Genomic DNA, 144,179 nt, shown 5'->3' with positions numbered 1-144,179 from the left:
TTTTACTCCATTGCCTCACGCAGTACCCCATGCCTGTATATAATACCATGTTATTAATTCTATAATATTTCCAGTTCAGTTCTTCGTGACACAGGTAATCCTTGTGGGGGACAAAAGCTTTACTTAAACCTGCGTAAAGTAAAATTAATTTTATTGAATCTAATTACAATGTTCCTACAGAGTTTCTTTTTATTATTATATATATGATATTTTATGGAACCGGGACGTGGAAGCTATTCACTATATAATTAATCACAATATTAACTATTTCATCAACTAAAAGTTACTCAACAAGTTATGGAAAGAGCTATGCTTGAAGTTTCTCCGAGGAATCGAATCAATAAAGAAATAATTCATCAAAGGACCAAAATCACCTATATAGGTCAACAAATTTGCAAACTATGTGCAGTCCACTTCAACTTGAAAATTCATTGAGCAAATCAACTGTAGAGTCGACAATTATGATGATCATGATAAATGATTACTTGGCACTGATTGTTTACAGATTACTTACCTACCTATATTATATTATAATCCAAGAAAAAAAATATCATAAATATTTTCAGCAAAAGTTTCAAAATTCATCATGAATAAATTAATCTAATGCAGGTTGAAGCGAAGTGTAATCCCGTTCTTTATGGTACGACTAAGGAGCGATCTATATCTAGCACTGAACAAATGAAAATATAGAACTTGTGGTGTTCATTTCTATAGACGACGGATGCTACTTTCCATCAGGTGGGTCGTCAGCTTGTTTGCCATGCAAAGTGCCATAAAAAAACTGGCTAAGTGCTAGTCAGACTTGCGCATCGAGAATGCTACTCTACGGTGAGCTACGATATTTCGTACAAACGACAAAAAAATTGCAAAAAAAATTTATGATATAAGTACAAATTTACAATTTTCGGATTTTTTCTGTAATTGTGCTATACGTACGACATTGCTTCTTGTCAAATTTTATGATTCTACATCAACAGCAAGTATAATAAGCAGAGAAATCAAAGCCTTACTGGTTTTGGTTTACTTGCTTGAATGCCAAATTATAAACGGCTATAAACAGCCGTGTTAAATCAAAAGGATTGCATTGTCTTAGAAATTTGATGTTTTTACAATTTTAAGAGACAACAGACCTGAGTATTTAATATTAATTTCAGCTTGATAAATCCACGTGTTTTATGAGAAAAAGGATAAACAGACTACAAAATGACTCTTTAAGGGTTTAGTTCCGTTTGTTTTAGGTATGTAACCCTAAAAATACTACTTATACTTATTAGTTGTCTGGCCTATTATTTAATTATTTCTTTGCTTTTTTTTTGCACGAATATATTTTCTCGCAGAATTTAAATAATCAATCCAAACAAGAAGCTGGTATACTGGATACTGTACGGAATTAACTGTACCGTAACGTTCCGAGTATATAAAGTTCATTAATTATTGATAGGATTCTACAGCTACTGGTTTTAATATTTTAACATAAGTTTAAACCTGCTTGCTGAGAACTTTCTGTTTTAATGTTATATTTCATTAAACTTGAATAAGATATATTTACAATTATTTTCTGTTTATTTTAAACACAAAAAATATTTACTGATTGCAAAAATTATTCACTTATATAATGTGTGTGTGTATGCGTGTACCCACATATATGATTTTGTATCTCTTTGAAATCAAACAATAACATCTCTCGTTATTATAATATTAAACAAGGATTTGTAATATATTCCCTCTGTAAAGGGATCCTGTGGTAGCTAAGGATATTTTGGGATGGATATAAGTACGTTAAATTGATTTATATCATATTACATGTGACAACCTACGTTCATTCATAGCTACTAGTAAGTATAAGTGCCTAATATGACGGAATATAACATAACTGCCCTTGGATACTTCAATTACTAATTTACAATTTTACAGAAAACAAAAGCGTCTCAAATGGTAGCGATATTAATATTACAAAATAAATCTAAATTGGTCCATAATAATTGAACGTATAATGAAAATATATCCAAATTAAAAACCTCTTTAAAATATCCCTTTTTAACGAATCTATACTGTGGAAAATAAAAAATAAAAGACATTCTATTATGTTGTAAGCATTCAAGTATCATTGTATTGGATGAGTTTGTTATTTAAAAAATATACGATACACGAAGGATAGCAAAAGGACAAATTTTGAATTTAAATAAAAAAGTATCTAAAAATTGCACAGTTGCATTTCAGCATTTGATGAGCTGTGTGACGTGCCAGTTCCTCCGATAGTCATAAATCACAGAGATCGGACGAAAATTGAGCGACGTTCACTGAACAAACACGAGTAGACAGATATAACGAAGCGGGCTTTACACGAGATTCAATTACTCGGAATTTTTCGATAAATTGATGTCGTCAGAGAAATTTATGATAGCCGAGTTATACAAATACATTTTGGTTATTTCGTTGTAACTGCATGCGAACATCATTGTTATCAAGTATCAGTATCATACGGTTAATACGGTTAAATGTCCAGTCTAGTCCATTTTGTTAGCTATTTTATTATATATATATATATATATATATATATATATATATATATATATATATATATATATATATATATATATATATATATATATATATATATATATATATATATATATATATATATATATATATATTTACCTATTTAGAAAGTATTATAGTCGAACTCGCGTACTAAGGGTTCCGTACAAATAATAGCTGATAAACAAAAGAATATACAAAATTTTATTTGTAATATTACTACAAATTTATGGTTTTTGGATTTTCTCTTTACTTGTGCTGGACGATATTGCTTTTTGCCAAATTTTATCTTTATAGGTCAACGGGAAATATCTTTCAGGTTTTGATTTCTTTGTAAATGTCAAAATATACTTTATAAATGGCCTTATCTTGTAATTACATTGATTTAGAAGTGTCTTCTTTATTTTTTTCACAGTTTTAAGGGAATGCACACTTGAGTCTTTGATATTAATTTAAACTTGATACCTCCACACGTTCATAAGAAAAAGGATCTTGACAAACAGATAACAAAGTGATCAAAAGTAAAACTCTTATAGAGTTATTATTCCTTTTGAAATACGGAACCTTAAAAAATACGAGTAATAATAATTCCTCGAAGTTTTTAACAAATAGTTAAGTAATTTGAATTGTGATGAGAGTCAGACTAAGCAAGCGCACTTATACTTCTCTTACTTCTCTAATATTATTTTTTGTCCTAATTGGTAAAAGATAGAGGATTATTTACTTACTCAACTGCAATCACAAATAAAAACTATAATTTTCCTGAAAAAACTTTTACTTAAATCTACTTAGCTAATAAATCTCACCGCTGATTATGGTTTTATGATTCAATAATCCAGCAAAAACTTCGCTGTGTGTTATTTATTTGTTTATTTTATTGTGAAAAAAAAAATACTATATAAAATAAATAATAAAAATTATAATCAGTATGATTGGAATTGTTTATTTATCTTGACTATACTTACGTTTTGACGTTACTTTCTGATCCAATACGAGGCAATTGGAGCCCATAATCCCACGTGACGGGATCATGATATGGGCTCCACAGAGTCCGAAGCTTGTCAGATAACCCGGAACATGAAAACATAAAGCCGAGATAATAATTCCAATACAATATGGCTGACAATTGTTATATGTTATAGACAATAATTTATGTTGGATTATAATTTAAAAATGTAAATGTAAATTAAACGTATAATAAATTATCTTCTAAACAAAATAAAACTTAGTTAATTTTAAATACACATTTGGTTTTTTCATCGCGTAAAGTCCTGATTGTGTATTTAAAATAAAACTTAACTTGTGATTGAGTATGAGCAAATACGAGGGTCAAACTGAAAGTCCTTAGAAAATCAAAAACTGATTAAATTAGCAAGTTTTTAGCTTTATTTTATCTTTTCAAAATAGTGTCCGTTCACGTCAATACATCGCTGCATCCGATAGAACCACTGAGAAAAGGACTTTGCCTACTCGTCCTTAGGGATCTCTTCAACGGCCTTCTGAAACGTAGCCACAGCTTCCTCGGCGTCCATAAAACGTTTTTCTCGAAGTTTTTCTTTTATTTTTCGGAATAAATAAAAATCGCAAGGTGCGAGGTCGGGGCTATAAGGCGGATGACCTAGTAGTTCTACGCCTGAGGTCGCCAAATAATCGATCGTTTGCCTGGCGGTGTACGACAAAGCATTGTCGTGGTGAAGGAGGATCCTACTGCGAGGTCGTTTCTCACGCACTTTTTCCCAAATACGTGGCAAACAATTGTTACTGTACCACTCTGCAGTAACTGTTTTTCGATCCTCTAAAACAATTGTCGCGTAATGACCTGTCCTTCCAAAGAACGAGGCCACCATCTTTTTCCCACGCTTCGATCTCTCTTCACTTTAATTGGCAACTCCTCGGAAGGAAACATCCACTGAACTGACTGTCTTTTAGTTTCGGGATAAAGCTTTCTGTCAGTCAAATGTTCATGGAGAATTTTGTGCACTTGACTCATACCAATCCTTAAGCTTGCCCGGATCTGCTGATAGATCACTCTTTTGTCCGTCTCTATCATACGCCGCACAACACTGATGTTATCTTCAGTCGTCGCCGTAGAAGGCCGTCCCTCACGCACATCATCGGTGAGATTAGTGCGACCACGTTTAAACTCATTAGACCAGTTGTAAACAGTGGTACAAGACGGGGCTTCATCATGAAAGACCACTCGTAGTCTATCATAACTTTCTTGTTGACTTAGATGACATCGAAAGTCATAAAAAATCATCGCATGAAAATTTTCTCGTGTTATGTTCATGATAACGTTACACAAACTACTTTCAATTTGCCGCCAAACCGTAAAACAAATGACAAACGAATAAATTATATACTCAGTATTATTCGTAAAGAGTTCCATTTTCAAAATTTTAACAATTTTTTTTTATTATATTGCTTTCAAGTAGCCAGTTCTAAAAATTTTCAGTATAGCCCTCGTAATACCACTAACAGATAATTTATTATATGTATATATATTAGTCCGATAAAGCCGAAGCTTAAAAAGGAGATAAATTTTTTAACTAATTTTAAACCATTTTAATTCAATTCAATGATTTGATTAGATTCTTTTTAAAAACAATATCATTTATACTCGTATTAGTCTCAAATTTTTATTATTATGATATTAGTCGCTGTTTTTTGCTAAATATAAATTATAATACAAACTTAATATAAATATATAAACTTCAAAAATAAGGTATTGTAGGTACCTACCAATGTGAAAGAGCGCCTATATATTAAATGTAGGCAATAATTCAGCGTAGAATTTTTTACTTTTAAATTCTATTAATGACAGAATAAAAATAAGAACGCTATCACCAGTCCTTTTCATTTCTAAGATCTCAATACGTCATTGAAGTCTTCTAAACTACGTGACAGCACCGTAATAGTTAACTGATAATTTCATGTTAGTGATAATGCCCTTAAATGGTACTTTAATAGGTTCTTATCTTTATAGAATCTATAATTAGTTTACATTTATGTTAGTTATGTATAGTTTATTCACTTTTTATATTTTGTGCCAATTTAGCTCTTTCTTAGGTATCACTCTTGACGATATAACTTGACGCACATAAGTCTTGGCACCTTTTAAAATTAATGCTTTGATGAGCAAAACATTTTACCTTAAGCTGCTTAACACATACTTATATACACTTCCATTATGGGACTCTTCTTCTATAAATTTAACATCTCAAACTTTACATAAAATATATACTATGTATGTAAGTGTTTTAAGATTTTTTTTATTATTTTCTATAGAATAAATATGGGTAGTAAGGCTCCTGTGTGTTACAAATTATAAAGCAAATAAAACAAAGTACAAATACTTGTTAATGCCAAATTACAAGAGATTAGATTACTGTAAGGCAACAAAAAGGTCTTACTAAATCGGTCTAAGTAGGTAAATAAAATAGTAAATATGTTTGTGAATAATCTGATGAACAGCAAAATAAAATATACCTATGTAATATATACTAACTTCAATAAACCAATGATTGTAATATTTGCTTTTTGTGTTTATTTGAATATGTATCTGTTATTTTGCCTAATAACTGCAGTACCTACAAATTTTACTGTAATTTGTTCTGATATACTATTCAAAAGTAATCTATAGCGAGTAACCATGATAGTTATGGGAGCACTGAAAAATTTACTGTGACATTCATCTAAAAGGTACATCTTTATTCACATCAACCTATTTTTCAAATTTCTTTGACTACAATTCTGCAAAGAATAGGTAATCGTCACGTTTTCACGTAAATCCCTTCGGCTCAACTCAATTCAGTTTTAGTCTTTTTGCTTTTACATTTGTGGGTAGCTCGTGCAATTTTCAGTATTCAATTAGGTATATTGATTTGAATAAAATAGAGTTAAAACAAATTGTAAAGAATTAGGTATACTTATTATATCTTAAATCTTCAGATCCACCATATATGTACATATAAACTGAAACAGGACAACTTCTGTTCATAACAAATATTTTTTAAATAATGGTAAATAGACTTTGACAATTCCGTTTGTTTCTTTTTTTTATACAGTCTTTATTGATTAGATAAAAAAGTAAGCTAACACTATTTACTAAATATGCTACTACCAATATAAAAAACAAGAATGTGGTTACTATTACTGAATTCAATTTGGTTTATTCGGTATAGTTTCCAACCAAACTCGTATCATTTGAAACGAAATAAATTTTCCTTCTGTTCCATGCCGTTATATTTATTCATTCGTTTCGCTTTTATTTCGTATTCTTATGTATTTTTAGAAGTAAAAATATTTCTTATTATTCTACAAAATATTATTTCAGTAAAGCATTATCCGAAGTTTCATTATTTTTGTTTTCATAAAAAAATAATTCACAAATATTAAATTGATTATAAGTGCGTATGTAGCTTGCGTTTTATATAAAGGTGATATATCGTATGGGTAAAGCGTATCGAGGGCTTTGCCGCATCAGTGACGTCATAAATAGATTTCTTTATCGAGAGTTCGCAGGCTTACTTGCGTGAAACATTTTCACGCCATACTTTACAAAATATTAATACTTAATAGCTTTTTCTATTACATTGAGAAGGAGAGTCTAATATCTTTTTTATTAAACGATTCACGTCTGGCTGCCACAAAATTTTAAATAGTATATCTTCGTACGTTTATTCCACTTCAATAGAAATTAATGAAAAAGTAAACAAGTTTTATAGAAATTACCACAAATTAAATTAGTAAGAAATCGAAACACTAAGTCAACTAATATATTTTTAATTCGTACTATTTTTGGACATCAGTTGTTTTATGGTCGGGTTAATTGTTCATTTGTATATATTTTTATGTGGATGCAGGTGGCTCAGGACCGTTCTTTATTGCAGTCTATGGAGGCTTATGTCCAGCTGTGGACGGATATATTTTTAAGTGCGATTAAAGCAAATAATAGTAATTAATGTACTAAATAAAGCAATTAATGTACGTCCAGTACAGGTAGTCGTATAAAGGCGTGCACAGACAAGCACACCGTACGTATATTGACTTGTTTGTCCTTCATCTTCACGCGGGGTGACTTTTGATGCAATCAAATTGGGATCACATCGAAATTACATCGAATAGATATCAAATAAACTAGATCTTGTCTGATATTTGACGTCTATTTGATATGATTTACCAAAGGGAGACTTTGTACAAAAGTCGATTGCTTGGGTACCTCTGTCCCACTCGTGTTTCAACCGTGAAGCAGTTGTGTTTGCATGGCTGTGTTTCGGTTTGAAGGGTGGGATATGGCGTGAATTTACTGGGTACAGAGGAATAACACCTGAGTCCTCAGGAATGGCAACGCATGGGGGGTATCATGGGCGAAACAGTATACTCTGTTATGTCCATGGTACTGCTCATGTCTATAGGCGACGGTTACCACTTTCCATCAGGTGGACCGTCAGCTTGTTTGCCATTCTAAGTTGTATAAAAAAAAAGAAATTATATCGAATAGATGTCAAATAAACTAGATCTTGTCTGATATTTGACGTCTATTTGATATGATTTCGATTTGATCCCAAGTCGATTGCGTTAAATGTCGTTCCACTATTTTCATCTTTGTGAATATTCTGTGTTGTTTTTATCGAAGCATTTGGCATTCCATTGTTTCTGCCTACCCTAATGGGAGACGGGCATGACAGATGTATGTATATATGTATGAGTATTCTATAGTTCACGCCGACATTGAGTTTAATAAATCTTACTAAAGTCTATGTTGGTTAGAAATTTTAATTTTTTTTTTATATTTATAGTTAATTATAAAATGAATACATTTTTGTCCCGTGTAGTGTAGTGATATGTTTTAGTAAAGAAACCTATGCAGGTCTGTCTTGGAAGATAGCCAAAAATTATCTATGTATATGTTGTGAAATATTTTTAAATCTCTAGATTTCATGTTATAAGCTTATTGGAAAAGCGTGAATATTAACTTATTTTATTAAAGGAGGTATTTTCCAGTGGTGGGTATGATGTTACCCTAAAAACAACTAAGTTTTATTAGGTACAAATACCTACTTTGCAATAATTCCCATTTGGTCAAATTTGCAAAAGTTCGATCCACTCTGCTGACCTACTTTACGGTTATCCTTTACTAATACACACGTTTTCATAGTTGGACAATGATGTACGGCCTAAATATAATTTTTAGCAGCACTTCCATACTTTCTGTTTACTCATATCAGTCATTACCATTCGTTTATGAAAGTGTTTTACCAGTAACTTCAAACATTTTTCTTAAATTAACTTGAGTCGATAATTAATTATGAGTTTTCAATATTTCTATACCACGTATATATTTTTAGTTTTATGTCCGGCTAACAACTTTGCTTTCACTCTGTATATCTAATAATAAAATTGCCAAATATAAGATTGATTAAACAAATTAGTTACATACTAAAAGAGGTACGCCCATAGATGTCTAGCTATGACATTCTATTAAAATAAGTGTGATGTATTTATAATTACTATGTAGTTGACTTATCTGTGGTGCCAAATAAAACAAAAAGAAAATCACATTTTGTCAAGGGTTTTGTTGTACTACTTATGTCTGGAATTATTAAAAATTATTATTAATTTTGAATATCTTCTTTTATTAATTACAAGATCCTCAAACATCATAATAAGTAAGTACACCAGCACAGCTATCATTCCTTTTGTGTTGCGGTGCTTATGAGCGGTGCAGTAGTCACTTACCATCAGGTGAACCGCCTTCTCGTTTGTAGTGGTATAAAAAGTAATTATTTAAATAATTTACTTGTCTAACATAATTTCTATAGCTCTCAATCTCTACTACCTATATAAAAATGCAATGTATGTAAATAGTTTATTTACGTATACACAAACAAACATCTTATATAGCGTAAAAATCTGGAGTCGGGAACAAAATAACACAGCAAACAGATGATAAGGCGTTTAAACGGCATTAGTTTGATCCGATACAGCATCGAGAAAAATGAAGGTCTAAAAATAGAGAAAGAAAGTTTGCTGAGCAATAAACACGTAGAGAGGGCGCAACGCGGGCGGGTGTCGGGTGCTCCGCTCGAGCGGGCGGCCGGCAAGTACGGCGACCACTCTCGACTCCTTTGAACCGTAAAATAAGTTTGCCTGCTGCCGCCGAAACAGCTTCAATATTTCATTGTCTTTGCCTGTTTTGAATCCTCAAGTTAAGAGGATGTATTTATTCCGTATAATTTCTCGGTTTTCAAAGATATATTTCGACCGAATATACATACAAATTGTTGCGATAGCTATATATCTTTGAGAACAGTTCATACTTTATCAATAAAGTAGTGTAAAATTGTTTAATTTGTATACAGAACTTTGAAAAAATTAAAATGTATAAAGGAAAATAACTCACACGTATGTATCACACGTTTCTATTTTGAGTTTGCATCGGCCATATCTTTTCCGCACAAAGGTCTAACTCGTCTCCAAATACCATAAACTAAAAGATGACAGCGATCTAAAATAGAAAGCAAACCACACTATTACCTCCAGCTAGAACATCAAGTATGAACTATAGAATGAAATGGTTTGCTTTCAAATATTGTTCCTAAATCATTGCATATTACTCTTGGCACCTACTGGACAGTTCATTCGGGCTAAACAGTGTGTGGTGAGTAACCATGTGTAAATCTTCACAGCATCAGCTACAATTCAATGGGGACCGCACGGACGAGCGAGCGTGGCATGACGTTGCCATTCTCGACAGTTTAATTTCCTGCCTTGTCTATTCAGTATAATCATTCTGCCATGTTCAATATTTGAAGTAATGATTGAATAACATTGTTGCTTGCAACTTGGCCAGCCGGCCTTTTGTATATATATTTGTATTTTTATATTATTTTTTTATATTCGATTTCATATATGTTTTGACGCCTTCTTTTTCTATATGTCATCTAAATATAGGTTTCTTTTTATCGTTCCCCAATGACATTCGAGTTGATTGGATAACTCGCCGACATATTATATTTTAGAGTGGTTGATTCAAAGAATATGAAGTGCAACAAAAGAAGTGACCATGCGAAATATGGTTGTTGTTATGGGCCTTTTGATACCTACAGGCACGTGGCGTATAGGTTGCATTACTATCATATTATATTCCCAGGTTGAAATAACGTTATAAACAGCAATAGAGGACTTCAGGAGGCATGCTCTGTCAGCCATTGATAATTTATTGATATTTATTTATTGATAAATGTTGTTGTATATCTAGTTATGTGACAACGAAATTAGACGGCAAAAAAACTAAAGACCGAAGTCTGAATGAAAACGAACAAGAACGATGATTAGATCAAATATCAGAAGAACTAAAAATTGTTCCGCTATCTACTAAAGCTATGTTACGTTAAATGGAGACAACATTTATGATCTAAAACTAAATTACAAACCTCGGAAATAAGGAGCGATATCTTACTAATTTATGAAATATTTTGTATAATAAAGAAAGCAATTAAAAAGAAGCTAACTGATACTAGAAGCCTATTATTTAATCTTATATTTTTTAAATATCTTTCATATCTAAGATGTATGAAGAGCACAGATACTGCTCTTAATCCGAAGAAGGAAGTGGTCGTAGTAGTCTTTTGTATAAATAAATAAATAATTTGTCCCCTATTTAGCATAACATGCGTAAAATTTTCTAATACTTAGCTTTATAATCAGAGCATTTCTGCGATAAGTTAAAATTGTTATTGTTAATACAAATGATACAAATCATCAATCATCACGTAAGAAATCGGTATAAACGCGTAAACAGCTAGACAAATTATATGAAACAACGTGGTCCGGGAAATAAACCCTCAATCACAGTTATAAATTTGATGCGATCCTTACGGAAGAATAACCATTACTCGCTACTTACTACCACGGAACTTTAAGTTACTGCGTATTCGACGACCCGTATAACTTTATGTCGGGTTTATTTTCCCAATCATCAAAGTACCCAATCTTGGCTGTAGAATAAAAGAATAGCGTGTTCTTGTCGAATAAAACGAACAATATCTACTTTTAAGTATTATTTCCTAAACCATTGTACTAAATCTATCATTACCATTCGTGTATCTGCCGTGAAGCAATTGTCTTTGCATGACTGTTTTGATTTGAAGGGTAGAATATAGCAGTAAAATTACAGGGTACAATAGCTTAGTCTCCAGAAATCATTAAGCTAGAGAGGTAAAAGAGTATTGTGTCGCCCATGCGACACAATATATTTAGTTATAACCATGAGACTGTTCATGTCTATAAGCGACGATTACCAGTTTCCATCAGGTAGACCGTCAGCTTTTTTGACATTCTAAGTTGCAAAAAAATAATCTCTAATATCTCCGAAGTTAATTGCTAAGAGAAAATACGATGAATGTGCTGATTTTAAAAAACTTTTATTTTCATCTTTTTAGTGCATCAGAGAACTTCATGCAATCTTACCCGCATTCAATTTGCCTTGTCACTAATGAAACTAGTACCCTACCAATGAGAGCTGATAGGCGACGATTAAATCATTATTTTTAAGTCATCGGCGAATGACAAAACTAGGATTTAATCATGATGATTTTAAAAGGAAAACCGCGTGGAAGTCATTTGACTGAGATTTTACGGTTATCCCAGCTAGATCTCCGAGCCGTCCATCCTAGAAGCCACTGTAGTTAATTCATGATAAATTCGTTACGATGACTAAGTAACTGATCTGACTATCCTCATCTACGAGTATCATTTCATATTGATATCTCACAAGCGTACGAGGGGTTACAATTCCATTTTCAATTTATTGAAAAATTTCAAGTATCTGTGAAAGCCCAGAGTTAAAAGTCAATAACCTAAATTATCAATTTTACGGCCTTTGATGTAGTTGATGAATCTATTTTATACCCAAAATCGATATACAAATTTTATAAGCCTTATGATTTCTTGTACCTATAAGTCGAATTAATAACTTTTGCAAAAACTAAGCACCTTTAAGCTGTTTCCATTATGGATGTTTGCAAAAAGAAAATAATAATAATATATAATGTTTATAATGTTCATTTATTACAAAATCTAGAGTCATATTGTCTAATGAAAGAATTTTTCTAAAAGCACGTAACTTCTAAATGTTCAAGTATCGAACGTTTCTTGGTTATGAAAAATAAAGCACAATCTTCGTGCCAACTGATCCACTTTAAATTAAAAGAGTTATTTTTTATGTTGATAATTATTTTGCTGTGAAGTATGCTCAATTATATCTCCATAATGTACTAGCTATTTGGCCACTACTTCGTACGTATGGATTTCATAAGTAGAAAAAGCAATTATATAAACCACTTCTAGGTAGCATATCAAGATATATGTTAACATACACTAGATTTTAAGTTACACCTTCGAGAATGTAAATGTAAATGTAAATTACATCCAATTTGGTGCAGTAGGTATTTACAGTTATCGTCTAGTTACAATTTTATTATATTAGTAAAATAAGATGCTGTATGTAAACCTTATTAATGCACGAAACGATGTGTTACTTCTTTAATTTTTTCACAAAATTGTAATGCCTTGCTAAAAAAGAGGCAAATCCTTTTTTTACACTCTTTTTGAATCACAACTCTCCTTCAGTGTAATAATCTACTTATTTACATATTAATTTACATTATGAATTTACTCAAAAGTACCAAAGATATACAATGTTTTATTATTATTAAATTACGTAACATATTTTTGTCTTGTTAAAAATAAATTAATTGTAAGGAGAACTACGCCAAATAAACAAGATTTTTCCAATTTTAATGTCAATGTTTAGACCAAAAACAAGTCCTGATGATAAATCTAATAAATCTTGTGACTACACATTTTCGTCAAAGACGCTTTGAATTTATCTCACATTTTTATAATGAGTAAAATGCGTGTCTGTAGGTATAGCCTTTGAGAAAGAAATATCTATGTAAATACAATCTACATACATAAAAATACCTATAACGAATTTGCGATAACATCAAATATCGGTATCAAACATCGTGGAGTAACTCTAGGTATCAATAATACTGTGATCTCGATTCGAATATTGATTCACCAACTAAATAAAACCTTTAATCTTTTTTCACAAAGAGGTTACAGTGAACTGTTTCTGTAAAGAACTATTATGCCTGTGTGAAAAATTATAATAGGTACTAGACAACACATTTCAATAATTATTTATAGACAAAATTAAATACTTTTTAGTAAATATGTATATGTATATATAAAAATATATCCAATCCAATATAAACAAACTCATGAATACAAACGTTTGCATTACGCATAGATATTAAAAAAAAGATATTATACCTACATAGAAATCACCCAGGTCAATACAAACAGACATACTCTTAAATACAAATATTTGTATTGCCCGGGTTGAACTCACGACCATCAGTCTTCTGATGGTGCCACATCTTTGTGGCAACATCTGGTATACCACCAAGGTCGATATAAATTAATGACTCAGAGAAATAGAAAAGAAAATTCTGCTTTATAGAAAACTAACATACTGACTGAGCGTCTAAACAGGTATATATATATGTATTTAACAAATCTTTCAAGAAAATTTTCTGTCCAACATGATTTCCATTCAACAACCTAACCTTTCTACTCAAGCCCGCATTTGTGAAATTTATACGCTCAATTTGTATACAATAATATTCAGGTATGCCAGTTCAATCTGCTCCACATACCTTTTTAACACGTTTATAACATACGAAATATATATATTATACTATATATATATATATAAACCCCATATAATAGTTTTTCTTATATATCTTCCATGTACAGACAGCGACCAGTTAAGATTATATGTATTGATATGACATTATATTATTAAATGCTCATAGGTTAACGTGAATGAGAAAAACCTATATAGGTTTATGTAACATCACTTTATTACTGACGTCAAGCTGTCATGAATTGGATAATTTGTTCCACTAACTTTAATCGTGACAAGGGTCCAACAGGAGAATACACCCTATCGATTGCAAAATGACTCATCAAAAACAATTCTCTATCAGATACCATAGAAATCAGCCTCGAATAAAACAAAGGAAGTGATTATTTTCTCTTTGTTGAGAACCTTTTTTTAAATCGCCCCTAAAAGATACGTAAAGAAGTATGAACTTATAAACGTTTATAACTCGCGCGTTTTTACCGTAGTGTGGCAACGTCGCAGTTATGTCTCAATTTTAAAAACAAAAATGTTAATTTTTCTATCATTCTGACTAATTACTTAAAAATTGCTCTACTAGCGAATTAAAACCTTCATACATTGCATCTAAATCTACTATTAAAAAATATGCACCTATTATTATATTTTGCTACAGATTTTTTTTAAATACACTTTTGCCATCGTAATTTAAATATCCATTGACAACTTATAGAGATTATTATTGCGTGATTAACGATTTATTTCGCTATCAGAACACTTATTAAATAATCAGTCAGACACATTGAAAACTGAGGGCCTACCATGAATTGTTTTCTGAAATTTCGGAGCCGAATGAAACTCGAATTTCAAGTTAAAATTATGTAATACATACCATTTAAAAATATTAAAATATAATTTAAAAAATATTAAAAATATTAAAATAGAACTTATAACGAACGAAATATTAACGAAACGAAATAATGCTCCATTTACTGAGCAGCTTTCGGTATATTCAAAATTTAATTTCATGGTAGACCCCTTATTCCATTGTTTTTTTAAAATTAACAGATAATTGCGATGTTGCGTTGCCTACTTTTATAAACGCTCCTAATACAGCCACATTAATATATCTTACAGCACAATTAGAGACAATATATCGTCGCTGTTACCAACTCGAGGCTCGTTCCCAGGAATTTGCTAAACAGATACCTATTACGATGTGTCGTGCCAACGACCATCCTTCCATTCAGGAGATTGCGAGTAAACTGCTGAAGCATGGCTGATAGCGGTAACTTATCTTCTCCTCAAGGCCTAAACATAGAAAGCGTTCGAGAAAATGCTTTTATTTCCTGAATGTAGAAAAGCGAATGTAGAAAACCAGATGTCTAGAAAATCTAAACAAATATCCACAATGACGACCGTAGCGTAGCGTAGTAGTGGTGTGGTGTGATACACCGTCTCTGTCTCATCTTTCGATGGTCACAAGTTCGATCTCGGCACAATATGTATATGTCCGTTAGTATTAATGTAGATGTTTTCTATGTATAATATGAATATACTCACAAGAAAGTATTTAAGTGTCTGTTATCTAGTATCTGCTCATAGCACAAACTTTGCTTTGTTTGTTACTAGATGGCGCTATGTTATATGTGCAACAGTATTTACAATACAGCTACATCCCACGGCTCTGTCCGGTTGAAGCAGTACATAAAGTGTCCTATGTGCTAAGTTAGAATATAACCTATAAAATTTCGTCCAAAGCTCTTCAATAGTTTTTGCGTGAAAAAGTAATAAATTATATTCATCCATTCTTACAAGTTTTCGCATTTATAATATTATAATAGGATTTATAAATAACTAGTCTTGCTAAATCTAGTTCAGTTACTTACATATTACGTAATATCCGCCAAGAATATATCCACTAATGTGACTCTATAACAGGATCTAAAACAAAACAATTACGGGTCTGTAAACAAGATAATGCCTTTAGTTCATCATCTACATTTGTTTCCCTCCCTCATAACACCATTCATTCTAATTAATACCACCATTCTGAGCATACTCCCTATATCCTACGACCTCGTCTGCATTAATTAATCTGTATTGATTAAAAATTATACTAAGTAATCTATATAAACAGCTTCGATGATGTAACAGTAACTGAGTCCTCAGGAATGGCAACGCATGGGGGGTATCATGGACGAAACAGTATACTCTGTTATGTCCATGGTACTGCTCATGTCTATAGGCGACGGTTACCACTTTCCATCAGGTAGACCGTCAACTTGATTGCCATTCTAAGTTGTATAAAAAAAACACACTACTTGACCTTCCAATTGTCGCAGATTCAATTCCTGCACAATATAAACATTTGAATTTATAAGCGTATCTTTTGGGATTGGTCTATGAGATTTCTATTTATGTATGTATGTTGACAAAAGTATTTAAATATTTCAATCAGTTGCATAATAGTTATATTTTGGTCTGCATAGTTTGGGACTAGTAGGTGCTGTCCTATGTGTAAATGTATGGTACACGGACCATCTTTGTACATTTCATTAAAATCTATTCAATCTTTTAGGCGAACAAACATCTAATGTTTTTATAATCTTCATAAAAATATTATTAAAAGTAAGACTAGCAAATGAGCCACCCCAATTTTTTTTTTTTTAATATTTAATAATATTTATTTAATCGAAGTCTTAATTTAGTACAAAAGGAATATTTTACTGAATTAGATGTTATCTTGCGAATAATCAATAACCAACAAAAAGACTAATCAACACATTTAAATCATTCAAATAAAATAAAATTTTGGAGTGGGTTAAAAATACAATATAAAATTATGCTATCACATAATTCAATATATTACAAAATTACTCTAGAACTACATTTACTTTATTTTCACAATATCTAATTTAATAATATCGTTTCAAAGATAAATTTTACTAAAAGAATCTATAAATATCTGTTTCATTACCTCTTTAGCCGTCTGCAGGCCAAATAAAAACAGATAGCGTATCTATTTATCTCCAATTTCCTAAATTTACATTCATCTCCATCGTTTCATCAATAAGATTTATTAAGTACGAATGTTCAAATAGAAGCTCAATAAGTATTAATTGTATATCTTTCAATAAAATAAATTTATCCTTTGCAATCCATGTTGCGTACAAAAGAGGTAAAAACCTCTAATTTTACCTGTAAGCGCATGTGTGTGTGTGTGTGTGTGTGTGTGTGTGTGTGTGTGTGTGTGTGTGTGTGTGTGTGTGTGTGTTTATTTCTATACCAGTTTTTTCCCGCGACTTCGTATGCGTGGATTTCCGAAGTAAACAACTTCTAGATGGCATTGATATGTGTTGTATCTTAATGGATACAACACACACAATATTTTAAGATTGATCTTAAAAGAAACTGTGAAAACTGCATCCAATTTGATGGAGTAATCTTTTTGTGACTCCAGAACGGATAATGAGAAAAAAAATCAAAAAAATATACTTTCGAATATGTGTTTTAAAGTATTCTTTCCTCTCTTCTTTCTCTTTTCTCTAAGTACTCTAAGTTCTCCTATGTACCTTTATTACATTGTCGAGTTTCAATTTTATTATACATAAATATCATAGCCTTTAAAATGAACTCTCTAATATTTATCTATATCTAAGTAGTTACTAGTAGTTTAATTTATAAACTGCTTTAAAATGTATTTCATTACGTCTATCAGTTATCTAGTAGTTAGTTATTCAATTAGACTAGGTGGCACTGCCTGTGAAAGCATTACTTTATATTGGCCGATATTAATCACATGAATTTAGGCAAAGCTATAACATTTTTCATATTGTCTCACAATTTTATAAAAGCTAAACGTAAATAATGGTATGAGTTACATTACCTCCATTCATTCTCGAAGCGTAATTCTTAACTGTTTAAAAATGCATGAACCCGAAAAGAAAGCCCCATAAATTATTATAATGTGCAAGAAAGTTATAGATATTACCAAGGTAGGCACATCATGATGGCGACGGCTCTTTTTAGCTACCTTTATTATTGTTTATCGAAATTTAATAAATAAATCCATTGGGCAGGAAAATTAAACCCTTTTTTTTATATCTGAGGCATGTTTATAATGCAAAGAATGATTTATTAATTTTTTGATGAAATTTAAAAAACAAGCTAACTATTAAGAAAATTGTTAATTTTAAACGTTGTTTACACATATTTTTAAATACAAGTTTTTTCATCTCGTTAAGTTCCGATTGTGTATTTAAAATATTGTCATGGATTTACCGTCAATTTTATATATATTTATTATAAAATACATTACTGTAATAACGTCATTAAGCATTGTTACGCCATACGTTCAAGAGTTCGTAGTAGAAATGTACTCAGCTCAAATATCTAAGATATGTGGATTTGAATCCTGTCGGATTGAACTGTCGATTAATAATTTTCAATCCAGAATAAATTTACCTAATAAATATACCTAATAAAATTATAACTAGACGATGTCTGTCTATAAAATTTAATCGCACATACTTTACATTGGACATATTAAGAAAATTAATTATACAATATCTGACTTAAAGAAACATTAATATATGGAATCTTAGTAAGATGGATAAAAGCCAAAATATTGTTTTAGCCTATATATTTATTAATCTCATATTTATTAATTTTCTCTGTTTGTATATATGTTTGTTTCGGCATCACGCAAAAACTACTGCACCAAATTGGATGCTGTTTTTATAGTAGTAGTCCTAAAAGTCTAACTTAAATTCTGAAATTCACGCGTATAAAATAGTGGACAAAAAGCTAGTATTATATAATGAAAATAGGTATGAGTTTCTGTTCTCTTACCATCAGCTAGAAGCGCAACTAAGTTTTTAATGTAAATTAATGAGATAAACGCGAATGCAGTCGTAACGTAAATCTTTGTACAATCAACAATAGAGTAAACACCCGTAACTGAGTTCAAAGTTATAATATTAATCTTCAGGAATAACAATGCACTCACTATATTCGCCAAAGTATATTCTGTGATATCCAGGGCCGGCCTTAAAGAAACTGTCGCCCCTGGCAAAGTTTTTGAATATACTCCTGTCCCTCTGGCGACGAAAAACAGTCACCCGAAGTTCTATATCACCAAGTGCGATATCTATTATTAGATTCCTATCAAAATATCATCACCCACTTCGATATCACCCACACCGTGTTCCAATATCTATATGTTAAATAACTTAAAAAAAAGGTCATCACCTATATCAACATCACCCACGCAAGGTTCGCGCCCATTTGTCATCTTACAATATTACTTGGAGCTCCTGTCGGACCTTCGGCGCTCGCCTTAGATTTCTAAGTCTCTGGGACTCGGCGCCTGATGATTTCTTCAGTACTGTTCATGTCTACAGGTGTCATAGCGCTGTCAATCAAGTGAGCTATCAGATTATTTATTATTCCAAATTATATAAAAAAAATTATAAAAGACAATTTCTATTGCTAAAAGCATGCATGTCTATACCCTTTTAGTATTAGGTAACAGGTATCTATTGTAGTAATTTGTCTAAGGTAATATCCATTGTATTGTGTTTGACATTCATTCTTACCATATTTCTCTTCCAGGAAAAGCTTTATAACGAAATCAACGATGCGTTAAAACCAACTGGAAGGAACATTTTGGGTTCCGACGGTATATTGGAAGTGACATATTTCCCTGGTTTGTGTAAATTAGTAATGCTTGCATTGTGATTTAAACCCTTCTGTAAATGAAATGGGTTGATGTTTCTAATTGTAATATTAAGATTTATAACCGAGTTACATATTTAGTGGCAGTTTAACGTAAGAATTACTAAAAATAGAGCGAACGTTCCTGTAACATATTTCCTTATTAATACCACCTTAGGTCCTTCAAGCGTTGCTTGAGAAGGTACTTGGTAAGCCAAGATAGAGTGGCCAACTGTTGACAAAATATGCTTTATTTTGTTGTTTGTATTTATGGACCATCATGTTCTCGCGTTGCCGCTACTTATAATAAACATTTCCGCGGTCAGCTCTAAAAAATAAGTAGCGGATGATTAGATTGTATACAAAGTCTACTTCAAAATTTCAGTTTTCTAGACCGAGTAATTTTAGTTGCGTATTAATATTTAATAATTAAGTTACCTTTAAAATTGTAGACAGAACAACCATATTTACCATATACAATAAGTAAAATAACTTGTTATGTACATATATTATAGGTATGTATACTGATTTAAAGTTAGTTCAAACTCTAACTTCATTATTAGCAAATATTTAGGTTTCATTTATATTTCATTGCATTCTTAATTTTACTAACATTAATACAATCATTAATATATATATATAATGGACAACTACATATATATATATATATATATATATATATATATATATATATATATATATACTATGTGTATATTATAAAAGGAAGATGATGACTAACTTCTACCATTTTAATGAATTCATATATATATTTAAATAAACGAAAATGATGTTATTTATATCTGACAAATTAATTTTACATATGAGATTACAAAACTAAGCGAATGCATTAACAAACAATATGACTCTTAGAATAAGAACATATGGACGATTCACACCGAACATAATGTAAAACTACAGGTGAAAAAAAAAGATCCAAATGGAACTCTTCACGATGGGTCGTATAAAATTTTATTCCTTGTAACATTTTCTTTAAAAAATTAAATTATATGCAACTATGACTGTTTAACAAGAAATGCGAAATTTACGAGTATACGTAAATTTCAAGAAAATAATTTATCTAAATGCTATAAGTATTTCGAATCGCGGGACATAAAACTAATCTAAGACATACCTACATGTTAGTAGAGTAAGACAAAGGGAAGCACAAAAGATCCCTAGGAGTCGAGCACGACAGGTACTAATCTGACCCCATATCCAGAACAAAGGTAATAACCTTTGTTCTGGATATGGGAAGTGTTGTCGTTATATACATAATAGTCGGACATAATGTCAACAAGCAGGTCCGAAATATGAAAATGTATAAAATGATGCTACGAGTAAGTAAAAAAAATTAATTTTTAAAACTTATATATCTACGATTGTAGCGTACTAACATCTACAATGATTTTATCAAGGTCTTATAAGCTTGCAATATTTGTTTGTGTGCAAATATAGAAAATACTTAATAGCATTATAAATGTTGCATGTTTTATGTCTTTGTAAATACAAAGAGAAAAATAAAGATTAATAAAGTTTTAATCAAAGCAACTCACTTCAAGATTCGTTTGTTCCGAAAAACTAAAATTTTGTATTCGGATGGTACATAAAGTCAATGACTATGAAATATTATAGTATTTAAGATAATGTATTCGTAGACTTACTAAAGTTAAACTTATTACATTGGTCTCAATAATTTGTCGATTCATTGCGATTAACATCTTAAATATGGTACTCAGTTGGTTTCTTTTTAATGAGTGATAATGGAATCGTAATCAGTGAAGTATGACACGTTAAGATAAAAGCAAGTCAGTTAGAATATCATGACTAATTCCGCTGAAACTAATCACGCGGTTTTCCGAGAGAACCGCGTAGAGGTCGACCTGATAGGGTGTTTTGCTAGTAATAGGGAAATTAGACTCCATCACCAACAATCCCTTTCCCCCCTACTCGTACTAAATCGCGTTTTAATATCCATAACTGTAAAACTATTCTGTTTCAATTCAATGTTTGAAAAGAATTAATATGTAAGTTATAACAATCATTCCGAAGTCTTATTTACAATTTTTTTTCAAACAACCGTATCTACTTTATAAGTTAATCATATATAAAACAGACTAATATTTATTTAAAACATACCGGTGTGCCTCCTTTATATTCTATACATATTAAGAAAATATAAACGATGAGGTAGATATATTATGAACACATTTATACGCAAATTTCGGATGACGGGCTTAATCGGATGGAAAATTCCATTTCTATATAGAAAATAAATAGAACTGGCTTATCTAAATATACATACTAATACGCCAACATAAAAGGCAAGGAGGTTTCACAGGTGCATGTTTACTGTAAATTACATATATCTACCTACTGGAGACCAGTGAAGTGCCAAGTCAAATTGACTCGAATACCTAATAGATACTCAGGCACTCGAGTACTTGAGATATTTGAATACAAGTTTCGAGTATTTGCAGTAAAACACGAGTCGTGTGTTTAACGTATTTTAATGTTTCTGTTTCATCGTATTATCATTATTTTCTTAATTACCATACTTAAAAATTTTTGAATAATTGGGCACTTATCTTCATTAAAATTAAACTTGAAAAATCAATAGAACAATTTTAAATATTTTAATTGTAATTATTTGAATCTAATGAAGTATTCAAATACCCAAAGAAGTTTTCGAGGTTGTCCTTAAATTCGAGTCATGATTCCAATTTTTCTAACAAGTAATAAAATACTCTAATACTGAAAAGAGTCGACTTGGTACATCACTACCCGAGACTCTAGTCTCTGGTATATATATCTGAGTAGGTAAATCCGGGTCTCAACAGTCGAATATTTTTAACACGTTACGTCATTAATATTGTCATCAACCAATAATAGCAGTTCGTATAAAACAAAAAACTCTACGACACCTGTCTACTGTCACTTAAAAAAAATATAAAATCGAACATCCTTTTTTGAATTCACTTAAAATTAAATTTAAATCATCAGTACTCGTATAAATACAACAATAAAGATTATTAAGATATTAAGTACCAATCAATAGATAAATTATTGATGCTTATAATTATTTTGATAGGATGAAATTAAACTGTAAGCATTAATAGAAAATGGCAACGTCATCCTTATATTATTTCAAAAACAAATTAAGTGCTTTATTAAGTACCTACTTTTGTTACTTGTTGTTCTTTAGGGTTGTCAGTTACCATCAGGTGGGCTGTCAGCTTGTTTGCCATTCCAAAAGTTACATAAAAAATGCCTACTTTTTATTCTTTGTTATTCTGTACTATCGTCTTTATGTCCTTTTATAATTTTACACTTCTTTCCAAAAAAAAAACGTTAAATATATAACTTTATTTATATTCAGTTGGAATGAAAACATTCGATAGCTTTGTGCAATAAAGTCTATAGTAGATTGTTTTAAAAATAACTGTCTATATATTTTTAATTATTGATAATATTTTATTGGGAGTTTTTCTTTTACTAATCTACCCAAACAAAAATCTTCAATAAGAAATGTAGGTTTAGTTCATAGACTATCGGAAGGAATTTTCTATTTATTTATTTACATATTTAAATAACCAACAACCAGTTAGGAGTTCTATCTAAAGAGCACTATAGACACTGTTTTGAGAGGTTGATATTTCGTCAAAATTGACCTGTCGTGTGCAGTTGAAAGATTTTTTATGCTATTTGGAAGTGCAAACAGGCGAACGTTCCACTCGGTAAAAAGTAATAACCATCCCCTATTGCCATAGAATACACTGTGACAATCGTGATTTTTAGCTCTGGCGTATTATTTTCTCCGAGGACTAGTGTATATCTCTGTACACGGTAATTTCGTTGTCATATCTCACCCTTCATACCAAATACAGCCGTGCACAGCTGCTTAGTAGTACAAACAAGAGTGGAACAGAGGCGAGCAAAACAAATCACTTATCTACAATTTCCCACTATATCTTGGCCCTTAGTTTTTAAGTTTAATTTACATAACCAACCTACTATCATAACAGATATTAAATACAAATTTATTTATCGATATCAATATTAACATCTAAAAATAAAATCTTATTTTATATAATAAAAAATACGTTAGTAACGTATTTTTATCAATAAAAAATATTAATTTCCCAGAATATTGTAAAAAATGTCACTGGACCGCCACCGTTAATAATTTATCATTCATTTCGCAAATAAATGAGAAATATTTTGAGGAAAATAATGTTCACTAATTGCCACGGAATCCATTATACTCCTCGATTACACCATTTCGCTTGGCAGCACCGTTAAATCTACCAAATAGTCTGTGAAAATAATAACAAGTGGAATGTTTCCTCTTATTCTACTTAAATAAGATTAATTAACAAAATTCAACATACTAGAAAAGAAGTATTAACGTGATTAAAATAGCCATTAGCTACAAAGCTGTGATTGTGCATGACTTTGTCCCAGAAAGGGTTGGAGTGGCTTGGAATGACCAAGTAATGAAGCGGAGACTGGATCGGTGGATGGAATGCAACGGCTGCCTCCAAAATGTTTCAGTTTCAGCTGAGACTAAGCTCCGGACCTCAGTGTATCGTCGGGAGAGCTACGGGACGACCGTTCGTTGCAATAAACCCCGATTCGCTCCTATAGCTACGAACGCGTGACAGTAAAAATATAAAACCCATAAATAGATTAGAAAGTTATTCCCGTTATTCAAATCTGTCAATAATGTAATAAATAAATACCCTCGCACTAAGAAGTACATTACAAGTGCATAATACCCGCTGCACTAGTGAGATCAAAATGATACAAAGCATTTATGTTCAAGCTAAGTGAAGCTGCATTTTAAAGAACGCATTAATAATACAAATTTTGTCGCATGTAAGTATCAACTAAAAGTTTATTAAGTTTAAAAATGATTAAAACTTGACTGATATAAAAAAAGTTTCTTAATTGACTTAACGCTTGGAATTTAAAATTTTTATAAAACTATAAAACGTATTATATAAAAATTTCATTATATCAAAGCTAAATTAGAATGTTTTAAAGGTTATTAAAAATTATAAAACATATCTTTTATTTTTTTATTATGTTTAAAAATAAGAGAATTTTTAAAGTGAATAAAATATCTACGTAATAAAGTTATAGTTTCATAATGAATATACCTCTGAACGCGTAAGTATACCTGTATATATTGAAATTACATATAAATAAATATAAACATCTTTTAAAAGACTGATGAAAAAGTAATATATATTTTTTAAGACATTACATATACAGAAAGATAACAGGATTGTTCTTTTTACCTTTTGTTAGTTATATTATATCTAATTTATTTTCCAGTGACTCCAAATATAAGGAAGTATCGATTTAAGTTTTATTTTTGGACATAACGTTGCCAATCACAAATAAATTGAAATTGATGATTTTTAAACGAAAGTGTTCGTTCCCGTGTTGGTTGTAGTTGTCCATTATATATATATATATATATATATACATATATATATATATATATACACATATATATATATATATATATATATATGTGTATATATATTATTAAATCATTGTTTATTCATCAAAGATAACAAAAGAAATTCTGTAGAATTTAATTTCCGTTTTATATTGCTTTCATTCCACTGCAAAAGTAGGGTCATTCACGCAGTTGTAAATTAAAACATTAAAATGTTTTACATAACTCACGACGGAGACCTTAAACGTCTAGAGGTAACGTACAAAGTCATTTATATAACAACCAAGCAAAACTACCCTCCGTTTATTTCTGAAATGAGTTTATCAGATTTTTAAATTGATTATTTTAGTTGAAATAAAATGCATCAGATAAAGTTTATGTAACCGATTTGAATATCTATATGCAATACATAGACTCTCTGTAGGGAGCGGATTGTTAGTCATAGCTACTAATGACCCCATTACATACCTAGTCAGGTCGATCTTCACGTGGTCGCTATTGGAAACTATCGTGATTATTTCCCCTGACCTGACTTGACCTCATAGACCTGACTATTTCTAACCGTGGGGTTACCGTTCAATTTTCATTCTAAAATAAAAATATGAAACAAGAAAATATTCACATCTGGAATTGTTATGTACAAAGTACAATATTTATTTTCTATTGAATAAATAAACTTATATGTAATATATGTATTTTAATCTATTTAATACATATTCATAGTAATGTTCAGAAAATAGCCGTGGTCGTATCGTGTTATGGGATTTTATTTTTTTACTTGTTATTATATAAATTATTTGGGAATAATTATTTTACGATAAAGTATATTCAGATCCGCGTAAAATTAGAAGAATTTCTAATTCCCAATTATCGGGTGCATACAAGAAACCCCGCGAATAACAGCTAACAATATACACTCGCGAGCAACCAAATCGACTCAACCTTTGGCGACGCACATCGTCAATTATAAAAATGATATGTCATTCGAAAGCTGAAGAATTATGCTCTCATTTAACATCAAAACCCTAAAAAAACTTAGGTGCTGATTTAATGACGCATTTTAATTGGGCGTCATGGAAAATTTGCTTCATAAGGTATCCACGCATTGCGCTACCTGCCCCCGCTATAAAACCCGCCCACACCCGATTTACCTTATCAGTCGCTTATCACAAGTTGGCCGGTACACATCTCAGTAAATTGCATTCCTTATTTTCGTGAAACCATGGATACCACACCAGAAGAAGCTGCTCAAGTTGTTACCTTGTTGCAACAAGGGTTAGCTAGCTAGTTGTTAACAAGCCAGCGAGCAGTCGCTGCCCAGCTCCACTTGAGCCAGTCTGCTGTATCCCGAGTATACGAACAGTTCCAAGAGACTGGTGCCTTCAAGCGAAGCCAACGAGCCGCCACCGGTGCACCACAGAGAGAGACGACTGCTTCATTGTCTCAATCTCGCTGCGCAACACCGACAAGCGCGCCTTCAATTTGCTCAAGAACATCTCAATTAGAGCGTTGCGTATTAGCGGTCGGTACTGTTTACTGATAAGTGCAGAATATGTCTGCATGGCAGTGACAGGAGAGGCCGAGTTTACAGGCATCTAGGGGAACGATGTTCCCAATGCTGTTTTACTGAAACAGTGGCGTATGGCGGCGGTTCCTGCATGATGTGGGCTGGTATTTTCTTAGAGGGAAAAACTGAACTTGTTTTCGTGCCTGGGGGCGGCCGAGAAGTCGGGCTAACATCTGATCGGTACATCACCGCATCCTACTCGATCATGTTGTGCCCTACGCAGGGTTTGTCGGCTAATACCTCGTGTCAATGCACGACAATGCCCGCTGTCACACGGCACGAGTTATTTGGCAGTTTCTTGAAGAGGTCTAATTGCGCACGATAGACTGACCTGCACTCAGCCCGGATATGAATCCCATCGAGCATTTATGGGACGAGCTTAAAAGAAGAGTTCCAGTCCCTTCAAGCGTAGACGAGCTACAGGCAGCATTGTTAGAGGAGTGGGACGACATTCCTTAAAAAAATGTCAAAAAATTGATAAGATCAATGAAAAACAGACTGTAATAAGGACTAGACAATACGAAGGACAATACGAAGTATTGATTTAATATTTTTTTTAAAGTTTACCATTTTTTGTTTAATTTCCAAAATACGGGACCTAGGCCCTTTTCCTAAATTCCCATTTTTCCTACTCCTTTGTTCAGACATAATTTACTTAAGAAATAATTGATGGATTTCAATGACAATGATATCAAATTAAAGCTGACATCTTAAGCTTTCGAATGCAATTATTTTTCTATTATTATATTTTTCGAAATGAATCATTTTTATAATTGACATTTGCCGTTTTAGTAAAATCATTGCATATTTGCGCTATCTGAGTCGATTTGGTTACTCGCGAATGTATATATTAATTAAGCCCTTTCTTTTGATACTCAATACCGCATCATTAAAAAAAAAAATCTTTTATAACTTTATATCCTCTAGAGGCCGCTATATTTAATTGAATTTGATGTCACATATCCAATAACCAGATGATGATCAAAACGTTTCCAACGATACCACATGGGTAAGCTCATATCTATGAAATTATTCCCAATTATTGGGTTTATAAGTGATTCAGAACCATTCTTTATGGGGGAGGCCTATGTCCAGCAGTGGACGGAAAAAGTTGAGATGGGTTTATACAAGAAATGCAGTTAACAACAGCTAACAATATATATATATATATATATATATATATATATATATATATATATATATATATATATATATATATATAGCGGACGATCAAAATCCTTTGTCAAATTATAATAACACATTTTTTGTCAAATTATAATGAGTAGTTTAGAAGTTATAAGAGAACAGATGAACATATATTCATACATACTGAACACAATCATAACCCTCCTTTTTGCTTCGCCGTGGTCAGGTAAAAAGACAACAGTATTACTTAAACGATACAAGTATTCGAATTTAATTAAGTTTTAAACTTATACGTCATACTAAACTACGCACCTTAATGTTACAATAAACCTTTTCAAAAATACTATTTGCAATGATGTTTTAGAATTTTAAATCGTTTTTTAATCAATTTATTATCAAAATTGTCAAGCAAATTGATATACTTGTAGTATTTATTTATATACATATCTGCGTTGTTCTTTGTTCCGACACTCTATAAGCATGACGGCAATTCTTAGTAACATACAAAAAATTGCGTGATGTGACCGGAACTCTACTAGTACTAACATGAATTCTTAAACCCTTTTATTTCCGGGAATAAGAAATATCGTAGATGTAGTCCCAGGATATAAAGTCACGGAGTAAGAATACAACGTGCCACTTCTTATCCCTAAGATGTCGTAAGTGCAACTCAGTGAATGCATAATATAACAGCGCAAAAAAGGAAAAGTCTAAATAAATCTTATACCGAGTCACCAGGTCAGCGTATTGGTGGTTTCAACAGGCAAGAATACTTCTCTTATAGTAAACCTATTCAAACTAATATAAAAATAGGAAAGAATTGATTTTTTGTTTGTAAAGGATAAACTCAAAAAATATTTTTTAATCGATTTTAAAAATTCTTTCAAATATAGAAAATTACGAATATACTCATAACATGGGCTGTGTTTTATTTTCCAAATATCAAAGCGAAATATTTCATATACTCTAATTAAAACTTGAAGCTATATCTATATATTTATACTCTCTTTTCCTATTCTATATATAATCAAATATTGATCCTCCTACCAAAAGCTGACTAAAGAAACTAATACCTACAATCATCTTGGCATCAGTTACGCTGTTTGTCATAATCATTTTACCCTTATTGCTGTTTAGGGAGTTTATGAAATCACATTGTATATTGTACTGAGGCTTACTTAGTTTTGGTCAGTATAGTAAAGTTTCCAAAACAACTGTGTAAAATACCATATTATTTATATATGTATTACAAATATATACCTAAGAATAAAATTATGATTAAACGGTATCTATACATGGGAGATATTTAAGAAAAATCAATATAAGAGTTCTTAATAAAACCAATAGATGGCAAAATATTTGTATTTTTTTAAAAACTTTATCTGTCTGTCTATATGTTTGTTCCAGTTTCATGCGAAAACTACTGCACCAAATTGAAAACGATGTTGAATTCTGTATTCCTGAATGTCTTAATAAAAAACTAATGTATGCTTTATCTTAATACAAACATCTAAAAGTAGTCTATATCATTTATTTATCCTACTTCTGAAATCCATGCGTACGAAGTAACAGACAAAAGAGAAATAGGCTAGAATGTAATAAGTATTGTACTGAGTAAGCATTTTAGAATAGTTTTGTCAGTTTCCAGTTCACTAAATACCTTATATATTATTAGCGCCATTAAAAGAAATGAAAGAATATTGATTCAATGCTTAATGTTTGATAAAACTTTCTCCAGTAATGAAACTTATATTTTATAAAAGTTATGGATTATGGCCAGTAATTAACAAGTAGTTACAATAAGGAACACATAAATCAGTGCACAAACTTCATCTTTCTCATACAAATCCCACTTGATCGTTGCCCCCAGCAGAGAGAACAACAGAACTCACTCGATGTCGGTAAAAGTTTCGCCTATAAATAACTACTTATGTATACAACACTACTCCAACCAAGTTTACTTAGAAGCAGTTGTGCTGAAATCACTTTTTCAATATTCTAATGCAAAAGTTTCCAACACAAGTTCCTCCAAAAACGAATATTGGAAACGAGGTCACGCTTTTGTCAATAAAACCTTGTAATCTAATTATTTTATTTATTATGAATCATTTTAGACATTTTTTTGTTTGGTACTAATTTATCATATAGGATTGGACGTAGACTTGGAAAAAATTCTGACTGATATTAATCCTATTAAACTATAGAGTGAATCTGATAGTAGGCTATAGACATATACCATAGATACATTTCGCTAGTAGAGAATTGAATTTGAAAAAAAAATATAATACGGGAAAATTCTCAGATGAATTACTGGAAAAGTATGAAATGTATGAGATTGACTTAAGCTTATACAGGCATAATACACTCCTAATCCATGTGACGCTTAGAATTTCGAATCAAAAGCTTTTAATGTCAATCCCACACATTCTGCACTTTCTCATAAAAGGAATGTTACTTTGTCTAAAGGCCAACATGGAGTAAGTATTTGAGGTCTTACGGTGAATATATAACTTGATTCAGAAGGGAGTGCACCTACCATCTATCTATCAATTGAGTTTGTTGACATTTATTTACCAAAGAGTTAGTCGGAAGTTTTTAACTGGCACAAACTGACACACACATTTTTTATGTAATCCAAACCCCCTAGATAAGTGACAAAAAACTATTGATAAATATATTTTCGAAGCGCTCGCATTAGACAGAACAAAATAACGTGTATTTTGTTCTGTCTTTCTATTTTTATTTCTATCTTGGTCTCATGATACTATTACGTACCTGTCTAGAAATAATTCTTGATCTAATTCAAAATCATCAACAGACTTCCTGTAAGCCAGTATGTGCTCAGCTCCCACAACCAAAACCCAAACAAATTACTTATTAAATTTTAAACAATTATTATATTTGTTAAACGAATTTACACAGAATCACTACAATTCGAAATCAAAAGCACAAACTTATATATAATTAAGCCTTATATATAATAATTAGTTACGACTTATTTATAAAATTATAAGTAAGTCGTAGCTTATCATATTTTAGTGATATTTCTATTTATTCTCTTTAATTACTATATTACCACAGATAATATTACATTAACTTTCTCTTAGTAATACTCGTATAATATATATTAAACCAATTTCCAATAAAATTGTTAGATCACTTGTCACCAAACTTAGATAAATACAGATGGAAAAACTTTTTTAATAAACGTCGTATTCGTTTCTACCTGTACTTAACGGGCTCTGTAACTACACATATCTAGAAATGCCATACAATTTCTGTCATAAATAAGGCTCTAATATATTACTACTGTTTTTTGTCGAGTAATAGAATTTTAACGGTTTATATATTATCTTTTGGTTATGCATAATCTTGAGAAACATTCAATAGAATTTTTTTCCTGTTTATAAACATAATATGAGCAATACTTTCAAAATGTTTTCTATTTTAATAGTAAAATTTTACAGAAATACATTAGGTAAATAACGTCGTCAAAATATTTACATGAACAAAATCTCATCTAATAGCGTCCGACTCATGAGTGAAGAATAACATTTTAAATAAATAGCCTACTCATATATCTATACTCTATCTTAAAAATGCAACATTCTCAAATGATTGATCGCTTTTTACCCACGATACGTCAAAGGTCTTACACAAACACAGTTACGATGAAATCAATACGTGCAGCTTCACTAAAATACATTTAGCTTATCCCTTATCGGTTTATGGAAATATAGTTTTCAGAACGAATATAAGATAAAGTACCACCCCGGAACGATTCCATCCACATGTCATTTAAAGTATACGATCAGACGTTTTACTTCAGCTCAGGAACATAAAGTTACTGAAAACAAAATCAGGTTAAGCTTCGAGTGTACTGACATTCAATATATATTTTCTGATTTACGAGAGCACCTAAGTCTGCTCCTTATATTTGAGTGTTCCATAACCAAAAGGTGAAAACAGAACTTTGGAAATATCTATTAGGAACAGCTAATACGAGTAGATTTAAAAAAAATATGGTTTAAAGTTACTTGGGACTTTCAACCATATTTTTGCTCAAGAACGATAGTGATATAATTTTAAACTTTGTTCCTCAAAATAAGAGATTTCAATCTTAGTAAAATAACATGAAACCAACTTCTTTGAGGCATAAAGTCCTCACAATGTATACTGTAATATCCATGATACTTTTTATATTAACAAGCGAAAATTACAAGTGAATCAACATTATCGTCATTCCAAATTGCACAAAGAAAATATGAAGATCTATAGCCATGCACTACATAGGTGTGTGTGTACATTATCAAGGCTAAAAAAATATACACATGTTCTTATTCAAACACTCATATTGTACTTCACTACTTATAGCAGCTCTCTTCTACTACAGGACTACTTGACTTTAAATAATTTAATAATAACCAGAAGGAGATTTTGTACAAAAATTGTTTGCTTGGGCACCTCTGTCCCATTCGTGTTTCTACCGTGAAGCAGTTGTGTTTGCATGGCTGTGTTTCGGTTTGAAGGGTGGGATATGGCAGTAAATTTACAGAGTACAAAGGAATAACACCTTAGTCCTCTGGAATGGCAACGCATAGGGGGTATCATGGGCGAAACAGTATGTGTGTGTACTGTTATGTCCATGCTCATGTCTATAGGCGACGGTTAACACTTTCCATCAGGTGGGCCGTCAGCTTGTTTAACATTCTAAATTGCATAAAAAAAATTCGTATATACAAAGGTCATCTAAAACTAATACAGGAAAAATGTGAAATCAACAATATTACTTTTTAATTATCATTTTTAGGACTCTTCATAGAGGGCTCGACATCGTTAATGGTACATAAAACTAAAATTCTACCCGTGATATCAAATATATTAGGACAAACATTTTGTGATTAAACTTTCAAAAACCTCAAAAAATTATGAGTCCCCCATACTAATCCAACTTAGGGGGAAATGGATTATTACTATTACGGATTACCAGCACCATTACTAGCAATATACCTTGTCAAGTCGACCTCCTTGTGGTTCTCCCTGTAAACCATCCTCTCAAATTCCAAGTGTATCCATCATGATGGGCTAATTAATCTGCCTTTACATTCTCACCAATCATCTCTCACTGGTGCCCCGCCAGCGTATACTGTTAGCGCAGGCGGAATTACTATTCCATTATCATCCATTAAAAAAATCCAACGTTTGGCCGCGCGATATTATATAACTTATATTTTTTATCTTTTTCTACCAATATTTATTTTATAAAAATGTTCAGTTCCGCTGATGGAAGGATACTAACGATTTCAATTTCATCCTGTATGGCGGTATCTGTGAAGTTTAAAGTTCATAAACTGTAAATAAACTCCCTGAAGATACGAGTCCTTATCTTACATATTCACATTTTTATAGTAACAAATATATCTTATCCCCAAAGTATATTCTAAAAGTTTTTCTAATTTTGGACTGTAAACGAAATATTTAAAAAAAATTAAAAAAATTGTTTTAGTTTGAGCAATATGACAAAATCTACGACAGCCGACCCACTACAATTACTTCAGAGATTCGGTGGCACCACCACACCAACATCTGGGACCACCACCACTGCCAACGGCGTCACCAAACCAAGTGCCAATGGCAACAAGCGGCCGACACCAATTATCATATACCCCACAGGTAAGATGCTGAAATTAAACATTTTATTGCCTCAGGTTTTATATGTGACTATATAATGTAGCATTTCAAATACTAATCAAATTTTTATTACAATATATATATATATATATATATATATATATATATATATATATATATATATATATATATATATATATATATATATATTGTCTACAGACATAACCCCATGGTTTATATCTGTAGACAATATTTATCCCCAGATTGTCGTAAGATGTGACTAAGAAATATAAAGTTATACAGAATGTGACAAAGCACAATATACCACTGCAACAGAAGAAAAGCTCGAAATAGGCTAATTCCTTCTCAAGGGAGAGCCTCGAGCCCAGTAATGGAACGATAATCGGTTATTATGGAAAAATATATTCCATAAAAATACAAATCTATTTTTAATATCAGTGTATATTAAAAACAGATTTGTATTTTAATGGTAAAACAAGTAAAGATGACATAGATAACGAATCTTATCTTAATAAATGAAAGTGGTATTTATGCAATAAATAGGTATATACGTTTTATTGATATATAAATTAGTTAGTCTAATATATTACAAGGGCATACATTTTTGGGTACATGTTGTAAAGTATATGTAAATCAAAACGTGTTGTAAACAATATCAGTCAGAGACGATATTGCGTCAAACAAACGTTAACTATACTAGTAACTATCTCCCATATGTAAAGGTTTTGTAACAGCCTCCGTAGACATTTATTTATAGCTTAGTGTTTGACGATTACGTACGAATCCTTTCAATTAAATATTAGTGAATAAATAAAATGGCATTTATTAGGTTTATTTCTGTATGATATAAGTATATATAGTAGTTAGAACACCATTCTTAATAATACTCGTATAATATGTAGTTACAACATAATTCTTAATAAAGCTATGTAATAAATAATATCTACATCATTTGCTATGCTAAATTTTATGAATAAAATTTAGAACCTGTTTCTATGACTTGACTTATTAGATATGTAGAAATTTGTCTTATTATTTTTTCACTAGATGACACGATAGACGCCATTCTCTTATAACATGTGTTTGATGTCATTATTTGATTTGAAATATTTGAATTGGCAGTTAGGAACAATTAAAAAAAATTGATGTCCCCGTTATACCAGGCGTTCTTTCAAAATTTTCTCTTTTTAAGAATCTTCCTGGACTTCAATATATATTAAAAAAATTGCAGAATTGGTCTAGCAGTTATCGAATTTTGCGCTTAGCAACACATTTAGCGATTCATTTTTATTTATATATAGAAGACTTTATACATTTATATACAAAAGATTTTTAAATTAAAAGCGTTAAAAAAGAAGCATATCAATATTGTATTATTTAAATGAATGAATAATAATATGTGTACGTTCATACTCCCGCTTAACACGTACCTCGCACATAGGATCAGCATAATGACAGCGATTCACGCAGCGACGACTACCAATATAGCTACTAAAGAATCCGCCACAAGGGTTCACATTTTCTTTTTTTTTTTCATTATATTTATAACTATGTAAAAATTTTATTATAAGTATTATCATTGAAATATATTTATATAACATTTAATTTTAACAGACTGTGAATTCTAATAATTGTGTAACAACTTCTATTTTGTAAAATTGCTATTATCAAATATTGTATTTTTACTTTTCTTTATCATTGATGCAATTTTTTTTCTTTTTTCTGGTCGCAAGTTCAATCCACAAACACAAACATATATAATTTTGAATATATTGTTTGTATTGGTCATATCTAGTCTTGGTAATATTTAAAAAAAAGTATTTATATGTAGGTACGTATCATTATTACCTATAATCGTAATACTATATACAAGCTCTGAATTTAAAATATGAGAGGTCAATTAAAAGTCAATGCATAATTTAGTTGAATTACTCTTTAATACACTTTATTTATTGGTAAATGGTAATAAATTATCGTCAAATAACTTACTATATTCTTTATTAGTATATTTGTTATAGTTATTAGCAATCTTTGCACAAAATATTTAGCTTAACAGTAGAATATTTCAAAGTAATGCCTATTTGGTCTCCTATTTTATTAATTTCAATATTTTATTTCCAAGGCGTCTATATGGCTGCAAGCTAAACTTTGACCCTATTAATACATTTTAATTTTAGAACTGTCGAAGTTTATAAATTTGCTTTAAAGTACCTTTGAAAGTATCGATTTGAACTCGCTCAAAGGTTGCACAGCATTCCGAATGTCTAGCTATTTTCATACGTAAATGTACATATAGAATAGAAAACAATGAAATCTTCAGACGATTCTACAGCGTCCAAGTTTTATCGTTTATATGCAGAACTCGTACATAAATGAATATTGACCAGATATTCTAGATCTCTCTTCAAAGTAAGTGTCAATATATTTTTGAGACTTTAAAAAGAGGAAGATTCTCTATTCAACTACATTACTTTATTTTTTGTCCCTATCTATATCACGTGATATATTCGTCAGTACGAACCGATATTGATGACGGTTTTTACCATCAATCTTTATAATAAGTTTATATATAAAGTTAAAAGTGTTTTTTTTAAAGCGAAACAAAATCACAAAAACAATAAATTGTATTATAAAACTTTCGAATACGAACTTATGTTTGTCTTTAATAGAAAACTAAAAAAAGAATTGAAATAAACATTCCAAATATGAAATTCAAAGACATAGATATATTATAGCTATGTTATTATACATTTTACCGAGAAAGTCACGAATAAAATAATTAACAGTAAATGATATATTAAATGCCAGAGGAAGACTGTACAAAAGTTGTTTGCGTAAGATAGTTCTGTACTTGCTTTTTTTTTTTTTTTTTTTATGCAACTTAGAATGACAAACAAGCTGACGGCCCACCTGATGGAAAGTGGTAACCGTCGCCTATAGACATGAGCAGTACCATGGACATAGCAGACTATACTGTTTCACCCATGATACCCCCCATGCGTTGCCATTCCTGAGGACTCTGACTGCTTGCATGCACGGCTGTGTTATGGTGGGTGTCGTGACAGGCGACTAAGAAAGGGCGAGGGGTGGGCAACAGCGTCCCTCTTAAAACATCTCCAAAGCCTAACTGCGGTTGCCAGTCGACCTGCCAAACGTGGCAACTACTGGGAATATCCCCCAAAGCGAAGGCTTATATTTAGCAATGGACAATTGAAGGCCGATATGGTGATGATGAATATAGCAATGAAATTACAGAATATGGAAATATAGTACCGTAGTCCTTAGAATAGTGCATGATGGTGCGAGCATGTTAAAGAAATATTGTACGAAATATCCCGTGTCACGTTTTTCATTTACGCTAATCTTCGAAACTATTCAACCGATTTTTATATTACCTATTATAATTTTGTAAATGTTTAATTAATGGACAGTTTTCGTCCGGATAAAAAGAATTACCAGTAGGTGATCGTAGAGGGCAAAAACAAAATTTGCCATTTTTTTATAACTATAGATTACAATATAAAATCTTTTATATACACGCGTCGGTACGTTTTATGATTCGCCTGGAAGGCTACCACCATAATTTGTATTTGTATATTAGTACGTGATTTGAATATATTTCGGTTTGAAGTGATAAAGACAGTATTATTCTGACACAAATACGACAAGAGCCATAACAGCTTGTCATAAGAACTGACTCAAGGAATAACGTACAATACCGTCCGAACCACAGCAAGAAAAGAAATACTTAAAATAAAATATCAAGTAAGAAGACAAGTCCCCTCACCAGAGCGGTAACAGTAAGCTAATGTCCGTGTCATTTGAGGAGAGAAGCGTTCCCAACAGTGAAACGTTATTTATTTATTTATACTTTAATGCACCAGTTTCAAAATAAGGAGCACAGTAAATAATTAAGGGCGGAGTGAACAAAAGGTGATGTTAATGAGTCGATAAGAAAGTAATAAATTATTTTAAACTTTCAAATAAAATATATATTGCAACAGCAACAGGTGAACCAGTAGATAATTCTATAACTACATATTAACCAAATCCTACACTTAATTTTATTTTCATTCACATCCGCTTAACTGATTTAATTAATGGAACGTTTCACACAGTGTGAGTGGAATACAATACAAAATTATGCGCAGCCAAAATGTAACGATTATAGAGCGATCAATGAATGGCGGTGACTGTAGCCTTGCCATATTTATCTTCAGATTTTTTGGACTTATGACGTAACGTGGCGAGATGTCAAGGCTTTATTAAGGATTCATTTAAATTGTATCCTACCCTATATATACTCCGCCTTAAATATACTCCGCCTGATGGGAAATTTTTAGCATAGCCTATGGACGCTTGCACGTGCATTATTTATTTTAAATATAATTTGTATTAAATCAATATCTATAATTATATAGTGATTGGATACCACATCTTTAACTCTAAATACTTTTTTGAAATTGCACCTTCGTAAATCTTTTTTTTTTTTTATTTATTTTCATTTAAACCGTACGTTGATACATGGACAAGCATATCAGTCAAACATGTTTCACCTACTCATTATTATCGTACTCATACTTCTTGTACGAGTTTGTGTAAGTTTGTAATGAGGTTTGGATGTTAGTTATACAATAGTATTTAAACGACTCAATAACTAATATTCCTAAATTGACACATAAAAAGTGTCTTTTTATCCTAATTTGCGAGTACGTGACCAAATCTGCTACTCAACTTATATATTTGGCTATTTGTAGGCAACATTTGTAGATATTTGTTACTCATTCACTTTCAAACACTTGAACAGATTTAATTAAAGGTACATGGATAGACTATAGTCCTAACTTAACATATAGGATACTTTTTCAGCTATAAATATAAAAAAAAATTTTTTGATTACAGATTATATTTCATGGATTATTAACTTGGAAGTTTTCCAATATCATTAATTTGAAATATTATAATATTTTTGTGAGTAACATCTACAAGCTCTTTAATAAATTTATCGTAGCAAGGCACGATATCATACAGTTTTACCGTTATGATATAGGTAATAAGAAAGCAAAATGTATAACAATTATTCAGAGATATTTTTAAATTTCCGTACATGTCCCTTAAAAGTGAAAGCATCTCCAACATTTTAGTCTCTAATTATATTATGACAATAAAATCGTAGGATATCGTGCTACACTACGGTAAATTATAAAACTGTCCAGTAACATGTACCTATAGAGGTTCCAAAGGCTAATTAATACTAATTACTAGTGAACGTCGTTTGCGTGCATTTAATTCTAACCCAACGTGTTCCAGAAAGGGATTTTATTTTTAGTCTATCTGGGTCAACATTTCGCTTAAAGATTATTTTTACAAAAACTATTCCTAATAATTAGCACTTAAGAAAAATACATGTCATAAATATAATTACGTATAATGTAAAGTAAAAAGATTCAAAGTTCGAAGGATCACTATAAGAGAATGTTTTTGAAACTATAGAATTGTAATTAAATTATATTCCACAAAAAAACTGATTTAAATTATGGTAAAACCAGTTATTTTGATTTAAAAACTAAACTGCTGAATCGATTTTGAGAAAATTTCTATACTACTAATCTGTAAGTTCTTATTCTTTCTTAGTTATTCTTTCCAACAAAAAAAGAAATTTCGAAATCGGTTTACAACTAACGGAATTATGATTACCTCATATTTCCAAAACAAAAAAAATACCACCGTATTGAAAACTGTTTAAAAATCTTTTATACAATATTTATATTATAATTTTTAAGTATTAATTAATTTATGAATTAAACCTGTTTAAAATTACAATAATCTATATAATTTTCTTAAGTCAAGTAATAATATATTAATATATGTATATTTATTTCAGTTACCCCAGAGTCGATAGTGGTACCAATAGTATCTTGCATATTCGGGTTCCCACTCCTGGCCTTGACCGTGATATGCTGCCTCAGACGACGTGCGAAATTAGCCAGGTAATCCGGGCTGATCACCGAGACAGAATTTTCATATCATGCTTAATTAAAAATTTTAATAATTACATCCTAAAAATGTTTAATGCTCATTATTGTATGTCACGTATTTAATTTCTTATGCAAATGGATGGATGTTAAATTATTTGAATTCTGTATCTATATTTCTGTTCCTATAAAAGCTTGTTGTGATTTAATCAAGATTAACGCACACGTGACGCCCCTGTTGCAAGCGTCTATATATAGGCTACAGTGACCGTTTACCATCACACGGGCTGTATACTTGTTTGCCATCTTTGTGGCATAAAAAAGGGATTATTTATATATTTATTTTAATTGGTAGAAATCGATTCAACCCGATCGGCTTACACATTATAGTGAAAATGATTGATTCGATTTCCAGTGCCCTTGAATACCGCGTTGTGGAACATGTCTTTCGCAACACTCATCGGCTATATTTGTAAAATATTTCGCAAAACAAGAAATCATTCGTTGTTTGTTTCCATCTGTTATATTTTTAACAGGTTTATATTTAAATTTATATAGGACTATATGTTTTCTTCGTATCTTTTGATATAACGACTGATTCCTGCAGTTACACAGCTAAGGTTAAAATAGTGAACTTAGATATTAAACTCTTGTCACTTATAACTGTAACTTCTAACAGTACAAATCTAAATTTTTCATAAGGTTTTGCTAGAATAAATATAACCCAATCAATTACTGGGTGTTAGCTTCGTGTTTCCTTCCAAACATCATTTGAAGTTTGATAATTTCTTGCTCATACTGTTAACTAATATACCTAGCTGTTTTTACATGCTACGCAATTATTTTTTTAGTACATGTTTTAGGTATTAAAAGGTTGTGTATTTATCAAATAAAGTTTCATCCTAGTAGAAAGATACCCAATTGTCAGAACGACGTTGTTTTACTAACGTAATGATTAAACTGCAAGAAAACGGGTTACTCGAAAACGCTGAATTGTACCTCGTTAAATCGAATTCTCGGCCCAAAAAGTTCCTTATCTTGTGAGTTTTGTCTCAATACGATAACATTAGAGCGGTTTTCGTGAACCCATTTACACGGCCTAACCTATATACAAGAATAGCTCTAACTGTATTGTAGGATATGTGTAGGTACAACAGAATCACGTCGGCCCGGTCGGTCTGTCAACTTGAGTTCCCGTTTTCCACGCAAATTAAATGTTACAGCACATACCTACTTGAAACGATTCCCTTCGGGATTTAGCAAGTATTTATTTTGATTTCGTGTAAATTCGCTTTTTAGTAGTCCTAGCCTAGACGATAATTTTAAAAATAGCCTAGTCTAGACATCCAGAATAGAGACGGAGCAAAAAATATACCGAGACCATTTTATTTTAAATAAGGTGCCAACAAAAAGGTTCTTATTCATATTACCACGATATTTATATTTTATTTATATGTATATTATACTTACACTTGGAATATGTACATATAAATAAATATGTATATGCCATCTAAGCGAAGAACATAGTGTGATTTTGATATAATTTTATTATATACGTTGTTCGAGGTCCTTCAAAGATGCGTGCATACATATTCGTACTTGGCGTGAACAGAATCCAATATTGAGTTCACGACAGTTGAGCGTCCGTCATACAAATTAAGTCCACGCTATAATAATGGACATCTAAAAATACTTATTGTGCCAAAATAAGGTTTGATGTCAGTGGTCGTTTTCGGAAATTTATTACTTTATTACTAAGTTTAATTCTTCGACGACTAGCTGTGAAAAATCCATAAAAATGTTAAAGTAGTAATTTAGGTCGAAGGGACAAACTTACTACTTTGCATTTTTCATATTATTATTATTATTTATTGTACACAAAAAATTACAAACATATAAAGATATATTAAATAAAGATGTACAACAGGCGAGCTTAACTCTGTAGGAGTTCTCTTCCAGCAAACTCTAAGTAATCATAATTGGCTTTATTGCAGAAATAATGTTAAAATTTGAAAACCATATAATAATAATCATTGTGTGATTAAAAAAAATAACGCGGACGGTATGTTCAAACTCCAATGAAGAGTATAAAATATAATATACATTTTATATCTCAAATAACAAAATTACCATTTGGTCGGCACAGTAAGGATCTTAATAATTGTAATCCGTTGAAACTTAATTAAAATTTCTCCTTTGGGAGTCGTGTTCTAATTTTTTTATAACTATTGAACTAACTAAAAAATTTTAAAATTTATACAGTTCGTTCTAAAATATTCCAAGTATAAAGATAATGAATAAATAAATAATTCAAATAATAAACACACATGCATATTTGCTTGTAATTACTATATTTTTAAGCATTTAGTATTTTAGTAATGCTACTTACAATATGATTAATTAAACGAAAATACATTTCATTGTAGATATCTCCCTGTACAATTACTTTAAGTATGATACCATAACACATTACTGTATAAAATTTCCCATATAAATTCCGAATAAAATACACTCTCATGTGGAAATACACAAATACACATTTTTATATACATACTCGTATATGTATAAAGTTTTTTGTCTAGTTTGTAAAGTAGGATAAATGTGTAAGTGTGTAAATAAGCATTGCCTATTGCAACTTGCGCACATGCTAATAATACATAATCAGGTCAACAGTCTGAGACTAGGTTCTAGGTCGCACTGAGGCTCGTATATGTGCATGGGCACTGACTACTAATGCCATCGTTTCATGTAATCACATGTACATTATTCATATAAATACTTTAGACTACATGTATATATAATTACATATATAAATCACGACGCTATTGCTAATTTAAATTTTAAATAAATATCATCATCGCTAAATCGCGACTAGCCCCGGTGTAATTTATTACAACAGTATTCAATTTATCTACTTATAAAGTTTAATTGCGATGTAATTGTATCTACATATAAAGCTTCCATAAAAATATCAAATTACAGTAAAATCTGTGTCAAAAAACCATTACGTAGTTTGGAAAAAGTAAACGAAGTTACAGAAAAACGCATAGAGCGATTTTTTTTAAATTTGTATATCTATTGAAAAAAATTACAAAAAAAAATATTACTGACTGGTTTATCCAAATCAGTCCAAAAGTCTAGAAACTAGAAATATTGAATAAATTTATAGATATTGGACTATCAGTATCCACAAAGTAAGGTCTTAGAAAATACTCATGGGAGGTACCGAAATTTGCTTATCATGCATTATACAGTCAAGCGAATTGAAATAGTCGTTGCATACAAATATTCCAAGTACTGGAATAGAATAATTACGTACCCTTGATATTATTAACATACCTAAATGACATTTTTTATGCCATTTAAAATGGCAAACAATCTGACTACCCACCTAATGGAAAATGCCAAACGTCACCTATATCACCGTCACATGAACAGTGCCATGAATATAACAGACTATATTCCTTAGTGTTATAATTGTAATTTAAATATTGCTATTGAACCGGGGATACACATGCATAACCAACTATATATTATATATACTATATAATCCGGGCCCTTACATTGTTTTTATTTGGAAAAGGAAAAGAAGGGCAATAAGTTTCATATGAAAAGTATTGGCGAGTAGCGCCCGTTTGGAATTTACTACACAAAATTAAGAAATTCCAGACGATGTTACGGATGTCATATCTAACATGTTCTCGAATTTCTGGATGGTAATGTGAAGATAAAGAAAATGGTCTTCCAGCTCTAATTTAAAACTAGGTCTATTTTTATAATTATGGTTTACAGTACAAATACATAACTGATTAAATTTGCTGATATTTTTTATAATATACCCATGAACAACAGCTCTAAAGATTTAAATTAAATACAGTCATTTGCAAGTTTCATAGTTACCCACATAAAAATATAAATTGTTTTATACTATTTTTACATTTCAAAGAATTAATACATTTTATGAACGAAACTTTATCGTCGACATTATTAAGATAAATTATAACATTAAAATATATAAATAACTAAAATAACATTGAATATGTCGTACAGCGCCATCTAATCCCAATCTAAGCATGTCTACAAAGCATGTACTTGTATTAACTATATTATTATATATAATATTAAAAATTAATACATATTATGCATGGAATTTAATATACAGATATTTAATATTATAAGAGTTTGTAAATATGAATAAATTAATAAAAACCGATTTGAAAATATGAAAAACTCTCAGGTCAAGGGGATTTCTAAGGTCAATTTTTATCCGCTTGCTCGTTGAAATTTACAAAGCCCTTTCTGAGAAAGCTGTAGGTATGTGTTTTATTTTAATAGTGCAGAAAAAAATAGCCAAAGGAATAGTTATTTAGTTTTTTTTTTTTTTTTTGTTTTTTATTAATCACTAGCCTTTTGCTTGTTATTTCATAGGTGTTGATTTCAGAAATAGTAAAATCAATAATATAGACCGTCTCTAAATGGCATATCTTGATAACCAGTTTTTAAGTTAGATCTTCAGGAACACAACTGTGAAAACCGCATCTAATTTGGTGTAATAGTTCTTGCGTGATATCGGAACTAACATACAGACAAAGGGACGATATTTTCAAAAAATAATTATTCTAGCATTTATTGTTCTTATTTATTCTTAGAACTTTCTATTAAGAACTAACTTCTTATTAAGAAGAAATTAAGACTTTATTATTTAGAAAATTTATATGAGTGGTCTCCCTTATACCAATTTTTCTTAAATATCATCTCCCATATACAGACATCATCTAGTTACAATTTTATTATATTAGTAAGATTTTGATTAATTTTTTCGATTCAAAAATCATATATTTTTTATAGAGTACAATTGTAACTATAATAATAAGTTGTAAGTTATAACAATATGTAAAATTTTAATAACTTATACATATAATCATGTGTTCAGGGAACGTGCCAGACGCCGTAACTGCGAGTTGGACCGCGGTGAGCTGTCCGTCGTACGTGTGTCCCCCGTCAAAGCCAAGCCTCGGCCGGTCAGCCTGGTGCGTTCGCCCCGGCCGCCGCCCACCCTCGAACTCGACACTGTACTCGAAGAGAGATCTGACCCGGAGCAGACCACACTCTCACAAGTATCTACTAATTGGATGAAGTTTAGCTCTTAAACATAATTTATAATACCGAATCCCTTTAACTTACAAACCCACTTAATACACCAGAAACTTAGACCTGCGCGTTGAGCCGTAGCAGGGCATGCTTACAATCTGTAATCTAATTTAATCCAAGTGCAAATTACTTATCAGATCGAACAGTTACGTTTTATTAACGTTTTACATCTCTATACTTTTCTAACAACCTACTAAATTAAGATTTTACACACGTAGATAAACAAATAACAAAATAACTGCGAAAAAGATCTAATTTACCGAATTTTTACTATTCTTTTTCCTCTGTTCTATTTATAGCCGAGATATCTAAATAATTTCCATTTCGACGTGTTGTACAACAGCTGCTTCCAAATCAGCCAAACGATCTACCTCTTTCTGCTTTCGATAGATACCCTGTCCGATTCCAATTGTTTTCGTCGTAAAATAAAATTGAAACCCAACCCAATCGCATTCAATCGAAGTCGACAAAATTATAACGTAGACTAGATAACATAATTTAAATAGTAATAAACTGTAAACTTAAAGTTTTACAGACGCTTCATAAATTACAATTTTCAAATGTAAATGAATGCTTACATGATCACTGATCACCAGGATGTCGCTGTTATGTTTCGTTAAATATAAAATTTCGCTTGTTCACAGGTAGAAATAACCCCTGATCGTGAAGTGGGCGCCATATTGTTCAGCGCAGTGGGCGCTGTGGGCACCGCTGCTGCGGCCGCTGTATGCGCGAGGGACAGCTAGCGGCGCGGCTCAGCGCAGCTCGGGGCCCGCTCGCCGCTCTGGGCCGCGCTCACTAGCCAACCCCTCGATGAAGATGAAACCGACGACGCCGTTGGCGACGACAGCTAACAAGAACTCGACGAGCGTTCCGTCGCTGATATTGGTGAACGCATGAAACTCTTTTTAGACATTCCCTTAAGGTTCTAAATGCGCCATTTTTAATTTGCCAGAGACATAATAAAACTGGTACGGTGTTTTGTGGTTCAAAGTGTTAGACATTTTGTGCATATGTAATAATTATTTGTTCGCGATAAAAAACACGCAGAAAAAGAGTGGATAAGAATTTATTTATTTATCGATAATTGAATTTGATTTCAGTCTTTAAAAATCTGTTTTACGTTTGAACGTGTACAATATTCCAATTACGCCAGAAGGTAACTTGCATAAAGCGTGTTTCCGATATAATGTTATTAAATTGTATGTAACCCAGTTATGTACTGAGTTACTCCCGTGCAAAAGCAATTTAGGTAAACTCCACAGTACAAAATGATCAGATGGAAATTTTGTTGATATTATATATATATAATACATATGTACATATCTACTTAGTTAACAAAGCTTTAACTTATTAATTTGATGTACGTAGGTGAGTTCCGGGACACAAAACAATGGAACATAGTTATAGGATTACAATACACGAATATAAAAATAGTGCACATTTCATTAAAATAAATTAATTACGACCCAGTCACACAGCCGTCATTGAGGATTTGATATTAATAATAAGTGGTGAAGTGGTTGATGTTCATTCCATAATAAATTATTTTGAGAAATTAGTAACTTTACCTATGTTTAAAAAAGTTTGAATTAGTATTATTTTTGCATTTGCAGTAACCCGCAAATATAAAAACGATTGTATATTAATAAAACCTTACAAAGATAGAAAAAATAAAGGAATTTTAAGGTATCATCATTTTAGGTACCATCGAATTGAAACTCGTATTTAATTTTATTAATAAGAGATAGCCACTTAATAAGGATATAGGTATTAGCCAACGACCAACAGATCACTTAGGACATCCTATATAAATTAAGGTAAATAAAGCTGCCAATGTAGGTACCATTCTTACTGTTAAGAGAATATTTTATTCATACAGTGTATTATTAAAATCGTAATCTTTTTCAAGCCAGGAAAATTACATTTTTGTAGTATATATGTATATCATATTTAGCAATCGTTTTCATAATTAATTTGTATAGATTTACTATAGATATCATGTCGATATTTTTTATTTTATTTAGAAGTTTAATTAAAAACTAAGCTACTTCAGTATTCGATCCTGATTATCTGTTCATTCTATTTATTGTGAATGACATGATTATCTGAGTAATTCCTAATAGAGTTATTGTCAAACGAATCCTGTCATGTCAAACAAACAAGACATCGTGCTATTAACGTATCGGATCCTGGCATGAAAATTTGCATTCTTATAAATATGTTCGACAGTATACCTGCTTTTCTACATCCATTAAAAACACTACAATAAATTACAAAATCATAAATATATGAGTGTTTTATTCTAAACTGTGTTCTCATTAAAATAACCATAACGAGTGGACGCGTTTACACGTATAAATGCGTACCTACGTAATACGTAAATACTGGGGGAAAGGGATTGTTAGCAATGGAGTTTAACAGCCCTATCAGGTCGACCTCCACGTGGTTCCCCCTGGAAACCATAGTGAATAATTCTTATTGAATTCGTCACAATGGGCTAACTGACCTGCTTCACCTATCATCCTTCACTGGTGCCCCGCCGGTGTATACCAATAGCGCGGGTGGGGTTACCATTCTATTATCACCCATTAAAAAAAATACGTAAGTACTACAACGTAAGTAACATGACAGAACATCTATCGATTTTATCTTTACAATATAATAAAAAAGCAAAATGTATGATATCATATAGAGATATTATTTTTAAATTTAAATTATTCTATTTTAATTTCTAAATGTACACATCTAAGGTATCATTACTGAAAATGAAAAGCGTCTATATATAATTGAATATATTTTGTATATAATTATAAAAAAGCCCAATAAGTATATAATGAAAATTGACGTAGACTGAGAGCACCAAAAGAACAAATAACCGCCTCTTATAATTAACGTCAAACTGTCAGGTACTTGATGGTGAAGAAGTAATCTATTTCTCATATCAATCAATCAAAACTCAAGTAATGAATATTGCAATTTTACATTTAGATGTTTACTTACAAAATCTATTAAATTTTGAGATGGTTGTTGTGCATACATTGTTATTTTTTTTTTATTAAATGTCAATGTTACTTGTAGGTAGAATTAAAAACTTCCCAGACAAAATAGATTTTTTTAATTATATATATAATTCCTATATATATAGCTGTCAATTTTCAATAATTTTATGATTATACTTATATTATTAACAAAGTATTCAGTAAAAACAAGCATCATTACGAATTGTTATGCATATCTTGTTCTTTTAAATAAATTCGTAAAAATTTCGTTACATTTTTTTTTATTTAACCATACAATATAATCTCCCCCATATACTGAGTAATAAATGTAGACTATAACAGCCCTATCATGCACACGTGAATAACAATATAGAACTATTTTTGGCGAAACATTTGTATAGAGACACTCTATCTATACAATCTAAGATAGAATGGTAATCCAGTATGCGTTATTGGTTTACGCTGACGGGGTGCCAGTGAGGGTTAAAATCTAGGTCATTGGGTCCATTATAGCGAATTCTCCAAAAATTAACCAAGACGGTTCCAGAAAGTATCGCATAAAAGTCAATATTGCAGAGTATAATGCCAGCAATGGTATCGCAAGCCCTTGTTACTAACGTTCCCTTTCCCCATCTACCATTATGCTTATTACTAAGCATCGCATTACAACTACCAAAATTAAAGCTTTGATAGACTACTGAAAGTAAGAAAATGTAACGGGCCCGAGTTTCAGTCTAACTCGTAGATTTCAGTATTCTTTATAAATAAAATTATAAACAAACGAATTTCATTGTTTACTATTTTACTTTCTGTTAATAAATAACTAAACAGACATACGTTCACCTTGACTTCCTTAACAATTCATGAGTCAAGGTCTAATTTTGAAATACTTACCTATCAACATAATCGACACAAACGCCACGTGATACTTATCCGAAAAGATCATTCTCCGGTCAGCTATTAAAAAGGTGATGAAACAACTATGGGCCGGCTACACCTACTATGCTTATTATACTCGTATTGATACACAATCCATTACGTAAATTATGAAAAGATTCGAGTTCAGCTTTAATTGCTATATTTCCAATATGACAATGAGGGGGGAAAGGGATTGTTAGTAATGGAGACTGAGAATCCCATTGCTAGCAATATATCCAACCAGGTCAACCTCCTTGCGGTTCTCCCTGGAAACTATCATGGTAAATTCCTGATGAATTCATCATGATGAGCTAACTGGCCTGTTTTCATCTATCACTCTTCACTGGTGCTCCGCCAGCGTATCCCGTTATATTTAAAATTATTTTTAAATTACCTAACAGTATAGTTACCTAAAAGCAGTGAAATTATAATAAAACAAATTATTACATAAAAGATAAAAAAATGTAGGTATTTATAATAAACACTAGTATGACTTTTCCTGGTGGTATAAGAAATATAATTAGTACGCGGGATTGTCCCGAAATACATGTTTTTTTTTATTTTGCAAACAAAGTTTTTAATATTGCATAGTAAACGTGACAATACGCACGCATGATTTATAAACGAGGTCATTGCTGTAATTTTTATATTGAATGAAATAAAGCGGAAGACAATGCAATCCAATCAGAAGTACAGATGAAAAACTTTAAAGAAAAAAACTTACTTTTAGACTCTGATGCATCTCGCATGTATCAGAGTCTAAAAGTAAAATATATATGTTGGTTGCACAGTAAAATGAAGCCCCACAAGTCCGCATCCATATAAGTACTAAAATGTTTCAATAGAGCTAAATGTTTTTACACAATATATTTTTTTTTATTTCGATTACGTACAAGATGACGATAAATACAGTTCATTGGATAGGTTTGTTTGTGACACTTTATTGCATCAATAGAAAGTTACAACGAAAGAAAATAAAGAAAATGGCAAATTTACGAGTATATTATTCTTTAAAGGGATGTTTTCCAATCAATAATTGGACTCAATATCAGATAGAGTACCTACCTAATTATAATAGATAGAAAAACTGATTTGGTATAGGTACAATTAATATTGCCCTTGACAGTTTCAACTTAATAATAATATTGTTATTGTACAGATTTGCCGTAAGTGCTTATTTGTTTGACCGTGACAGATCGTGCTATCTTTTTGGCAATTGAGCCATAAAGTACATTATGCACTTTGAACTTGAATTATGTCATAATTGACTGGTCAGTCAAGTCAAGAAGTTACAACATCCATTACATTCTTTGATATACGTGTTTACTCTTATTAACTATTAAACAACTTCCCTGCCCAATTACTTTAATGACTTCGAAACGAAGACAATAAATTAATTGAATTCGCCAAACATTAAATTTCATAATTGGATATCTATAAGTAATATTTACAAATATTATTATTATAGTAATAATTAATTATTTCTATTTTTTTACATACACAAAGATTAATCATATACCTACATAAACATTATTCAATATAAACATATTGGGAAATCCCTCTAAATGATGCCAGAATGGCGCAGATCATCCATACCTTTAAAACTCAAATAAAATTATTTTACAATATAATTGACAGTTGAGTTACTTATATATATGATAGTTATTCTAAGTATATATATATATATATATATATATATATATATATATATATATATATATATATATATATATATATATATATATATATATATACTAACTATAAAGTTACTAATTATTTATTGTTTATCGTGACAAAAATAGCACCATATATACTTTATACTCGTATACAAACCCTATAGACACTTTCTCCTTTCGGGGTCTCAATGTTGACTAAAAGATATCCCTGTAAAGGATAAATCCACTAACTTAATATCTATACTATATTGTTAGTAATGGAGTTTGATGGTCCCATTGCTGGCAATATACCCTATCAGGTCGACCTCCATGTGGTTCCCCCTGGAAACTTGTTGAGTTCATCATGATGGGCTAACTGACCTGCTTCATTCTCACCTATCATCACTCACTGGTACCCCGCCAGTGTATACCGTTAGTGCAGACAGAATTATCATTCCATTATTACCCCTTAAAATAAGTACTATAAGTGAAAGCATACAAATAAATAAATAAATTACTCAAATACGTAGATTGGGTTCACTTGCAAATGAATTGCGTTTAAATGAATTGCAATATTAGTGCCAGCTACGAACAGATGATCAATCACACGATTGTTCATCTATTCATAAATCGTTCGTTGTGAAATTTACCGCTACGTACTTATATACACTGTAATCGATAAACACTATTACAAGATAATCAAATTGGGCCTCCTCTATTATTCACCGCCCAAGAAATTAGAGATTCTCGATTCTACTGTATTATTTATATAATATTACAATTACGCGATTTTTTCATCGTCAAACCGATTTCGATTATTATTTTACAACTTCATACTACGTTTGTTACTACTGAAATCAGATATTTGGTGAAATTTAAATAATTCAATAAAAAGTTTACGCTAAAAGTACTCCTACAGGTGCGATGTTAATGAAATATGTAAATTAAAGTCGGATTTTGTCGAATATAACAATTTTGATGACCTCAGCATTATGTCCTTGTTTGCTTATACCATTATTTCGTTACTGTATGACTCTGCAATAAGAATTATAGTTATTTATGATACATCTAGGTAGATTTTATTTTAACTAGTATTTTTTATGTCACCTAAGATACCAATGGTCAATGAGAAACCAGTCAACATACACAGACATACAAAACATCTAACTTGAAGTGTTTTTTTTTTTAAATTCGTTTCGTAAATTGCTTAAACTAAAAATCAAACCCCAGGCCTCATTTACACAAAGTACACAAACTGTAGCGCAGTAATCGATAGTGAGTAACGTGCCTATCAAACATTTAGCATATATTATTTCCATTTTAAACAGATTTTTTTATAAAGAAAAAGTTTACTTCCATACCCACTTACCCCATACTGCCTTTTTTAATACATAATTTTAGTTATTTATGTAAATAAATATTAGAAACAATATAACAAAGTGATCTATTATAGTAATTATCTGCAAATAATATAAAGTGATTGACCTCTAATTTATATTTCCACACGAGGTCTAGTCTCTTGACAGAAAAATAAACACTTACTAGGTAACATAGTTTTTAAATAATTTTAAAGTACTTAAGTATTCTAGCTGACGTTTTGTCCAATAAACTAATGACATCATTAAGTTAGCAAGGTCTTTTATACAAACTTACATATATTGGATAAAAGAGCTCGGTTCAGTGTCCGCTACAATATTAAATTGTTAGCAGTGAACAGCTCGTTTCGACAATAACCTAGATCGAAATAGGTCACCAAATTATTGTGAGCCCCAATCCCAATGCGCAAACACAAAGTTCGTCGCTCGTGATGACCTTGCGCAGTAGGTGCACATTTAATTTACAGCACTGAAGGTCCATAATATTCATTATATGTAATTTTCTGCAGCACGCCTAAATACTTTAAAAATAATTACGTAACATCCAGGTAACGACAACAATGCCGTAACGAAAAGATGGTTCCGTTCCCACCGATATTCCCACCTTTACGAAATAACCTTGCTCTTACAAAGCCACTAGCACAACTTACATCTATAAGGTATTACAATTGAAGATTGAATCATTTCTGCATTTTAATACCATTTAAGCGACTTCCAAAAGCGGTGGTTCTCAATTCGCTTGTATTTTTTTATGTGCATGTTACGCGATATCTTCGCCAATTCTGAACTGATTTTGTTATTCGTTTTGCAATCAATAGGGTTTACTGCCGTGTTTGTTCCTCATTAATTTTGTTACGATTGAAATCGTTGGTTTTTCGAAGAACAAAATGGACCTGTTATTAAAACAAACTTTTCTTCGCAAAAATAGACGACAACTGTAAAGTGACTTAATAATATATTTAGAGATTTGAGCGTTCTCACAAACCATACATAATAATTGATATAACAATTAGAATAAAAGCATTTCAATATATCAACATTGTTTAATTGCCGTATCTCTTGTAAAGTTGTCCAATATATTAGGTACTTACCTCAAATTTAATCTGTATTTCGTTATTGTGATCTTATATGTATACAATGTGCTTACACTTTCTATAAGTTATAATTGGAGGACTTTGATAAAAGAACACTTCTCCAATTCTGTTGTATACGAAAAATGATTATTATATGTAACATCTTATATATTTATATTACATTTAATTTCAATCAAAGTATTTTTATTAAGTCAATAAATACTGATAGTCATTTTGGAAATGAATGACAGTTATTATTACCGTACACTGAAACAATGAACAATATAATAAAAAAATCAATAAAATAAACTTATTGAAAAATAATTTTCAAATAAACATTTCATAGCTCAACCAGTCCTCTTGAAATTTAATATACTCATATTATTTAGAATGGAGTAGGACGTACTTTTTATTCCGAGAAATCAACATATCCCAATCACGAGACCAAGTTGTTAATTGTTTAAGTACCCTTTTTACGTAAAAGTAAATGTATTATACCTATTATATGGAATTTCTACAGAGAAATGTGAATCTTTTAAATCTAATCTATTAGTAAAACCTGTTTATAAATGATACAATAGAACTAGAATAAAACTCACGATGTGTCTCATTTTATAATCCAATCCAATCCAACCCGGCTTCGAACGGGTAGATAGAATTTTGGAAATGTCTGTAAATGAAAAGATTTTTTAAATCCTTTAAGTAGTTTTTAAGTTTCTCTATTACAAAAAAAAAAACAATGAAATGTTTTCTTCTTATAATATCAGTATAGGTTCATTCAATGTAGTACTTACTTCGCAAAAAATAATATTGACTAGTAATCTCACAACTATTATTAGAAAACAAATAAAACGCACCGATGAACGACGAGATGTTTTGTACATACCAGATTAGATTTAAAATGTTTGAGTTTGGAACGCAGAATCGAATCTTCAGCAGACAAATTTTGCTTGGCAACAAACAGGTTTTTACTCAGTAAATAAAAGGACAGTTCGATCATCACAAAATTATATAGAACTTACTTACAATTACTCTCGTGTTAGTATAATATATAATTTTATGATCCTATCAAGTTTAAAAGAACTATCAAATTCACTTCAGAATTGACAACATTTATACAATTAGTGTAAAATACGCACAAAAGATATATAGAAAAACTTCCTTTTAGAAACTGCGTTATTTCGAGTTTAAAATTTTGAATTAAACACAAAAAATACAAATAATATCTTTTAATGAAAATACAATTAAGTATAATACATTCTTAAAATACATTTTAAAAAACATGTATTCAATCATTAAGGTAATGTTCGTAATACCAGTTTTTCGATCATGAAGTTAAAAGTTTAATTTTTAGTAGATATATATGAAACATACCGACACAAAACCTGCACTGAAGAAATTGTCGAGATTTATCCTGTTTTATGAGAAAATAAGTAGGTTATTACAATTATCATTTTGCAATCCATAATTACTGATATTGTAAGATACTGGTTCGTATAATGCCAAATGGCATTTTCCGTAATTAACATTTTTCATTTCTTACATAAATAAAATACTTTATTTATATAATTTTAATTCATTTATAGTTCATAAGTAACTCTAGATTTAAATATACACAAAGTAAAGAGTAACTCAGTATGGTGGGAATGTATGGTGAGAACTGTTCCAATACGAGATACTAATCTTAGGCGAAGTACCAACGAAATGTGCATAAGTAAATGTCTAGTCTCTACATTAAACGATTTAGTATCCGCCCTAACTCCATAGTGAGCAACACTCATACTCCATGTATCTATGTGAAATACAATAGTTGGTTATCGGAAAATAGATAATACTGCCCTAATATTGCATACTAACTCTATAATGACAAGGTCAATCGATGTCTCGGACCGGCTTTATATTGCGTGCGGTGGCCCGCGCTCGCGTCCAATTTGATATAAACTTTAGTGCGTGCCTCATGACTTGAACTGGAAACGGCTCCGTGATTTCATGTAATTAAGTGTATACGATTCAATTATAATTTACCTAAATATGATATGAGTGCAGTGATTAAACAATGGAATGTGAAAATTGAGTGACCCTAAAGTATTTTCAATTTGATTGTTGCTCTTGAAGGTATCTATTGATTATTTAAAATTTTAGCTATATTATATAATTTATTTCAAAACCATACCTAAATCATAAATAAAAATTTCGATAGTCATTAAATTTCGCGTACATATTTTTTTATAAACTTACAATAGCAAATAAGCTTACGGCCCACCTGATTGGAAGTGGTAACCGTCGTCTATATACATAAATAACTCCACAGACATCTAATAATACACTGTAATGCCCATTATCCTCATGCGTTGCTATTCCTGAAAAATACAGTATTAAAGTTTATGGAGACGCTGTAATTTCACTACCATTAATTATTTGTATAAAAATAAAAAATTAGCTTTAAACGTGTATATTTAATTTAAATCAATGCAAAATAAAATAATTATAATTTACCATCCTTTTTAAAAATATTATATATTCTATTTTGTTAACACTATTTACACACTTTACACACAACACTTTTTTACTTATCGCAAATTCCTAATGTGCCTATTTTTAGACTTGCTTCAATAATATATCCGTAGCATTTGTCTTTTCTTCTAGTAATCCATTTCTTTCTATGCACGTAAGCTTGAACGTATTTTGAATAAATTTTTAGGAGCTTTGAATTAGAAGCCGGCTTTTTGTTAATCTAAATAATAATAATCAACTACAAGTAAACAAAAAAAAATTTTTTTGGATGTTTGTAGATGTATTTTATTTATTTACTAGCTTATACCCAACTTCGTCCATGTAACTAGGATATTTTTACTGACCAGAATAAAAAAGTAACCTATATCCTTCTCTATCCAATATGGTACATATACCAAATTTTATTGTGGTTGATTAAGGCATTAAGACGTTATATGGTAACAAACAAACAAACAAATTTACTTTTACATTTATAATACTAATAAAGATTTACACTGATGTAATCACATTATTACGTATCGAAATCGTATGTAAAGAAAAATCATATGATATCTTAATTACATCACGACTGAAACATTCATAAAAATATCAAGTAGCTTTACATCTTTGCTATGGAGCTCTAAAATATTGCAATATTATATATAATACCTACTGTATGAATTTATATTATTAATAAAAAAAATATTAATTTCAGATCATGTAACACCGATCTTAGAATAAAAGATATGTTGATAATAATTTCAGTATAGCGTTTTGATCTGCATTTCTATTACACAAATTGTTCGTAAAAACATTTATTAATTTAAATTACCTAATTAAGTATAATTATTATAACCAACCGTATAATCAATATCCTTACAATTCAATAGATACAATGTAATAGATAAATCCTCTGACATTGTTACGTTACCCTGTAGCAGCGTTCACATTTTTGTTTTATTGCTCAGTGTTACAATATCGGGTATTGCGGGAAATCTCCAATGTTTTTACCATATATATGAACCCGCGTCGATCTTTGATCATCCCTGGAACATGACATGTTCTTTTATGAAGATAAAATATGCAAATACCAAACTTTTCTTTGGTATTTGTGTATCTTATTTTTATGACATACCGACTTATGTTTTTATAGATAGTTTAGGTTACTTTTTTATACAATTATATGTATACGTATGTTTAAAATATCGTATCTTTATTTCTTACTTTTATATTATTCGATATACATTCCTTTGTAAAAGTATATCAATTATGTAGCAATTTTGTTATTATGATCCTTTTTGACTGTCTCCTTACGACGAAAAACAAAGGCGCGATTTTTTAAAGTCTTGTCGGTTCCGAGCATCTCCCTTGTCAGACGACGAAAAAAAAGGCTACCGACAGTGTTGACGGCACGACCAGCTGTAATCCTGTTAAAATTACTTGTCTTCCTGTAACGAGACCTAGTAGTAAAGTACCTGCCCTATCCGCTTTGATGAGATGGTTGAGTAGTGTTAATTGTCCTCAATATAAACAGATAAATTACGTAACATGTATACATAGATCATACAACACCCCCTTGTAAATAATTATGAAAAAAATATTTTAATTTTTTTTTTCAACAAATTTAACTATTTTGTAAACTACCATAACAACTAGATATTCAACTCAATTTTTTTAGTCATTAGTCATTTATGAAAAAAACAAAGTACATTGTATCTGAAATAAGGGATAAACATACAAAAATCATTACATTAACTTGAATATTACAACCATCCAATAACTATAATAATAACAATAAATTATAATAAATACATTTTGCAATAAACAACAACTTCATAGGAATATTATATATATATATATGTCAAATTCATTTTTAATTATTTACATTATTCAACAGTACAGAAGTCACGTACGGAGTAGTAACATTTCTCCAATAAAAGGGATCGTAATTTAATCTTAAAAGAATTGAGACTTTGTTAAGTAGTTGTGTTTTTTTATACTGAGGTGACAAGCAAGCATACGTTCCACCTTATGGTAAGCGGTGACATTCAAGCTACGAGTGCATAGTATCTAGTAAAGTTTCATGTATATACCAACATACATACATCGAATATTGCACATCTATAATTCTTGTACTGAGGCGTTTATACATACATATATTAGTTATAATATAAAGTAATAGTTTTATACATATTTTTAGACATACCAAAGATGATGTTTGTTTGTGTTAATATTACAGCAATAATTCCCATCAAAATACATCATATACATAAATCAATATAAAATTTTAATAGATGCTAAACAAACCCGACATATAAATTGAGCAATAAATACTACGCAAAATACCATATTAATCTTGGTGCTTAATTCGTTATGGATGTAGTTAAAAAACCATTATTTAATTGGCTATATTATAAAAAGAAATTCATTGACCTCTAGCTTGTAAGTAATAACAAGTTTCTTATTTAAAACCTAGTTGTACCTAATGGCTTTACCTAACTAAATCAGTGCATATCCCATCACATATGGTAAGTAAGGATCTTAGATTAAAATTAGGATGTAACCTTGCGGTGTAACCTACCTGTGTATCAAATTTCGTACAAATCCGTTCAGTAATTTTTGTTCGAAAAAGTAAATAAATATCCAACCATTTATCCATACAAACTTTTACATTTGTGTTGATTAATATTGAATAGAACTATTATTAATAAAATAGGATATAAATTAAAAGTACCTGTAACCGACGAGCGTGTATGAAAAGATTGATGAATGTGGAAGAAGCGAAAGAGGTTTGTTTGAATCGAGAATTGTTTCTGCCTACCCTAATGGGAGACAGGCGTATTATGTATGTATGTATGTAGGATATAACTGTCGGAAAATCTTATTTGAGGCTTAGTTTAAAGCAATTAATTTGTACCTATAATATTATCTTCCAAAAGTCATCGGACATCATTCCTCTCCTTTCATTATTCGATAAGGAAACCGGTCTTCTACAAATTCAATCGTTGTACTGTCAATTGTATTTCTAGTAGAAATATAAATTTCACTCCTATATCATTTTAACTAAAAGAAAACGTTGTCCTAGAAACAACTTTGAAACCGGATAGTGTATAAATTGCCTGAAAGAGGCTTTCATTCTTATTGTATTCCGGCAAAAATTTTGTTCTTGTTTTTTAATGCAAGAGCTCGTATCTTTCGCTTGCATCCTTCTCCTGAGTTTTTATGCAACCAAAGGAGGTTCTTATTTTACTTTACCTATATTTTTTGTGTATAACTATTGGTATAACGAGGAATATATATTTTTTCATAATTACTCGTACATAAATATCAATTATATATTGAGGAAAGTAATTGTTAAGGAAAAATTGTATGACGCGAAAACAAATGAATAACAATTCGCGTCATTTTGAACCAAAGAACGTTTGTATAGCATCTATTCAATCAGTTTTTTTTTTTTTCTTATTTTGCAATATTTAGTAGCAATTTTTTATTAAACCTTTCGATATCAATATTTTGACATAAATATATTATATATAGTCACCTTAATCACCACATCACCTTCAAATTTATTTATTTTATTGTGTTCATACTTCTAAATGATTACATATATTCATTTTGCAACTTTATTAATGAAATAGCAGAGCGGACTCTTAAATAAAATAGTACCTAATTACCTGCTTTGATAAGTAATTGAATTAATGAAAAATATACGTATACTAAAAATCCCGTGGCCGTATGGTTCTGGCACATGGAGCCGACTATGGGAGGGCGAAGGATAGGCAGCAACGGTCAGCTCTTAAAACATCTCTAAAGCCTGATTGCGGTTGCCAAATCATCAAAGCCTGGCAACTACTGCAAACCCCCCAATTATAAAGGGAGGCTTATGTTCAACAGTGGACAGGTAAAGGCTGATATGATGATGATGATAATACAAATCTTCAGATTATATCGATAAGCATTTTATAGATATTTTATTGATGACAATGTTGTTGGAGTTTTAATACTGGCTGTGGACACTGAGGTTTTTTAGAACAATGTATAATTGTTAAGTTTGTTTAATGTCAGATTTTTATAAGACATGTCTCGTATTTTTTCACTAAACCCTGCCTGCTTTATCGGCATATACTAGCAGGTCACCAGTGAGAAATTATAGATGAGAATGAAAGCAAGTTAGTTGGCCTATAGTGACAAATATATAAAGAATTAATCAAGATGGTTTCCAGGGGGACCCGCGTGTAGGTCAACCTGATAGAGTATATTGTTAGTAATGACTACTGTTAGTAATACTGCTAGATCCCAATACTAACAATCCCTTTTCCCCCAGCAATGTCTACTCAAAACAATGCAGTGTACAGGTAGCTAATATTTATTTAAATCCCGACTAGACGTTATTGGCTGACTATCAGCCAACCTTTGGGAAGATTCTATGATCATACAAACTGGCTATCGCTTCTTGTGAAATACCAATGACCTTTCTTTATGACTAGACAGTGAATGTAACATAAATTACCTACAGAATGCTAAACGCCTAGTTCGGATAATTAACAAATGCGGATAAATCGTTAACTAAATATTTTAGCAAAATCTCACGGCTCATTTTTTAATTTGTCAACAATCTTGTTATTAGCAGTAATATCGATATAGTTTTGCATTTAATTTGACAGTTACCCTATTTTATTATAGTATCTACCTATTTATTATTTGTGTTTATGAAACTACTTTGGTTTTTTATTCAATTCTTATAAACAAAAGTCATCATGCTGACCTGTATTACGAACCTAGCTTAGATCTGTAACGCCTAAATAGAATGTCACCCTAAAATTCTTAACAATTATAATATCTGGTAACTTTTATCATACAAACTGTCATCTTTTCAGCCGACTTCAAAAAGAAGGAGGTTCTTAACTTGGTTGTATTTCTTTTATATTTTTTACCTCGTAACTCCGTCAATTATAAACCGATTTGGATTTTTTTACCTGAATGAATATCTCCCATAGGAATTTTATCAAAGTCTGTTTAGTATTTAATTTGTAAAGTAAAATTACTTGTTTTACCAAAACTGAAGCCAGTTTTTGTTACACAATATTACAAATTATTTATTACACAATATATCAATACTATAAGAAGGTACCACAGGTTTTTTGTTATAATTTTTTAAGAATTCATATTAGGGGTTTGTCAATTATTTCCAAACTAAGCAGACGTGCTGATGAAAAAGGGTTCCTATTAAATAATAAATTTTTTTATCAATATCACATGAAATTTATACTCCTAGAGGATGCCGACAAGGAGGTCTCTTATCACTTCTTCTGTGGCTTCTGAGAGTAGATTAACTCTTGGAACGAATAACTGATGATCACATAGAAGTGCAAGATTATGCAGATAACTTGTTGGTTGTCCTTAAATAAATAACTGACCTTGTAATTATGGTCAGAGGTTTCTGTGCAGTTACCATATCAGAACATATCCAAAGAGCTCTTAATATCCTAATAAAATGGTGTAATGAAAACAAATTATCAGTAAATCAAAACAATTGCATAATATTATTAAATTACTTGGGTATCAGAACTAACATTATTTTGCGATGGATCTCTGGTCACTCAAATATTCATGGAAATACTTGACCAATTAGCGAAGGAAGGGGCAATAGGTGTTGTGGCCGAAGCCTAAAAACTCAGACAGCTCAAACTTCAAAGCTTAGAAACAACAATATTAGCTGGCTCCTGTTTCCAGGATTAAACCACACAATAGCCCTGATTAAGGGGTTTTATGAAGATTACACTAAGAAATTAATTTTTTTAACAAATAATAATATGTGTGCATTAACAAGGGCTCTCACTGGATATTGCAAACTAAACAACCAAATGGCCCAACTAGGCTTATGCCTAAGTGTTTGCAGATTTTGTTACAATGAGGAAAAAACGCTACAGCATATAATATGTGGTTGTAGCCCACTTATACATAAACGATTTATCTCCTTTAGAAAACACACTCTATATCCTGAGGAAATAAAAAACGTCGCTACCAAAAACATCTTGAAACATCTATCATTGATAGGAATTAACAGCGAACTTTAAAAAAGAGCGAGCACAAAAATCATGTAAAGGTCGGAGCGTCACAGGTTTTTCTGTCTGAAAAAGCCTGTCTTTCAATAATAATAAAAAGTGTTCCTATCAAGGTTAGTCGCTTAAACACGAAGATATAAGCACATGAGTAGAGCTGATATACAAATTATAACTCAACATCATCATCATCATTTAAATCGTTGTCCAATGTTACACACAGGCCTTCACCATAAAGACAGCAATAAGGAACAGTCTTGAGCCACCTGCGTCCATTGACCCTCTAGTGGGTGTCGTCTTACGTTGAGTGTACCTGTTACCACTCGAAAACTTTCTTCCACATTATTTATCAGTTCTTTGAGCTATGTAACTAATCCGTAATACTTCAGCTTGCTTATTCTTCAGGTAATATCATTTACTTTGGTTCTTCTACGAATATCCTCATTTCGGATTCTATCACGCAATAAAACTACGGGATCTCCGTAACTCAATATAACTCACAATAATTTATTATTCTAAATGTATATTATATAATTATTATTCTCATCTGTAACCAACTGATGTGAGTCTAGCACTTGTTATTATCACAAGCATTTGGGCATTCTTGAAAACAGATATTTCGAATGTGAACGAATACAAAAATTATTAAATAGATTTATTATTTTTTCATCATTTCATATACTTTCTTTAATATGCAAAAAAAACCCTAAATTCAAATTTTCAAACAATAATCCACTTAAAATTTATGTTGATAAAAATATAAGGTACCTATTTAACTGCCTCGAATTCAAATTAAAAAGAATGTAAAATCGTATACCTACCATAAATATCACACTCACATATCTATCTAAACTAGACGTTATATTTAATATCAAACCAAAATTTCGGTTACGGCTAATTTCAACCCAAATTTTTGGGATTTTGGTAGAAAATTATCTAAAATTACGTTCGAAGATTTATTTCGTATGTCATTTCAACCCCCTTGTCTTACATAATGACAAATATTTTGTAGTTTTTATGCATTAGCCTATAATATCTTACAATGTAAGATATCTGTTAATCTTATGAATTCTGATTAGCCATTTCCAAGTAACTCATACATAACTTGGCAACAAGTTATTAATGCACATCACTTTACTTGTAAAGCATTATTCAAATTAAATATACTTATTTTAAAATGATAAGTTAGTATCTCTGCATATATAACTATATCTGTAATACTCAAATATATCTTGTATGATTTTCAAAACATAAAATTCCAATTCTAAATTAAAAATTGATTGATTGAATTCTTACATGAAGGAATTCATCAGAACCTTGTAAAAATGTAAAACACTTAACAATAACAAACGCATATATTTAATGTTCATGACAATTGATGGAGAGCCATAAATTAATCACAACCAACAAAATAAAAAACATCCAATTTGAACCCATTTTACTTATTTATGCTATGTACGTGCCTCACAAATGGAGCGTGTCGGATATGTATTATTAGGGTTCCGTAGCAATGTTTTAAGCTTTTTAATTTGTCACTATTTAGTACACAAAGGTTGTCTGTTAGAGATTGCTTTAGCGATAAGACCGCCTTTTATACCTTTATGTACATATTTTAATCTGTACTTTATGCTACTGTATTTCAATTGAATTTTCTAATTGTCATTATATATTTTTACGGTGTTGGTACAACAAAGAAATAAATAAATACATTCACACAAGTAAGGTTACATTATTGATAAATTTATTTATGTATCATCAAATTATTTTGCATTCTGGTATTTACTAAATGCTGCGTATTCTGATTAGAAGTATTTTTGAGGGTTTAATTTTAAAGAGGTATTCTCTATCCCTAAGAATAAAATTTTAATAAAATTTCATAATTTATAATAACGCTATGAGTATTCTAAGGAATAGTAAAAACCAAATTTTTAGTAAAATTGCATGATCAGTTTTCTATGGTCTACCATAATAGTTTTGCTAAACTGTCAAGTTATACTTTTAGTTTTAGAGATATGTTTAAGTAATGATACCTCAGAATCAACCTCAATAGGTCTCAAAGTCAAAAATTTCTTCTAGAAAATATTTTTAATTCTAATTGAATGCATTCTTTGTTTTGTCTTGTTCTTCCCTATAGGTAACAGTTGTCATTTTCTATCAGATGGACTGTCAACTTTTTAAAAAGAAGTATTCATATAGGACTTTGTACTTCAGTAGTTTACCGTTCCATGTTACATAAAAAACCAAGTTTTTGCTTTGCAACAGCGTTTTTGTGAAACTAGTTCAATTACAAATATGTGGGAATGTTACAAAATATACGCAGTACCTACAGTAGTCTAGGTGAACTACGAACTTTTAATAATATTAAAAAACAACTTATTACAACAAGAGAACTTACTACATACAGAGAATATACGACTGTATCACAATAACATTGACGTCAATCCTAAATATTTTTAACTAGTTATACTGATAAATAGTTAACGCAACAAGGTACGAAAATGCCTATCCAATGCAGCCGGTAGGACAGGTAGGGTAGGTATTTACGTAATGCCGTGCATCGTATGTAATGTACATCAGACATTCCAGCTCGAATAATGATTCTCTCGCTTTCGTACAGACATGACATCGGTTGCAAAATTCCTAACATGTTTTTGCCATAATGCAACCAGTTATAAGTTTTATTTTAATCCTACATACTATTTTTGTGCTTATTTAATTAAAGCCCGTACTTGCTCTGTCATTTTATGGAGTAGATACTCCGAACTAGTTCAGTTCTGTTACAAACTACTAGGTCGATCATTTAGTTTTATTTTAATTCATTGAACTAAAATTTTAAAATTAAAAATTGGCCATCCGCATTCTTTTACATCTTTATCAAGAAATAATATTTTTTTCTAAATTAACCACCATATAGAGACAATAAAAAAATTCATCATTCGCCATTTTAATTAAAATCCTAAAAACCTTAATTTCTGAAATCTCTCTTCTAAACATAGGTAATTAATCCTTGATATAGTTATCTAGATCTAGATATAGATAACTGTAGAAATAGATATACTAATGAAGATGTAGATATTATTAAATATCTAATTTCTGACGATCAAGATTTCCTCTTTTTATAAATTGAGTTTTCAGGCACTAATCATATATAACTTGCACTGTTTGTGTTATGACTTCTTAATGGAATTTCATTATATTTATTCATATCACGAATAAATATAAAATGTTTTTACTTTAATAAACATTGGAATTGACAGTCGAACAATATGCAAGTATTTTGAATATTATTATATAGTCGATATGACTTTATAATTTCAATAACAAGTTTATTAAATGGGTGTGAAATTTTTGTAGACAATTAATTACCTAATTACGAGTATATGTACTATGCTAGATACCATATAAAAATGTGGATTTATATTTTCTAAAAACTGAGCCATGTTTTATATATTATTATTATTATTTTATTATGTATATATTATATTTTATTATTTGTAATCTACTTTTTTTTTCATTTTCTGTAATTTTCATTCATCATTAGTCATATTGCCAGCAAGAAGTAGGAGAATAAATAACGTTAAATTATTATTATTTATTTGGACACCACGCAATAAAGACGACATCCACTAAACGGACCTGAGCAGTAAAAGAGAATAATGACATCTAGTTACATATTTCGGATTTTCATAAAATATTGAAAGATATTGATAAATAACGCTTTCCTGTACGGGGTTCAAACTACCACCATGCTTTAAACCACTCCACCAAAAAGGTCCATTTCTATCTCCCTCCGTGGGAGATAAACGTGTCGTTGATATATATTATACGTAAGTACATTACAATATACTCTATGTTGTACCCATTGATTATATCTGCCATCCGTTGTATTTACGAGTAGGTGCTAATGACTCCAGTAGTTATGACACTAAACCACTGTGAAGGTAATGTTACTATACTAACTATTATGACTGGTTTCTATGCTATCTCTATATTATGAACGTGAAGGTTTTTTGAAAATGTATACGTATCTTAATTAAACTTAAACGTACTCGTATCTTCTCTCTCTGCCCTCTTCAGTTCTTTCCTCGTCATTTATTCTTGCCTTCCCTTGAGCGCGGATAGTCTGCATTTCTCAACTGCTCTTTTGATCTTCTCTCTATCTCCAATCAACAACTTTTTTTTTTTTGATAAATGAGCTTATTTTTTAATGAAAATATGAATGCGTGCAAATGTATTTATTTCAATAATTTCAGGACTATCCGGTTCGACTCAATGATTCCGAAACTAGTTCAGCTTCTCGACTGAATTACACATAAGTAAATCCGGTTATTCATATATAAAAATATATTGAGCATTTATTTTGTTAACCAATGTTTTGTCATACAATATTTTACGTGGTGACCCATTTTAATGTTACTATAATAAATAATTATTGTGGTCTGAAGGTTGCTACCTCACATACAAAAGACCTGTACCTACTACAATGTAACTATATACTTTTGATATTCATTAAATATTACTCTTTAAAATATTTGCGTATATTTCAAGTGAAATTACAAGATACCATGTTACTATAGTCCTCAGGAATGGTTACGCACGATAAGTGCCTATTATATGTGTTATAAAATAAAAATGAAAGACAATTGTTTTAATTACACTAATAAATTATTGGTAACTTTGTTAACTAGATATAAGTTGTGTTATATGAATATATAAATCATAATTAATTATATAACAGACTAAGGCTTTTTATTGTTGTGATAAATTGAAAGTAATGTTCACGAAGGGACTTTTTGAAGTAAAGTTTGCTATCAATAGGCAGTGCATTCCAATTAATATCTATTAAATTCTTATATTCTGTAAAAGTTTAATAATTTTATAAATAGGAATTATATTACCTGTATTAATATAGGTACCTATTTAAATTTTCATATCTATTGGTCGGGTCATAAAAATGTAAATGTCGCTGATCACTAGAATAACCAATTAAAATTACACTTTTATTTATAGATATCTACCTACGTAAGCATTATGTTGGTTAGATTACGTGATTTGGATGAACAAAGCGAAACACAAATTTTATTCCGATGCCAAATATAAAATGGAAATGGTCATGTATTTGTAAGTGTTCTTATTGTATCGTAATGGATGATATTTTTATATTCCGTCAATAAACTTTAAAACCTTTTGATACCTAGATATATCTTTGGCACCTATCTAGTCTTAGAAACGTACTTACAATAAACACAAATATTATTTAATCAATTTATTTATTTATTGCAGGAATGAGTGACAACCGAATTCGACATGAAATGGTTATTGCCTGCTTGGATATGCGTCTGCATATCTTGCTCATGTGGTTTGGAAATATCCCGATTATTTGATTTTTGGACAGATTTATTTCGACCATTGCCACGCAATCCAAACGAGGGATTTATTCCAGATTATACACCGTATGATCAGGAAGAATTTGATTTTATTATCGTTGGAGCAGGTTCAGCTGGTTGCGTTTTAGCAAACCGGCTAACTGAAATAGGTAAATGGAATGTACTTCTCTTAGAAGCTGGAGGTAATGAAAATTTCTTCTCAGATGTGCCAATTTTTGCTTCTTTTCTATCTACAACTTCTATGAATTGGGGTTATTCATCGGAACCCTTGAAAAGAGCATGCAAAGACCTTAGAAATAATGTTTGTTTTCTACCTAGAGGAAAAGTACTAGGAGGAAGCAGTGTTTTAAACTTTTTAATTTACCAACGGGGTCACCCTGAAGATTTCAACGATTGGGCGCGAATGGGCAATAAAGGGTGGAGTTATTCAGATTTACTGCCATATTTTAAGAAATCAGAAAACATTAGAATACGTCAACTAATGAATTCCTCTTATCATGGCAAAGGGGGATACTTAGATATAGAATACGCCCCATACAGGTCCCCACTAGAGATCCCTTTTAAGAAAGCCGGTGAAGAACTCGGTTTTAAATGGCGTGACCCAAATGGAGAACATGTTATTGGTTTTTCTAAACCACAAGCGACAATGAGAAATGGTAGAAGATGCAGCAGTTCTAAAGCATTTCTGGAGCCTATTCGTTTCAGAAAAAACTTAAAAGTTTCTAAATATTCAACAGTAGAGAGAATATTAATAGAACCAAAGACTAAAACCGCCTACGGAGTGGAATTCAAGAAAAGAAACAAAAGGTAATTTTATAACATTCCAATAAACCACAAACGAATCTCCTATTACATTTAGCACTATAAAATTTCTATTAATTTATTTAGGTTTAAGTATCTATTTAAGTTTTTGATATCTGTTCATGATATATGCATATTTTATTATACAGGCGGCAGGTACGAGCTCGCCGGGAGGTAATTTTGGCAGCAGGTACTATAGGCTCCGCCCAGTTATTGATGTTGTCTGGTGTAGGCCCTGAGGAACACCTGAAAGAATTTAAAATCAATCCTTTAGTAAACCTTCCTGTGGGATACAATTTGCAAGATCACGTTACATTCTCCGGAAATGCTTTTATAGTCAACGAAACTAATTTATGCGTAAATGATGTAAGTACACTGTAAATATCTAATATAATTATGAACATATAATAAAACGGTAATTAGAAACTAGTAGATGATAGATGAAATATTAAAATATATAAAAAATATATAAAGCTATAAATCCAAAACAATAAATTTTACAATTTTTATCTGTCTGTTTGTAGTGTCTGTTTGTTTCGACATCACACAAGATCTACTGCACCAAATAAAAAGCGGTTTTCACACTTGTATTTCTTTAGCTCCAACATAAACTCTGGTATGTTTTATATTGTATTACACCATCCATAAGTAATTTACTTCATTAGATTTTTCTTAGGTACCAAAACAACATTTTTTTTAGAAATAAATTATAGTTACGAGTACCTATTTCCAAAAGTCATGGATATGAAAAACCAATAAGATAATAAAATTGCCTTTCTTCATAGTAAAAAAGGCAATTTTATTATCTTACTACCACCTTAGTAAAACAAAAAAAAAAGCTTGATAATATACAACCTATTAGAAAGTAGTAATCATCGGTAGATCTTCATTTTAGTGGGATAAAATTGGAATGGTAACCCCGCCTGCGATATCGGTATACGCTGACGGGAAACTAGTAAATGATAAGGATGATAGGTGAGAATGAAATCAGGTCAGTTGGGCCATCACTGTAATGTATTAGATGACAGCTGCTTCGCCAGTGTCGGCGGCTGCGTACCTAGCAGGACGAGGACCGTTGACATTGCCAGGAGGTGCAGCAGGACTAGCATTCGTACGCACCAAGTACGCCTATGATGATCCAGTGGAAACGCGACCTGACATAGAGTTGGTCATGGGCGCCGGCTCCCTGGCTGGTGATTTATTGGGAATATTAAGATCTTTACTAGGTAAATTAATTTTATTGATATATACGTTCTAATATCTATGTACTTGCTTAGTCAGCTGTATGGTAATAATACTTAGCCATGTAGTCCCGACATAGAATAGGCCACCCCTTCCTTTTCTGTGGATGTCGTAAGAGGCGACTAAAAAAAGTTAATGGTGGAGGACGAGCATCATAGTCCCTCTTAAAACATCACCAAAGCCTAACTGCGGTTGGCAACTCCCCTGCCAAGCGTATTAGATTTACTATTAAGTAATAAATATTTTCACAAAATTTCACATTTTACATGTTGGGGTAAAGTGGTTTTACTGCCATGACTCATATCATAAAAATCAATAGTCATAAGATCAAATCTGGCGGAACGTTCTAATGTGCTTAATACCAATAATAAACCAAATTCATTCAAAAGAAAGCCGATGCGATAACTTCGACTCATTTTTCATATCTTCAATTATACCTGCTCCAACCAACGTGAGCAAACCCAAAACTACATCGACGGAAACAACTATATACCAATTTAAAGCAGCAAGAAACAGTTGTGCTATACAAAATATTGGCCACGGATTCATATGCCGAAGTGCAAAGCTTGTTCCGTATTTAACCGTATTGATCGTTACAGAACAACAAGGTGCTGCATAAATGTAAACTATGTGTAAACTTACCTAACAATACCTGCATACCTTGGTTGTGTGAGAATCTCTCTACACTAACAGAAACATACCTTATCATAACAATACATTTTTAATACATCCGTTTCTCATTAAATTAATAAGAATTAAAGCAAAAAGATGCAAGTAGCAAGGGTAAATTGAACTGATATAGATTCCTGTCATAATCAGATACACATATATTATCAGAGGAAGAAATCAAATGTCTCCGACACTGATCAACTAAACTGTCGGTCATAACTTAATGCGCATGCTAATATAATTGTTATATATAATATAATAAATATAAATATGTATATATATGTTATGTATAAATTACAGGAATAACGGACAAGTGGTATTTACAAGTATATGGGAAACTGCCATTCTTAACGAGACAGCGGTCATTTGCAATGAATCCAGTCCTTATCAAGCCTAAAAGTGTCGGCAGATTGATGTTAAGAAGCGCGAACCACTCTGACCATCCGAAAATCTATCCAAATTATCTAGAACATCCTAATGATATGCGGCGTATGGTAGAAGGTGTTCGATTGGTAAGTTATATTATAATGTGACTTCAAAAATGGAGAAAGTATTCAATTCGACTGTAATTTTTGTGCATAAATTACACAAAACTATTAATTTTGATGTTTTTAAGAACGGATAAATTTTATTAGAAGTAATATGTAAGTATGTTACAAGACCACAACTAGGCAAACAAGGGCATCATGGACATCACTATTTATTCTGCAATGCCCATAATACTCTTTATATAGAGAAACGATGGCTCCCACTTTTCATTAGGTAGGCCGTCAATTTACTTATGATGATGAAGGCCTAGTTCACGTATTATTTATTATACAAATTAATTAATACTAATATCTTCCCCAGACACAAAAGGTGATCGGTACCAAGGCGTTCCAACGTTATGGAACACGATTACATGATGTTCCATTTCCCGGATGCGAACACCTGAAATTCGATTCCAATGAATATTGGGAATGTGCTATTTCGCAAACATCGATTACATTAGATCACGAGGTAAAAGAAATCACCTTTTAATTTTATTCTAGCGATATGCCTACATTCCCAGACAACATAAACATTATATGAATGTACAAGTATAGGTAGATACTTATTTTTGGCGCAACGGGTAGCGAAGCCTAAACAGGTTATTGGATTTTTAATAAATAAGAGCGTCGTTAGATTATATTTGCAAGAGTAAAGTAAAAATATAATGTACATAGCATTCTTTAATAAATAATAACAGCCAAACATTTTTAAATTTTTTGCTTTAAAAATATCACAATCAGGTCATTTTGTAAATAAAAAAAAAAAGTATTTTTTGTTTTATATTCAAGTTCTGTATCACACAAAATTAACAATTAACAAACAATTGCCGCTGACAATTTGCATTCCAGTGCCAACTACAAATTGATGTGTTAGATAGTTTAATAAAATATATATCTACGTTAGTGTACAATGTTTGCAAATATAAAAAGTGTAATTTAATAGATCATGTAAAAACTGTTATTGGTATACTGATATTTTTATATAAAAAATTTTTAATGATTAATGGTTTATCATCACCATCATCATCATCATATCAGCCACTATCCATCCACTGCTGAACGTAGACCTCTCCCATAAACTGCCATAAGGAACGGATTGTGAATATTCGGTATCCATTTCTATTTTTCATTCTATCTACCCAGTCTAGAATTATAGCCGTAAGCATGGTATATTTTAACAAAATTAAATGCATATTTCAGGTTGGTACATGCAAAATGGGTCCAAGTGGTGACCCGACAGCTGTGGTGTCTCCAAGACTAGTTGTTAACGACGTACAAGGTCTAAGAGTAGCAGATGGATCTATAATGCCACGCATTCCTGCTGCTCACACTCATGCCGCCATTGTGATGATCGCTGAAAAAGCTGCTGACCTCATAAAAGAGGATTGGGGAATGTTAACAGATTCACAAAACAATACCGTTTAATTCCACGTGTTTAATACCAAATTCTAAAATATAAAAAAATTACGTTTTTTTTCTTCCTCCATCAAATAAGTTAACTACTTCATATAGTCACGTCTTTTACCAAAAAATATCTTACCAAAGAATTATTTAAAAAACATTGAGCATTTAAGATCATCATCTCTAGTGTTTAATAGGTATCAGATAGTTTGATACTCAGCGTCTTTTATATAATATAAAAATTACAACTATCAATAAATATAAATCTATTCATAAACACAAATGTTTTCTTTATTGTTACTTGCCTACACACATTATAAACGTGATAACGTTACTTGTAAATAAAAAAGATGTACGATCTAATTTCAGAACTTATTGTGGGGATTTTGAAAAAAAATTCTCGAATAGATCGACAAACTTCGACCACTTTCCATCGCATAGACTGGTAAAGGCAGGGGAGAATATTATATGTGATACCTACTAAGTATAACTTCTCTTGATATATATATATATATATATATATATATATATATATATATATATATATATATATATATATATATATATATAATATATTATTAATTTTAAAAACAAAAAGTACTATACGTCGAAGTCTTTGTCCGTCAAAGTCAAAAAAGTCCGTCAAACGATTCCGTCCGTAGTCCGACGAACGAAATTTTTAATTTTAATTAAGCATGAACTAGAAAATACAGATACCTATTAATTTTTTTAACTGTGCGCACATGACTACATCAAGTTAGAAGAATAACATTTAGTCCTCAGGAATGGCAATGCATGGGGGATATCATGGGCGAAACAGTATACTCTGTTATGTCCATGGTATGGTTCATGTTTATAGGCGATGGTTACTACTTTCCATCAGGTGAGCCATCAGCTTGTTTACCATTCTAAGTTGTATACAGATATAAAAAACAAATCAAGAACTTCTAAATTCACTTTTATAATTATTTGATATGAGTTCTACATATTTGTAATAACAACAGCATAACTTTAAAGTACACAGGTTTATTATTTACAATAACATTATATGTTCTACCTAGATAATAACAACATTAATATTTAGATTGGTGAAGGACCCGTCTTCGTTTTCCTATTTAATTTTCTATAAAGATATGAAAGTCTCTTTTCTATATGTTTCCATTTTGTCGGCCTTACCACAGGTGACCCCGTCTTTGCCCACATTTTCTTTTTCCTTAGCAAGATCTGAAATAATAGAACAGATACATGGTGTTTAAAATAAAAACATTCTGCAATGATGTATTTAATAAAGTTGGAAATATATATATATGTATTCCAAATTAATGATTATGAATTAAATGAATATATTCATATCATTTAATTCCAGCCTAAAAAACTATCAACAGCACATCTCATTTTCAGATAATTAAATACATTTTTTTAAGTAATAACTACCTATAGTAATAAATTATGTACTCAGTCAATACACCAGTATAAATTAAATAAAAATAAAGATAATTTATTAAAAAAATTTCAAATTTAGATTGTAACTACATTAATATGAGATCAAAATGGGAATAAGCTCTACTATTAACAAACTTGATAATTATATCAACATAGTTAAAAATTTGAGAAGATATTAAAATATTAACAAATATATGGTATAGTATTAAAAAAATTCTATCTTTTATATAAAAAATTATTAGATTAATTACTGCTGTTTTATCTAAGAAATAATTATTATTCAACCCTTTAAAATTTTTGGCATATATTTCAAAGATGTCAATAGGAGAAGGTTCTCAATTATTTTTTTTTTACATCTTATATCTTTGCCAATGCTATCATTATTATAAAAACATTACAAACATTAGTTATTAAACATTACACAACAAATATTAGTTGTAAAAATAAAATAATAAATATTTTTTTTTTGTTATCAATTATTTCTGCATAGTAAATAGAGTATTAAATTAATAAAACATTTACTCACATGATATTCTTGACCACTCACACCTCTAATCCAAGAAGGAATATTATAAAGAGTTTTTACAGGATGAAGATTACCAGGCCCAAGTATATCAATGTAATCATTTTGACCAAATAGTGCCCTACGTTCTGTCCATGCATTTGCAGGTCTAAAATGAAAAATATTAAGTAGAGAATAAATTACATTATTACTTAACATCCAATTACAATTTTTTTAATATATTGTTCAATTTCAAGTATTTTAACAACAAAACAACACTTATTACATTTTGGTATCAATTAGTTTGCTCCTTTAGAACATGTCTTGGTGCATATAAACCAAACATTATACAAATATTAACTGGATGAATGTAGCTAACTTTAGTAAAAATGTCCATAATAATTTACATTAATGTAATTTACATAATGTACATACTCTATATAAATTGCATTTAAAACATAAATTTTATTAACTAATTGACCCAGCTAATATTATTTTATCCACTATCATCACTTACCAGGTCCATATTTTCTTACTGGGATAAAAACTATCCTGCTAAAACTAACTAAGCAAACAAGGAGTAAAGGGATTGTTAATAATTGTGACAAACAGAAATATACCCTACCAGATCCACCTCCACATGGTTACCCCTGGAAATCATAGTGGTTGATTCTTATTGAATCTATCAGGATAGGACAACTGACTAATTTCATTCTCATCTATGGTCACTCACTGGTACACTGCCAATATATACCAATAGCTCAGATGGGATTACCATTTCATTATCACCGATTAACAAAAAACTAAATAGACAATTACAAAATTTCAATAAAATTGGTTCAATCAATTTCATTGATTTTCATATATTATGAAAATTTGTGTTAATTGCTGGCACTTGGTGGAATATTGAACATATGATCATTTTAGATAAGAGTGTACTGTTTCACATTTTTTTATTAATTGTAACCTAATTTCGCCTTTAAGTTATTTCCTCAGTTTTGCTTGGTACCTGTATTCTGGAATCGGTAGAGCTTTTCCTTCTGTTCTAGGTAACAAACCTCCACACCATAACTTCTCTTCGTAGCCGTACCGTCTAACCAAACGTGTTTTATCAGCGTGATACCTTGTCCTAAAAAAAATTGTTGAATTACACTCATCCCATCAAGTTACAATATTTCTTTCGTTTATTGCAATTGCAAGAACTAACCTCACTATGTTTACAGTCGGTCTCCAAATTGTTTTCAAAATAGTTGAACCCAACCACTCCATTGTGAATAAATAAAAAAATAAGTAAATCAATATTGATTCAAAAAATTATTTAGGTTATTCTTTAAATAAATTAATTTTAATTCATTTAAGTCAATGAATAAAAACTAACAAATCCAAGCTAGTCTAAAGCTATACATAAGCCACAGATATAATTTTTTTTTAGTACGTTTGTTCCGTTTGGAACAGGCTAAGGTCGGAGACCATGCTGCCTAGTCTTCAAAAAGATAATTTGTCTGGAATTTTATTTTTCTAATGTCGCTTCAATTATTGTTAATCTTCAATATTTCATTTGTCAAATCCGGTAAGTACATTTTCATAAATATCTTTTCTTGAGTTTTCTTAAACCAGTGGATTTATCAAATTAAAAATAAATAATTATAAAAAATCATTGTCTTGCAATTCAATAAAAGTATTCTTATAGCTCCTGGAATGTTGTAGTAATATAAGTGAAAATAGCTTTGAAACAAGAAGGAAATCTTAAGAGAATCGGGATTGAGTGCGGGATATTTTCGGGTTTTTTGAAGATAATCCTAAGTTCGTCAAACATATTTGAATGACAAATTCAGAGCAATCAAAAAAAAAAGGTGATTAGAGATTGGGCTGTATTTGAGTTACACCATGAAGATTACCAGGCCCATTCGGTATATTCGTTGAAATGTAATCATATTGGTGTAAAATTTTCTTTGACCAAATAGTTGTAACGATTTTATGTATTCCAATACTACAATCTGTTCAAAGGGGTAAATCCACGCATTTGCAAAGTGTCTACTTGTTCAAATGAAAAAAGATTACAGAGATGATAATATTTATTACGAATTTCTTGAATTAAGTAGTTTGATGATGAAATGAATGTGTTATTTTTTAATGCCATAAGAACACTCCAATTACAATTTTTTTCGAATATATTGTTTCTAATTTCAAATACTAGTATTTTAACAACAAAAAAAAGCACTTATTTTTTGGACATTTATATATCTGGTAGTCAATAAATATAAAGTTCATACATGTGCTTTTCTTTTATGTCTTTAGAACATGTCTTGAACTTACTGGCATATAACACCTAAACATTATACAAATCATTAATAGTTTTATTCAAAAACATAGAAATGGGTCAATTTAATAATTTGAGTATGAGTGGGTTATTGTAAACTGAAAAAACTTTGAAGAGAAATTTGAGTTTTAGGTGTTCGAAACGAAGAAGGATAAGGCAAATTACATTCTACTTGCATTGAGATAATTGGAGAAGTATACATAGCACCTAAAATAAGTCTTAAATTCATATAATTTTTTTCGAGTTTTTCTACTAATTTATGTTCTGAGGCATAACAAAAGAAAGCGTAATCAAAATTACTTCTAACAAGAGATTTGTAATGTAATTTTAGGATCATACGACCAATTACAGATCTTATTATATTAGTGGCTCTTAAAGCACGATCTATATAAATTTTAAATTTTGATGAAAAATTACATTTAAAACATAAATTTTATTAACTAATTGACCCAATGACTAATATTATATTAATATCCCTTTTATATAAATTAATAAATCATCACTTACCAAGTCACACTGTTTCCTAAAATTGAATTAAGTTTATAGATATATAAAATATATAGTAGCGGGCTTAGAATACCACCTTGACATACTCCTTTAGAGCTTAACCTAGGTCCTATTAATTTACTATTTACTTTAACATACACTTCTCTATTACTAAGAAAATTATAAATCCATTCGATAAGTTTCATTGGAAGAAATGAGTATAAAATCGAAGATAGAAATGTTAAATTTACATTGTTAAAAGCTACTACGACATCTAAAAAAACAGATAGAACATATTCATCGTTATTCAAAGCAGTTAATAATTGTGCGCTGAATATCAAAAACCAAATTGATTCGATGGTAATATACTATTACTTTCAATAAAGAACAAACGCTGTTTAATTAATTGTTCGAATAATTTGCCTGCACAGGACGTCAATGTTATATCTATAGGAGTCGAAATTTGTAGGATCTTTACCGGATTACCAAACAATCCATTTTCCATTCTGGTGGGATAATACAGTCCTTCCATAAATCGTTAAAAATTTGTAAGAGTTTAGTAAGGTTTATTTTATTCAGCAATCGAAACATATTGTATGTTAAGCTATCAAGGCCACTAGCTGTATCTTTTCTAGATTTTACTGAACTTGATATTTCATCAATTGAGAATGGGTCAGTATTTTGGTGAATTAACACTCATCAAAAGATGAGTGTACAAAATCAGGAGTATATTTGCGTAAAAAATCAATATATATCTTTAAAATGATTTTGACATGTTTTGATAGTTTTCTCATATTTTGCCATGGGATTACAAAATTCATTTGTCATTATCTAACATTTTAACAGCTTGAACTCTTTTAAAATTTATGTAATTATCGAGAGTTGGATTTTGTTTAAACCTAAGGTAAGCCGCTTTACTATCATTGACAGCTGTCGCACACCTGTTATTCCACCAAGGTACTGCAATATGTTTGTGCCTCTTTGAAGTATTTGCACCGCTATTTGATAAGTTCCTACGTGGAACGGAACGTTCCACAGCTGTCAAAATAATTTTACAGAACCTATTGTAATTGTTTAAGGGTTCATTGACATCATACTCGAAATCCAAAAGTAATTGATTAACAGTTTCAGAATAAAGATCCCAATTAACGAGACGTAGGTTTATACGATTTAACAAAAGTTTATTAACTTCATCTATAGGAACATGTTGTTCACCTGACGGAGTTGATGAAGAGTTCTTTGTGTTTATTTTAGTAAAAGTCGGCAGGTGATAACTTCCTAATGGATCATCATGAACCGACCACTCGCATTTTAATGATATGGATGGGGATACCATAGTTAAATCAAGGCCATTGGGTCTCCAAATATGAGAGCCAACAGTAGTAACTTGCTTATCATTTAATAGTACCAAATTACATTCATCTAAACAATCAAGAATGTCTTTACCTCTTGTATTAGTGGAGGTACAACCCCACATAGTATGATGTGCATTTAAATCTCCAGATATGATAGTGGGTTTAGGAAGAGACTCCAAAAAGAACTTAAATTTGGCTTTAGTAAAACTAGGTGTACTATTGGTAGGACAGTAAATACTGGCAACTGAATACCAAGAATTATTAACTTCAATACTAATAGCTATAGTTTGCAAAGAATTGTCGAAAAAAGAGTGAAGTTTTTTATATCTAATACTATTATGTATAATAATCGCTACTCCATTGTGGTTATTACCACAATCATTTCGTTTTCCAATAATCTTTAATTTTTAATTTGTAATGTGGTTTTAGCCAAGTTTCTGAGATGAGAGCAATGTGAATATGATGTTCATTTAAAAATTGTGTAAAAATATGTCGATTGCTCAGTAGGCTCTGAGCGTTCCACTGTATGATAGTTAATTGGTCTCGATTGAATTTTGTGAAATAGGTCTATTACCAAAAGTATCATATAACACATTCAAAACACTTTTAGTGTTAATAGATGTGTTCTTTGTGTTATGTAGTGAAATAAGTTTGATTATGCTTTCTATTAAAAGTGATAAACTCTTGTTATCAGAATTTAGAATTGAAATTAGGTCTACATTTTTTTTAGGTTTGTTACCCAGTTTAGGAAATATTTCAGTGCTAAGTATATCTCCAAAAGAAGCAGGTCTGTTTTATCTATTTTCAGCAATTTTCTTTTGTTTAACAGTTGATACACTTGTGTGATTTCCATTGCAGTGTACACAAATAGCGTTTTCCATTCCAGTTGTACAAGTTTTATAATTATGCTCACCTTTGCAGATCTGCAACGCTCAAATTCTTACAGAATTTAGAATGTCCATACCTCAAGCACCGGTAGCATTGTTTAACTGGTGGTATATATGGAGTGACATTGTCCCAACCTCCAATATCCAGATATTCAGGTAATACAGATGCAGCAAAAGTAATTGTCATTTTTATTTTTTCTTTCTTTTAATAGCAATAATTTTCTTAGAACTCGATATCATAGTATATATTTTTTTATTAGATATATTTGTAGGTACATTTCTAATAACGCCTGTAACTTCTGTTGAAGAAGCAGGAATACTGGCCTTAAAATGGTAGTCATTTAAAAAAGTTTTATTATTTAAAAAAGCATTGGCTAAGTCTGGCTTTTGAAAGTATACTCCGATTTTGAATTTATTTATAGATCTAAGATAAAATTAAATCGTTTTAAACAAGAGTGAGAGCAAGTCTCTGGATCCAATGGTTTTCTGACTATCTGAGGATTCTACAAAGACAACAAATTCTGTCCCAGGGGATTATCTTCTAATATAATCTGTGACGTAGTAAGGTTTATACTTATCGGCCTTATCAATTTCAGATTCTGAGTCAGTAGAAGTATCTTCCAAATATATATCCTTGTCATTACAAGGTTCATGGTCTACATCACCTGAATCGTCATCTTTTTTTTCCTTTTTCTACAACTGCGCTTCCCCATGAATGCTAATTATATTACTGTCGCTGAATTTAGTGAAAATATAATATTTTATTCAATAATAAGAATTGATAGAGATAGTTTTAATAAATTAATAAAAAAAAATTTAAAAAACCCGCTTGTTCTTATTCGAGTTTCCCGCCTTTTTTCCGCGCAACCCCACAGATATAAGCAGATAGGAAACTCTTATACATCACTCTGTACAAATAACAGTTGACAACTGCACGATTAAGGTTGTACAATGTTTTTTTTTTGCTAAAAAGAATGGGATGGTAACCCCATCTGCGCTAACGGGATACGCTGGCGGAGCACCAGTGAAAGGTGATAGATCAGAATGAAAACAGGCCAGTTAGTCCATCATGATGAATTCATCAGGAATTAACCATGATAGTTTCCAGGGGGAACCGCGAGGAGGTCGACCTGGTTGGCTATATTGCTAGCAATGGGATTCTCAGTTTCCATTATTAACAATCCCTTTCCTCCAGTTGTACAATGTTAGACTAGATAACCTCAATGGTAAAAATATTAATTATTTTTTTAATATTAACAGTCTATTGAAGTCCGCTAGTCTACTAATAGTACTTGCAGACCGATGTCTTTTTCCTGTTGTATATTTTTATTAATTAAAAAGTATTTTATGCAACCACTTTATTGAATATGAAAATTTTAAACTATCATTTATTGATACCTATCAATATTTTGGAAAAGCATATTTTATATAATTGTACAATTATTACAATAACTAGATATGAATGTAATTTATTTTAATGTATTAATTTTTCTAGATAGTTATATAAATTCATTAACCAATTGCCGCAATACGGATTTTTAAACACCAGCGTGATTACTTGGGTACCTACTTACTGCTATGATTTTTAGATAAATTTATTTTACAGTATTATTTTTTATAGAGAATCAGAAGACGGAACAGTTAGCAACTCCTTCATCTTTTTCACATAAATAGCTGTGTATAAAGAATATTTTTATTTTGACTTATCTGTTCTGACCATTTGACTTGACCATATATGAAACAAGTGACTAACTAAAACTTGAATAAATATGTCCAATTGCTCGAATCCAGTTGCTATTAGAAAAAAAAACAGTTTTTAACCATACATACATACAAAATGGCCGATCTTCTTTGAAATAATTTTGTAGAAATTTTTTATGGATAATATTCTTTAAATAGTACGTATTACACAGTGTTTTCAGATTATTTTATTGCGTTTAATAATGTGTGGAAATAATTTAAAATTAAGCATAGATTCAATTTGTTTTAGACCAGAAAAATAAGAACGCGCTTAATCTTATTCGTAAATCGTTGTTGATAAATAAAGTTTTAATTTTATCTATCTTTCTCCAAAATGCAAAATTATTATAATTTTAGTAATCTCTTTTATTCACAATTACAATAAAGTGTACAATTATGTAAATTTAAACTAATTCTTTAACTAATAAGACTTGGGCGCGTAACTGCGTTGTTTGTTTACTTTTGTTGTTATTACGTTCACTACTTTATAATCCAATAGGTATTGTTACTTCTGTTTTTATCAAATTTTAATACGACGACTATAACTTCTAATTTCAGGTTATAATATATAAAAACATGTCCAAAAGAGATCAAAGTGATAGAAATGAAAGGAAGCTGGAGTCGAGTGACTACGAAAATTTAATATCTCAACATAGTATATTTGAATCAACAAGAACTAAACATCAGGAATTGCCCAGTTTTCCGGGATTCACGAACGCTGAAACACAAACAAAGCCTAGTGACATCAAAGGGCAGACACAAACTGCAGGCCTGGGTGCATGGCACTATAACCCCTGGTGGATGCTTGCTAGCACTTCACGAAATATCCCGTCGCAAGAGGAGTATTCTGAAAATAGTGAACAAGCAAAAGTGAAACAAGAACCAGCTGGTGCTGGTACACCAGACAGGGATACTTTACAGAGTGAACTAGACAATTTTCCTACAGGAACTGCCACTCCTCCAGCAGGACTCGATTCATTCTGTGATGATTGTTCGGATCCATTTTGTGATTCCAGTGCTGCTATATGTAGAAAACTTTTCCATTGTCCTCATTGTAGGAAAAGTTACCCCACTATCCTTGAATTCAATACACATTTGACAGGTGTACATCCAACACAAAAACCGTTTAGATGTCAAATATGCTTAGAGCCATTTCACAAGAAATCACATCTTCGTAGACATCTAGATGCTAATCATACACGTAAAGATGTAAACAAGTGTTCTGTATGTTCAAAATATATTAAAGATAAGAGTAATCTTCGTAAACACATGCAGGTTCATACTGGCCGTGTACCCCAGAGGCAATTCAAATGTGATTTGTGTAACAATAAACGTTATATGTCTCTTGATAGGCTCAATAACCATAAAGTTGTGTGCACAGGGGAAAAAATATTAAAATATTGTGACATGTGCACTAAAGTATTTGACAATTCAAGGTCACTAAATAGTCACAAAAAGGTGCATGCTAGGGAACTAAAGTGTGAAAACTGTGGTGAACAACTCCGTTCACTAGAACAATTTTCAAATCATAAAATGATTTGTCAAGGAACAACACCTGAAGCAGGTGGAAGTCACACTAGCTCAGCAAGTGCCGCTGGTACATCTATGAACAGATGTTGTACACAACCAGGACTCTGTGAACATGATAAACCGGCCTATCTTAATATACCTGGCTATGCCACTAATAGACAACTTGATGCTACTCTCTCATCTTTAAAATCAGAACTAAATTGATGACATCTACTAGAGAGCTATTACATACAAAGTTAAAACTAACTGTTTATTTGTTTACAATATTACCAAATAGTTAAATCAATGACAGTAATAATTTTCACAATTGAGAATTTCACAAGACTGATGCAAATATCCCGCCTCACGACTTGCTTTATTATTACCATTTAAATTTAGGCTTTAGTTAGTAGATTAATACAGTAGAATAAGCAGTATAACTATTTACAGTGTATTCAATTACATGGATTTTTTAATTTAATATTTTTAGCTTATTTTGGAAATTACATTGTAAGAATTAAATATTGGCAATTTATCACCTGTAATATTTGTAGGGCCTGTCCATGTATTTGAATATGCTGAATTTGTTATTTGCCTTTAATTCTGTAACTTAACCTGTTCCAGGAACAGCTTTACTAATTGTATAAAAACCATACCTGACTTTTCTTGATTTGTGACATGACAGATACATATATTTTATTTGAATATAACAATGCCTTGACTGATTTAGAGTAATGTTTATGTGCAGTATTACAACATTTTTTTATTTTTCTATTTTGGAGAAATGTTAAAACTACATTATTTTTATAATTTATAGTTAATCATATTTTAGGTTACTTAAGTTTATATTAGTATAATAATAATGATAAACAGTCAGTGGAGACTGTACCAAGAGCAAATTCTATTTTCCAGTGCTCTTAAGTACTTTCTGCTCCAAAGACGATTCTAAATATAATATCATTATGTGTACTAGGTATTTCAAATACTAACTAAAGACAAGTTTTGTTAAATATTATATTTCGTGTCATTTTAAAGCTATAGAACTAAGTGAAGTTATTGAAGTGCAATCAACCATTGGCTAAGCCTTGAGCATGTTGTGGTTATGGGAAATAATTGTTGTGTTCTCTTTACCCATAATATTTATTCAAGTGTTATACACTGAAAAATTTTTGCTGCAATTTGTAGAATTATATAAGTGTAATGTTTATTGAATATTAAGTATAGTAGTATATTCATCCTAAATATAAGGATTGAGGCTATATTCGAAGTTATTAGGCCTTTATTAAACTTTTACCTAACAGTTATTTATACTCTGATTTTTTCTGAGTATGCATATTTTATATAATCTTATTTCTAATTTTATTTATTTCAATCATGTTATTTAAAAGAAAGAATACTTTTATTTGGAGGCTTTTTATTAATGTTGCTATTTACAATTGTTTTCGACTCTTATAACCTGATTTATTTTTATATAAATAGTTTTAGTATAATAATAGTTCGTAATATATTTTTAGTAATATTTTGGACTCGTGCTTACATTGCAACCAAAAAGTAGTATCTTTTGTTATATCAGTTTTTTATAATAGATTCATGACTTGATGTCCCACCATTTTGAGCAAGAATAATCTTTGTCTATGACATCATACAGAATCAAGTATGTTATCTAATGTACATGATACTTAAAACATAATATATATTCATCATTATCATTAATATTAGACAATACTACTTGATTGTGTATGGATAATATAATTTATTATGTTAGTTCTTAGAAAACCAGACATTAGTGACAAACAATTCATATTTTTTTATATTTTATTAAATTCAAACTGATACATGATTGTAACAATATTATATTTTGTGTGTATAGTATGAAACATTTTGGTTTCTATTATGTTATTAGTGTTTAGATAAAACTCGAAAATAACATTAATGTTAAATTTTATATTGTCATAGAAACAAGGTCCTTTATATTATTTTAATGACAAGACTGAACCCACAAAATACACTAGCACGGGTAACATAATTCCCATATGCATAATTTATTATAAATACTTTCATCATAATCAAATATTATATATAACACATCACTAAATAACAAATAAGACATTTGAAAATAGCCGATTTATCCATGTCTAAACAGTGGTTGATATAAATATCGACCACATAGTTACTTAACTATAAGACAAATGTGAATAAATTATATTTTGTACTATGAATAATTAAGCAAAGTAATTACCTAAGGTCTGTGCATATACATTGTCTAACAAATTCAGAAATCTATGGCGTGCGTGACAATAACCTCCAGTCTTGTCATTCTTTTAAACTGAGGAGGAATAGCGTGCCCTTATCCATTCAATACTGAAGCCGCTATTTATTAGATATTTATTAATATTATTTTAATAAACTTATTTTAATAAAGTTATTTTATATACGAATATATTCAATATGCAGGTCTAGGTCGAAAATTAATTATTTTATTAAAATAAGATTAATTTTCGTCCATATTCTATTTTATCTTCTTGCTAGCAATTGATGAAGTATCAGAACAAAACGCTGGCTAATTTTATTATGAACTAAAACTCCGTTAACAAGAAAATAACTCGCGTTCGAAGTGCCTGAATGTACATATGTACATTCTATACGTATGGCATAACCGTTTGTAATTCTGCTGTTCACTGCTACACCACCTGATAACCACCCCTGTAATACTATTACCTATTTGTTGCAATAAATACATTGTGGGTGGTTTAATCACGTTTCACATCGGTATTTACGCGGCTCGGTGTCCCTTTTTCCTTGTCTGTGTTATCGTTTACGTATATAGTGAATTTTTAGAGCTTTTAAATTAGATCGTGTTTCTTGGGTACTGTTTTATAAGATTTTTAATCATTCCACTGAGTTTAGAATAAAATTAGCTGCTAACTTCAATATAATTTTGCTGTAACTTAAATAATAATGCGATCATTATGGAACTATCAGTGAAAGACAAAATATACCTTTACCTTTTTGAATACCATAAAAAATCAGTCGAAACAAAAACAACTGACCTTGAAAAATTTACTTAATGTGTATATTTTAACATTACATATTAACTTGATATAGATAATTATAATAGCATAAATTAATAGATTTCATTGTTAAATATTACCATTTACGTTGTTATTAGTACAAAATACACGAACCGACGTATATTTTAAAGATAAGTAATCCACCTTCTGCCTGCCGAATTAACAGTAAAAAATTCAAGCTACCTGCATATTGTTTTTGTAGTAATATAGCATGGTGTGTAACTTTTAAAGCACCTAGAAATAAGAAAAAATGTGTTCATATGAATTTAGTTAATAGAATATAGTTTATCTATTAGTGCTGTAGACTGTAAAACAGTAAGTTTATTATTTTCTGCTCTAATTATAAACAAAGTTTTCTACTGAAGCGAATGTATGTACAATACGTTTCTTATTATATTCAACAATAGTCAATATTTTTTCATACTTAAATAATTTGTGAAAATTATCTACCTGCCCAATATACATACAATACAGCAGTGTTATTCAAAGCGTGAGTCGCGGCCCCTGGTAGGTCCCAGCCTCTACAAGGGAGTCGCGGAAGATCGTATCGCACTTATTAGCTATTTAGTTGTACTATCGTCTTATTGCTTTTTCATGTACGGCAGCGACACGGTATACCTATTTTCAGTGGTTTTCTGTCAACAACGCAGACGCAGGCGATGATGAAGGCAACTTTGACTATAACTATCTTGACAATTAAATTATGAAAAGAGAGTTGTAAACCTAGCGCTTGACCTATCTAAGTTACACTATCTCTCTACATTGTAGACGATTTTACTATGCAAATATGACACTATGGACTGTTCGGAAACTAAACTGCTATTTTTACTATCATACAGGATACATACTATAGAGGATACAGTCATCCGGGACAGTATTTAACTGATACCTAGCTATGGAAAACCTTGCTGCCATTGATATTTTGCTTTAGCATTGATAGACCTGGTTCACCAGGCTTAACACATACGGTTTTACGTATCAAACCATATCAAAATGTATCCGTTTTTTATCACCCGTAATAATTCTAGGTAAAACACTCCTTTTTATCTTTATAACAATTCGTAAATGGTTTTTCTTTCAGTTTCTCGTTACTTTCTTCCTGCAAATGACGTTTTCCCGGTACGAAGTCTGATATTAACAATACAAATTTTTCTTACGCTTAAGCCAAATATTTTTATTACGTTTATAATAATAATAATAATAGGCCTTTATTGCTGAAAGTATTACATTATTGTTAATATTGTTCATTTACTAAGATTTCAAAAAAAAAAAGATTCACACAAAGATTTCAATACATAGCAAATCAAGTTCGACGAAATTCTAATGTAATGAACTACGCCCTCTGTTCAAAATTCGTAGTCTTGTATATCTAATACATATTAAGGGGTCGCACCATAAAAAGCTTTGAAAAACACTATTACAGGACTCGCTGTAACATCTAAAATATTAATAGTACGTATTTGTCATTTATTATTTATATAAATTGTCACACGTCAGAGATCACAAATATTTAGATAAATTATAACGATGATTTTATTTCAATAATAGAATCCTAAAGAATAGAATCCAGTCTATTATCAAGAAACTACCTAATTTGTTAAATGACCGCTATGAAGCCTTGTTGGTCTAGTTTTATTTTTAATTCTGTATAATTAAATACCTAACGAATTAGGTAGATTCCATATTTCTATAAATGCTACACATTTACGATTTAGGTATAAGCCATCGCTCTAACCTTTTTGTCTGTTCGCATGATTAATTCCTTGTCTGAATATTATAAAACATGGCTACCGAGCCAAAGTATGTATTTTACACAATACAAAAATACAAGTGTACAATACCTAAATTGTCAAAAATAAACGAAGTTTCTTTTCTTTTCTGTTGACATGGTTTGTTATTTACCGTTATTAATATCCTATTTAGTTAACACACAGATAGCCAAACTTCAATAATAGTTGTAGAATAGTACCTACCTACGTTAAGCGTGTAAATATTAATCCACTTAAGTATATAGATAGTGTGCAATATGCTCGTAAGTTCTGGAGTCGATACTTGAATCAATAACCTTGCAACCCAGCGCCCGGCTGTTAAGCGGCACAGCCGGTCCGAAACTACTTGTACCTTCAAGTAAGAATCGAAATCAAAACAACGCCCTGTAAATCGTCCGTAAGCCCAGTTTGCACTCGCCCTGTTATCTTGGGTGAAACTGCAATGGCCATCTGTGGCTAATAACATTATAGTTCGAAAAAAATACTTGGAATAGTTTGTAATATCAAGTCTGATTTCAACAACAGAATTCGAAAAAGTACGCCACACCTTGCATCCTAACACCAAAATACTAGTAATTTGAAGAAGTTTTTTATTTAATATATGGTAATGAAATAGTAGTAATGGTGTACGCTGGCGAGGGGCACCAGTGAGGGACGATAGATGAAAATGAAAAGACAGGTCAGTTAGCACATCGTGATGAATACACCTGAAATAGGGTTGGGTCGGGCTAAATTTGATGTTTGATATAATCTACAACGAAGATTTTTTTTACTGTTGAAGGGTTGATCACGATCTCACCTGACGGAAAGCAACGATATAGTCTAATCTTCAAACAAACCAAAATGATAGGCATAACCAAAAGCCTTGACAAACTTAGGTAACATTGGACCTTAGATTATAAAATGTACGTAGTACGTTACACTAAGTATATGTATTTGAAAATAAAAACTTCGACTACTTTTTACTAAAATCAAATTGTTATTTACACCAAATAAGTGCATACCAACAGCCCCTTGATTAGTTTCAAAATCTAGACAATCACAACAAACTTCTCTAAACCGACATGTATATGCTTATTATAATCATAAGCTTCAAGATTACACATGAAGAAATATTTTAACATTGGCGGGTAGTACAATCACAACTAAGAAATAGCTATATGGACATTAAGTAAAAATAACAAGTTTTATACTATACAAATACATAATTACAGAAATGATAGAACACGCAGTCAGATAAATTTCATAGCTCGATCTCATTTGTGCTAGTCACACCCACTTGCATAATTTTATCAAATACCTGAGAGCACCACCCAAATGAATGCTAGTTTGTTATTAAAACTTGACTAACCGGAGATCAAGACCCGAAAACCCGAGACAAAGAAACGTTGGCACATTCTACATCACCAGTACGGCACGTGGTAGTGTCTCACTTGTTGTTAAATACTGTTCATACAAAAGTGTGTCGAAAATATCTGCCAATTTTCAAAAACAATTGAATTATTTTCAATATTTCTGATTGATTATTCAAAAGTGTCATAGAAGATTAATATCTTAATTGATCGACTATGTAATTTTTAAGGTTCCGTACCTCCAAAGGAAAAAACTGAACCCTTATAGGATCACTTCATTGCCTATCCGTCCGTCCGTCTGTCAATACCCTTTTACATAGGAACGCGTGTAGGTATACACTTGAAAATAATATGATATACTCAGGTCTGTAATCTCTTAAAGCAGCGATCAAGCTTTTAAATCGACGCTATCAAAGATCCCTTTTAAAAAGTCGACAGTACACTTGCAATGCCGTTGGTGTTGTGAGTGATCATGGGTGGCGGTAGTCACTTGCCATCAGGTGAGCTGCAAGCTCGTTTGCCCCCTGTGTTGTAAAAAAAATGATACGGCCATTTATGTTTCATTTATATTTTGAACCCTACTTCCCGTTGCCCTAGAATCATTAAATTTGGCAAGAAGCAATGTCATGTAGCACAAATAAAGGAAAAAAATCTGAAAACAGTAAATTTGTAGTTATTTCACAAAAAAAAAATATCTTGAGAATTATGTACGGAACCCTCGTTGCGCGAGTCCGACTCGCACTTGATCAGCTTTTTTTTCTTATCAGGATAAAACTATCCTATCTACGAAGTAAAAGGAAATATTTCTACAAATGCCATTAAAATCGGTTGATATAATAAATATTATGAACAAAAAATACAGAATTTGTTATAAACCACTATTAAGATTATAGTTTATGAAATGTCTTTGAAATATTAAAAAAAGGACTATAGCAAAAGTAAATTATTTATTTCTTATAATTTCGTAAACTTGAATGCAATTATTTATTTCTATTACTTTTAAATATATAAAGATTATTCATATAACAACGCGACCTCTTTTAACAGCTGCTTTCAAAACTTTCGCTTTTTTCTCTTTCTTCTTTTTTCCCAATATTTTCTTTCCTCTTCTTTTGCCTTTCTTCCTTCTTTTGTTCTACATTTTTTATTCTGTTTTCCCATTGTTTTTTACTGTGTTTTTTCTTTTGCTCCTGGAAACACATTAATTTATTTTATTAAAAAAAATTTATTTAAAATTTATAAAACACTGAGGCTGTTCCAGAAGTGTAAATTATCTAAAACTATCTCTTAATCATTATATTTTAATTTGATAATGTTGCTAAATTATTTATTTATTTTACACTTTATTGAACCATTTATAAAATAATAAATACAATAAATTTTAATGAGAAGTTATTACCTAAGAACAATTAGTTTTTTATGGCCTACTTACTTAAATAATCTATAACATCAAAATTTAAAATTGTAATTACAGTAAAATCTTTATTGGAAAGATTAGTAGGAACTCATTTTCTAATAGATTTAAGTCAAATTAATTATAATTTTATTTTATGATGGTTTCTGTGATCATCTAATTTCCTTCCAATAAAAATTTTGCTGTGATATCAATTTATAATTTTAATTCTAGAGGTAGTTTTAGAAAAATGGCACCTCAGAATCGATCCCATTAGAAAAACCAACTAATGCTTTTAAAAAATAAATTTACAGTTTTGAGTTAACAATTATTTTTTCCAAACTTGCTAACACATGTTATATATACAAACAACAGAAACTAAACATTACCATTCTTTTAATAGACTTCTTTAGCAAAGATGGATCATCTTTCACTTTCTGTCCTTCAGCTTTTTCTAATACATTTTTCCATGCCACTTTTTCTTTAAATTCTCTCGCTTTATCATTTTCAGTCTCTTCCAATCTTCGTATTTTCTCTTCTTGTTGCTTCAAATTATTTAAAATCTTTTGAGGATCTTTTTCTGCTTTCATTCCTTTATCTATAAATTAAAAATAATTGATCTTCTTAATATATTCTAATTAATGTAATTTTAATTGTTATTATTAATTACTTCACTTGGAAATATCAACTACAAATAATCTCTATCAATATGTTAAATATTTTTTTTTGTAATAAAATATTCTAAGTAAATGGCCACACTGGGAATAGTTCAATACATATTTTCTTAAATTTGTTTATGTATTAAGTAATCCATTTACCAGAGAGAGACTTTGTACTAATGTTGTTTGCTTGGGCACTTCTGCCCTATTCATGTTTCTACTGTGAAACAGTTGTTTGCATGGCTGTATTTTGGTTTGAAGAGTGGGATATGGCAGTGAATTTACAGGGTACAGAGAAATAACACATGAGTCCTTAGGAATGGCAACACATAGAGGGTATAACAAGTGAAACAGTGTTATGTCCATGTTATGTTACTCTGTTATGTCCATGGATCTGCTCATTTCTATTGGCAATGGTTACTAATTTCCATGAGCTTGTTTGCCATTCTAAGTTGCATAAAAAATCTATCTATTAGCATTATAGAAATTTAAACCAAACATTTTATTTACATATGTAAGCATATACCTACAAGAAACAATTATATTCCTTATTATAGATAAAAATACACTCACCTCTCTGCCCAACATTAGCAAAATCAAACTTTGAAAATACCAATTTACCATCATTGTTAAAAACTGGTTTTGCAATATTAAATTTATTAACTTCCTTCGATTCAGATTTTTCTACTGTTTTCTGTTCAATTTGTGTTAAATTCTTAGTCATTTTCATGCCTTTTTTATTCAATCTCTCTTTTTTCTTCATCTTCTTGTTAAGTTTGCTATTTAAACTTTTTTTTGCTAGTTTATTTTTTAGTGTAAATTTGTTCTGTGACTTTATTTTTTCTAATTTTTCTTCCAGTTCAGCAATGCTGCGAGCTCTTTTAGATAGATCATTAATTTCTTTATTTTCCGCAGATTTATGTTCTATTTCAAAATCCATATCTTCATCCTCATCTGAAAAAGAAAAATTACACTTCATTATTTAAGTAAATATAATTTACAACTTCATAGCTACACTTCATAGCAAACTGTTACTATCACTTCTACCTAAATTTATTTCTCACAAATGAACCATTATTACTTAAATGAAGTAATATGTAACAAGATAGAGCACCCCACACTGGAATTGCCTAGTGCAGTACTGCCCACTTACAAAAAATTGTAAATCAGTTAGAACTACAGGCATTCAAAAAGATACACATATAGAAGATAGTATAATCATAAAAAACCCATGTGTGTCTACAAAGCTAAGGGTTTCCTATTTTCAAAACCAAATTATGGTAACAGCAGATATCCTCCTGCATGATACACATCCACAATTTCATCCAGAAAAAAGTAGTAATATATATTTTGCCCAAACAGAATAAATCTTTATAAAAAACAGAAGAATTTTACAGTGTCAAAGTGTTGGTAAAATACATTGATGTCAACAAGAAGTACCCAGAAATTCTTCAAAAGAAATCTGTAAGAAATCTTTCAAAGTCAAAATTTTTATATATTTTTAAATTAACTTTAAAATGATAAATAATAGAAATTGGAGAAGAGTGAATTAAGGGTACTGTTAAGAGGTAGACCAAGACGTGATTTAAAAAAAAATAAAATTTAATAAATTCAATTAAAAATAATCAAAGAAAAATAGAAAATATTAATGTTTGCACCAATACTGCCGTGTTTTTCTGTTTATTATATGTGAAGAAATATAGTCTCATATTACATTGACATCAATAGTGTTGACAGCAATGAAGGGTGTAAGCAGATTTATTGATTACATTACCTAATGCATTTTACAATGAATCAGTACCTTCAATCTTCCATAGAGGGAAAATAGTCCTGATGAAATAAAAAGTAATTTGTATTCAATGGATGATAATGGAATGGTAACCCCACTCATGCTATAGGTTTACACTGGCAGGACATCAGTGAAGGATGATAGGTGACGATAAAGCAGATCAGTTAGCCCATCATGACAAAGTCAACAAGAATTGTTCATGATGGTTTCCAGGGGAAACCACGTAGAGATCGACCTAATAGGGCATATTGCTAGCAATGGGGCTGTCAAACTCCATTGCTACAAGCCCTTTCCCCCAATAATTTGTATTTGGCTGTGCATGGTTTTGTAGTAACCGCAACACCAAAACTAATCTAATTTTAAACATATATAGTTTTAGCATATGTACTGGCCTAACTGCATGTAAAATTAATAATTATTGTCATATTACGAATATATATTTTTCTGTATTAAAAAAAATAACGAATAGCAATTTATGTGTGACAAAGAATAATTTTTTTGTCTGTATATGGTACTGTTCATGTATTATAATACATTAGCTCTTTCCATTCAGTGGGTTGTCAACGTGTTTGCTATTCTTAATTACATAAATAAAAAAAATCTTACTTTTGATTTGCAGTGGTATGGATAACATTGAAAAAACATTTTTTACGAAACTCAGTTCCTTTGCTAACGCTGTCCTCAGCTTTTTAGATTTTATTTTTTTCTTTTGTATAGACATTGTAAAACGACTGTGTTTATATACTGATGATTATAAAATCTGTAAATATAAAAAAAAATTATAGGTTATTTCGACAATTTCATTAGTTACTTTTTAAATATTATAGAAAGATTTTGATATCTATCCACTTAAATACATTATTAGGTACCTGATACTATTATAACTATTGGTTGATATAATAATAAAATATAATACAAAATATGTGTTTGAATAGGCCACTCCAGTCTAATTATCAATGCACACCACACAGAGACAGTAATCAACTAATCAAAAAGGACCACAGATTAGAGTAAATATTCAATCACAACCTTACAAGAATTGGCAGTAGCTTTATATCCACTTAGCAAATATAGTGCATATTACCTTTTCAAAGTAACAACACAATAAAAATAAAAAAAAACCATAAATAATTATCCTTAATCCATGCAATGCAATCTATATGTCTCCATCCAAAATATAAATATTGACTGTTGTCAAAAAGCCTAGCTATTTGGTAATATAAATTTTAAAATTCTACGAAACATATGAACAAGTATGTTTAGTAACTTTATATTGCTTTACTTAAATTTTAATTTTTTTTGCTAGGCGAGTATTGCATATTCTCTTTGACGCGTTAGACAATAATTAGAAGTATTGTACCAAGTTGAACAGTATCTGAAAAAAAAACATTTATTCATTCCTAAAGAATATCTACGTACCCATATAAAAAAATAAAATTGTTATACTTAAACAGCATTCCTCGCAGAATAGGAATAACGAGAAGACCGAATGAAGTATATAGGGTTCCTGCATGGAAAACTACTTTTGCTCACATTTTTATAAAAAAATTATACTTACTTTAAAAGATATGTCGAAACATGTATGCCGTGAAGAGCTTCTTGTATTCTTGAGCAAGCTGAAAATTTATTAAAAGTAGATGTGTCATTCTTATTTATTTATGTATTATATGCTCATATATACATAATTATATGATTATTTAAAATTAAATTAATAAAATCATATTGATTAAACTATATGTATGTGTATATCTATTGAATATACTTCCATATATATGTAATGTTATTAATTATTCACATTTAAAATATATGGTATATTTGTTATATTATCTAAACAATGTTTTATATACTTGTAAGTACTAGTTATTAGACTTTTTTATTATCATACCAAATCATTATTTTTGCTAATTTTACGAGTGTATACCGACAGCGCAGGCGGGGTTACCATTCCATTATTATCCATAGGCACATATTGTTAAGAACCTCCTTGGTTCAATGGCAGGCGATATGCATTCTAGCAGCGCTTGTCAATGTAAAATAAAGAAAAATAATATTTGAATAAATATGACAGATTACCTTTTTGTCTTACATACTATGAACATTGACTGAACTTTCTAACTGACTAATATTAACTAGTGTAGGTAACTAAAATCCTAGTCCTGGTTTTCCTTAATACTGATCCTGGTCCCGGTGTTGCTTAATACTGGTGAGTGCTACTACCAATTTCCTATATTATGACGAAGCCGAGCTTCACGAAACTATGGATGAACATGAGATTATAGAGGAAAGTAGTTGTATTCTTAGAGATAGGTCATCGCTTCGTCTACCACAGAAATTCAATGATTTTGTTCTATATAATATAAATGGAGAGAGCACTGGTAATCAACTGGAACCTAATAGCTACAAGGAAGCTGTGAGAAGTGCTGAAAGTAAACTTTGGAGAAAGGCAATGGATAAGGAAATTAATTCTCTGAAGGAAAATAAAACTTGGGTGTTGGTAGATCTCCCGAAAGGTCGGAAAGTCATACCCTGCAAGTGGGTTTTCAAGGTCAAATTAAATGCTATATACAAGGCTAGGCTTGTTATTAAGGGATATAGTCAGAAGAAAGGCGTGGACTATTATCAAACATTCAGTCCTGTAGTAAGAATGGCGACCATTAGAAGTGTATATGTTTAGTGAACAGATGCATATGGCGCAATTTGATGTATCCACTGCATTTCTGTATGGCGATCTTGATGATCTACATGCGACAGCCGGAAGGTTATGAAGATAACTCTGGTAAAGTTTGTTTACTGAAGAAAAGTCTTTATGGTTTGAAGCAGGCATAACAAGCGTATATTAGATTTTTTCAAGGAAATCGGTTTGAAAGTATCTGATGCTGATCCATGCCTTTTCACAAGAAAGGAGTCTAGCGAGAAGCTCATTGTGGCTCTTTATGTGGATGATGGTTTGGTAGCTGCGTCTAATCAGAAACTGATCGAAAATTTCCTAAAAGATTTAATGGAAAAATTTAAAATCACAACGAAGTCTGTATCCTACTTTCTCGGTATAGAGATAATAACCAGAGAAGACGGCATAAAAATTCATCAGAAGTGTTATGTGAACAAAGTTCTTCGACGGTTTGGGATGGACAGCTGCAGACCGGTGCATACACCAATTGTTAGAGACATGTCTCAAAACCGGGTTAAGGTCGACATGAGTAATATGTTGTTGAATTATAGACATATTGTTGGAGCCTTAGCATATCTCATGGTTGGAACGAGACCTGACATTGCATTTGCTGTTAGTGTCGTCTCAAGAAATTTGGAAAATCCAACTGAAGACGATTGTGTAAAGCTGAAACGGATTCTGCGTTATTTACAACATACGCAAGATATGGGTATTTTGTATCAAAAGGACTATAAAAAGGGCATCATAGAGTGTTATAGTGATGCTGACCATGGAGGAGACGTTGGTACTGGAAGGTCAACTTCTGGAGTACTGTGCATGTTTGCTGGTGGTGCTGTATCTTGGATGAGTCAAAGACAAGCAAGTGTTGCAATTTCAACCACTGAAGCAGAAATAGTTGCAGCCAGTGAAGCAGCTCGAGAATGCATTTGGCTAACTAGGATACTAAGCGAACTTACTGAAATACAGTATTATGGACAATGAAGCCGCGGTGAGACTAGCGGAAAATCCTGAGTTTCACAAGAGAACAAAACATATTCTCATCAGGCACTTCTTTGTTCGAGAACTTGTGACAAAAGGTGATCTCATGGTTCAGAAAATTAGCAGTGAGTGGCAGCTTGCGGATATTTTTACCAAAGCTTTACCAAAGCCAAGGTTAGAGAAGATTAGTAAGCTGCTAGGATTACACATCGAGAGAAGATGTTAAGAACCTCCTTGGTTCAATGGCAGGCGATATGCATTCTAGCAGCGCTTGTCAATGTAAAATAAAGAAAAATAATATTTGAATAAATATGACAGATTACCTTTTTGTCTTACATACTATGAACATTGACTGAACTTTCTAACTGACTAATATTAACTAGTGTAGGTAACTAAAATCCTAGTCCTGGTTTTCCTTAATACTGATCCTGGTCCCGGTGTTGCTTAATACTGGTGAGTGCTACTACCAATTTCCTATATTACATATATATTTTTTATAATTTTCATTGTATCATTACTTCAAAAGCTAACATATTACCTTTACTAGGTTTTGTAATTATAAAGTCACTGTCAACTTTATAATCACAGACTACATCATTTGTCTTGTCTTTAGACTCTCATTAATCTGTTTAGTTCCTCTATTATAGCTCTATTTATGTTTTTTTTTTTATTTACATTTAAACAGTAATAATTAAATGTCATAATAAGCTTTAAAATGTGTTCCCTTATGATTTTAAGAAGATTTAGCGTTTCCGCGTCAAGTAGAACTAGTTTCGCAGAAGAACTTCAAAAAAACTATATTCCTACCAACACATTTCAACGTACTTTATTATCATGTGGATCCGCATTAGTTTCTCTTTTGAATCCTCATCGAGGTGATATGATTGCTTGTTTAGGCGAAGTAACGGGTGAGGCTGCTATTAAACACATGCGACAAAAGATGCTCGAAACTCCTGAAGGTGCCGAAATATTAAAAGAAATGCCCCGAATTAATTCCAAAACGGTTTCATTTGAACAATTGTCTCAGATGCCAAACAATACCGTAGGTCGTGTATATGCCGATTTCATGCGTGACAATAATATTACTGCAGATTCACGACTACCTGTACAATTTATATCCGATCCTGAGTTGGCTTATATTATGCAGCGCTATAGAGAAGTTCATGATCTGGTTCATGCAACTTTATTTATGAAAACCACTATGCTTGGGGAAGTAAGTATCTTACTATATTTATTGTCATTATGGTATAGGCTGACAAGTACATTTATGACATACTCCTTTTATTATTACTTATATACAAATTGGTCCTTGAAGCAATTTGTCTGTATTTTGTAAGTACGCATATGACATATTTATGAATTTTGAATTGATTTAAATAATACTTTTTGCATTTAATATGTTTTATTCATTAGTTGATTTAGTAACATATAATGACTGGTTTTTTATGTGAACCAAATAATGTTGTTTAATATAAGTTTTAATAATATTTTAACTTGCTGTTTCACATGAATTTGGCTGTATGTATTATAGTATAAAGTCTCTTATGTGTAATGTGAGGATAAAACCTACTTGTATACCAAATTTTATGCAAATCTGTTTAAGCTTATAAGTGTGATATGAAAAAGAAAGATAAAATTCATGTATCAATATCTAAGATAATGTATTTCTTAACAATTGCATTATATATAATAGAACTTATTTTATTATTTATAGGTTGCAGTAAAATGGGTGGAAGGCATACAAACTAAATTACCTATGTGTATTAACGGAGGCATTTGGGGAGCTGGAAGACTAAAACCTAAACATAGACAACTTTATCTGAAATATTATTTACCATGGGCTATAAAAACTGGAAACAATGCAAAATTTTTCCAAGGTAGATTTTTTCACTTTCATCATAAATTTACATACTGTTTATAAAAAAATAATATTGTATGAAAAAGAATTATTATAATTAACTAATATGCATAATAAACCAACAACCATTTTTTATAGCAGTCTATGGATGAGGTTTATGTTCAGTATATACACTATAGAATGACTAAAATTATTGTAGTGTACTTAACAAAACCAATGAAATATGTTAAATTCAACATCATTTCATTTAAATGAAACCAATAATATTTCTAATATTCAATCTGTCTATAACTGCTAATTTACTATATTTGTTTACAGGAATATATTTTGAAAAAAGATGGGAGCAGAACATTGATGATTTTCATAAAGAAATGAACATTGTTAGACTAATCCAAAAATAGTTTAAAAAGGTAGTTTTCACCTATTCATCATAAATACAAATCTGATTCAAAGAGAAGCAGATATGTGAATTGTGATTATATACTTAGTTAATTTATATTATAGTTATTTGTTGTAGTAATAAAATTACATGTTTTTGTTATTAACATTCTACTGTAATTTATACTTCCTGGACATGAGTAACTTGGTATTATGCCATACAGAAAGAAATTCCCTATCCCTATTCCCTTATTGAGATTCCATGAGGCTGTATATTTCTGTTAGAGGAGAGGGATAATTAATCACAATAAAGCATTGACCCTATTTTTACTAACATTGTTGGTTGTGGTTAATTTGCTACAATGGGCCAACTGACCTTCTTTTAACTTCTACTGGTGTTACATTATTGTATACCATTACCATAGACAAGTCTACAATTTCATTTTCACATCATAAAAAAAACTTGTTTTACTTCAATGATCATTGATCTTCCTATGATGCCTCTTAGACCTTAGAACTTCCGAGCGCCGCTCAACCGATCTTTTCTAAGACCGGAAATGAGTAACATGATCGTTTTTACATATATCTGTGTGTTTATTTAAAACTGAATACACAAACTTTAATTTGGAAATTTAATTATATTTATTTAATAACTTTCACTTATAGCAATTTCACAAAAATCAAATCATAATAACATTTCTGAACTTCGTCCATTGGAATTATGTAATGGCGTCGTCCGATCACCAACTTCTACTATCCATTCGTACCATACTCGACGGGAATCTACACATCGCCAAAAAGTTGCTGTTATCACTTGTCCTTTTTCAACCCGCAATGGTGTCTGAAAATACATATTGGTTTATTGAAACAAATAAGAGTTTTTACCTGTTAATTTATAACTATGTTATGAATATGAAAAAAATTCTTTGTTTTAGCCATAAACTATACAAGTGAAATCGAAACATTTGCAGTATATTAAATTGACACTCTTACTCATAAAGTCAAACGTCTTATAAAAGTATTTCAGATATTGAACTGCTTTATCTCTTATTTTGTGCTAAATTCCCAATTTGAAAGAAAGTGGCAAAACACTAATAGTTAAAATAGGTTTGTAGTAGGTATTAGTTTTTATGAATAAAGGGAATAAGCATCGACCTATTCTATAGAAAGTATTAAAGCAGAAAACATCGTGAATTAAAAATCAAAAAAAACGACATCAAATTTTAAGTTTATCATATAAACTCAACAGCTGAAAGCGCCATAGGAGACAAAACTTTTTGACATTTATTGACCAATGTTTTGAGTCTTTTCTTTCATTCATTCAAGAATTCCGTAACACTCAAAACAATATTTTCCATAATCTGTTTAAAAGACTAATAAAATTTAAATATCAGTTTGATAAAAGCAATCCGCTTAAAATATAAAGTAATTAGTTCAATTAAATCATAAATATTACCTTGATTGGAATAAAAACTGGGAACCAAGAAATCATACCAGGACTATGTGTAGATGGTACTATACTTATAATATCATTGCCATATAATAAACAATCGAAATATCCACCAAAACCGTGCATTACGTTGTCTTGCTTAACTTCCCAAGATATAGTGGCTGATCTTCTGTTATCTGTTAGTGGCAATCCCCTGTAATCTGATATTTCTTGTCCATTATGGTCCACTATACCCTTTACGGGGTGCTCAAAGGTAAACACTTCCTGAAATTTATCATAAAATATTTTATTTATACAAAATATTAAAATATTATACAATCAGAAAAAAAGACAAGATACGGCTTGCATTTAAAATAACGAAACAAAAAATAACCGGCGATATTTTTGTGTCAGGAAACTACTTATAAAATTATTATTTTTTTCCAATAAAACTAATATTTTTTAAATATTTTATTATATACAATGACTGGAAATTAAACTTTTTCGTTTTCTTCTTTTTATAATAAACTAGCAGTCCACTCTAGAATCGCTATGTTACGAATTGTATATGGGCCTTCTGTAAAAATATCTAACAAACAAAAAAAAAATGAACAATTACATTGCTTTACACTATTTATTTTTTTATTATAATATAAAAAAATAAATATCAATGGTTGATATTCCTAATCTAGCTGTTTTTGGATGCACTAGTGTACAAAGTATCTTGTTTTAAGTTAGGATAATACAATAAAATAGAAATATATAAATATAAAAATTCATAAATATGTAAAATATCCATCACATTCTCTACACCTTTAGTGCACTGATCGACATCAAACTCAAAAGATAATGCTGACTTGTGACTGCTATCTTATTAATTTAGACTTGTAAATTCTCATTTAATATTTTTGGAGTTCCTTTACTACCTACGTTAACGGCACTGACCCTGTCTAAACTCTGAAGTCAGCTGCTGACGCTGCCTTGTAAAGCTACGTCGCGTTGTATTGAAAATTTTACAACAACTAATTTTAATGTCATTCATATCAAACTGTAACTGACCAGTTATAAATTTATAGGCTGAATAAAAATTTATTCAATTAACAATTATGGATACTTTAATGTGTATATCATCATAATTGTTTGACATGGCAGGACTTTATTTTAAAAAAAAATCTAATTATCATATTATACCTTTGTTTCTGCTATGTCATGTTTATTCTGCATATAAACAACCCACAATGTTTCAAGATTCTTGTCCTTTGATGTCACAGTACCAGTTGATGCTGCTTTAGCTGCTGCCCATAGGCGTGGAGATGAAATTGGTGCAACATAAGACTTATATTTACAGGGTATTGATATGCCACCAGGTTTCAATAGACCAGCAGCACCATCCAAGCATTCTGGTGATAGTTCATTGTCACCCCAAGATCCTATAAAATAAAAAAATAATATTGCCTTAGTATAAATATCCTAAGGCAACTTAATCCATGGGAGTTTATTTATCCAACTTATGAAAATAATGAAACAACTGAAAATGATTAAAAATGCGACACATCTAAATGCCCACACTCTCAAAACGTCAGATTATAGTCATAGGACGTCCTATTTCTATCTATACTAATATAATATATAAAGTGACTAATCGGATTTGAAAAATTCTTGTGTTTGACAGCTTATTTTTTAAACAAGGTATAACTACGAGCGAAACCGGGTATATAGCTAATCCAGTGTTAAAATAGCATATAAGATAGTTGATTATAACCTTGTTTTATATCATACCTAATAATTCAGAGACAATAATATCTGCCTTCGGCGTCAGGTTTAATTGCCTCATGTCCCCTGGTACAACAACAACATCTCGGTCCCGCCACACTTCGCGTACTTGGGCTGCCAGCACCACTACAGCACAAGGGTTTTTTTCTACTGCTATCACCTGCAAATAAAATTTGTTAAACATTTTATTATTTAAATGATTTATTTCTAATTTTAATTCCTATACCTCATTTTTTTTTGTTTGAAAATAGATTTATTTGTACTTTACAAATACTTCAAACAACTTTACAAGTACTTTCAAACAAAAAAAAGATGAGGTTCTCAATTATATTTTGTATGTGTATTTTGATACTTGATCAGTATTAGCAAAGATATTAATCTTTGCTAATTCTAAATCAATTTTGAAGAATATTTTTATAATTGCAGAGTTCACACCCTTATCTCATTTTAATTTCAAAATAGGATTTTTTTGGTCAAACTCTAAATATATAATATACTACACATAGGTACCTTCACTTTACTGTTTGTGATATCGGCTGCATTTAATGTAGCCCGTACTAATGGTCCTCGACCAGCGCCTAATACCATAACAGTGAAAACCTTTTTGTTGTTATTATCACTATCTCCTTGTCCTGATTCCTTTTTTTCTACCATAGCATCTAATATAGAAGCATCTTTATTATGAACCTGGAAAATTAATACAGTAAACAATATTACTTTCAATAAGTTCCTATTTCTAATGTTACATGTAACATTATATTTTTAATTCACCTGTGTATCTAATTTTTGGAGATCAGTTAAAGCTAGTGCAATGGCCTTTTGGTACTGGTCATACTTGACAGGATCTTTCTCAAACACATTATATGTATGTGTGTCTAGATTATCTGCTAGCGGTTGTAGCGGAGTTTGAAGATAATCTTCCCATCTTTAACAAATGCATTTCATCATTATTAATTTACAAACATTTTTATAAAAAAAAAAACTCATTGTTTGTTACCACTACTAATTATAATAAAATTTGATAAGCAAGTAGATTTTAGGATGAAGAACGTAGCCTTTTTTTATACCTGTTACCCAATATTTCTCAGTCACATGAATGAGGTTGTGAGTAAAAAATTGTGATATCTTTTTTTTTTTTGTTATGTATACAATTGCATTTTTAATTCTGAATGAATTTGATAATATTTTTACAAGCAATACAGTTTATTCCAAGTTAATTAGTAAATTTTATGACTATTAAAGCCATCATTTTCTTTGTGGTTGCTTGTTACAAAATATTCTTGATTTTTTACAACTACATATTAGAAGTAAATGAACATCTAAATAAAACTTGATAAAAAATATTTAAAAATTAATATTTTACCCTCTAGCATAACTTAACATGGGATCATCAGCTGGATTTGGACGTCTCTTCCATAACCTATACAAATACTGCAAATAGAACTCTATGTTGGATCTTCTAGCACCACTTACTATCACTTGAGCTTCATGTTCCACCATATTTACTACTAACTGCTGATGTGCTCTTGATAATACTGGATAACTAAAATAGTAATATTTTCATAGTATATCTTGCATTTGTACTGTAGACAGTAACTAAATTAGAAAATCTTGAGATCTTCCTGTACACTTTAATAAGAGGTGTAGCATTGGATAAATACTCAAACTATGATGATGAAGCACATTTTAAAGTAGAATTTATATTTCTTTTTATAAGATTTTTAAATAAAACAAAGGTTACAATGAAAATTAGATGGATAGGTACTGTTATGTGAATGTTTCTATAGTATAAAGATGTACAATGTTGTTACTAATAACTACTAGTAAACAATCTAATAATAAATTATTCTTATGATTAACTCTCATAAGAACTATTTTGCTTACAAATCTCTGCCAAAACAGTAATTAATGGGCTCATTTAATAAAAAAAGTTTATTGTTTTACTTCAGCCTCTACAATAATGTTCTATTATTAATTGAAGATTCATACCCTTTTTTGTTATTGTGAAATATAGATGTTGGCACAATAATAGCTTTCACTGGCTCTCCGAGCCACCTTTTCAACAAATCTTCTGATGGGAGATCAGCAGACAGCTCCAGTACAACACCGACTCTCTTGTCCCATTCCAACCGTTCATGGAATTTAGACCACCAAAACCATGTTTCATTCCATGATTCCTCACTATCCCCATTATCTTCATGATCAACATGGTCTCGTAACATTTTATTACACACCATGGGTACTCGTGCCCAAATAAGAGATATATGATGGCTAAAAATACATCAAACATGAAAGTAAAAATTAATAGGTAACAAATTGCATCACCTTCATGCCCTTTTACCATTACTATGTGGTGTTAGCATTTCATTTTCTTTACTCTTGCAACTTTATTTGCATCTCCTCTGATCATATCTTTTTTCAGTTTATTATACTTTTCAAGGTCTCTCTTATACTTCTATCACATTTACATTATATATTAGCTACTTTGTATGTATGGATTTCAGAAATAGAAAAACTAATTAAATATACCACTTTCAGATGGTGTATCAAGATAAAGCATACAACAGATTTTAAGTTAGATCTTCAGGAAAATAACAGTATTTAATTTGGTATAATTGCTTAATATCAGAATAAACATACAGACAAAATATTATAAAAATTATTATTTTAGCATCTATTGCTCTAATTAAGACCTCTATTTATTTTTTATTAAATATCTTCCATGTATGGAAATTATCTCCTTACAATTTTATTATTATTATTAAGATTACAAACCTACATTCCATACAACATAGATATATAAATGTATGACATATATACATAACTATAAGATACATATTGTTATTACAACCTCAATAGTGCAGATGATGGTGCTTTGCATAAATGACACCCTAGTCAGGCCAATTTAGGAAATTAACTTTTCTGTCTATATGAGGACCAGGCAATTATTTAATTATTAATGATTGTGTGGCAGATGACTAGTGTGATATTACCATAATATATAATTTTTATGGCAAATTTATCATAAGATCTTTAATATTCACTAAATATTCCAATTTTATACTTTAAACAATTAATTTATATAACAGTTAATAAAAATAATTCAAACCAAATTTTTGTTAGCCTAAGTATTTAGCTAACCTTGTTTCATAATATGTTTGTAATATTCTTGCTAAATTATTAGTGTCCCGTCCATGTAAAGTAAGCATTATTGCCGGTACACCCAAGCCCCGGCAGTATGATAATTCCTCGTTCATACAATCTTCATGTCGTTGACGAACGGTAGACGAAGCCGAATCAACATTTAAATAAGGAGAAAGCTTTCCGACCAATCTGGTAGTCCAATCTTGAGGTGATAAAACCATATCCGATCGGGTAAATCCGCCAGTTTTGCCGACATTTGTAACATACTGTCTACGAAAACGCGGATGAACAATAGGTGAAACAATAAATGAATAATTGCAGTGAAGAGCTTCTGTGAGACATGCTTGCAAGTCTGGGGTGGTAATATAATCCAAACCACATGATATTTCAAGTTGTGACATATTTGTAAAAGGACTAAAGATTTAAAGAAACTTAAGTGTAAAAATTAGTATACAAATTGAAGTGTCTTCGTTATTATGTTCCACATAGATAGATACTATAGGCAAGTTATTTTTTTATTACAGTCTTTTTAATTTTAGTGTTTGGGTTAAATGAGCCTCTTGAACAAACCCCTGAAACAACCATACGAATGATAAAATGAAAACTGTGAATCATATGATTGTCTCCTTTCTTCTTATGTAAATATAATTAGTAAAAACAGGACGAAAGATAGAACATCAGTTGCTATTTTTGTCAATTCATAGCAGGATAATAGTTTCTCAATTCATAGAAAATATTTCATATGTCAATTATTTGTCAATGACAAATTTTATATTATTAGACACAGATTATATATTAGAGATTTTTTGGAATTTTGTTATAGCCGATGTTAATACCTCCATTGCAGGAGCTGCTCTTATACAATTATAATCTCCTTCCTGATCTTGCTAACCGCCGATTACTGAATGGAAAGACTGGCTTAACATCCCGTGCCGTCGTTGCATCCAGCGATCAGCCTAGCACTAAACCCATCGTTTTGGATTGCAATTGTCCCTATATGAAATTGCTTTCATAGTTCCTTGAGATTACCAAAGCTCTCTTGGCATTTCACGATATGGAACATTATATTCAGACTACCGATGCACCGTCTGTCACTTGTCGCCCACACCGTCTTACTCCTGGAAACTTAAGATCGCAAGAAAGGAATTCGTAGATATGGTGCGAGCTGAAACTGCACGCTCATCTTCTAGTCCATGATCATAACCCGTACATCTTTTTCCTAAAAAGAACCAATCGGGTCGACCTTGCGGTGACTATAGGTCAAAGGCTTAAAGATCCAAGCCTGTACCATGGACTCTTGAATTGGAGAAAGCCTTTGATTAATGCAAAACCAACCTCACTGAGGTCACTTTACTTGCTCATTCTCAGCAAGTTGAGTCCCTTGATCTTTTTACTGATGTGTCTAGTTCACACGTTAGTGTCGTACTTCAACAAAAAGTAGGTGATATTTGGCAGTCAATAGCTTTCTTCAGTAAAAAGCTAAATCCTAAACAGTCCTCATGGCCAGCCTATTACTGTAAACTCTTGATATACGAAACAGTTCAAAATTTCCGCTATATTTTGGAGGCACAACACGTTACCATATATATGGATCATAAGCCTCTAATATATACTTTTTCTCAGCGTCGAGAGAAATTACCACCTATACAACTTTATCAGTTGTCTTTTATTTCTTAATTTACAACTGATATAATACATTTTAAAAGCTCAGATAACATTATCGCTGATGCTATGTTGCGAGTCGAAGCTATACAAGATGCTTACGATTTTGCTAAGTTAGTCAACTCTCAAAATCAGACAATCAGACGCTCCTCTCTAATTTTGATATAATCTCTTTAAAATTAGAAAAGGTTGCAATTACTGGTTCTGACATAACTCTAGTGTGTGATATATCCACTGGAAAACCACGTCCCTTTCTGACCTCTCCTTTCCGACGGCCACATTTTGACAAACTACACAACCTGTCATCCTGGTGCGCGAGTAACCATGCGCTTGGTGACTGATCGTTTTGTCTGGCCGAGTATTAGAAAGGATTGTCAGGCATGGGTTAGGAATTGCATTCCTTTTCAGCGCAGTAAGTTCAATCGCCAATGTCACACACCATTAAGTAATTTCGGCAGTCCGTCTGGTTGTTTCCGCTATGTTCACATCGATATTATCGGTCCACTTCCATCTCAAAATAACTTTATCTATTGCTTAACAGCTAAGATATAAATGACCGCCGAAACCGTTTCCGAAACTTTTAGCTGGTTGGATCGCACGATTTGGTATACCCGAAACTATCACTACAGACCAGTGTCGCCAGTTTGAATTCGATCTATTAATCGACTCATTAAGCTTTGTGGATCATCATGTGTGCGGACAGCCAGTTACCATCCGCAAATGAGTGGCATGGTGGAACATCTCCACCGACAGTTGATGGCCGCACTGATATGTCACCGTGACGATTAGTTGAGCTCTCTTCCTTTAGTGCTGTTAGGTCTCCGATCAACATTAAGGGACATTGGTGCATCAGCAGCTGAAATAGTATATGGAGACCCCCTTAATTTTTCTAGTGAGTTTATCTTATCACTTATGGTTTAGCTTACCAGGAGACTGTGGATGCTTCAGATTTTGTACATAGACTTAGTAGAACCATATCAAAAATGAGACCCATTACAGCATCTCATCATTCTTCATCAAGTATATTTATTTTAAAAGATTTAACCCGACGTTACTCATGTCTTTTTAAAAGATGATAGATCATATCGCATTGTGTCCCAGAACAACAAAACTGCAACTCTCTGTATTAACGATAAGAACGTCACTGTGAGTCTTGACCGCTCGAAGCCTGCTCATTTAGAACTGGGTACTACTGATTATGACCTTCCTCTTCATGCGGTCAATCTTCACGCCTCACTTCTCTACAGCCCGCTTTTGTACTTCCTGCACCGGCCTCGCTTACTTGGCCTTTCACCAGATTGGGAAGAAAGGTTCGTTTTAGGGACAGACTTGGCCTGTGACCCTTACTTTCTCTTGGGAAGGCGTCTTACTAGTATTGTAGGCGTTCATAGGCTACGGTAACCGCTTACCATCAGGTGCGCTGTATGCTTGATTACCACTTCAGTGGTATAAAAAAAAACATAAATCTTGTTCGAAATAAATATTTATTTGTATTGAAAACTTTTCATCACACAAAATGATATAGATAATATGTGCTCTTTGGTTTCTCTAATCTGTGGTTCGAAATATCTTCAGTGAAATATGGAATAATATTTAAAAAAAGAAATATCTTTTATCATTGCAGGTTAATCGCAAAAATTTATATAGAGAGAAAACTTAATATATCAATAATCATGGATGAAAAAAAAGAGTTGTTATCAAACACTAAAAATAATGGCACAAAATCAAAATATGCGTGTAATTTAAGTGGAAGGCCAACAAATGAAAAAATAATAAAATTTAGTCCACAACCCCAATCTATAATATCACAACTACTAAATAAAATTAAACATGATAAAAGCAATATTAGTGAAGTTGTGTATAATAAAAAACATAAAAACGAATTACTTGAATTCTCAGAGGCTTATGACTGTGAAGAGATGAAGTGTACAAAAATTAAAAAAAGAAGATTAAGTAACTGTTTTATAGAAATAACACCGAAAAAAGATAGTGCGACTTTTATTAATTACACAAAAAATGTTACTGAAAAAATTACTCACACACACAGGTATGTCACTGAAATCTACAAAATATGTATCAATATTATTAAAACTGGAACCTTATACTCTGCCGACTATTATACTAATTATTCATGTACAGGGTAGCGAGGGTAAACTATATAATTGTAATATGTTATATAAAAATCAATTACTAAAACAACTTTATTTTCTATGAACCTACAAATATTATAGGGACTACAAATCAGTTGTAAAATCAAAATTTTAATATTATGTTCAGCATTTTCAGAGGCTTTCATCTGATACTCCAAATAAATATTTTACACTCAGAGGATATTATTTTACTTTTTTATATCTATATATTAGGCATATGCTACAAAGTACTTGTATGTATTTCCTCTATGCAAACTTTGACTAAATATAGATTTTATGATAAATCCTATAACAGACTTTTATATCCCTTATCAGAATATCGGCATTTATCTAAGAAATAATCATTAGGTATTTAAAATTTTTTTTAGAGACTGTTAGGCTCAATTATTTGTTACATTAATTTGATTACTTACTGTCTTTATGTGCCAGGTTTATAATATAAAATTAATAACTGACACATATAAAAAAAAATAATAAAATGACAACATTTATCTGTGTAACTATACAAAAAAAGTTTAATAATTATTTAATATAATATTTATAGCCACTTTTTTGCCTGCAGCTTTATATGTGCAGATTTCAGAAATAAGAAAATAGATGTAACATACCACTTCTAGACAACAAAATTAGAGTGTGATGATGATTAATTGTATGAAATTGACTTGATGTATAATTTTGAACTGTCTGTGTAACTACATATGTTTGTAAGCCATACAGGCTAAACATGTCGAACGAGATTGTATTGTTAACATCTGCATGTATTTATAAGCATTTTACAAATAAGTAATCTTGAATCCTGAAAAAAAAAAAACATAATAAAACACACACCAGTTTTTAGATCTTCAGAAATACAACAGTGAAAACCATATTCAACTTGGTGCTGTAGTTTTTAGATGATGCTAATGCAAACATATGGGGGGAAAGGGATTGTTAACAATGGAGTTTGACAGCCCCATTGCTAGCAATATGCCTTATTAGGTTGATCTCCATGTGGTTCCCCCTGGAAACCATCATGAACAATTCTTGTTGAATGTGTTACAATGGACTAATTAACCTACTTTATCCTCACCTATCATTCTTCACTGGTGCCCCACATGTAGGCATTTTCATAAAATTCCAATTTTGACTTTAGCTTTATTAATCAGTTTCAAACATCATTAAACTAAAATACATAGAAACTCAAATCTGCGAGTTAAATGGCAGCATGGGTCAGCACCTTATGTGTTCTATAGTTCAAATTCAAATTCAAATTCAAATTCAAAAATCATTTATTCATGTAGGGCTACCATTCCATTATCATCCATTAAAAAAATACAAACATACAAAGCCAGTTTATTTACAATGTATATGTCTAACATTAAATGAAAATTCAGTGCATGAACAACTATTGAATTTATTTAAGGGTAATTCAATCTTATTGTAAATTTTTATACCTATTCCCATAAAAGACCTATTAACTTTTTCTAATCTCTATTCATGTTTTTGATATATAAATTGAGAAGCCAATCTCTCTTAGATGCTCGACTATGAAAGTGATCTTTAGTCATTATATGTTAGGAATATTTACGATTTTATATTCATATTACATGGAATAGAGAAGTACATAGGATGCTTTTTATCCCAGTCATTAAACATATTCCAGATCATATGGATAATGAAGCTATAAGCAAAAGTTAATACAAAACAATATTGTTTATTTTGTCAAAAACTCACTTAAACTTGAAAAACTGTGATATATAAAGCATAAAAATATTATATTCCTACACTAGAGTACTGAAGCGTACCACCTCACATGTAGGCATTTTCATAAAATTCCAATTTTGACTTTAGCTTTATTAATCAGTTTCAAACATCATTAAACTAAAATACATAGAAACTCAAATCTGCGAGTTAAATGTCAGCGTGGGTCAGCACCTTATGTGTTCTATAGTTAATGGTATAAATACTGAGAATAAACTATCCATACCCTATAATCTCGGGGGGAAAGGGATTGTTAGTGATGGAGACTGAGACTCCCATTGCTAGTAATATACCCAACCAGGTCTACCTCCTCGCGGTTAGACTTATAAATACATTTGATTTTACACTAGTTGAAAATGTTTTTGTTTTAAATTCACTGCTAGCTTCATGGTTAAATTAAATGTTCACATACAATGTCCGGGTCATATTGATACTATGACACTAGATATTTTATGTTCAATTTTATTTTTAAAACGTGCCAAATTCCCTGGAAACTATCATGGTTAATTCCTGATGAATTCATCATGATGGGCCAACTGGACCTGTTTTCATTCTCATCGATCACCCTTCACTGGTGCTCCGCCAATATACGTATCCCATTAGCGCAGGCCATACCATTTTCACTCATCAAAAAAAAAACCCTATAATCTCACTGTCTTTATTACCTGTCAAACAAAATACACCTGTGTGAACACAAATGCTTGGTTAAAATATGAAGGAGATATGATATCTAGCTACTGTATAAATTTTTGTTTTTACTATATTAATACACATAACTATGTTTTCTATTTTCAGCAGTAATAAAAAGGAACTTATGAAACACGTAATAAAACATGACAAAGAGTTTTCCTGTGATTATCCCGGTTGTTCATATATATGCAAATTGTCATCAAATCTTATAAAACATAAACGGATACATACATCAGAAAAACCTTATTTATGTGATCAGTGTTCATTTAGGTCAAACTTTGTCAATTCATTAAAAGTTCATAAAAGAATACACACATCAGAGAGACCATATGCCTGCAACTACTGTGATTATAGATGTAATAGTAGTTCCAATTTAAAAAAACATTATAGGCATAAACATTGGTCTATACTACCAGATTAATTGTACCTGTGTACTATTTTACTCCTTTTTAATAGTTTCTAATATATGGAACTATGAAATTAAAAGAAACCATTTTTTATAATACAGTATAATGGTATAAACATCAACATTGCAGCTATGTGGTACTTTAAAAAAAATTACACTATAAGAAAGTAATGTCTTTATGTAGAACAATTTTTTTTTTTTTTTAATCTGGATCGGGACACGGATTGCAAATTTAGTAGGCCTTTCAAGATGTAAACATCAGACAATATATTTACCTTATAAAGGATTCAAAATAAAATTATTTATACAACTGGAAGGCATCTAATTATCAATCTGTTGAATGTGAAATAAAGGCATGTTTATCTTTCAATGCTTTATTATTAACCTAAATACACATGTATATTATCCTAAAAAGTATATAACTGGTATAAACATTTTGCCCAAAAGTACTTAATACAAATGATGTTCACTTATGATATTACACCGTAATATTTGCAACCATTTTGAGCGAGGTTATAAGATTTTTAGCTAGTTTGCTAACATACGGTCATAAGTATATATCAGTGACAGTGTTCTGTAAAGTCTACCACAACGGATTCCCGCCAACCGAATAGGAAATATCCAGTCGCCGATCCAAGTACGACAGCTGCACACAGCCATGTGTTGTATGTCATAAACACTAACATCAACATATAGCTAACTAAAACTTGTACACCGTGAAGTACAGTTTGCCACGCGTGTGTGGAACTCAGCATGGTGGGTCTGCAATTTTAAACATTAAGTAAATAAATAGGTATAAAAGAATAAAAAAACTTTTCAGTAGAAAGACGTGACGTGCGAGGTCAATAATAAGATCAAGGACCTATAATAAAAAGTATTTCTAAATATTACTGGGCATTGTAAATGAACAATTAGTTGTGATTACTAAATATCAATAATGTATGCTTGAATATTTGTTACTCAATCACACTTTACACAATGACTGAATGAAATTCAGTAAGTACATTACATGGTACTTTTTATACAACTTCATGTGGGTAATGGCGCGGCAATACAATTAGTAATTTAATATAAAAAATATTAAGAGATACTTACACATTTCTCTCTAGTAGATGAGGCACAGGCCTTGAAATAAAAGAATATATTATTTAAAATAGTAAATTATATTATATATCTATTTAATACATATTTGAAACATATCACAATGATAAAAGGACACCGGGGTCAATTTTGCTAGATTCGTTTTCTAATTTGGATGACATGTGACGTTAGATCTCCAGGGTTCTGGATTTTGGCACCAAATGTTCATTAAGAAATAGTTGTTTGGAGAGTAGAATAGGTAGTTCTTCGCAAATGATAATGGAATGGTAATCCCGCCTGCGCTACCTGTATACACTAGAGGGTCACCAGTGAGTGGTGATAGATGAAGATGAAACTAGGTCATCCTATTGCGACGGGTTCAACAAGAATTAATCATGATGGTTACCAGGGGTAACCGCGTAGAGGTCGACCTAACAGGGTATATTGCTAGGAAAGAAGATTAACATCCCCATTACTAACAATACTTTTCTTCCCTATAGAAGGCAATAGTAGGTGTAGTATAAATTAATTAAAACATTTAAAGGAAGGGGACTATGTAGGTCTAACTTTTGCATTTCCTATGGGGCGATAACACCCACAGACCTTGACTCTCAATGGGTCTTACGAAATAATATACCACAAACGTAGTTATAATTTAAAGACCTACTGCAGAAGTAATATAATGGTAGGTAACAGATATGGCCTAAAAATAATCTAAACGAAGTAACGTAATCTAGCCAATCACATGAAACTAATAAGCACTGAGTAATAAGTTTTTGCAGTATCTTCCCATTTATTTAAAATGGAAAACAAATTATGTAACTGTGTACAATGACTATAGACATGAACAGAATTGATATTACAGAATAAGCCCACTGTGACGTGTTTGGTACCTTTATGGTATCCCTGACTATAGTGCAATTCCTTACTAGATAAAAAAAAAATAAACAGGATATAATCTAAGTTGTAAATATTATATGTTGATTGAGTGTGACTTGGAAATACTCTTTGTGGTTAAAATAAATATGATTAGGCATTATGCAATTTCCATATGTAGATATAATTTATTGACTGTATGTAGTGTAACAATAAGTGTAATATTCGCTTATCAATGGTATAATAATAAACAGTAATACACACATGCCCCTACATAATATTTATATTCAAATCCTTCGCAGTGACTTGAAAGTGGTAAGTATATAACAGTGTTACGTTGTATATAAAATTATGTAAAGGACGTCATAGATACAGATGTAACAATATTATTGTTTATTAATGTTAAATTGCACTTATTTATTCACGCTTAAGGAACCGTGGTGATAGTAGATAGGAAAGTACACAAAAAGATAAATGTTAATGTTTACTCAACTGTATTACTTGAGGTTCATCTGCAGCGCATATATTTGCTACTCCCTTATCAGGGGGTGATACTGCACAATACTGTAATCCTGTATAAGTTTTCCATAGAAGATGTTTTCTATAATACTTGAGTCTGAAAAAAATATATTACATATAACTAACTGTATAAAACAGAAAATAAATTAAGTTAGATTCCATACGGCTTGTATGTGTATATAAAAACAGGACCGGCATTAGCCTACCTGATACTCTTGGAAAAGTTTTTAATGGCGCTCCCCCCGACTACGTAGAAATATCCTCTGGCGACGACGACAAAAAAAATCATCGAGGATCCGCGCTATTTACTTCAAAGTCGAATTTGATGCTATCTTTTATTGATTCTATGGCGCCTCCATATCCGTGCCCCTTGGATCTCAATGTCCCCTGTCACGCACCTCCCTTAAAGCTGCTAATGTATATATTGACCGGTGTCCAAATGCAAAATATTAAAAAAAAAACACAATGGGGGACATGATTTTGAGAATTTTAGTTTATATACTTGTAAGGAAATTAAATAGATTAGATACATACTTTATAATTACTACATTATGTTACAAGCGATTTTTATGCCTGTATTGTTTATTTTATTATATTATATTTATTTTATTAATATTTATATATTTATTTTATACGGTCTTTAAACAATTATCTAAGACCTCTACGTTCCTTGGAATTTCATACAATAAATAAGTTTATTTATAGTTCTTGATTCGCTCGACCGACAGATAAATCATAGACAAACTAATTTTATTTTGGGCTAGTACATATTGCTTACTAGATGAAGTATAAAATTTCGATAAATAAAATCCGTTCAGTATTTTTTTCAGACTGACAAATATCGATTACAAAGTGGTTTATTTGGTTTCTATTGCTAGTTTCTAGTTGCACACTTTTTGACCATTTAAACTTTCTTTTAGTAAAAATTATTATTACATTAAATTAAAGGTGACAACATTACAAATTTCACTTACCCTTCATAAAGCAACGCCATGATAAATATCGCAAAAAATGATCCAACGAACTCTCCTACATCTTGCACATTCCACCATGAGAAGAGAATTGTTTCGACGTAGCCACCATGGAACTAAAATATTTAAATATAATAATAAGTGACAGTATAATATTATTATGCTTTCTAACACTTTGCATAATAATCCAATACAACAATACTGTGATATGATCTTTTTTAATCGATTGTGAATTGTAAAATTAAAAAAGTAGTCTGAATAAAAATGGACAATTAATATGATTTGTAAAAAAAAAACAACTAAAGTATGATAAGTATCTTTTAGTCGTAATTATAACTCCCCTCATGCTCCTTTTAGTTGAGAAAATCTATGTCTCCATTCATTTCATGGTTATATTGGACTCCTATAGTATGTTTTATATTTATTTTATATAAAAGGAGACTGTGGTATAACACCTCCTACTATCATACAAAATTAAAAGTTTATTTTTTTTATTTATTTTATTTATTTATTTTATTTATTTAACACTTTATTGCACCAACATAACATGTAGTCTTTTTATCATCTAAGCGATCTGTCATTAATAATTTATGTCATATATTACATTAACATTATATACGATTTACATATATATATACTATTCTATGTTTTAATATTATATTGTTATTACAACAGAGACGAAAGTGCAGTGAGGTTTCACTGCACTTTCGTCTCCTCACTATAATAACAGACCACGGGTCTGTTTTCTCATTCGACGGGATCACTTTCGTATGCGATATGCGATAACGTATCTACTGAGAAATTCCATTTACCACTCGTTCTGTAGACCAGTAACATATAGCAAGGTACATGCAGAAAGTTATCTCACTACATTATTTCTATGATATTCAGTTATAAAGCTACAAAATTAAAAGTTTATGTTTCATATCCAACTTGATCTAGCTTTGATTGTATGTGCCTATATATTTGATAGTGTTACAGGATGTCAATAAATTTTAGTTGGTAAAAAATAAAAAAAAAATACCACAAATTTAATGTCCACCTACATGAGTACAGATCTTGGAGTAAGAAACTATTTAAACTACTAATTAATTTTAGTAACCAACTATAAATTATAAATAGACAGCGTTATTTTGTTTATCTGTCTGGGTCTTTTTTAAATTTAGTTTTAGCCATCGCAGTTGGTGAAAAATAAAAACAATTACCACAAATTTAATGTCCACCTACATGTATATATATATATATATATATATATATATATATATATATATATATATATATATATATATATATATATATATATATATATATATATCTGGAAAAGATCGCTCTTTGCGATAAGAACATCCATTGTTTTCTTAGTATAATATTTTCTTGTAATTATATGTATTTATATAATAAGTTTACTATTGTAATCTTATGGAGGAAACAATAGAGAGTATCTGTCTATATATATACTTACTGTCATGGACATCATAGAGTGTGACATACTACTACCATGGCCTCCGTGGCCACTAATCATAACAGGTTCGTCGTTCATGCCACCCATATCTGCACTGTTATTATATGAAATCTGCAAAAGAAGAAAAAGGATTCAGGTGTTATTCCTCTATATATAGGGTACATTACTTTCGGTTTGAAGGGTGGGATATGGTAATGAAATTATAGGACAGTATAGAGGCCCCTTGGCCCTCAGGAATGACAACGCATTATGGGCAACATAGTGCACTCTGTTATGTCCATGGTACTGTTCATGTCTATAGGTGACGGTTACCACTTGTCCGCAGATGGGCTGCCAGCTTGTTTGCCATTCCAGGTTGCATAAAAAAAGTACAAAACGTTAACTTACACTAAGGTTCATAGGTTGATGTCCCATGTGGTCGCCATTGTGGTTCATCTTGTGGTCCATATGGTGATTCATGTGATTTGCGTGGTCCATGTGCATGTGATCCATGTTGCAAATATTCTTTTCTGTAACAAACATTTATCTATTTAACTATTTTCAATCATGATTGAGTTGTAGTAGTTTTTTTTTAATCAGTACGCAGAATCAAATACGTAAGTACTTACGGAATGTATCTATGGATTTGTGACAAGTGCATATAAATACAAAGTTATTATATACGTATAATATCTAGGTACCTATTTTCTCTATTTCTATTTATCTGTCTTATTAATGTTAGCACGAAATCTTACTGCTTATGTCAGTGAAATAACTACATGCATATATGTTCAAACATTTTAATTAAGTGTAGAATGTTTTATAATCACTATAAAATTATTTATTGAATTGTGATTATACATATATGAAAACCTATACGTTCCGTTTACTTTTCGTGATCCGGAACACCAAAAAGCTTACAAAAGTTCAAATTCGTGTTGATCCCATATAAATATTATAAAGATTGAAGCTGCCAGTTTTATTAAAAAAAGAAAATTGTTCGTTACGAAAAGTGAATAATAAGTACAAAAGAGTGTATACTGCGAGTGTACCAATCGGTGTGGTTTGCCACGATTGAATTATGTTTTTTTGCAGAGTAAAATTTTTTTACAAAGTAAAATGAGACCGGATTTCAATCAACAAACGGTAAGTATATATATTCCTAAGTATTTCCTATAATCTAAGGTGTTTTATGTACCTATAAGCCTATAACTGAAACTTTTTTCTTTATATTATTTTTATTTTTCTTCGTATTATATTTATACTTTATTAATCATCTAGACATTACCAAATCATTTTATTAGAAAAAAGGAGATACATAATTATCTACAAATCCATAACGTTAAAAAATATGATATGGATATAAATAAGATATGGATGAATAGCAAAAAATATAAACAGCGCCTTAAAAATTATACAAATGACCCGACTGGAGAACTACTAACAGCACAACAATCTACATGGATGTACGATGGCTTGTATTCAACCTTGACACTAGAGTGACCTGCTCCTCAAAATGCTAATTTTTACACAAGATACTATCTGATTATGTCTGTTTTAATATCTACGAAATAGATAATAGAATATAATCACAGACTAAGGATACTTTTTTTATGGTACGGATAAATACAATATTCTTAGACATATAATTTATTAATGCCAGTATCAGATTAAAAAAAAACCAAATTGAATTTACTACTCTGTTTACTAAAGCAAAAAAATTGTTTAATAACATTATCGTGCACAACCAAAAACAAGCATGCCGAGCTAAACCACGTTCCCAAAACATAAATTGTAACTAGGGTCCAAAGTTTCATTGCGAAGTTTTTTGAAAGTTAATAATTAGTCTTGTTTGTTTAAATTTTCTTATCAATTTTATGTACTTACAGTCTGACAGTACTTTAGGTTTGGTTGGAAATTTGGGATTTCTGTTTCAGCAGGAAATTGGCCGAAAATACGACCGAAATAGAAATTACGTTCGTAAACTTCTGTTTATGCTACTTCGTCTCAACTAGATTTTTAATAACTTTCTCTGTCATGACATGAAAATCTTATTCTTGTGGCTTCAGATTCACCATTTACAAAGAAACAGATGCAGGTTGTACACCACTTTGTAACAATTATCAAAATTATCGTCAGCCGTTGCTACCGTATTTAATTCGTTTTGTCAAACTTTACAGAGTAACAACAATGACTTTATTTAATCAGTATTCTAAATTGCTAAAAATCTTCGTCTGCATTTAAATTCGATATTTTAATCTAATAATTTGTAATAAATGTAATAATAAGTCGCTTATGAGGGAAGGCCTATGTACAGCAGGTAACAGTAGACGGCTGATATGATGATGATGTAATAATAACTAAAGATTGTGCCCCACAAAAAAACCGGCTTCCATTGTGACGAAACCAGTCATTTTGATCTAAAAACTAAACTCCTAAATTGATTTTGATAAAATGTCTATGGAACCAATCTGTAAGTATATCCTTCTATATAAACAAAAATCAAATCAACACAACAACAACAAACGTACAAACAAAACGAATTGAGATCCTTTTTGAAGTTGGTTGAAAATTAGTAGAAGGGATGAAACTAATCGATTTAGATTGTTTTTTTTCTGTAAATTGTTATTTGATTCTGAAGCTTCATTTGCTTATAAGTTATTTGTAGTAAATTTTGCTCAAATATTGTATATTTGAAATGATAGTGCTAAATCAAATACCATTTTACGCAAAACTTTAAAGCCGCGTTATATAATATAATAAATTTATTGTTATTAGAAACATCCTTAATGATAATGAAATATTGCTAAATTGGTCTTTTCCGTTCCTAACCGATTTCAAAAAAGGAAGAGGTTCTATGGTCCACTGTACATTTTTTTACATTTAAAAAAAACGGCTTCCCTTTCAATTGGAGAAGAAAACATTTTTTCGAGCAACAAAGCTTATAATGACTCTTTATAAAATAACATCCATTAGTAGTATATGTTTACAAATTAAAAGTAACAGAAATTTTAAAATTGTACAAAAGAATGGATCAAGTTCGCAATTTATTTTCGAGGCAGTCCAAAGAAAATTTTTATGACGGCGAAATTGGAATAGAAACTGAAATTCGGTATTCTAGTTTCGACGTAACACTTATACTTCGATCGAACACAATATATTAGTAGTTAGCTACAATTAAAATATTTCATTCAAAAAATTTAATATACACTAGTGTAAAAATATCTCCCAAAAATAAACCATTATTTGTATGTAAGTATTAGAGCTCACTCTGTCTCTTGTTCTTTATATATTTCTTATTTAAATAAAATTTAAATTGGCCATTGACGTAATACAAATTGACATAATTAAAAAATGTTCTACTTATGTTCTTAATTAAAATTGTTTTAGTGTAAGCACATAAAAATTATAATACTTACAACAATTAAACAAGTACTTTTCAGAGTTATAGAGACCCACAGTTCAAACGAACTAAATGCCACATATACATACACACAAACTTGCTGTAGAAATGCTACTTCAATAATAAATTTCGTACTTTAAATAGAAAGGCAAACCTTATTGTTTTAGTGCATACTATCTATTAATATAATTGTTACGTAACATGTATGTAGAAATTAATTAATATGCTTCGAACTATAATAACTTTAATAACAATTACTGCTAATAACCAACCAATAGGCAAGTGGCTGCAGTACGTACAACCGCGCCATACACACTTACAAAGTGAACTGAATGCCCTCGATTATAACCAACTTATTTTACAACCACTATCACTCTTTTGTGGCAAAAGTGTAACTGCAAAAGTTCAAATGTAACTTTCGAAAGTTACACTTTTTGGTTCCGCCCGTGCCGAAGAAACAAAAAGAATCGTAAATTTAAGAATTTTGCTACTCAATTTTGCTTTTCAATATTGATAATTAAAACCATTCATTACTATAAATTGTTCTGAAAAAATATACGTATATATAAATATAAAAAATATATGTATTTATCCTGACTGTTCATTCATCAACGCAGTCTATATCATAGGAGGTTAAAAACTTGAAATTTTGACAATTGATGAATTTTATTATACAAATGCACATTAATACACTGCTCTACCCGCTGACATTGATGCTCCTTTCCACTTTGGGTTTGCTGGAAGGGAATTCTTTTAGAGTTAAGCTCGCCTTTGTATATTTGATTACATCTGACATATTTTTATAAATAATTGATGTGTACAATAAATAAATAAAAATATTTTTTGTAAATTTCATCCTACAAGGGTAAAATAAAGCATGAATGGTTGTTTGGAAACTTGTAATTTTCAAAGTTAGAAGCATGAAACTTCATACACAAGTTTCTGGTTAGAAATATTTCGAATTATATATTACTTAAATTATATTTCAAAAACGCCATATAGATATAATTTCAGCGTTTTTTAAAGTCTGTCTCCTAAGAGAGTGAAATAGGAGTTGAAAGTTTATATGGAGAATCCGTCATTTTTTAAGTAAGAAGAATCAAATTTAATATTAAATCTTAGCAAAAATATATAGGAATTCCGTCGTTATTGGAAATTCAATCTCGTATGAGAAATATAGGGTAAAAAAATAAGTATAAACTGAAAAAAAGTCTGATTTGCTTAAAGTTTATTATTTGTGTTTCTCGATTGAACTGATAAACATATACCTATATCAAAATTATTGGAAATTTCACTCTTTAGACGAGAAAAGGTGTGAGAATTTTTTATTTGCATTTTAAAGGAGTATCACGTCTTTTAGGTGCAAATAATGAAATTCAAATTACAAAATATCTCAATATTATATTATTCCCTTAGGGAAGTGCAAGAAGTAGGTACGTTTTCTTTATACAAACTTCGCTACTATTATGAAGTGCGATTCTTTGGCGGATCATCGAAGATAAAAATCTGTATAAACACCTAGGTATATAAAGTGTGATATAAAAAAATAAAAACGCCGTAATATACTTTTTTGTGACCAGGATGAAACTTCATGCTTCTTGCTTTGAAAGTTACAGACGTCCATACAAACATTTGTCCTTTACATATACTTTAAAATAAATAAACGGCGCGAGCGAAGCCGTGGGCAAGTAATAAATAATTCGCGTATTAATTCTACTTTTTTTATAAAAAAAATAGAGGAGATTTTCAAGTGACTGTATTTTTCGATTTACGCAATATTGTTTTTTTTTTTTTTTAATAAATTTTTGGACTAGACTAAAAACGTTAGACGTCAAAGTTAGCAATGGAAACTTAATTTGTCCAGGCTATTACTATCATTACCGCAATGTATAAAACGCAAGAATGACCACTGCGAAATTGTAATGTTCTAAACCCAAGTTACACCTAGAAAGGATCAATTCTATACGAAAATAATGGTAAATAACTGCACCATAGGAGATAGTCGTGAAGTTAAGGAAAAGGGAGATGAGATAAGGGAGAATAGGTGGTTATGCATATTTTTAGCTTTGTAAGGTTTTATTATAACATTACAAAATAGGTTTTCCAAGGTAATTTGAGGCCATGAATAAACTTGTAGGTACAATTTTTTCTTCGGACTACTCCACTGCTGTTGATCGAAGATGGCGTTTCACTAAATGCGTGCATAAGAAAGTGCAGAGGACACTCAAAGCTCGCAAGAGGGGATCGACAGAAGGTTGACGTGTATCGAAAGATTATGACGTACGCCCAAGGGCACCTGAGCGTCTCAAACCTCGACCAAGGGCGCTGTAAGGGCGGCAGGCCCATTGTAATCGAGAATAGATTAATATTTGCACTCTACATTACTTCACCATACCTATTCTTTGGAAGTCGTTTCGAAAACCTTCGAGATGAAGAAGGGGATTATTAGTAAACAGTTTGAATCTTCTCCCGAAAAATACACGGGGAAATAATTACTATAAGCATACTATAGTAATAATTCCCAGTGTATTTTTCACAATGTTAGGTTAATTTAATCTAATTTCATTCTCATCTATCATCCTTCACTGGTACCCCACCAAAAAAAAAAGATGTACGGACATTGTTAAACGGTGGAAATTCCGTGTGTCCATACTTCTGATAACGATTTTTTTTTTAAAAGAGGAACAAACGAGCAAGCGGCTCACCTGATGATAAGTGATTACCACCGCCCATGATCATCCACAACACCAACGGCATTGCAGGTGTGCTGCCGGCCTTTTAAAAAGGAATATGCTCTTTTCTTAAAGGTTATGTTGTCGTATCGGTTCGGAAATACTGCTGCTGGAAGTTGATTTCAAAGAGTGGTTGTGCGTGGAAGAAAGTGCTTTGAAAAACGCACGGTGGAGGACCGCCACTCGTCCAGATGGTTAAGATGAAATATTAGTTTATGGCAAATTGTACAATGGTGAAAATCAGCAACAGGTATCAATCGGAACAATTCCTCAGAGCACTCCCCATGATAAATTCAGTAGAAGATGCACAGAGATGCAACATTTCTATGCAGTTTCAGTGCGTCGAGTTGGAGAGTAAGGCGCCAATCGTCAACAATTTGAGCTGCCCGACTTCGATGATGAAGCGATTACAACATTTCAAAATGTATGTGCACATGAAGGAGTCTCACGCGCCGTACCACTTTCCACCTTATCTTGACTGGATGCTGTTAGATCCTTGTTTAAATCAGCACACACAGACTCAACAATATCTTAATATTTTATAGCGATATAAAGAGAATTTATAGTGATCTAACTTCTAGTTACAGCTAACTGTCTGTCATCTGTAGTCTATTTGTTCTTAATTCGCAAAGACAGTATGCAATCTCAAGCCAAGTGTGAATGCGCGTTCACTAACCACTCTTCAACTTGGTGTTTATTACAAACGCAAACAGACAGAAGGTTCTATCATCCAACAGTTCTTACATATATTTTTTGGTTTTGTAATTTTCGAAACATTTCATTTACAGTGAAATTGGCAGGGTACCATTGATTTTACTGGAATGGTGGTGTTACACTTGTTTTTACAAAAAAGTATTCAAACCCCTTTAGTAAAATTATACTACTTCTTATAATCTAGATCTAAAAGAGAATCAATAAATTACAGGTTCATTTCTAATCTTTCTCACATAGCAAAATTTTTGAAAAATTATGTTAACTGCTAGTTAATATTTAATTATTTACAAAAAGACAGTATCTGCCAAATGTTAAACTGTGTTCATAGACTATAATTCTGATTGGCACAGCTAGGGATTAATTCTAAGGCAGCCAGCCGGCCAGTTGATCTAAGCTTTTAATTTCAGAACACTTTTGAAAGAATAAATTAAATAACCTAGCATGGTGTCTAAGACAGTACATCAAATAGTAACACATGTACTAGTGAGAGATAATAGATGAGGATTCATCCTCACCATTGTGGCAAATTCAATATTAATAAACAACTATAGCTTTCAGGGGGAACCATGTGGAAGTCGGCCCAATTGGGCACCTTGCTTGCAATGGAGCTTTTAGACTCCATTACTAACAATCCCAGTCCTCCCAACAATCACAGTTAATTTTTAGTGCATTTATCATTCCAAAAAAAAATTTACAGCCATATGTCAATATTATCAAATTATTAGGGCTATAGCGAGGCAAGCTCTACTTCTTTAATGACATAACATTGTCACAAAAAATTAATAATACCAGCTTGCTATTTTTAACTCAAAAACATTAAAATTGAATGGCCAGGTTAAAATTTGGAAATTGATTGAAATTTTTGGAATTACATATCTACAAGTAAATTTTGTTTCATAACAAACATTTTTCAGTCTGCAAAAGGCAGTCTCAATAGTCATAAAATTAATACGAAATTAAAAATGGAATAAACACTAAGAATTGTAATAATTTTATCAATATCAGTTTATAATTTGCAACCAAATAGCATACCATAGCCATAAAAAAATATTCAGATGTAATGAGAAATTCTTTTATTTTAGTCATTTAAAAATATACTGCCCCCAAAATTGTTTTTATTATATTAATGTTTTTTCCCTGCGACTTTGTGTGATCAGAATATGTTTAATGACCAGGATAAAAAGTAACCTATGTCTTCTCCATACTAAATAATAGGTAAGAATATACCAAATTTCATAATGATTTGTGTAGCTGTTAAAGTGCTAAGGGGTAACAAAAACAAACACTTTCACAATTATATGTAATATTAGTAAGGAAGTATTGATAAATCTTTGCTTACTTAGCCTACGTGGATTAGGAGAAAAAGTATTCCTGTGTTGACTTAGAATATGTTAGATCTATGTACGAAGGAAAAAAAATTTTAGGTAATTGAGATATTGAAATAAATTGAGAAAATAATACTGGAAGTATATTATTTAAGGCATGTGGGGAATGCATCTAATTGCCGTTTATATAATTGACACTACATTTCACTTACCCACCAAAATTAATAGATAACTCTTAATTTTAAGTACTGCACTGGGATAGATACTTACAAATCTCGTATTGGGATATCATTGATATAAATTTAAATTAAATAAAAACTAATAAAACAGAGTTTAAACAATTCATAATTTGTAAAATAAATAGGTAACTACGATAAAATACGCACACAAACATACGATGAATGAAAGAGCTGTCTCCTACGAAAGTTGTAGTGATAGGATTCGAGTTGCTTTACACTCGAGTGACTCGAGTAGTTTTTATATTACTTGCACTCAAATTAAATTTTTGAAACCTTGAGTTTTGATTGACACGAGTCGACTCGAGTTGACTCGAACCACTCGAGTGGTTTATACCGAACCGAGTGAGAAATTCAAGTTGTGACAAGTTTACCCGCTGTAGCAGGAAACATTTAAAAGAGAAAATTCTTCCTGATGCTTATCATTTCATTAACTTAGCATTTCATTTATAATTTAAAACTTTTTTCGCAAACTATTACTACTAGAGAGGTTACGGAGGGACATTCTTCTATTATTTTAGCAAGTGTGCTGAAGTCGATATTTGATGAGTGGCAAATTACAGAAAAAATTGTGACAATAGTATTCGATAATGCTCCGAATATAAAGAAAGTTATTTCTAAATATTTTAGGAAAAGGAACCGCTACTGTGTAGCTCACACTTTGAACTTAGGGATTATTGACTGTAAGAAAGCTAACCCTTAATTTATGGAAATTATAAATAAATGCCAATCCATAGTCACATATTTCAAACAAAGCACCAAAGCGTTTTACAAATTTATGGAAATGCAACGTACAATGGATATGGAATGTATCAAATTAAAGCAAAACTGATAAAAAAGATCGTAAATACAAGCATTGGTCAAAAACTAAAAAAATCTTTATTAGATGCTGTTGATAAATGGTTAGGTATTAGAATCTTATAAAAGAATCAAATAAGACTACAGCTAAATCTACCTACTTGGATCAGAGATTTAAGAAAATTGGTTTTAGAGTAGAATCTAATGCTGATAGGGCAGATTTAAGTTAATATTAAAGCATGTTTGTTATTACATAAATTGTGTAAGAACATAATAAAACTGTTCATATTTGGATCTCATGAAAGTTCCTTGTTAGAATAATTTAAATTGGATTAGAACTTATTAGTAGTAGATTATAATATTCCAATTTGACTGATAGTTGATATAAGAGGTTTCTTGATTATGTAAGACAGGTTTAGTTTGAAGGAAATTCTATTTTTTACATTTTATTTATTTATTTTTTTTTTTATATGAATACACATTTTCTATGTAAAATTAATATTGTTTTATTCGTTTTAAAGTTTTGGTCACTCGAGTTTTATATTCCGAGTGACTCAAGTCAATAAAAATCACTCGAGTTTTATTTTCACTCGAGTGGCGTTCGAGTGAGAAAGTTACCAGTAACAAGTGACTGGGTGAAAAAAAAATCACTTAAGTCTCATCACTAGAAAGGTAGGTACCTGCGGGCAGACTGACAGCTTGATCTCGACGTCAGTATTTGTCATTGTGACTTTATGTACCATAAAACAGGGAGAAAAATATACTTTTTCTATTTTTAACATAAATTATCTTATTTTTCTGAATTAACATAAGGTATAAAAGGTGTTTATTATACGGTTCAAGATTAGTTTAACATGTTTAAAATATTATTTATTTATTTGAAAGAAAAATATGGAAATGTTAGTTGTTTCTATTCGCCCCGGACACGGGAATAAAAGAAACGACATACGGGGTAAATAAAGAAACTGGCCAGGGTTGTCACTATTCAAATAGCAGTAGTAGATTTTGTCATTATTTTAAATTTCATTTTTTCTATTTTGAAGAGTGAAAAATTCAAATTCTATGTCTAATCTAATATACATAAAAATACTACATGAAATAATTAACACAATTTTTTTCTCTTTTGGGTTTAGTAGTGAGTAAATTCGTAACGTAGGTAAACTTTTTCATTTTATTAAATATTGTAATTTTTTTACATAATTATTTATTACGAATATTATATATTACGAATAAATCAGTAAAAAAAAAAATTAAAATTCTAAATCGCAAATACTTGTATTTTATTGTATATATTTACATATTTAATGTTGTCAATTTTATTTTGATCAACTCCAAAAAAGGTTATATAAATTTTACTTATTTAAGTAATATTGTTAATATTATTCAATTAATCCAAAAGTCGATAATAGATTGATTTTCTGGCATATCAAGATTAAATATGATCGATCATACATAGGTAAAATCAGTATCATTTTTAACAAAATGACAATAGTCGACGAAATACTATCTGATTTATTAGTTTTTATTTTACCTAGTGACAGACAAACTAATTAATTAGACACATTTTTTTTTTGTTTCTTCGGAAAATATTGTATTTATCAAGATAAAAATAATAATGTCTACCGTTTGAGTTGATTTCAATTTTATTTGAAAACCCTGCTTACAATTTATCTATTAACCTTTTACCCGTTTCTATTCTAATGTCCTCTTTTCTATTTATTTTATCTAGTATTATTATGTATTGAATTGAAATTAGTTTTAAGTGAATGTAATTAGTTAAAATTAAGTGTGCTTTACCTGAATGTAATATAAATAACAGAAAAAGCACTTAACCCTTCTTTGCATAATGGTGAAAATTTCCATCATAACTTTGAATACCTAAAACTTATATAAAAGACCAAATTAACTTTAAGTTGATCGTGTCTGGATACCTTTTTAATGTCCATTGCAGAAAAAAAAACATAGCTGTCCAATTTATTTTTATAACCATTTTTCCTTTAATTTTAAACATGAATTATATTACTTTGATTTACTTTACCAATAAAAAATCATGCAAAGAAGGGTTAATTATAAGAACGATAACCGGAGAATAAAAAAAAAACGAATTTTATTAAAAAAATATTTAATTCTATAAATTAAAGTTACAATATAAGTCTCCTATATCTAATTATAATGAGTATGACTGCCCAATTTGAAATGTGAACCAGGAGGGCATTTTCAAGTCGTCACATAGACCAGCCTCGTGATCTAGCATCAGCAATAACCTACATTAAAGTTAGGCATTTACGTCATTTACACGAGTTTTGGATGCAATGCGGTGTCAGTGGTCTCGATAGTGGCTCGCTATGGAACTATTTACGATTTCATGTTTTATTTATTTAAATATTATATAATACTTAAATTCATTATTTAAATACAATATTTAGAACCATAACAAATATTTTGTACATGAATTAAGAGAAAAAAATATTACAAACTAATTAATATTTTGAAGGCTTAAGTATTCAAATTAAAATAATAAAAAATACGTGAATATCTAAGGTGAACGTACAAATTTTAACTTCAATTCCTTAGAGATTGCCAATAAGTGTCGAATCGATTATATCTATTTATAAATTGATAAAGGCAACAAGCCGTTACAAATGCAGCTATAATAATTATATATTAATTTATCATATAAATTAAATAAAAATTAAAAGTAATTTTTGTATGACAATAGACGCAAAAAAAATAAAATTATATTATCGTAATTTTTTTATTTTGAAAGAATAAATCAAAGATAATTTTGTTTTTGTAGACATGAATATTTTTCAATATTTCAACTATTTTTTTTGTGTATATTATACAATATTTATGCAAATTGTGAGCCAATCTTGATAAGTTTTTTTATTAATTAAAAAGGGTATACTTTTGTATTATTTGTGTTTCGGTTTTAGGGATGAGAAATTACATAGATTTTTTTCAAACAAGCTGACGATCCTTTTAATGGAGAGTGGTATCCACCACCTGTAGATATGAACAATATCATGGACGTAACAGAGTATACTATGTCGCCCTTAGTTTTTAGAAATAGCAACGTATTCCTATATTGATTTTGATATTGATTGGCAAAACCATTTATTTTGATATAAAAACCAAATTACTGGAACGATTATAATAAAATTTCTATGGGACGAGTATATCAGATAAAAAAAGATATTGGCAAAATGTTTTATAAATAATGGAGTTCTATGGTAATAAACATAAAAAAAATACAACAAAATTGAGAGCTTCTCCTATTCTTGAAGTCGGTTAACAATACCCTATTATATGTACAATATCATAGTATAGTATAAAGTTCACAAAGATATTTGGTTTCTAAAAATGTAATTATTTTGCATGTACATACTACATATAATTTATTATATGTGTACTGAAGTTAAATAAATAAATAATTATTAAATTATAAAATTACTAATTTAATTGTTAAATAAAATTGAAAGTTTTGAGTTTACAGTATATAGAATCGATATGATTTATATAACGTGTAAAGATAGAATGTCCTTGGTGCAACACTGTTCCATGCTCCCTTCTACATTTCACGCACACTATAGAAACTCCGTCTTGATAGAGCCGAGTAGAGATGGGCAATCCACCTGGGTGGGTTTAAAGTCTGGTGGGTAAAAACCGGGTGTTTTGGGTTTATTGGGTTTAAACCCCATAAACACCCAAATTTTTGGGTGTTTATGATTTTGTACTTCATCATCGTCATCTCAGCCGCAAGACGTCCACTATCAGACAATATTATTATGCAGCCTACAGAATAAAAAACTTTTAATTTGATTTTGAGTTTATTAAGAAAGAGATGAAAGTAAAATGTAAAACTACAGTCAATCACTGTCAGATAGAATCTACTCCCATTTCCTGTAGTACCGTCTACAGGCAATCCCAGCGAACGCAGTCAAACTAGGGATAGTCACCTGAAAAATATATCAATATTTTCGTATAATATTCGTATCGATATTATACTATATATCGTTTCAATATTCGATGTTTTATATACATCGGATATAATATTCAATTAATAATAAAAAAAGGAAAGACAAAGGTTAATTAAGAGTAGAGAATTAAACTACGACCATGTAAATATTTTAATCAACTTTAATTTCAAATAATTATTTAAAAATTCCAATATTTCTTATTTAACTCTTGCATAAATAAAATTTTATTAACTCGTTTAGCTTGCTCGATTTCTCTGTTGTGTTAAGATCTGCGCGGCCTTTGAAAAAAGCCTTTCAGATGGAACAGAGCTGGCCACCATAGTTAAATATTTATATGCGATACTAAACAATTTTGGAAATTGTATCTTGTAATCCATCCATACTTTCAAAGGATTTTCATTAAATCTACTATCTGGAGCCCTTAAAAAAAAGTTATCTCTTTTGAAAGGCTTTCGTCAGTTTTACTGGTTTTCCAATTCCGCTGAACTAATTTGTTATGATCACTCCAGACTAAATTCTGTCTGAGAAAGTTTCTCTGATGAACTATCAGAATCTGATAAATTATTTTGTTGATTTGATCTGACCATCTCTTTAATTTTACTTACGACATATTCCTTTCCCCTCGAGCAAGTGGGTCATCTGATGGTTAATGATCACCGCTGCCCATTAACATCTGCAGCACTAGGTGAATCGCTGATGTGTTATCATTTAAAAGGAGTTTAGTGCTATTTCATAAAAACGTTATTTAATACTTTGTGGATTATTAATTTAGTTGATAATCACTGGAAGTAAAATGGATGCTAATTTGAGAGATCAAGATCTTCGTATAAAACAGTTAATAAAAGAAAATCTACGTAAGTACTCTTTTTATACCTAGGTAGGTAAGAACTTTCACTCACGGACTGTTGAAGAATATTGTAGAATTGATCAATACAATTTAAAAAATAATTTATTGGTATTACTACAAGCTTATGGGAGTTTATGGGTGTTTATTGCTATTTCAGTCAAACTAGGGATAGTCACCTGAAAAATATATCAATATTTTCGTAGGATGTTTTATATACATCGGATATAATATTCAATTAATAATAAAAAAAGGAAAGACAAAGGTTAATTAAGAGTAGAGAATTAAACTACGACCATGTAAATATTTTAATCAACTTTAATTTCAAATAATTATTTAAAAATTCCAATATTTCTTATTTAACTCTTGCATAAATAAAATTTTATTGACTCGTTTAGCTTGCTCGATTTCTCTGTTGTGTTAAGATCTGCGCGGCCTTTGAAAAAAGCCTTTCAGATGGAAGAGAGCTGGCCACCATAGTTAAATATTTATATGCGATACTAATATCGTTTCAATATTCAATTTTGGAAATTGTATCTTGTAATCCATCCATACTTTCAAAGGATTTTCATTAAATCTACTATCTGGAGCCCTTAAAAAAAAGTTATCTCTTTTGAAAGGCTTTCGTCAGTTTTACTGGTTTTCCAATTCCGCTGAACTAATTTGTTATGATCACTCCAGACTAAATTCTGTCTGAGAAAGTTTCTCTGATGAACTATCAGAATCTGATAAATTATTTTGTTGATTTGATCTGACCATCTCTAATTTTACTTACGACATATTCCTTTCCCCTCGAGCAAGTGGGTCATCTGATGGTTAATGATCACCGCACTAGGTGAATCGCTGATGTGTTATCGGCTTTAAGGAGTTTAGGCTTCCGGAACTTTCACTCACCGAAGAAAACACGGCAGTACAAGTACTGCTATTTCACGACGATTTTCTGTAAGAGGGTGGCGCTTTGCCGGTCGCGCGGCTCTATTTGTGCAGCTGCCATAAAGGAAACTACTACTCCAAATCATAATGTTACATCATAACATAACGCAAGTCTAACATAGAGTAATACCAAATTAGATCAAGTGTTCGAGACAAATATATCGATTTTTTATACCGATATTCAGTTATATGATAATATCAAATCGATTCCATATATCGAAATCTAATATCGATATTTTTTTGATATCGATATATATCGAATACTCCTAAGTCAAACGCCTTCGAGTAATCGATGTAGCATATGCATGTGTTAGTACGTAGTACGTTATACTGTCTGTGGGTTGAAGACTATCAAATATATTTTTTAAATACTTACTGTTAAATACGACTTAACGGGACTCTTTAAAAAAAAGTTTTAACAGAATAATAGAAAATATATTAATATATCTTTAAAATAAATTAGATTTTTGATTGTTTTATTCACACTAATATCTGAGTCCGTGTATTGGAATGAGTCATCCGGTGTTGCTATCTCATTCTATCTCACGAACTCGTTAGCAAAGTTGATTCCATCGACGAATTCGCCGCCTGTTTTACTGTACCTATCTATCTATTTAATATCTAAATAGAGAGAAAATTAATATAGGCACTATATAATCCCACAGATAAATAAGCAATAATTTCATTACTATGTCTGTGTCTAATCCTTAGACTTCTTGTATTTTATCTCATAGTTTCGTTATTGAATCAGTATATGTTATTTATATGTTTAGTAACGTTTAAAATATAACCTATCTGTATTCCAAATTTTTAATCCGATTATTTCTCACTTTTAAAAACAGCGTTTGTTTTTAGATCTTGTTTTAATTTAAAAGCATTCATGAGTTTTACTTACCGAAATGTCGTAATTATCTGTCAAATATCAAAAATAATAAACATTTTTCATTGTTTCTAATAGATTACTTAAAAAGTGCTCTGCTAGATAAGTGAAGTGCAAAGCGAGCAAAATGCCATGTGAGTGGCCGTAAATACGAAAAAACCTAATATTAATTCTAAAATTAAATAAAATGTATGTAAAAATAAAAATAAGTGTTAACTCAAGAACATGCATGAGGTATGCAAATATATGATCAAGATTTCAACAAAGTATTCAAGGTGTTCAAGTAAAACCAAAAATAGACACATTAAAACTTTAAATATTGTATTTAAACAACTAAACATTTTAAACGTATTTACATATGAAATGTGTATTTGTAACGATTTTCCTTGTTATTTCTATTACACATAGATATGGCACACGTAATCACATTTCATTATATTTACTTACAGTTCAAAAAGTAAAAATATTCAGAACAAGTTTTGTTCACAACTCCTGCCAATACTTTTCGTATTTATTTCTAAAACAAAGAATTATATAGGAGTGTTAAAAGTGAGTTCATAGCAGACTAGTGTATAGTCTCGCGGTCATCTCTCTCACTCCCCTAGAGGGGCGGGGGGAAACTAGTCCAGGGCTTTCTGCCCCCCTCGAGTAGCGTCACCGCCACGCATGACTATGCGTGGGTCTTTGGGTGGGAACAATCTTCCGGCAAGTCACATTTGTGAGTGCCACTCGACTCGCTCTATCGCGGTCTTCGCCTGCCGGGTGAGACCCCGTGGCGGGGAGGCCCGACAAACTGCCGGCATATGAGCGAGTCATATGGCACTATTGCCTTCCTTCTCTCTCTCCGTCTTCGACTTCAGTGTGTTGCGCGCGAATTAATTCGTGCGCGTACGGTGTGCGGTCTTGAATCCGGCGGTCGCGCATGCAGCGGCGCCAGATCTTTGAGGTAGCCCCATTCCGATGCATCTGCACGCGCAAACATCCTGGTGGCCAGGTTGCTGATGTAGGCGTCTAGTGTGAGCATCTTCAGGTCCCTCTGCAGAGTGGTGTTCCTCACATACCTGCTTGCGCCGGTTATAGTACGCAGTGTGAGATTCTGTTGGCCCGTAGTTTTTTCTATTAGTCTCACTTGTGTGGGCGTACCACGCCGGCGCTGCGTACGTAAGGCGTGGTAGGATGTACAGCTTGTAAATGGCGAGCTTGATGTTCAGATCCCTCTGACTCCCGTCTGCTCGCCAACACTGGACGCAATAGATGACGGGCCACTATGGCTTTATCGCAGACTTTCTTGATGTGGGCTTTAAATGTGACCTGCCCGTCGATCTCCACTCCCAAGTAGGTAGCGGTAGCGGACCACTCGATTGGGGCGCTTTTCAGTTGTAGTTGTGGCGGCAGGAATCGTTGTCCGAATAAGATCGCCTGCGTTTTGCGCACATTCACCGACAATCTCCAGGTGTCTAGCCATTTTGAGAGGGCGTCTAGTTGCCGTTGTAGTTTGAGCGTTGCATGCTTCTGTGTGAAGGACGACGCGATATAGGCGGCATCATCGGCATACAGCGCTAACGTCTTGCCTTGTTGAGTGGGGATATCATCAGTGAACTGCGCGTAGAGTGCAGGCGATAGGCAGCTTCCCTGGGGCACGCCGGCCCGGATGGGGCCCATTCCCGAACAGGTTTGTTTCACCGCCACCATGAAGTGTCTTTCCGTGAGAAATGATGCTATTATACGGATTAGCCTTCTTGGCGTGTCCGTTTGTGTGGCCAGCTTGTACAGTACACCGTTGTGCCAGACGCGGTCGAACGCCTTCTCCATGTCGAGGAATACTGCAACGACTTGTTCCTTTTTATTACTGGCTACTGTGATGGTGTGCAGTACTTGGTTGGTCTCAGTTGGAGGGTGGTAGAGTGATCTGCTCTAAACCCGAATTGCTCCGGTCGCGGTGTCAGATGTGGTTGTAGATGCCTGAGGAAGAGCTTCTCAAACACCTTGGACACGTGTTACAACAACGTTATTGGCCGATACGACTCCGGTTGCAATACGTTCTTGACGGACTTGGGCAGCGTGATAACTTTGCCTATCTTCCACGGTTCTGGGAAATGCCCTGTGCGCATAATACCATTATACAGGCGCGTCAGTGCCGCTATTGTGCGCGGCGGTAGATGGCGCAGCGCCATATTGGTGATATTATCGCTGCCTGGGGCTTTCCGAGGCTTCATTTTTCTAATTTCACGCTGCACCTGTCCCGAAGTGAAGACGACTGGATCTTCGTGCGGTGATATGGGTGCTGCGAGGTATTGTTGAATGTAGCCGTCTACAGTTGAAACATGTTCCGTGTCCGCAATTGGGTTCGGTGTGAATTGGCATTCGAGATGGTCCACGTGAATCTCCGCACGGTCTGCTGCATGGTATCGCGGCTTCCCGTCGCTTGCCAGTAAGGGACGGACTGGTGGTTGGGAGTTGGACAGCCGGCGGCATAGGTGGTGAATGCTGTTCCAGTCATCGCCGGTGTCATCTATCATTCGCTCCCAACTTTCCTTCCTATGGGACTCGATCTCGGTTTTGAGGGTGGCTGTTAAGCGATTCAACCTCGCCTTGATGATGGGGCATCTGCTGGCTTGCCAGTCTCTACGCAGACGGCGTTTCTCTGCCAGTTTCTTCTTTAGTGCGGCCGGGATGTCTCTAAAGGGTTTCTGTGTGGACCCCGGCCGAGCTTCGCGTTCCATGGCGGACTGTCCAACTTTCAGAGAGACCGTCAATTCCTTGCTGAGTTGCTCGACGTCGGCGGGGGTTTAAACCGCTATGGATGGCGTGTTGCATATCATCGAGTCTCGAAATGCGTTCCAGTCGTACCGGCGGCGCGGGGCCTGCGTTCTCAAGTGTGCGGGCGTTACTAAGTATACCGGTTGATGGTCGGATTGGATATCCTTGAAGAGGATTTCCTGCATCGGTTGGCAGTCCAGGCCTTTGAAAGGGCGATGTCGAGCACATCGGGCATCCTAGTTGTATCGTAGGGATAGTGAGTTGGAACCTCAGGGCCCTGTGCCGTGATATCCATTCTCTCAATTATCCCTAGTAGACTTTTCCCTTATGCGGTGTCTTGATTAGAATTCCAAGTCGTGTGTTTGCTGTTCCAATCTCCCGCAGCGACCGTGGGTAGTGGCGAGTCAAAGATTTTCTGCACATCAGCCAACGCGATCTTGTTGAGTGGTGGTTTGTATACAGCAAACACCCGGATGGGGCTTCCCTTGATGCAAAGCTCGACCCCAAGTGCTTAGAGAGTGCTGAGGTCTGCTTGTGGAATCGGCTGGTGAATGATGCGTCGGTGCACAAGGACTGCCAACCCGCGGTACACCCTTCTGTTGTCCGACAACTCGTCCTTGCGGTACACGTAAGAGTGTATAGAAAATATTATACGGCCTTATATAGGGATGCAAACGATACATCGATTTTTTTAAATATCGATGTTGAAACTCTACACATCGACGATACATCGTTCTTCATGAGCGATTTTTAATGAACGATTTTTAATCATATCTTCCTCCCGTCTGAATTCTACATCTATAGACATAAACAGATAAACTTATCTTAGTTAACAGACAGTAAGTTAGTAGATTTTTCTATTTAGCTTCTCATTCGCTTTGCAATACAAAACGTGTGTAAAATGGCCATTGTTTTCTTTGTTGTTTGACGTTCACAACATCTTATAAATAAAAGAATAAAGTTAACCTGATACATAACCTCAACTGTGTACTTATTTGAATGTAAGTAGGTAGTAGTATAATTAGTCCAATAATATAACTATACTCTATTTCATTGGTTTTAGTTTACTAAATGAATTTAAAGGATAAAATTTTAATGAAAGGTATGAAGATATATATGGTCCGACTTAGATAATATAGATAGAACCTTGAGCCTTAAACATGTCATCACCTGTCACTCCAATAAAGGGAGACGCGTTGGAGATGTAGGACGATATGAAGGGATTATTTCCCAGGCTCCATAGTCCACCTATGATCTATTTGCCTATTGTGGCAAATATAAAATCCAGTAAGCGGTTATTTTTAGAAGCTGGAGCGACAATCCCCCAGGAGAGAAAGCGTTTACTGGGTACCAGGTTGATAAAATTGTTATTTTTATACTCTATTTTAAAGAAATAAACTTAAAAATAAAAAATGTTCGATTAATACTTGTTTCCTGTTAAAAATTAATAAATATTCGATATAAATGTTAAAAGAAAAAAAAAAATAGTATAAAAGTTCATAAAATATTTTTTTTGTGATGTGATAACGGCTTTGGATGTTTCCTTTTAGCCCATCTTTAATTTCTATTACTTACATTTAATATAATTTTGTTTTTATTAATGTAGTTATTTTTTTCATTTCCGTTAAAACTGCATATTTATTCGACATATATAGATATATGTATATTAGAACGATGGTAAAAAGCATAATAAAAAATCGATATAACGTTCATAAACTTCGATGTTTATAACATTTATAGTAAGCAGAGTCGTGGGTTGTGAATTGAAAGACCCCGATTGTCAAAACAAGTTTAATACGAACAACAAATAATTTGAACGTATTGGCGGCCTGAGTAAAACTACTGTAGAGAGCGCCAATGTTTATTACCTATAAAGAGCGGGTGGATACCCGCGAGTTGCCCGGATTGGTCGTTCTATTATGTTGGTAGTAGTGACGGTAGGTTGTACCAGACGTTGATATTTCTCATTTCAAAATATCGATGTTCTAATATCAATATTTTTTATAAGCGAACTTGCATCCCTAGTCTTATAACCCTAATAAATTCAGATACAACCTCCTTGCATATTGTCTATATAAACTGGGTGAAATATATAAACTAGTAATGTAAAATTTATCATTGACACTTTTTATACGCTAACCTGTTATGAATTGACAAAAATAGCAACTGATGGTGTATCTATTGTCTTCTTTTTACTAATTATATTTGCATAAGGAGAGAAAGAAGGCAATCATATTATTTAGTTCTTATTTTATCATTCCTTCTATGTAATTCCTTGTTCTGAGATTTATTTAGTGTTTTGAATCAAAGCCTTTTGTATTTATTTGAACGTTTATTTGTAAAATATTAATCAACTCACAATATTAATTATCGAGATGTCGGTCTTTTGAGTGCACGTGGCTTTTCTGAATAACTTAACCTCGCTAGCTATTTTGACAGTTGATATGTCACGCATTACTTTTCTTTATTTATGGAATGTCTACAGATATAGTCAACATTTAGTGTAGGTAATTGAATGAGTTAATAGTCTATCTTGCTCTCACATACATATTATAGTTTTTTTTCTCTTTTACATTAGCAATCTACGTTTATAATTTTAATTTAATTTAGTCTATGCTTGTGATTATGCATAGACTTAGTATAACGTACTTAGTATAAATATATATCATGTATATCTATTACCTCTTGGTGCGATTATTCTTTATCTATAATTTTAAGTAAAAGATTAATACTTGTGCCGATTGGTTATCGAATATTAATCGATTTTTTTTATAATTGAAGAAAAGACCTAGTGTTGGTCATTTGCCACTAAGAAACAAGAAACGAGACGATATATTAAATAAAAATGCAAAGGATTTTGGTATTAGTGATAATAATGTTATAATTAATTATATTAACTATTATGCGTTTGCCATTTCGTTTAGAAAATTTTTGTATTCCTATTATTTAATTAAATCAATGTTTCTACTTATTAGGCGATTTAACGACTAAGACGTTATCCTATAAAAAATCTTAGTAAAATGATAAAATTAAAACAAAATTAGTTACATCTGTCCTTCCTGCCCTGACTAATATATAAATTTATTGGCCGAGATTCTATACTGACGGTAGTAAAATAGAAAACAAAGTCGGCGGTTCTGTCTCATGCTGGTTCGACGGAAAAGAATTATACTTTACCAGTTTTTTGTCTGGAAAATTTCTGCTTTGTCGTCAAAGCAGAACTAGCAGCTTTACTCAAATATATTGAGATAATGTTTAAAAAGCCGAAAATTGAGACTGCAAACATCTTGAATAACTACAAGTCTGCCCTGGAAAGTATCACTGACCCATATCCGTTCTACCCGCTAACGATGGAAAAACGACAAAGAGTCAGAAACACTTAAACGCGGCGGCAAAGTCCACTTGTATTGAGTGAAAGCTCATATAGGTATACCTGGCAATAAGCGTGCTAACGATCTTGCCAAGACTGTGACCTTAAAAAAGAAAACGAAACCCGTTTATGATCGGTTTCCATTAAAATACGTCAAAAAACTACTTACAGAAAAAAAAAATCTGTAGATATGTGACAAAATATATTGTATATACAGACTCAAATACAGCAGCCGTAGCAAAAGTGTTCCTACCTGATATCTGTACAAAATAGTAAAAACTATAGATATAGATAACACTATAACTCGCCTTTTCACCGGACATGGAGGAAATCCGTCATATCTACATAGGTTCAAATTGGCGGATAGTTCCAACTGTCATTGTGATAATGAAACCCCACAGGTTCGTGGAGTTTCATTATTATTAATTTATTATTAATTAATAAATTAGATAAATAGTATATGCTGTATGGTTATACAGCGATTGACTTGCCAAGATTTGCTAAAAGCTGTTATGAGTGTAAGTGTAGAATGGACGAAACATTATTGGAAAATAATATTGAACACATATTTGAGAACAAGCAAACTACTTAACTTTTCAAAATCTTCGCTGAAGGTTGTGGAGAAGGGAGAATGGCGCAATAGGAGTGGACTAAATACCGGACACAATATAAATATTTATACATATTTTTATATATAATTATACATTTAGTTTTCTTATAAAATTTTATTGTAAAAAAAAATCATTGTCACAGTTCTACATACAGTTATATTCACAAAGATCTACATGCATTTTTTTTTATACATGATAATAGAATGATAACGCCTACGCTGGGGCACCAGTGAGGAATTATTGGCGAGGATAAAATAAGTCAGTTAGTCCATCGTCACGAATTCAACAATAAATCTATCATGATGTATTTTAGAGGGTCGTGGAGGTAGACCTGGCAGGGCACATTGCCAGCAATGGGACCGCTAAGCTCAGTTTCTAACAATCCTTTCTCCCCCCCCCCCCCATCTACATATAGTTATATTCACACAGATTAGAAGGTTATCGGTTATTATTATATAAAACATACCGGCAGAAAACACAGATTATTATAAAAAAAGTATAACTTTAATTTAAACGTATAAACATTTGTAATTGCCTTTATTAAATTGAGGGTTCTTTGTAGATCAATGAAAAATTTAAAACTCAGTGAGACACCAGTATTTTCAAAATGTTAGCATAATGAAATTCTTATTTTATCACTTGTTCCAAATACATGTCTGTTTTTTTTATTTTATTATTTTGTGTAATCGATTCGTGGAAAAAAATTCTGTCTCAAACATATTTAGTCTTTCCTTAAACTTTTTAGACAAGAATGTGCAATTACTGTTAGTTATGCATACTTGATTTGATCGAACCAATTTTATTTTAATCGATTAATCGATCGTTGCTTTGTATAATCGTTATATGGCATCTCAAACTGGATCGAATCAAAACATATTTTTTAATTAAATTCGTACGTAAACGAATCCGATGAATTTTATGGAAAACTATGTCATCTGTTTTTGAAAAATCAAAATAGATGTATTTTATTTATCCATCTATGCAAATTTTGTAATATTTTTCTTTCCAGAGTTAAATTTGTGAAAAATGTCTAGAGACGCTCGTCACTGTTTCATCAAGCTTCGCCGCCATGTCTGAAGTCGGTCTGCGTCTTTGTAATTCGTGTTGTGCTATTTATTGTTTCTAAAAGGCAGTGATTTTTGATATCATGGACGATGAATTTATAAAAACATGAATTAACTATGAACTTTGATTATGTGTGTAGTGTTTAATAAAACGTAGCAAATCGATAAATTCCGTTTTCGAAGAAGGTACTCCAACATCTCAACATCGTATTTTTAGTTCGTCCGCCATATTGGCGTTAATAATCTTTTCGTAAGTCTTTTTTCATAATTTCTAGCTTTATCATTAGTATATTGTCATATTTTTATGCTAATTTTGTTGCCCATTTGTTTGGGCTTTATTTTATCTATTAGTAGTCTGTGCATGTTGCGGGAATTTAGTAAAATTACGACATATTTGTTCATGGCCTCCTTAAAGGTAATTTTCACCCATTTCTTTTCACTGGCTTTGAGAAAAGATTATCGAAAACAGGACACTTGTTATATTTACAAAATCTGTATGTAATGTATTATGAATCATTTGTTGTTGTGTGACTAGCACCTTATTTTTCTATGTATTGTCATTTTGAGAGTAGGGCCATCGAATTCTTTTATTACTTAGTATATTAAGTCCAAATCCTATGCATTATGTTACTTAAATTTTCAAAATATAGTTACTATTAAAATTAATTTACTTTTTATTCTTAATTACCCAACCTTTTTTAAAGTCCATAATATCTGCTTAGTCAATTTTAAGCTCAGAGAATGTTCTAGATCTTTATTCAATTCTGTGAACTAATTTCCAAATTTTGTTCAACAGTTTGTAAAATAATGTTCCCTTTAAGTATAAAAATAAAAGTAAAAAAATGAAATGTTTATAGGTATGTAACTATGAATAAATCAATGAACAACAATTCCATAGCATATACATACTATGTGCATATATTCATCATTGGCATATTTTGAAGTTGCATGATGCATAATTGCATGTGTATTTTGTACGAAGGTATATATATTATCTATACAAACCTATAGAATTATAAATATGCCTTTAATGACAAAATTATGATCTAAGTAGATTGTCATGATGATGATATTCTATTAGTAGTGATTAAATATATTATATTCACAAGATGTTATATATTTCTTTATAAAGTGACAACATTATTTTACTACAATCATTAATGATTTCATTAGTTTTGATACACTAGTCTTATTACCTAGAAGAGATTTAACTGCAAACCTATACTTGTGTGAACATTCTCATGTTGACTATATAAAACTATCAAGAAAAACTATTTATTTAAGGCATTTAAGAGTGTTTTTTTCATAAAAACAATTTTAATGTTAAAATTACTTTATATACATAATATTTATATAAAGTAATATTAACTATTATTATAATAACTGTTATTTATATGCATAAAAATATAATGAAAATATAATAAAAATACAGTCACATTGAGAATTAATTTTGACTATTAATTAAAGTAACTGGTTAAAAGTGCAAAAGTGATATTAATCTGATTGTTTACATTTATTACTTATTTGTTAATTTTATGCACTGTTATTTTGATAAACATATATAGATACCATGATTGTTTACATATATACTAAGTACATACTGTGCTCCTTTATGTGATTTAAGTATTTACTAAAATATATTTTTTAAATACTGAAAGAAATGGTATAAACTGTTCTAGTAATACATTAGAACATTGATAAGTTGAATTTCAACAGAAATGCTAAAAATTAATGACATTGTAACTTAAGAAGTTCCAGATCCAAAGAATGGAGTCATTAAAAACTCAACTTAGAAAATCACAATTTCTAATTATGTTTTTCAAGTTGTAGAGTATACATATTTCAATAATAGTTTTAGTTTATTAGATTGCAGCCTTTAAAAAAGACTATTGGAACTAGGCTCTGAGAATACAAAATAAAACATTGAATTTTATGCATATAGAGGTGCAGTTTGCTTTTAAAATTTTTAGTATATGTATTATTATTATCTCATAGGTTAATAAAATTTTGTTTGACATAAGAAAAAATAAGTCTAACTAAATTTGAGATGTTTCATATTTTGCAATTTATCAGAAGGGAATGACAATTTTTTTTTTTCAACTTACTCGAAATATGTACTTAATGAGGTATAAGTTATGTTAAACAGTTATTAATTATATATTCATAATGTAGTTTAGATTATTAAAACATTGGTACATAGAGTAGGTAGGATATTTTTATTATTAACTAGTGGCCCGTCCCGGCTTCGCACGGGTGGACATTAAAACATTTTAAAAAGTGGCCATTAAGGCTGCACATGCGATGGAAGCTTAAAAATGGAGTAATTTCCCCTTTTCCTAACATTTCCCTTTACTGCTCTGCTCCTATTGATCGAGCGTGATGAAAAGTACATTATAACCTACCCAGGAGTATGAAGAATAATTGTACCAAATTTCATTAAAATCCGTTGAGTAGTTTTTGTTATTATGAACAGACAGACAAAAATTTTACTGATTGCATTTTTGACATCAGTATCTATCACAAATCACCCCCTGATAGTTATTTTGTAAATATATTTCATGTACAGAATTGACCTCTCTACAAATTTATTATAAGTATAGATTATAATTTTTAAATTACATTAATATGTACTAGTTGATGCCTGCAACTTTGTCCATTTGTTATTCCTTCAATGAACATTTTTAATCTCCTTATTGAAGTAAACTATGTCTGGGAATACTGGACCAAAATTAACAAGTGACATGTCATTCTCACTCTTTGCCTTAGGTCAAAATGATTTAAGTAGGTTGTGTACTAAGCTGTAAAAGTTACTATAGTTTTTTTAACTATCCCATTGAAACTTTATGATTAAAAGTGTCTAAAATGTGAACCAGGGATGTAAGGTAACAACATGCAAAGCCTGTACAAACAGACAGAAAAAGATTTGAAATAAATTGGGATGTCTATTTCTTTTCTGACAAGGCCCTGACTCGTCGTTTAGCATTTTTTTTTTCTATGTACATACATTCGACCTGTACGATTTTACTATATGTATAGATTTTTAGTTATAAACAAGAAGTACTATTGCATAATTTTAATTTGTTTTATGTAAATTAAAATTGCAAATAAGCTAATCGTCCATCTATAGTGGTAAATGTTGTTTATAGGAATGAACAACAATATGACCAATATAGATTAATTTGTGGTATATGGTAAAATTTAATTGTAAGTTTATGAAATAACATTTTTTTTCTGATAACTATAGGTAGATAGTCATTTTTATCATAATTATTCAACTCAATCTAATATATTCTTTATACTGGGAAGTATTATAATATTGCTTCACCAATAGTTAGGTTGTATAATTTTAATAGTAGTTTATTGATTCTAAAAGTTATGAAATTGTTTATTGTATATTTAATTTTTAGAGTGATTATTATAAGGTTAGATATTTATACATAACAAATGTCATACAAACTAATAAATTATTTGATGGTAAGTAGTAACCCTCACCTATAGACTAGTGTTATTTGGGGATGAGGCTTTAAGTACAGATTTATTAAAATAATAAAAATGTCTCAATTCTTGTTCTTCTCTAGCTGTAGCTTCGCTCCTGTTATTTGGGTTAAAATCTAATCCATATGTAAATGTAGTATATGGCCCATATGGAAGATATATAATATAAGTTTCATTTATATCTGTTCAATCATTTAAGAATTGATTAATCAAAATCTCCACAACTATTTACATTATTTATTTATATGTATCTAATCCAATAACATCACACTTTTGGGCGCGTATCTCCTCATGAAAGGAGAATATTACCACTACTACTATGTAGACCCTGTGTTTTGGTTTGTTTTTATATTTTTCTTCTCTTATACGTATGTATCGTGCTGTGTAATCTCTTACAGACAATTTTTAAAACAAAATGGGATATTCTATATACTTATTACAAATTAATATTATACATGAGAACATGAATGTCTGTCTGTTTATTACGTATATTTTCACAACTAAACTTCCGGATTTGGTAGAGAGGTAATTTGTGATCTAATAAGGTCAAATGAGGTCACCAAAAATGTATGGGTATTGGTCTAGGACCTTTTTATTAAAATGAAATGATAATTTCTCTTTTTAATGCTCTTGATTTATTTTGGCAGGGTAGGTATTAGGCGGAGATGATAGGTGAGGTTGAAGTCAAGTTGGTCAATTGTGATGAATTCACCAGGAATTAAATATGATGGTTTCCAGGAAGGAATACACGAAAATCATCTCCATAATGTATTTTGGAGACAATATAGCTTGCCTAATTATATTGTGATAATAAATAAATTATAAAGACTACCCTTACGATCTGCTGATAGGTAAGGTATCCTAATGTCTGATATTAGGGGTATTGTAGTCATTATCACATCTATTCAGAGTCCATAGCGATCTTTATAATAGGCCACGGTTACCATTTTTCGTCAGATGGATATCATTCGATTTATAGATATAAACAAGATATTTCATAGTTTTTTACATCGAAAATATTCGAGTTTGGAACACGGAATCGTGTATCTTACAGTATCTAACGATATGGGTTTCCAAAGAAAATCATTTAATATGGGACCATAACGTAGACTTTTAAATGAATTGTGGTAAACTGTCTAGAATTGGCGACGTAATCGTGCAACGTATTAGGACAAGTTGAAAACCTTTTTCTTTTGGGAGTCGTATGATTTCGTCATCTGTCCATATCCTCTGTTCTTGGCCTTGGTTATGACCAATGGGATATGGACAGATGGAACGTAATAGTACTATGGTACTATTACATTTGCCGATTAAGTTTATTTTTGATTAAACTTACCAGCAAGACAGGAGGATAATCATATTAAAAATATATGGCTAGAAATCATGTGTTTGATTAAATTTATCTCGGGATTTTGTCAAATATAATTTCTTTATTAAGGTCTTTTTTGAATACGATTAGAGATGTCCTATCAGATTTT

General features: G+C 31.1%; 10 protein-coding genes across 18 annotated transcripts in view; 6 read left to right on the top strand and 4 right to left on the bottom strand.

Annotated features, from left to right (window-relative positions):
* Nucleotides 1–24,486: 24,486 nt before the first annotated feature.
* On the top strand, nt 24,487–47,247 carry LOC113522720 (uncharacterized). Its single transcript, XM_026908514.3, has 5 exons — nt 24,487–24,826; nt 33,638–33,804; nt 39,668–39,773; nt 44,692–44,875; nt 45,554–47,247. Exons 2-5 carry the CDS (start codon nt 33,648–33,650, stop codon nt 45,653–45,655), a joined length of 549 nt encoding a protein of 182 aa, XP_026764315.1. The 5' UTR covers nt 24,487–24,826; nt 33,638–33,647; the 3' UTR covers nt 45,656–47,247.
* Nucleotides 47,248–54,850: 7,603 nt separating this feature from the next.
* On the top strand, nt 54,851–71,807 carry LOC113522768 (glucose dehydrogenase [FAD, quinone]). Of its 2 annotated transcripts, XM_026908578.3 has the most exons (8): nt 54,851–55,048; nt 66,499–66,609; nt 66,772–67,682; nt 67,826–68,042; nt 68,698–68,902; nt 69,888–70,099; nt 70,437–70,586; nt 71,318–71,807. In XM_026908578.3, exons 3-8 carry the CDS (start codon nt 66,796–66,798, stop codon nt 71,540–71,542), a joined length of 1,896 nt encoding a protein of 631 aa, XP_026764379.2. In that variant the 5' UTR covers nt 54,851–55,048; nt 66,499–66,609; nt 66,772–66,795; the 3' UTR covers nt 71,543–71,807. The 2 variants fall into 2 exon arrangements, with proteins under 2 accessions (XP_026764379.2, XP_026764378.2); XM_026908577.3 differs by lacking the exon at nt 66,499–66,609.
* Nucleotides 71,808–72,460: 653 nt separating this feature from the next.
* LOC113522817 (39S ribosomal protein L51, mitochondrial) lies at nt 72,461–74,878 on the bottom strand. Its single transcript, XM_026908639.3, has 4 exons — nt 74,671–74,878; nt 74,473–74,592; nt 73,488–73,632; nt 72,461–72,742 (listed from the first exon to the last, which is right to left on the bottom strand). The coding sequence occupies exons 1-4, from the start codon at nt 74,730–74,732 to the stop codon at nt 72,599–72,601; spliced, it is 471 nt and encodes a 156-aa protein (XP_026764440.1). The 5' UTR covers nt 74,733–74,878; the 3' UTR covers nt 72,461–72,598.
* A 5,413-nt stretch (nt 74,879–80,291) lies between these two features.
* LOC113522775 (zinc finger protein 675-like) lies at nt 80,292–86,716 on the top strand. Its single transcript, XM_026908584.3, has 2 exons — nt 80,292–80,409; nt 80,810–86,716. Exon 2 carries the CDS (start codon nt 80,828–80,830, stop codon nt 81,983–81,985), a length of 1,158 nt encoding a protein of 385 aa, XP_026764385.1. The 5' UTR covers nt 80,292–80,409; nt 80,810–80,827; the 3' UTR covers nt 81,986–86,716.
* A 2,164-nt stretch (nt 86,717–88,880) lies between these two features.
* Nucleotides 88,881–92,818, bottom strand: LOC113522759 (surfeit locus protein 6 homolog). The gene is given in 6 exon segments (XM_026908568.3): nt 88,881–89,042; nt 89,044–89,142; nt 89,735–89,943; nt 90,578–90,958; nt 92,400–92,553; nt 92,663–92,818. Coding segments are annotated over 5 exon segments (876 nt in total). The 5' UTR covers nt 92,515–92,553; nt 92,663–92,818; the 3' UTR covers nt 88,881–88,970.
* A 3,205-nt stretch (nt 92,819–96,023) lies between these two features.
* On the top strand, nt 96,024–97,842 carry LOC113522743 (ubiquinone biosynthesis protein COQ4 homolog, mitochondrial). 2 transcript variants are annotated; one of them, XM_052897689.1, is made up of 4 exons: nt 96,024–96,398; nt 96,486–96,652; nt 97,154–97,316; nt 97,616–97,842. In XM_052897689.1, the coding sequence occupies exons 1-4, from the start codon at nt 96,155–96,157 to the stop codon at nt 97,696–97,698; spliced, it is 657 nt and encodes a 218-aa protein (XP_052753649.1). In that variant the 5' UTR covers nt 96,024–96,154; the 3' UTR covers nt 97,699–97,842. The 2 variants fall into 2 exon arrangements, with proteins under 2 accessions (XP_052753649.1, XP_026764349.1); XM_026908548.3 differs by having other exon boundaries at nt 96,029–96,652.
* A 451-nt stretch (nt 97,843–98,293) lies between these two features.
* Nucleotides 98,294–104,611, bottom strand: LOC113522473 (protein arginine N-methyltransferase 5). Its single transcript, XM_026908161.3, has 9 exons — nt 104,019–104,611; nt 102,867–103,148; nt 102,241–102,420; nt 101,649–101,802; nt 101,388–101,564; nt 100,884–101,037; nt 100,296–100,534; nt 99,132–99,389; nt 98,294–98,516 (listed from the first exon to the last, which is right to left on the bottom strand). Exons 1-9 carry the CDS (start codon nt 104,420–104,422, stop codon nt 98,361–98,363), a joined length of 2,004 nt encoding a protein of 667 aa, XP_026763962.2. The 5' UTR covers nt 104,423–104,611; the 3' UTR covers nt 98,294–98,360.
* A 2,609-nt stretch (nt 104,612–107,220) lies between these two features.
* LOC113522618 (zinc finger protein 681-like) lies at nt 107,221–111,039 on the top strand. Of its 2 annotated transcripts, none has more exons than XM_026908366.3 (2): nt 107,221–107,730; nt 110,372–111,039. In XM_026908366.3, exons 1-2 carry the CDS (start codon nt 107,357–107,359, stop codon nt 110,682–110,684), a joined length of 687 nt encoding a protein of 228 aa, XP_026764167.2. In that variant the 5' UTR covers nt 107,221–107,356; the 3' UTR covers nt 110,685–111,039. The 2 variants fall into 2 exon arrangements, with proteins under 2 accessions (XP_026764167.2, XP_026764166.2); XM_026908365.3 differs by having other exon boundaries at nt 107,223–107,730; nt 110,369–111,039.
* On the bottom strand, nt 111,028–124,255 carry LOC113522956 (high affinity copper uptake protein 1-like). 4 transcript variants are annotated; one of them, XM_052897820.1, is made up of 7 exons: nt 124,117–124,255; nt 115,965–116,086; nt 115,578–115,688; nt 114,119–114,231; nt 113,119–113,241; nt 111,765–111,794; nt 111,028–111,431 (listed from the first exon to the last, which is right to left on the bottom strand). In XM_052897820.1, exons 2-7 carry the CDS (start codon nt 116,067–116,069, stop codon nt 111,230–111,232), a joined length of 684 nt encoding a protein of 227 aa, XP_052753780.1. In that variant the 5' UTR covers nt 116,070–116,086; nt 124,117–124,255; the 3' UTR covers nt 111,028–111,229. The 4 variants fall into 4 exon arrangements, with proteins under 4 accessions (XP_052753780.1, XP_052753779.1, XP_052753781.1 ...); XM_052897819.1 differs by having other exon boundaries at nt 124,001–124,157; XM_052897821.1 differs by having other exon boundaries at nt 123,943–124,145.
* A 14,742-nt stretch (nt 124,256–138,997) lies between these two features.
* LOC113522934 (bromodomain-containing protein 3) overlaps nt 138,998–144,179 on the top strand; it is a 24,476-nt gene continuing 19,294 nt past the window's right edge. For all 3 annotated transcript variants that reach the window (XM_031914088.2, XM_026908779.3, XM_026908781.3), the window contains exon 1: nt 138,998–139,456. The gene's annotated coding sequence lies outside the window, so the exon portion shown is untranslated. The remainder of the gene's footprint in view (nt 139,457–144,179) is intronic.

This window comes from Galleria mellonella, unplaced genomic scaffold (genome assembly GCF_026898425.1).
Source record: "Galleria mellonella isolate WM207_F2 unplaced genomic scaffold, CSIRO_AGI_GalMel_v1 utg38, whole genome shotgun sequence".
NCBI lineage: Eukaryota > Metazoa > Arthropoda > Insecta > Lepidoptera > Pyralidae > Galleria > Galleria mellonella.
Note: the sequence above shows the minus strand (reverse complement) of the source record. Positions and strands in the feature narration are given on the sequence as shown.

Excerpts from the sequence above, each read along its gene's own strand:
- LOC113522956 (XM_052897818.1), bottom strand. The coding sequence starts at position 121,716 with ATGCCGTTGGTGTTGTGGATGATCATGGGCGGTGGTAATCACTTATCA. Across the intron at positions 114,232-115,577 it reads ACTCTATGATGTCCATGACA|TTCCATGGTGGCTACGTCGA; the intron begins GTAAGTATATAT and ends TAAATATTTTAG. Across the intron at positions 111,432-111,764 it reads CATCTACTAGAGAGAAATGT|ACCCACCATGCTGAGTTCCA; the intron begins GTAAGTATCTCT and ends TTAAAATTGCAG.
- LOC113522618 (XM_026908365.3), top strand. The coding sequence starts at position 107,357 with ATGGATGAAAAAAAAGAGTTGTTATCAAACACTAAAAATAATGGCACA. Across the intron at positions 107,731-110,368 it reads AAAATTACTCACACACACAG|CAGTAATAAAAAGGAACTTA; the intron begins GTATGTCACTGA and ends TTCTATTTTCAG.
- LOC113522817 (XM_026908639.3), bottom strand. The coding sequence starts at position 74,732 with ATGGAGTGGTTGGGTTCAACTATTTTGAAAACAATTTGGAGACCGACT. Across the intron at positions 74,593-74,670 it reads CCGACTGTAAACATAGTGAG|GACAAGGTATCACGCTGATA; the intron begins GTTAGTTCTTGC and ends AATTTTTTTTAG. Across the intron at positions 73,633-74,472 it reads CTACCGATTCCAGAATACAG|ACCTGCAAATGCATGGACAG; the intron begins GTACCAAGCAAA and ends TTTTCATTTTAG.
- LOC113522743 (XM_026908548.3), top strand. The coding sequence starts at position 96,155 with ATGTGTTCCCTTATGATTTTAAGAAGATTTAGCGTTTCCGCGTCAAGT. Across the intron at positions 96,653-97,153 it reads AAACCACTATGCTTGGGGAA|GTTGCAGTAAAATGGGTGGA; the intron begins GTAAGTATCTTA and ends TATTATTTATAG. Across the intron at positions 97,317-97,615 it reads CAATGCAAAATTTTTCCAAG|GAATATATTTTGAAAAAAGA; the intron begins GTAGATTTTTTC and ends ATTTGTTTACAG.
- LOC113522768 (XM_026908577.3), top strand. The coding sequence starts at position 66,796 with ATGAAATGGTTATTGCCTGCTTGGATATGCGTCTGCATATCTTGCTCA. Across the intron at positions 70,100-70,436 it reads TGGTAGAAGGTGTTCGATTG|ACACAAAAGGTGATCGGTAC; the intron begins GTAAGTTATATT and ends TATCTTCCCCAG. Across the intron at positions 70,587-71,317 it reads CGATTACATTAGATCACGAG|GTTGGTACATGCAAAATGGG; the intron begins GTAAAAGAAATC and ends TGCATATTTCAG.
- LOC113522775 (XM_026908584.3), top strand. The coding sequence starts at position 80,828 with ATGTCCAAAAGAGATCAAAGTGATAGAAATGAAAGGAAGCTGGAGTCG.
- LOC113522720 (XM_026908514.3), top strand. The coding sequence starts at position 33,648 with ATGACAAAATCTACGACAGCCGACCCACTACAATTACTTCAGAGATTC. Across the intron at positions 33,805-39,667 it reads AATTATCATATACCCCACAG|TTACCCCAGAGTCGATAGTG; the intron begins GTAAGATGCTGA and ends TATTTATTTCAG. Across the intron at positions 39,774-44,691 it reads CGACGTGCGAAATTAGCCAG|GGAACGTGCCAGACGCCGTA; the intron begins GTAATCCGGGCT and ends TCATGTGTTCAG.
- LOC113522473 (XM_026908161.3), bottom strand. The coding sequence starts at position 104,422 with ATGTCACAACTTGAAATATCATGTGGTTTGGATTATATTACCACCCCA. Across the intron at positions 101,565-101,648 it reads TCCAAAAATTAGATACACAG|GTTCATAATAAAGATGCTTC; the intron begins GTGAATTAAAAA and ends TTAATTTTCCAG. Across the intron at positions 101,038-101,387 it reads TCACAAACAGTAAAGTGAAG|GTGATAGCAGTAGAAAAAAA; the intron begins GTACCTATGTGT and ends TTTTATTTGCAG.